At 43.6% G+C, this 119,899-nt stretch overlaps 1 protein-coding gene across 1 annotated transcript; it reads right to left on the bottom strand.

Moving 5' to 3' along the window:
* Positions 1–11,073: 11,073 nt before the first annotated feature.
* Positions 11,074–55,026, bottom strand: ADRA1D (adrenoceptor alpha 1D; the record flags this gene model as incomplete). The annotated part of the gene is made up of 2 exons (XM_083835476.1): positions 11,074–14,896; positions 54,060–55,026. 2 exons carry the CDS (start codon positions 55,024–55,026, stop codon positions 14,328–14,330), a joined length of 1,536 nt encoding a protein of 511 aa, XP_083691602.1. The 3' UTR covers positions 11,074–14,327.
* Positions 55,027–119,899: the final 64,873 nt, after the last annotated feature.

Raw genomic sequence — 119,899 nt, 5'->3', positions numbered from 1 at the left:
TGCTTTGACCAAACGAGCTTTTTAAGACACTTCGTCATAAATGCTGGCCCTTTTCCAGAAAGTCAAAGCCCTGGTAGCAGCAGCCATATGACAAATTTGACAGCTTCCCTGCACATTTTGAGCCATTCGGAGAGGGGTAAATAGACACTTTGCTGGCTCTTTTTTACGCAGGCACTTACTGGTAGGTCTGCTCTCATCTCAGTTTTGGCCATTTATGATTATTTGCCTTTCCTCACCTGTGAGTTTGGGCTCACGCGTGTGACCAAAATGTTAATTTTGATGTAATCAAGTGTAATCTCTAATGTACTTGGCGGAGAAATCAACCCACTGGGGTGAGCTTGGCTCAGTCTGGTGGGTTTTTGTGTTGCCCGTGCCACATCAGGTATCCAGCAGGGCCTTCAGTGCCGCGTCTGCCCCGTAGGACAACATGGGTTGTGTGGGCTACAGTGCAAAGAGGGCTCCGAGTGTTATTCTTGTAGGTAATGATTTCCAGGTCATTAGTGTGGGTTTATTGGGCATATGGTAGCTAGAGCAGGTGTCCTTGCTGTGGTGGAGGTGAGGGTTAAATTGTGTGCAGGTGAAGAGGGTTTGGGAGGGAGGAGGTTTTAGAGGTTTTTTTGTTTTTTTTTAGGGTATTCTGACCACAATCAAGATTTTTAAAGGGGGTAGAGAAAGAGAGACGCTGATGTGATTTGTAGCACTCCTTGTTCAGAAGATCAGGGCCAGCCAGAACCATGAGATGCACAGCGTTAAGAGAGATCAGCGGCAGGATCAGCGGGCTTTAATAGGGGACTGCTTGTCGGCAACCCTCCCAGCAGATCAGAGTAACTCAAAGATTTATATTTATTTCCTTTCGAGTTGATTTTACCACCTCAGATCAGGGCATTTTGTGGTTAAAAGCCGCATTTTGGGCCTTTGTTGGAGTACAACTATTTCAGATCGGAGCAACAGCCTTTCAGTAATTGCAACAATTTTCTTCTTCTTAGCTCAGTGTCATTAAGGAGGAGGATAAAGAGAAGGAGAAGAACACAGGGAATGAAGCCGAGCACCTCAGCTGTGCGAGGCAATCGGTGTCACACCGCTTGTGTCAGATTGTCACTCCAGGGAGAGGCAAATAATGGGAAACTAAACTCTGGCATCCCAAATCCCAGGTGAGGAGGGAACAGCCAAGGTGGCTGTGACACTGGAGCCCGCAGAAATGAGACAACTGATGGAAGGAGCAATATTTGCGAGTCAAGAGTGGCCCACGGGTCTGGAGCCAGCTCAGAGCATTGTGAAAGTGCAGCCCATTGTTAACGAGTTAGTACCACTAATGATATTATTTCTCAGGGCTGGGCTCGAACAGGGACGAGGAAGGTGAAGGTGGTACCCAGGTGAGCTGTCCCCTGCCCTCATGCAGCTGAGCAGATGATTTGTGTTCACCTTGCTTGAAAGCAGCACTTTCCAAGGAAAAAAAGGCAGGGAGAATTTATGGAGGACTGAAAAGGAGAGGAAAAATAGGTTTTTCTAAATAGCTGTGTATGTACCTTTATGAGAGCTGGAGAATATGATAGCACTTTTATCATAAACTTCAGCTACAATAAATAGACCATTTTACGTATCCATCGGGGAGGCCTGATGAAGATGTATTAGCATAAAAGTGACTCAATCTCTCTAAGTCTAGGTTCTTTTGATTGCGCTCCATTTGTTTTCTGCTTTTAATGACAAACAACATTCAGTCATCAGCAATGTTAGCACACCATCTTTTTCCAGCTGATGATATTTACACGCCTTTTGTTTTTGGATGGGGTTTAGAGAAATCCAAACGAGACTGGTATTTTTTGGTTTAACTTTTGCCATTATCTGGGCAAATTCTGTTTGTGGCCCCTGAAGGACCGCGGGTCCTGGCTCCCGGACCCTGCTGAGCTGGGATAGATGCTGGGGGAGATGTTATTGACCCCAAACATGTGGGGTCTCCTGGAGAAATGGGTCATAGCTAGCTCCTGTTGTGAGCTGCCGGTTCCCCTCTTCTGCCCTAGAATTCTCCATTTTGTGAGACTCAGCTAGCCAACACCGGGGTGTTAGGGTAGGAAGGCCCTTCCCTTGGACACGTATTGCGTGACCTCGCTGCCCTTGTTGTCACCAGCCCTCCTGATGACAGCGCAGATGTAATGAAGAGCTATGACCAGTCAGCACAAAGTCGGGTGATGAAAACCTAGGTCATTAGTGATTTAGCATCGCCGTCGGGGTTCGGGGTGTGCCGACCTTAGGAGTGCATCTGAACTGAAACAACAGGGACGCTGATTTCCCTTGATAGACACAAATCAAAAACAGCAGGGAAGGAGAGCATTTTTACTTTTTATTATGGATGTTTTTAATATTCTGGACAGCAGTCAATGTTTCTCGGTGCAGTATCTTCCAGAAGTGTGTCCGGCCAACTCTGAGGCTGCCGGAGGAGTGTGATATGGCCACTCTGTAGCTTGACAGGAGCTGATTCTTCCAAGGCTTTTCGGAGCCTCTAAGCACGCCCTCCCGTTGCTTCTCTCTGGAACAAAATGACTGCTGCAAAGCTCTGCACAAGGCGTTCGTGCAAAAAAGATGGCTTTTTGCACTGGAGCCTCAGAGGAGTTCAGCTCAACAGAAATGGCAGCCTACAGAAGAAGCCTCACCTAAAGGGAAGAGATAGATGTATGCACTCCATTTTCCAAAGAATTGTAGGCTTGAGGAATAAACGAGGTTGTGGGTCTCTATTTGAGACCCTGCTCGACCGTGGGATAGCCTCAAGGTCAGCTCAGGTTGCTCAGGGTCTTGTTCAGACCCTCTTTTCTCCAGCCTGGATGTACCCAGCTCCCATAACCTCTCCCTGTGTGCACGCTGCAAGCTCCTGACTGCTGCTGTGACCTCCTTGGGACCCACTCGTGAAGGTCCCTGTGCACAGCAGCCGGGTGTCTCGGCAATTCCACCCCCTCCCCAAAACATCAGGTCCCAGGGGCACCGCCTGCAGCTCTGCTGATGCATCCTGATCAATACCAGACACCTCCCCACAGATTTCCTCCCTGCGTGGGGAAAGAGAATACTTAGTGAACTTTTCTTTTCTTTTCCTTGATTAATTATTTATGGTCTATGCAAATGTGAAGGCTGAATCTTTTTTTTTATTGTTTTTTACTTTTTTCCTCTTCAAACAGCTAGTGATGGTATTCTCACTGCTCTGTTTGATCTAAGGCTCTCAAAGCAGGAGGTTCATCCAGGTCCTCTTTCAACCTCCCTCACAGTGAGCCGCAGCGCACGAAGACTTTTCCTCCTTTGTTCGGCACTCAGCTGAGAGATTCCTAATTCATTTGAAGATATTTCCAAATCCTTCCTCGGTTCTTTTGGTTTCTGATCCCTCCATTAGTAATTACCTCTCGAAGAGACCTAGGGGCTGGAATATTTTTAAGATACATTAGGTACTTGTTACCTAGTGCAGTTATGGATTTTTTTTATTTATTCTTACATTTACCTAAACCATTAATGGGAATAAAATTATTTATGCAAAGCCTGAGTTTTATCTGTTCACTGCCTGTGACTTTTGTTTCTCTGTTGCTAACAGTATTTTTAGGAATACATTGGCATAAGTACCGTTTCCTTGTTTAAAATAAATACGTGACCTTCTTACTTGGCAGTTGCCTGTCACATTGGCTTTGCTATAAGGCTGTCTGTTGCTCCCATGGAAAAAAGTATTTGATCTAGTGAAGCTGGCATGAGATGCACACTGTACACAGTGTCCATACACTAGTGGCCTTTGCAAATTCCTCTGAAGTGGTGTCATCCAGCACTCTTCCCCTTCTCTTTCCCATAAGTCAATATTGTCGTCTTTCATGAAGGTTTCATAGTGTTTACGGTCCTGGGCATAATATTCAGCAGTCTACCTAACTTTTCTAGGCTGTCATAGGGTAAGATAAAAGGTCTTCTTCTTTAATAAATCATGGAATAAACAGAGAAGAAGAAGAAAAAAATTATGATTAAATAGGCATCTTTCACAGTGGAGGAATTTTATTAGAAATTTCCTTAAGGTTGTGCTGGGACCCATACTAGTCAGTGTATTCCGAAAAGATCTGGGGAAAGATATAAATAGTTTGGTAGCAGTTTGCTGACAATCCTTCATTATACAGAGTAGTCAAAGTTAATTTTCAACACTTGTGGGAGAGGTTTCATGATATTGGATAGCCAGGTGATGAATTTGGTACTAATGAATGCAAAATAATGTAGATGAGGAAAAAACTATGCGTAAGTGGTCATGCACTTAAAAGTAGTCGTTAGCATTCAGGAGAGATGCTGGAACTTTGTGAACAGCTCAGCTCTGTGCCCAGCAAAGGTCAAAAGGGCCAATACAATGTTAGGAACTATTAGGAAAAGAACTGAGAATAAAGGAAAAGTATCATCATGCCATGCGCATAATGATGTTATGCACTTAATGACATCCCTGGTGGAACTACAGCTGAAATAGTCATGTTAACTCTTGCCACAGATTCTGAAAAAAAAAAATATAAAAGACCCAGAAAAGTTCAAGGGGAGAGAGAGAATTAATGATGAGAGTTTGGAAAAAGTTCATATTAAAATAGGATAAATAGGATAGGACTCCATTGGAAAACAGATGGTGAGGATGAACTGGATGGTCTATAAACCATAAGTGAAGTACACCCAACCACAGAAAGCAGAAAGGGAACAAATATTCATCTTGTGTCAGAGTTCAGAAGGTGGAAGCCCCAGGCAGCTTGGTGTAAAGAGAGGACAGAGAGATGCACCTCTCAGGCTGCCAGTCACTTTCCTTTCTCTTCTAATAAATCCCTCCAAAATAAATACCGAAATGAAAAAAATAAATAAAAAAAAAGGACTTGTCTAACTGTCTGGCCAATTTCCACCAGCTAAATATAGCTGCAGGGGCCCTTGATAGAAAAATGAAATGCAAAGAAAATGGTCACCAAAAATAAAGTAAGAAATAAACAAGTGCCTCGGCCTCTAAAGAGAAGGAGGAGAGGGGAAGGGAAGGGAAGGGGTCTTTGCACCCAGGTTCCTTTGGTCAGCAGCAGGAGGCTCGGCAGAATCTGTTTTCTCCTTTCACCAAAACAGGTGCAATCTTTTGGCAATATTTTAAACTCGGCAGGGCTTGCCAAGTCAGGCAGAAAAAACATTTTTAAAGCCAGACAGCATATTAAGACAATTTATCCTGACCTTCTGTATAGGAAGGGCAGGAGAGCAAATTTTTGCATCAAGCCCATTACTTCTTCCCGAGCTAGAGCATGCATTCTAAAATGATTTTCTTCTTCCCTCTCTCCAAAGCTTTGCATTTCAAAAACATCTCACATCTTTGAGAGAATTTGCTCCAGTTTTTAATTGCTCCCTGAGTTCACTTTGTTTTTCATTTGAATTTGCCTAACCCCAGGTTCCCGTCAGCAGCTTTATCAGTCTGTTACCTGCTGAATGGAAGAGTCCTGCTCTCCCAGACCATTGCTGTAGATGTGGTCTGCAGAGAGAGGAGCTCAGTTAAAGCACGTGTGTTTCTCAGGAATAGCGTTGTGCTAGAGGAAGGATGATTGTTTGGAGGCTTACAGGAGAAAGTGGAGACGGGAAAGGAAAGGGAAAACAGTAATTCTAGTAAATTAATCACCAGGAGAATGTTTATTCCTTTTACAGGCAACTTATTAGTGCAGTCCCTTGCTCGGTTTTGGCATCCTTGCAGGGGATTTCTGGGGACTGTTTGGTCCAGACACACTTCCCCAGGCAGCCTGCGGCGAAGGCTGAGGGAGATTTTCACTGTTTCATTGCTGTCGTTGCATGTGGTCGGCCTCAGGACCAGGCCAAGTCCTAGGCACACACCAGTTGCTGGTACAGACATAGTCATAAAGGTAACAACTGATTTCAAATTGACATCAGGCAGATTTTTCTGGACCTTGCAAATTTTATCCACTGTGTGTTGTTGCTGGAGAACCTACTTTTATTTTTTATTTTATTTATTTTTTCTGGTATGGATTAATATGTTAGGCCCCAAAGTCCACTGACTTTGGCAACCCTTAGCAGAAGTCTTTACAAAGACAAACATCAGGCCTTCAGCTTTTTGTAAGTGCAGTTTCAAAGCAAGGAAAACTGAAGGAAGTAATCATATTCTTCCCACCAAAAGTGTTGAACTTTAAGCTTATCATATCATGTCAAAGGAATCATATTTGTTTGAAGCCACTCCTTAAGTTTGCAAGGATCATTTGGATCCTGAATTTGAAACTAATCCTTTCCTCCATGAGCCATAAAATGTCTTCTACTTCATATTTTCTTTAGTTTTCATAAACACGGTCTGTACTATATCATCTGTGATTTCCCTACGCAGAACCCAGATTTCCCTATAGAACCCAGATTTTAAAAAGTTGAGGTGGGGTTAATACCTGTAGAGCATTCTGCAATGAATGACTGATTCACAAAATTAGAAAATATGTTTTTCTAGTTCCTTATATATGGGGTAGGGAGGAGAACATATGGAACAGCATCCAGCATAGAACAATATGCCTCAAAGGGACCTCAGAAGGCTTAGATCACCTCACCACCTGTAGCAGGATCCACCCTATCTAAAACATTGCCTAAGACAAATATTTGTCTAGAATCCAGTGATGCAGACTCCACATCCTTTCTGGGCATCTAATTTTAGTAATGGATTATTGAAAAACTCTTTACTCATTTTTGCATCACCTAAATGGTGGTTCAACAGCTGCTCTTTACGTACCATCTTTTGGGTAGGAGCTTTTGGCTTGTGACATGGGACACAGCCTGGGTTTGAAGCTAGTCATAGACAGAGGAGTGCTTTGGGCAAGAGAACGTGAATAAGTATTTGAAGTATAAAATATATAAATGTTCATATGTGTATCTAAGTAGACATATCTATTTAAACATATATAAATATATGCTGTCAAAACCCCCATACCCTAAAGCTTTGAGAAGCAACATTTACACTTGCAAGCCTAAAACAGGTTAGAAATGAAAGCGCAACAGCAGTCAAAGTTAAATTGGATTTGTGCTGTGAATCATTTGTTGAAAGCTGTAGTAATAAACATGCATAAAACAATGGCAATTTACTCGCAGATTAACATTAGCGCTGCCAAGGTAGCAAGCCTTTTAGACCCATAAAACTACCTTGCTGTGATCAAACACAGGGTTACCCAAGGGCATTCCCTTTTTCCAATAAATAGTTTAAAATTCCAATCTGTGCCAAGGCAACTGGTAAATGACAAAGAGCTCTTTGGATAACAATGTAACTGTAGTTTCCCTGTGCATGTGTGCATGCTCGAGTCAGTGTAATGCTGGTCTTTGGGCTTTTCAGGGTCTTTTTAAATTTTTTTTTTCTTCATTAATTTTAGGTTTTTGAAACACCTTTTGAGCTCTGGAAATGGAAACTCTCAATTTTACAAGGATAAACTCTCTTGTGATGGTATTCTTTGTGTAACCATGCCTTATGGCTCTGGACAGGACTAGGAACCTTCTCTTTCCAAAAACACCCTCCTGCCACAAAACAACTCAGATTTTTGGTCCATGTGCTATTAGGCTTTACTGCGTGGCAACCACAGATCTGCTAGGAGACAGCAATGGGGTTTGAACAGGCAGTGCTGTATCTCTGAGCTGCTACTTAATTATGGTTAGATTTCAGTAAAATTTCAGAATCGATTATAATGTTTTGGGATTTTTATTTTTTATTATTTACTGATGTGATCCAGAAGATAGTAGCTGTGGAAGAAGTGTAAATATTGATCACAAAAGCTGGATTTGGCTTTTTTTTTTTTTTTTTAATATCCAGATACTTTCTTTAAGGTCTTAGTAATATGTTAACAATGGTCATCTGAACCTACCATGGACTTTCTTCAGATTTTTTGAAGGTAAGGGTTATAAATCCAGCAATTCTCAAACTGTGTGAAATGTCTTGCTTGTGACTGCATTATGAAAATGAAATGGTAGAGCTGGGCATAATAAAAGGGAGATAATGTTTCCAGGAAAAGCACAAAAAATTATTTTTGATGCCTAGACCCCACCCTCCAAACCCCAAGACATCTATTATCCGCTGGGATTGCACAAAGGAAACCTTTAAAGTTAGATAAATATGGTTTATTGAACTGAATGGAACTGAACATTTTGCTCTAAGCCCTCTTTTTCTTGCCTCAGGGGACTTTTAGATAGGTTACTATCTCTGACTTCTTCCTACCCCCTCATAATTCTGCCTCCCAGGATCCCCAAGGGACTGGGCTGTGTGGTTCATCCTGCAAGTCAGAAGTTGGGCTAACTTTTGATAATACACTGAACCACAATAAATATCTTTGTCCTCTTTTCCCAAGGGAAAAGGGATCAGAACCTAACTTTCTGCCTTCTCTTTGCCCGACATCTACCCAGCTTAGAGATCGTTGACTTTTACTATGCCCCTCCATCAATTTTGCACAACAGGTTTTATGTCTTGTTTCCTAGCCATGTACAGATGTCTTAGATAGCCTCAGATGGTTCAAATGGCATGAAACACTTATCTTCAGACAACAGATTTTTTGCCCTAGTTCCCCATAATGGAATTTAATCATCTGGCTCATAAGTAGATGCCCTATTTTAATGGAGATGTCTTAATCCATGAGCAGAAGCTAGCTAGCTAGCTAAGTACAGAATATATACTTTTCCATGGTTTTATTGTCACTACATGTGGTCTGCATCTCCATGGAGGGATATTTAGATGTCCAAAACTGGAAAAGAAATGGAAACCATTGCACCAAATGGCTGAAATTTCTTTGGAAATATCTAGGTAACTCCCAGCCCCAGCTACAAGCCTGCCTTCTATGGGAAGGCCTTCAAAGTCAGTCTAGTCAGGGGCTGCTTTTTAATTTCTGAGTGGTATTCAGTAACAGAAATTTCCCAGTGGGAAACTGAACACAGGGATGGCAAAATAGTATGGCCTTGTTGACCTATTACACATTGAAGACTAACCTTGAGTTTTCAGTATATATGCCCATTTTAGCCTATTGGCAGAGAAATGAACAATTTAACCATGGGATGGGCTACCCAATGTCCAAATAAAGAATATTTACAAATTCCCGTACCAGTTCTGAGTCTGGGTCCTTCCGTCTGAGTAGCTGCTTTCTAACGGTAGAAACTTCAGGAGGGATAGAGGGGAAGGAAAAGCCTGCAGTGATATCCCTTGAAATATTCTCCCAGCTGACAACAATCACTGCCTCGGGGACTTTTCAGCTCAGAGATTATATAAATGTTTCCAACAGCCCTTGATGGGCTTTTCTGTCATGGAGGCACCTAATTGCTCTTCTAACCCCTATAAATTTTTGGCAGATGCAATATCTCTTGGTGATGAATTCTATGATTTAAGTATGTGCCATGTGAAGAATTACCTCGCTTTGTTCATTTTGATAATTGGATTTGATGTCATTTAGTTCTTGTATTATGAGAAACAGCAAACAATCATCCACTATTTGTCTTCTCTCTGATACTCCTGATTTTATCGACCTCTACCGTGTTACTCCTCAGTCATCTCTATTTTCCAGGAAAATGCACTTTGATTTAATTGTTCTTCAGACAGAAACTACCCCATATCTTTGGTCATCTTTGTCAGCCTTTTCTGAACCTTTTCTAAATCCATTTTATTCTTTTTCAGTTGGGCTAATCAGAACAATAGGTGGTAGTCAAATTAGAGGTACATGATAGATTTATTCAGAGGTGCAAAATGTTTTCCAGGTTATTTGCCATCTCTTTCCCAGAAAACCTTAACATTCAGTTTTCCCTGTTACTGCTATCAAATATTGACCCAATGAGATGAGATTGCTAAGCCGGACTGTGAGGGAAGCTGGACCAGCATCAGCCTGGCCCCTGACCCTCTCTTTGTTATGCAGGCCATACAATGTTCTCCATTGATTAAACTAGGGGTGAGGAGGGATGCCCACAGCAACGTGCCCAGGCTAGCACTGTTGTTCCAAAGGCTCATTCAGTGCTTGTGACCATGGCATGGGTCTTGCTTATCAAGCCCTAGAGAAAATCAACAGAGAAGCACCTAATTTTCCTCCTGGCATCCTAGCAGGGCAGCAGCCTGTCTTGTTAGTCCATTTAGAAAAATCTAAGTGGCATCAGTCAAGAGCATCTTTTTCTGTGGGCTCACAAGAGGACACAGCATCCTCAGCATCAATCTGACTCAACCATGCACACACACAAAAAATACGTGGGGAGGCCAGGACAATCTTCTCCTGGAGCTGTGGAGCTGCAGTCAGTGACTGCTCACTTCTCCCCTGCCCAGAGCTGTCCCTGAAGAACAGACAGCCTTGGGCCACGTTCAGTCATTTGCACTGTAAAGAAATATTTCTGGGATACTGTAAAATGCTTTCAGAGCTCTGCTTCTCCCCTCATTGCATTTCAATCTCTGTTAGATGATGTTTCCCTAGGGTTCTGTGGGCTGGGTGTCTTGCCTTCTTTTCCTGTTGTCCCCTTTGGGCTTTCCAGCTCTGAGTTCTTGCCATGATCCCCAGCCCCAAGGCACCTCTGCCCGGTATCTAGATGTGTTGTCAGGCTGCATTTTGGGAAATTGATTACCCAGAGTGAGCATAAGAAATGTTATTTCCATTTCACCATGGGTAGTATTTTTGTGATGATGGAATTTTGACTTTAGAAGAAAAATGATATTTTTGAAGAAATCTTCAACAAATTAAAATTTCAGATTTCATTTAAAAATCCTACTCTGATGGAAATTCTTTCACCAGACCTGCTCCTGACCATAACTCACACAATAACCTCCCCTCCTCTTGCCCTTCTCCACTCCTGTGGCTCATGGCTGCATCCATATCCCTCCTGGTTGTATCTGGGAGAAGACACAGTTGGTGCAACCCCTTCACCCCTGTGTGGCATGAGGCAGAGAATATAATTTTCTGATTTTTTTTTGTCATAAATTCTTACACATGGGAATAAACTTTGTGTAATTAAAAAAAAAAATCCTTTGAGAAAAACACAAGGGCTGATAACATGCAGGTTTTGCTTCCTCCCTCCCTCCCTCCCTCCCTCATCCCCTACAATCTCTGTTCAAAAAATCAGACACAGTTCATGGGAATGTTTTAGACGGGTTTGTGCATGTATTTGGTACAAATAAACAAAAATATGTGCATTCTGTTTCATAGAGCTTACATCAATCTGACATTACTTGAATCACAAAACAGAAATACTCCAGCTAATAAATACGTCTGTGGATGAAAAATAAAAATCTATACATAAAAAATTCCAATGTCTGCTAAAGGAAATGTACACTTATATACACACTGTAAACAATAGTAATGCAACCCAACTGCAGTCCAGCTCAGGCGGACGGGGACCTTCTTTCCTCCTCGGATGGGACTCGTGAGTCTCCTGGCATTGAAGCTGCTCTTCACCATCCTCAACACTCGGCTCGTCGAAGCAGCAAGGTCTGGCGATGCGATAGGGACACAAAGCCGGCACGATGAGGTGAGAGCTGCTGGGTAACCAAGGGACGGGGGCTTTGGGAAATGGCCTGCTTGGTGAACTTGGAGAAATGGGGCCGTACCCTCCGTGGGTCACACACATAGCTGTCCAGAAAAGTCTACGGGGTCAGATCGAATTTGTTTCCTGAAGGTCTGAGCCTATTTTTCCAAAGTTGGGAGAGCTCAGAAATTATGGGATTCAGAGGGAAAAGCACAAGCTTAGATACTCAGGGTGTATTTTGTACAACACTGTCCTCCCCCTGCCAGCAAAGGCAGCCCCAATTCCCCTAAATGAAGCTCTGCATGTACAGATTCCAGTCCTGGCATGGATTCTTCAGATGCAAGGTGCTAAATGAAAGAAGGGCCCTGGCTTAGGTGAGAAGTAGGTATATAATATGCATGTGTGTGCTTAAACAGACTTTATCCTCATTTTCTCTCGTGTAGGTCTGTAAAGGATTGGGATGGAGAGGCAGAAAAACCCCGAACTAGTCTTTCTTTCCCTTCTTCATGATTTCAAGGGACTGGAGGTTGTAAATATAAATATTTCAAAATTGGAAAAAAGAAAGAAGGAAATTTAAAAGACCAGGGAGAAGTGTAAGAGGTAATTTCAACTCATTCTTGGGAATGAGCGGCTTGCCAGCAATTGTTAAATTGAGCTGCCCTCTCCCCAGTGCCCAGTGCAGTGCAGCCCATATGTCTTGTTGGGGTTAACTGCTAGGAGGAAAATATTTGGACAAAATCTGCAGGTCTTTGTGCATCCAGTTCAGAGTCCATTGCACTGAGTAAAAGGCAGGAGGGTGTTATGGGTGCTGAGGTAGGGCCCACTCTGAATGTCCCAGCATGAAAGAAAGTAGAAAAGAAAAGAAGTATACATTTTCCTCGGTTTTGATTCCCTTTAAAACTAATGACCAGCAGAAAGAAAGTCATGTTCTCCATGCTGTGCCTAAGACCCTTCCATCTCCTTTGATAGCCACCCCTAAGAGGATTAGCTGGTTGTGCAGTAGGCACATTCATGAATATGCCTAAGGGGCTTGGGGGACAGTGCTGGTGTGGACGAGTTTCCATCCAGGACATACTCAGCATCGTGTCTCCACCCTTGGGCTTCATGTTCCTATTCTTTATTTACCCTCAGACCCAGACCTCGCCTCCAACACCTGTGCATCTTGTGCCTCTGCCTGTGTCTAAATCTAATGAAAATTCTTTGTGGAAACTCTGGGGCTCATTGTCTGTCATTGATGGCAACTGTGCCCCAAACACGAGCCCAAGCAGTGTTTGGGTGACCCGTTTTCTGAGCTGCAAAGCACAGGGGCTGTGAGCCTGGCTGGGGTGGGCTGTGCGGTCACAGCTCCAGCCTCCCTGCAGACCTGAGAGGAGAACACAATACTTTTTTGAGGGGACCTCACACTTGGGGTTGTGAGCAGGGAAAACAAACTAAATTTATCAACACTGCTTTTGGTCACGCTAACCAAGAGTAATTGCTGCTAGCCAACAAATGTGATTTGATGTGTCAGGAATGGGGGAAGCCACTTGGGAAAAGAGTTCTGAGTCTAGAATCACAGAATCCTTTAGGTTGGGGAAGAGCTTCAAGACCCTCCAGGCCAACCATCATCCTGACCTATTGAGTGCCATCACTAAACCACGTCCCTGAGTGCCACATCCACACGTCTCTTGAATGCCTCCAGGGATGGGGACCCCACCACTTCTTTGGGCAGCCCGTTCCAGTGCTTGATCACCCTCACCGTGAAGAAATTCCCCTTGATATCCAACCTAAACCTCCCCTGGTTCAATCTGAGACCGTTTCCTTGTGCCCTGGCTTGGCCCTGACTGGGGAGAAGATGGATCCACTAGAGGGAGCGCCCACTGCACTTCAGCTCCGTTTAAGCTGTGGCTCTGTGAGTAATGGGAACAGGCCCAGCCTCACCCACCCCACCTTCCTCAGCCACAGCTAGGAATGCATCTTTATTCCGTGTTGTTCGAGAGAAACAGCAAGCGGGGATAAGAAGGGGAGAGAAAAAGACCGGGGATGGCCAACATCAAAAGGAGTTGCTGTGTCTCCACGTCACAGAGAGATGCAGGCCAAGAACAAGCTGGGTTGCAAATTTCTCACTGGAAAGTGAAATGAGAAACATGTCACAGGTTGGAGTTAGAGAAGAGAGTCCTGCACACCCGTTGGCATCAGTGTATATGTCTGGACTGCTCTTCTGGCCTAAAACCAGGCTGCGTAGAAGTGGCAAAGCTGTGGGCACTGCAAACAGAATGGCTGAGAGCCGGGATCCCCCAGCTCTGCTCGGGAATACCACAGTCTGCTCACCCTTGAAAGCAAAGGCTTGGGCTACAGGTCCTGTTCAGCCCTGTAGCCCTACAAGCCCCCAGCCCACTGTCTAAAGGGTCAGCTGCCAGCTACTGCTCACAACATCCATTCGGGATGCTGCCTCTGGGTGGAAATGTTATCATGTGTGCTAAGGCAGAGTTGGCACCTGTTGGGGTTCAATCCTTCCAGTAGCTTTTGTGGTGGTGTTTTTAAGGCAAAGGAGATGTCCTGGTTTCCCTTAACTGCACAGCTTCTTCCAAAGTCACAGAGAACCATCCCATGGGAGGAAACAGCTCTTTTCCTAAGGCCATATCCACCCCACACCTTCCCCTCTTGCCACAGCTCATTAAAATGGGATGTGCCATTGGCTCGTATTTGAGGAACCCATAACCCCATAGAAGGGGCTGACCTCCCCGTGGGGAAAGCTTGTACAACCTTTGGGCAACTGCATTTTATACCTGATTGCTGCTTCCAGTCTGCCTCACAGACCCACAGGTGGTATCCCTTCACGTTTCTGCTAGATACCGCTAAAGAAACCATTGAGAGCTGTCTTGGTGCCTTCAGATATCTGTCTCTCTCAGCCCACAGCAGTCTGTTAAGTCATAGGTTTGATAGTCAATGGTTTCCGTAAAGTCATGAGGGATCCCAATAGAGACAGACTCCACCTCCGTTTTGTAGGAGGCTGTCACCCCCCCTTTGCTGGAGCCGCCCCGGATTTTGTTAGAAAGGCTGTTCATCTTTTCCTTCAGCTGGGTGGACGCTGGCTTCTGGAAAGGAGTGAGCATTTTCCAGCCCTTGAAGCTGAGCGTTCGCCTCTTACCGGCCCTCTCCTGCAAGGAGGAGTTAAATAGGAATGAGCTGTGCAGGGTGCTGATCCTGGGCCTCAGGTCCGTCTCGGAGCCTCGCACGGAGCTGTTCATGGAGGCCCCTCGCCAGTGGTGGTCGTAGACGCGCCAGATGGGACGTCTTCGCCGGTGGCATTGGCACTTGAGCAGCCTGATGAAGGCTCGCTTGAACTCCTTGCTGGAGCAGGGGTAGATGATGGGGTTCACGCAGCTGTTGAAGTATCCCAGCCAGAAGATGACCTTGAAGACCATTTCCGAGGGCTTCAGGGATGGGAAGAAAGAACCTTGGAAGAGATTAAAAGAAATAAGGTTAGAAGGGGGAGGACATGGTAGCACAGGGTAGCAAGGGTGGTGGAGAGCCCTGTCTGGAAGGCAGGCCTTGCAGAGAAGGCTGAAGGCATGATTTTATTAGGTCCTTGGCTTGCAATGCCATTGCGACCAGAGTGAAGATCTGGGCACTGCAGGACCGGAGAGCATGGAGCAAAAAAGATGGATAACACCATGCTCTTGGCAGGAGCATCCTAACCCCCCCACTTCAAAAGGGCTCAGAGCAACGGACCCAGCGCAGTTGTGAGCCATCAGGTCAAGCCCATAGAGCTTGGAGACAGGCTGTTAATTACGTTATGGAAGTAAACTATGTTATGAATGTTAATTATGTTAATTCCTGCTACTTGGAAAAGCTCTTTTGCCCACCCAAACCCCGATTTATACTTCTGTGCTGGAGGTTCCCGCTGGCTCTTGATGTAAAAGATGGGGAGTTTTTTTTTTGCAGCCAGAAGATGTCAGTGTTGCTCCCACATGGCCCCGTCACTTAGCATTCCTTACTCAGATCTGAAATAACTTTCTGACTCAGCCTTAATTTCTCTTAATTTTAGCTCTGGATGACAAATCATGCCACCATGTGACTGAGCGTTAATTTGTATTTTAGTAAATAACATTAGCTCTGGATATCATTATTATTTTCCCCATGCTCAAAAGCCTGGTGTCAAAACAGTAAAACAGGTGCCAGGAGCCAGAAATTCAGGACCGAGGCTCTGAACTTCCACAGACTGCATTAAAGCTCCCCAGTGATTTTTTTTCTTTTTTTTTTCTTTTTTTTTACTTTTTTTTTTTTTCCCCCTTATTTATTTATTTATTTATTTGGAGAAAACCCAATATCCAGGAAACCCAAAGCTCTGATTTCAGCAAAGCTTTCCTACACCCGTTCCTAATCAGCCCAGAGTCTGCAGCCAGACTCAGTGTGTCAGGTACGTGGGCTACCCCATCGCAGACAGATCTCAGCATTTTCTGATGCTTAGGGAGGAAAAACACATATGCAGACGTGTGGCTTAAATATCTGCCGAAGGCCAACTCAAGTCAAAGGGCTGGAGCACATGCTGGTGTCAATATGTGCTGCAGGAGGCACTGAATAAGGACAGCCAGCAGGGCTGATGTCTCTGCATGGAAAAGACCCGGGGCCAGCACGGAGATGGATGGCGTTTGCGGAGTAATGAGCAGCAGCCCCTGGTGTTGGAGCCCACAGTTTTGAACAGAGAAGTAGTGCCGGGGATGTAGTGCCCCCGCTGTGGCTGTGTTTGCTTAAAGGGATTTATTCCTTCTGGGACAGGGCTGAGATTTATAGGTTGGTGCTAGGCTGCTTGAATCACCGTGTTGAATTCCAACCACAGCAGAAACGCTACCCCGAGTGTTTGGTTCGCCAGGAGCTAAAGACCCCAGAGGTGCTGGGGGCAATCTCCATTTTATTAATGTCTCCTGTTCTCCACCTAGCCAAAGTTTTGAGACTTCTCCTTTCCTTGTGCAGCCCACAGCCCACCTCCAGCACACCCCCACACCATCCTGATACAATGTGGACCAGCGGTGGCTTCCTAGGACCAGCGGTGGGTTTCTAAGACCAGCATCAATTCCTCTTCTCAGTCTCAGGTCTCAGCAATAACAGCTGTGTGTGTTTTCCTGCCTGGGCTGCTCCGTGCTCCATCCTAGTGGAAACCAGCCTCCTAGGCCATGTGCTACCTGCAAGGGGCTCCCTGGCTCTCAGCACTGCAGGGAGACCTTGTGTTGTCCTCAGTGTGAGCATCTGGGGCCAAGACAGGTGAAGGAGCCCATCATGCATGTAATCCCACTCATACCTTTATTAGTGGAGAGGTTCTGTGCCTCAGTTTACCCACTGCAGAATGGGGTTTATTACCCTCAGCTCTTCTATGGTGTTGTTGTGGACCCTATTTGCAGTGCTTTTCGTTCCTAGAGGAGCTGTGGCTTTATGTAGCATGTATTTTAACTTGAGAGAGAGGAAAAGAAAAAGCTATGGTAACAAAGCAAATAAAAGAAGAAACTCTTTAGAAATGAAGCTAGTGATTACTGCTTGAGCCAGGCTACTTAAGAGATTGGTGCTTGCTTAAACAGCCTGTTGGCTGTTAAAATAATAATTTACATCTAGTGTTTAGTGCTTCATTGCACAATGCAGTTTCCGTACAACGTTCTTTGTTTTAGCATCCAGATAAAAAAGACAAACTGGGAAAAAGCACAGCCATGACTTCCTTGAATTTCAGCTTTGGCTACATTTCACCCTCTAGAACCTCGTGTGCATCTGAAGACAAGGGGCTCATTACCATCCTCATTACCATGCAAATAAGCATGCCCCTTGGAAGAGACGTGTACGGAGTGCATCCATTGCTTCCTCATTCAATCACACTGGGATGAAAAAAGTGGGCAGGGAGTCCCCAGAATAGGTCACTGGCTGGTGACTTTGTACATGCTGGAACATCCAACTGTCTTGGTAGGCAATGGGAAGCAGATCTTAAGGGAGAGTTTGGGGGTCTTATTTAGGGAATGAGTAACGTATGAAAGGCATTAGCCCTTGCTTTCATACACACAAGCACACAATGACATTTTGATAGAGGGTTTATGAACTGGGTTATGTAGTGGTGATTCTGTAGGAACATGGATGATGTTGGGATGCCTGGAAGAAAGCACAGAGTAATGGGCACCTGAAGAGCTCAGGAAACAGATACTTCCAAGGTTCAGAAAGAGAAAATGGGAATAAAACTTCAGATATAGAAATGGGGAGTGATACATCAGCACTTTAGCCTGATCAGTCAGTGTATGAGCACATTTTGATGATCCAGCCCGAAAAATATCAAAGACAGAACAGGGCATTATCAAAAGCAGAACACGGAGCCCAAATGTCATAGGACCTGTGCCACAGTGCAGTTTTTGAAATCCCAGCTGTATCTTGGTGTAGGATGCTCCCAGGAAGAGCCTCATCTCTCATATTTGCCACTGCCTGGTCAAGAGAGGCTCCGGACACCCTGCTGAGAACTTTTCTTTCTCCTAATACATACATTTTTTATAACAATACTGCTGGGGGTTTAAAAGTTCTTTTTGAGATTTAGTCCATAGGGCATTTTATAAAAGGTCATTTCAAATCTTGCTGGGCCTTTGTACTCATGTTGGAGATCTGAACAAGGACTGCAGGTCCTGCTCTAGCCCTTGGTAATTATCTGCAGGAGGATTAAGAAATTCAGAAAGATGAAGGTGAATTCTTAGGGAAAGCTTGTCCCTGCCATGCAAAGTGACCAGAGTCACAGTCTACATGTGATCAGATCAAATTTTACTTTTCTTTTTTTTTGGTGGTACAAAATTTGAGCCAATAAGGTATGCGCTGCGCTCTGAAGGCAAAAAATCAATTTATTTGGTTTTCTTACAGTGTATGTGTGCCTGTTTGCTGTGTATATGCCTACATAGTTTTTTTTTCCTGTCACCCTGCTCATATCTGAGAAAAAAAACCATCTAACTACAAACCTCTGAGTCTGGGGCAAAAGTCCCCAACCCTGTAACAAGCTGACTAGTGGGTGCAATCTCCTCTTCATGCACCCAAACACATACCCCCCCTCCCCCCCCTTTTTTTTTTGGCTGTTTAAGCTAGCACAATCTCGTGATCTTTCCCTGTCTGCACTTCTCCACCCTGCCCTCTCCATGACTCAGTCGAAGGTGATATCACTGGATTGTTTAGAGAGTTGCTGGTCCCAGTGTTCTGCACACAAAAAAATAAAGCAAAACAAGAAAAAAAGACAAATGCACAAGTGAAAGTGGATCCAGTCCAATCTAAATTCTGGCCCTGGCTCCCAGTACGCAGCCAGAATCTGTGAGCAGGCTTGCTTTCTGCCGCAGTTGGCAGGAGCATCTTTGTTTTAAAAGGTCCCTGCTTTTACAGCGTGTCCCGAATAGTCCAGGACACAAAACTGTTGCAGACGTGAGAGCAGGTGGGTGAGCCAAAGAGCCAAAGAGATGCCCCAGTGCTCTGCCATCATGAATGGAAATTCAAGGACCAGCAGGAACACTCAGGCTGAGAAAGGGCCTTGCTGTTGCTTGGTGTGAACTTTGTATGAGGAATGGCTCTGGATACAAATAGCTTATGGAGAGTTAGAGCATGCATGTGTTAATAGAGAACTATTATTCACTACCTTTTCCGGTACAAGGGGTAACAACGAGGATGGAGGTTAGTGGGCAGTAGGCTGAAAATGAAGATAAGGGGGTGGTTCATCTCACAGCATGTTCCTGCAGCAGGAGGCTGTGGATGCTAAAAGCATTCGAAAAATGATTGGACAAACTCATGGTAAAGAAAAAAAAAAAAATCTACCAAGGTGCAAACCCAACTATTCATGAGTTAGGAAGTTCCAGAAATTCATACATAGCATTAGGCCCGTGGGACAGCTGAATTTCTCCTGAATGTAGCCTCAAAGCTCAGGAGGGAACTGAAACTCCCTCAGGAAGTGTCAGAGCAGCAAGGCAAGAGAATTGCAGCTGGTATAGAAAAAATAAAGGGTGGAAGGTAGTGTAGTTGCTGAAGCTCCTGGCCACAGAAACTGTCATAGCCTCTTGTTTATTTTCTTTCTGTCTCTCACAAAGTATGTTAATTAAATTTCATCCAAAGCAACCATGAGCTGCCACTTTCTACCCATTACCCAGCTTGCACCCCACCTCGCCATCTCCTTGTTGGACCTCCATGAAGGATGCTATTTCTGACGTGGCTGCCAAGGGATGGGAAAAAGGGCTGGATATCAGCAAGGATTTCTGCCTACGTGTGGGACTGGGAGTCTCGATTTCTGGCCAGTTTTTCGTGACCTTCTCCTCCATCCACAATTGACAACTTCCTTTGGGCATCCGTGGGCAAGTCAGGGTCTCTAGAGGGTTAACGCCTCCCTGCAGCTAGCTGGTGGCATATCTTGGAGTGATGGGGGAGTTCACTGCCCTCCTAGGATGGATCCAAGAGCTGCTTGGCGTTGGGAGGAGGACAGCGTGTTCGCAGTGACTCCGGCATTTTCCCTGGAGGACGATGGCGCTGGGATATCGGGTGGAATTCCTCAGGCCTGCGAGCCTTCCAGCTGTGGCCCGACCCCATAAACAAGCTGCAGATAAGCCCCAGCTTCTGTCACGCCAACGAAAACCCTCCCGAGCTGCTTGTGTGCATCTCTGCATGTAGGCATGCCTGCTCGTACGAACTTCTGCACCCTGACCCTGCTGGGAAGAAAAGCACGGAGAAGCCACCCCTTCCCTGCCCACTGCTGCATTGCTTTGTCCCATGATGATGGTTGTCTCCTCCTGGAGAGCTCCAGCAACGCCAAAGCCCATGGTAGGGTGAATCTATCTGGTACCCAGTGTAAATGTGCTGGGGCCCAGGAAAGCATGGCATTAAGGCTGAGGGCAGCTGGAAAGTTGCAAAGGCAGAAGATGCCAGCTTTGTGGGGGCTGAGGGCTCTGGAAAACATTGTTATTTTCAATAGCATCTCAAATTTGAGGACTGAGTGCAGTTTGCCCGTCAGCAAGAGAATCATAATGTGGCAGAGCCCTGTTCTGATATTTACTGGTCTAATTCACTAGTCCCTGAACATGCCCCCTAACCTCTTGGCAGTACAATCCTGGTGACGTCTCCATAGCTTTCCTCTAAATTACACCACACTGGTAGCAACTTGACTGAAATGTGCTTCATTCCCCTCAGAGTCTGCACTGGGGCTTTTCTCAAAACAGTGCTGTGAATCAGGACCACTAAGGGCCATCACCACCATGAGGGTGTTTCCAAGGCATCAAATTGCCTGAAAATTGATTCATCTGACTAAGTTTAGTTATCTAAGCAGATAGTTTAGTTATCTAAGCAGGTCCCTGGTCTCTTCTTACACTCAGCGGCTTAGTCAGTACTGCCAATGGAAAGGATGAAGCAGTCCACCTCATCCTGAAGTGTAAACCCCTACTGGCCAGGTGAATCACACTCAGTCTCTGCTGTCTGGACCCAGACATTTGGTTCTTGGGAAGACACCATGTTATGGGCATACAACATTACTGTGGATGAATTTCACCCTTAATGCCACTGGAATCTGGTGGCCTCCTCCTGTTTTAGGAGGAGTCTTGAAATCTTTTCATGCGTCCCTCCTGTGCAGGATAGGGACTGCTTCATCAGTGAACCTCCCATGGTGGTGAAGGGTGGCACAGACAGTCACACAGGTACGTTGACACTGCTACCTCACAGAAACCCAACAAGCGTTTTCAAGTCTTAGATTGTGCAAAGTGCTAATTTGCTTAGCATGCTCCAGCTAGATCTGCCTGGACAAACTGTGTCCAGGGAACAGTTCACTCCAGGCACTGCTCTCAAAAGGCCACCAGGACTTGACTATATATTCCCTGAACATTGCCCCAGCAGGTTCTGCACCCTTAATTACATTCATATGCCTTCGTGCCACATCACAGGGCATACAATGTAAAGCATCTCTTTAAGACTGAAGATCCACTCTGGTGAGCTGCCACACAACACCTCCTGCTCTACCAGAGACTCACAACTCCTGCAAGAGAGTAATTATTTTGTAGGACCACCGGGGCATTGCACGGGGCCAAGAGAGGCTTTGTGCCAGGGACTGTAAAGTACACAGTCTGCTCTAGTCTACGCTACAGCTCTTGCTCTGGGGGACCGTCGTCTGGGATTTGTAAACTTTTTTTAGCAGTGTGTCTGACTCCTGGTAGTTAGCTTTGTTCCTGAGAAAATTGTAGTGATTTGCTGGGAACCGTTGGGCAAACACCATGCAAAAAGCTTTGTTACCCTGAACTGAATATGCTGCTTTCCATCTTTTATTAAGGATCTATAAAGAAGAATGTCTTGCTCATAATAATGAAAAAATAATTAATTTACTATTAGGGACTGTAGACTGCCACTGAACAGTAGCTGACATACAGAGCCCTGGGTCTGTAGAAGATCCAAGAATGGATTCCCATGATTTCCAAATCTGTAGCCCTGTGGCATGATCATAAAGCCATCATTTTAAACCATGTTTGTTAGAAGGATGGGGACTGAGAGTTTTTCCCTGCTTCCTGATATTCAGGATGAGCTCTGTGGACCTGAATCAGGCAGGGCCAGGCAGAGCAAAGGGAGAGACACTTTGAAATAATAACTGGCCTTGAATACTGCAAACCAAGCTCACTGCTCCATATAACAAAGCTTTTGAAATTGTTAAGGTGATGATTTTGGAAGGGAATGAAGAGCAGGACTGAATACCTGACTTACACATTGGTGGAGACAAAGTTGGCCCGTTAGCTCTCCCATGCCTGCAGTGAAGCTTTAAGACTGCTGCTGACCATTAAGCCCAGGCCACCTGATAAACCTGTCATCACAAGGGCTTTGTTCACAATGTGGTGGAAAATATGGACAATTCAGTGTCTAAAATGTGTTGAAAATTCAGTGTCAAGATGGACGGCTTGGCCCGTCTGCTGAGAAGGAGAGAGACTGGGCAGCAGGGTCAGGGCCTCAGATAATGCTCAACTCAACAGAATCAGTAGGTGGATGGGCTTTAAAAATGAGTCACAAGAATAATAAGACAAAGTTGTAGGTTCTTTTTTTTATCTGGCACCTTGTACAGACTCCCTTAAAGGTAGTATTTTTTCAGTATGTCTTACGCCTGGGAAAGATAGATGTATATCCAACTGCCTATTCCTTAACAATTCACAGATAATAGCCTGGCTCCAACCCCAAAGGGGACTTTAAAACAAACCTTAAAATCATGAGACTCAGCAAAAGGACATAAATAAAATTAGGAAAATAATAATAAAAAAAAACAAACAACAAACCCACGTCTGGAAGACTGGCCAATTTGGCAAATCCAAAGGGAGATATCAGGAAGGTTCTTATTTGCCTGATACAAATGAGGAAAAATAGCAATAATAGGTCTCCTGAGAGAAGGAAAAAGTCAGGGTAACCAAGCTGCATGTCAAGAGCTTTTGCCTTTCTGTCTGAGCAGGAAGATGACTGGAATTTGCTTGCTGATGTTACAGTGAGCACAACAGAGACCGCAGTGAGATTCTTGCCCGCATGGTTGAAGAGAGGAAACAAGCCTGGAGCGGACTCTGAAAAGAAAATTTCCATCTGGCTCGGGGTCTGAATGAACAGAACAGCCGCTCGATGTTGCTAGGTTCCCTCCAGGGCAAGTCAAAAATCGGCGTGTCATTCAGCGAGGAGCGCTTCCGCGGCTCCTTTGTGCGAAGGGCGGGTGTCCCCAGCACGAGGGTCTTGCTGTGGGAGTCCTGTGTGGGCTCACCAGTGACACAAACATGATGCTGGTCCATCAGATGTCTCAGGCATGGATAACGTTGTCCTTAACCGCTGGCTGGCATAAAACTCCCTTTTGGTTGGCCATAACTCTTAGGAGCACGGGGCTAATGGCCCGCCAGCTGTGTCCGTAGCTTGCTGATGCTTGCGTTGTTCTCCCACAGATGTGACTTGTTAAACATCGGAGCCCAGAGACATTTTAGACATTCTGGTGTATCTTTCTTGGCCTATTGCTAGTTGCTACCAATAGCTCCATGCTTTGTAGCCTCATGGCAGCTGGTTCAGGAACACAGGAGGTCATCACAACTACAACCAAACATCCTCCCCCCTTCCCCTCTCTGCTGTTCCTCACCCCATGGCACAAAATTTGACTTGAATGCCCCCTTTTCAAGCAGCACAAGTAGGAGCAACCCATCCACACAGAGCATCACTGTCATCAGCACCTGCTGAGGGTTTCTGTTCCCTCCCAATGGACCACAGTCAAACAGAAATATACAGGAATGTAAATTCTCACATGGGATTTATGAGAAGTGGAGGTGAAGTTCAACATGGGGTTCATTAGGAATATAGACTTCATATTTCTATCTGTCCAACCCCCCTGCAAAAGGAGGTTGTGTGGGTTTTGGGGGAATTTCTGCTTCTTTGGGGTCCTGACCAGCTTCCATCAGTAATCCAATGAATCTGGTTTTTAGTCTTTGCTGGAAGAGGTTCCCAATAAACCTCACACTAGTGTGACATCTAATCAATGTTAGGAAATGTTGCATGACTTTTTCAACTAAAACCATGTTCCCTTCGTGCACTATTTTGAAGAAATCAACAAGAACTTTATGGTCATCAGCGCTGTAATTTAGAGAGATGAAAGCACAGTGTCGAGAGAGCAGAGAATTTAGCTGAATACATATGGAACCAAGAAAGGTCCCCCATAATCAAGGAAGAGAGACAGCAAAAAGGATTCAGGAGGGATCTGTTGAAGATTCACCACAAGAAAGAACTTGAGAAAACCTGAGGTATTATGATGACAAACTTCCCAGCAAGGTGGGTAAGTTAGTAGAGTCGCTGCTATGATTTATCCCTCTGATAAATTGTTTGACACATATATTTCATGGAATGTCATTAAAGCTCTTTTGCAAGAAGACTCAAGAAATGTTTCTTCAGCCCTTGCCACAAAGACCTCTGTGCTTCGATATCTATAAATAGTGAATGAACATAGCACAGGACTTTAGACCAGTTGTTCTCCAGCTTTTCGGAACCAAAGACTGTTAATCCTCATCAGTTTTTGCAGACTGCGTGGCTCCCTTATAATCTGTTTTCCATGATCCATTTACCAAGCCTTCATGAACCATCAAGGTCTGGAGGCCACAATTTGGGAACCACTGTTCTAGACCACTCGTTCTTGCATTTGTTGGCAAGTGCAATGGCACTTTGTGCTGAGCACTGCAGCTGGCTTCCTCTGTGCAACTCCTCTCAATAGCCCTAAGCACCTTCAGAAACTTTCCTTTGCAAATAACTGCTGACCCTCTGTGGCTACCATGAAAAGCCTGGCTTCAACCCATCTCCAAGATGAAATGTCCCTTTTCTATCAAGGTGTCACCTCCACTATTGTAAGAAATATTGAGAACGTATATTATTTTTTTTTCCCAACTAAATGGCAAGCTTGGGAAATCCCGGAGAAAAGGAATGGAGAGGAATGATTCCCAAGCAAGTCATCCGAGTCTTGGAAAAACCACTGTGTGTGCTGGGTCGGTCCCAAGACTACTCTTTGTTTTTCCAACTCAGAAGTTCTTTTCTCTGCACTTCGTTTTCTAAGAATGTGAACTCACCCGCCCTGTCCTGTTTACAAGCTCGTAAATATGTAGATCAGATTTGGCTGTGGGGTAGGCTTTGGAAGGGCTGAATCCTGCTGGGAACACATGGCATTTTATATACACTGAGGCCAGATCTGAACCGCACAAAGGAAAAAAGCAATTTTTCACTGGGCTCAACCCCACACAGGAAAAATTCTCCCCCAGAGCAAAATTCATGAGCCCTGATTTTAACTTACATTGTGGAACGAGAAGATCTCACCTTGGGTGGGCGAACGTCACCCGGCCACAAATAGAGACGGGACTATTGACCTAAAAGGTGGAAACCTGTTCTCAGCTGATTGCTGGCAAAGCTCATGGAGAACTCGCTGGTGGCGGGACGCCAGCGCTCAGCAAACACGCTATCGGAGGAGGTGTGGGAGCTTCCTCAGTGCCTTTCCACCGTGCCGGTCCCAAGGACATTGTGTTTATATCAGAATCTAGCAGACAGCACGTCACCGGCCATGGAGCCTGGCACCGCACCGCTCGCAGCCCGTGCCCCATCCCGGGGCTGTGAAGGATGCTGAACAGCATCCTCGGGAGAGCTGCGCGCTGTTACGCCATGGAGGAAAGGGTGGGGAAGAAAGGCTGGGGGAGGTCGGTACTTTCAGCCTTCGTCAAAAATCCGGACTGGCTGTGTAGGCTCGGGAGTGGTTATTCATGACCAGCCAGGCAATTGCGTGTTTCTTGTCAAGCCTGGTGCGGAAAATCCTCTGACACAAGCCCTGTTTCCGCACCAAGCTGCAAGGCACAGCCCTTCTGGGGTTGGTTTGCATGGCAAAATCTGCAGTTTCTCATCGCTTGCTTTTCTGACAAGAAGCAAAACTTTTAAAAAAAGTTTGTATTTCCTTCTCCCCAGCCTGAAGTTATTCAGATGAGACAGCAGAGAGCTGCTTTATATCTCCCCCAACCCTAAAGCTGCCTTTCAGCTGATACCAAGCTCTAAAAGCATTACACTCCCTAAAGAGGTTTTTTTTCTTTTTTTTTTTTTTTCACCCACAAGAAAACAATGGGTCACTGTAACAGGGCTCCAAAAATACAAGTGGAATGCCGAGATAACAACATCCTCATCGCTCCCAACAGTTTCTGAAGCCCTTAAATCGAAGGGATAAGATCTCAGGCTTAGTGCTGCATCAGTCGCTGGCAAAGGACACCCCTCCTGATCCTCCAGCTCAGTCCTTGCCCCCGTCTCCGTGGTGCGGCTCATGTCAGCTGTCTGATGTGAGCGGCTGTGCATCCCTTATCTGTTTGTGCAGCGGCTGTACACTTAAACTGTATCTCTGGGTAAAGTGAGCAGGGACAGAGTAAGGGATCAGGTTGTGACTGAGGGGCACCCTGGCTGCTAGCAGGGACCCCGGCAAGATTTTGGCCGAAAATCTTTGGCCAAGATTTTTGGTGGGCAGCAGAGCCAAGAGATGTATATGCATGCATATCTCTGCTTGGGAGGGTTTGGCTGTGGCAATGCCAAGAATATGGATAATGAATTTACCCCTGATCCCTTTTGATAGCATTGGCGTGACCATGGGACATCACTTTGTGCTTTGTGGGAAAACCAGTCCCCAGAAGGGTATTCGATACCCAGTGCTGAGTGGGGCATTCCTGCACACCCGTGACACACACAAGGTTTGTAGGATGCCAGGACTCGTGATCCAGCAATACGTGGATGGGAGTAACTGTGGGCCACACCGCATCACGGGAGGGGAGAACTGGCCGTGCCCAGACCAGAGCAGTCTCCAGGAGAGCTGGTGGCATGGGATAACCATGCACAATGGTGTCACAACGTGTCAGTGGGAAGAGGTGACAAGCCCAGAAAACCCAAGCCATCATTTTTTTTTTTTTTCATTTCTTATCTGAGACATCCACCTGGATGTCATGGCTGAATAGAAAGTAAAACGACACAAGATGCAAAGAACTGGCTAGCTGGTTGTCCTAGCATCAGAGATGAACCCGGGACAAACAACGGAGATGCTGGGAAGAAAAGTGGCAGCAACCCCACCACCATCATGGTGGCTTTGTTCAAACTTTACAGCCACCTGGAGTCTTATGGAGAAATCTGGGGAGAGAGAATGCAAGAACCTTGCTGCAGTGCGTGGTTTAAATGCCTACAGAGGGCAACAGGATCTCTGCTGAGAAGAGATGAGTGTCTCAGAGAGCCTCATTACGGTGATGAGGCTCGTTCTCCACTGACATGCTTCCTGCTCCATCTCTGCCCTATCGCTGCTTCTTTTTTAATCTCTGATTCTGAAGGGAAAGGATGGAAATTTGCATTCAATCTTCATGGCAATTTGCGTGCATCCCCTGAGATATTTTCCTGCCTCTCTCTCGCCTTTTCACTGGGTAAACAAGCCTTTTTGCCTCCTCTGCTCTTCACTCACTGCTCAGAAGTAATAGCTGTGGGATCTGGGGTGCGCTCCCTGCCTTGATGTGTCCTTGACTCTTAATTGTCTCTTGGATATGCTAATTTTTCATATTCACTTCTTGTTCCAGGCAAATGACCCTAAAAGGACTTTTCACCCCTTCTTAGGAATGTGCTGCTCTTGTGGACAACCCCTGTCAAGACCGGTGTTCTCCCAGTTGATTATTACCTCCTCTTCTTCCACCATCACAAACTTATTTTTCATTTGCCACCTCCGTCTGAGGAGATTTTGATGGTTCCACGTGTCAGGGGAATAAAAAAACACGCCATGTATACCTTACTTTGCTTGTGCACTTCCAGTAGCAGTGCTGTCTAAAGGCAGGGAACCTGCAGATCCAGTGGGGAGCTCCCAGTGGGACCCCAAGGTCTCTTGGGCTGTGAAAAGAGGTCACCTGTGTGCCCTGTGCAATGAATCTGACCCTGGGTAGAGACTCTACATTTGTTCTGAGACAGGACACGGCTTCCCTACAGTGCAGACCTGCTCTTTTCCTGCATCCAATATGTTAAATTGCCTGAATATAAGCAGAAACACAACACTGCCCCAGCTCCTCAAGCCCTTAGGACATAAGCTCTCAGGGCATAAGCCTTCAAGCCCTCTGCTCATCAGACCCTGAGCAGAGGCATAGACAGAAGCTTTCTGTAGCTCCAGATTCTTACTCTGCCCTTACAAACTGCCTCCAGATATTCAAAACACCGAAAAGAGCAATTTCTTTGGCAGCTGAAACCATCTGTCTCAGACAACACCAGTGACTTCAGGACTATCAACTTGCTTGTACCCAGAGACAAATAGCTTGTAATCGTGGGTGAAGCTAAGCCATCTGATGGTCCTAACATAAGTGTTATGGCACAGATTTTAAGAATATTTGCACGTTGAACTCTCATTAAACTCACAGGCATTTAGCATGAAAATTGCTCCTGAACAGGAGGACTTTTTTCCTCCTAGTATCAATCCCAGTGTTATGTACATTAGTAATACTGTCAGTTCTGGATGAGTGTGTGTGTGTCCCCTTCCCAAATAGCAGCACATGAGAACATTTTGGTGAAATGGTTCTTCAGAGAAATACATTTATTTCCAGTAACAGTTGATGACTTGATATTTCAGCTGCCTCCCTCACAGAAAGGCTGTCAAGGCTGCTGGCAAAAAGATGTGTGATCCACCTAGGAGCAGTGATTCATGAAGTGTTGGTAATAACAATGAAAGCTCAGATAATAAACAAGCCAAGAAAAGGAACAGATGAACTGGACCAAGGAAGAGTGAAAAATGGAGGTAGCTCTTGTGGAAAACCATGTCCCAAGTTGTTGCCCACAACACGGAAGAGAAGCCAAGGAGATGAAAAATGTCCCAAGGAGCTCTACGAGACGATGCGAAGGTCTGGAAAACTTGACATAGAGCATGAGGTTAAAACAGCTTGATCTATTGGCATTATCCAAGAGAAACTGAAGCAACTTGCTCATGCATTGCGGTGACATACTGGGGAAGCCTTTTCTGATAGCAAAAGACTCTTTAATCCAGCCAAAAATGGTAGAAAAAACTTAATGGCTTGAAGTTATGGCTAGATAAATTTACACTGGAAAGAAAGCAGTCATTTTTAATAGCAAGGATATAAAGCTACTGGCAAAAACATGACTAGAGACATGGGTTCTCCATTATTTGCAGTCCTGAGTTAATGCTGAATGTCTTTCTAAGAAAAAAAAAAAGCTGCTTTTGAGTAATGGGCTGAGTTGAAGAAGTTATTGAACAAGGCACTTCGGGTTGCAGTCATCAGTAAATCACAGCAGCTAGTCAGAGCTTTCCAGCTTTGCAAACTGTGACCACAATCAGCAAACTCCATTCCAAAATGAGGTGGGACCTGAATATAGAAGAGGTGTAAAAATTGCCATGTCATAGAGAGTCTCCAGGTATAAGAAGTGCAAGAACTGTTTGAGAAACAGTTGATCTGCTCCAGATACTGTTTTAATTGGAAATAGTGTTGGACTTAATTCCCCACTGCAAGGTTCTTCCCCGGGTTTGACACGCATATGCTGTGATGTCTGCATTTCCATGCATTTGCTCTAAATTAGAGGGGCTGACAATGAGTCAGGCATCTGTGTCAGGAGGTTTAATTGCATGTAATGAAGGTTTTGCTTCTTGGGGATCATGTCAACGTTAAATTAATTACAGAGAGCTGCAATATTGATGTTTGAAACCAGTTAGACTCCCTGCACTCTCACATCCAGAGGTAATATCCTTTGGTATGCTGGCAGTTGCCCGCACCAAAAAAAGCTGGGAAGAACCAAGCACCACAGAGCACTCTCTGGGTCCTTCCTCTCAAAGCAAGCTGCTGCCACTTGCTGGCAATGTCTGTGTGGCCCTGTGGATGCCATGAGCAGAGAACAGAGCCAGCTTTGAACAGTCGTTCAGGTCCCAGCAGCATTAAAGCTGCATTTCTTGTGCTGCTGAAGAAATCATCGCATGACCTGCTAATACTGCTGCGCAGCTCTGGGGACGTGACACAGCTAGTGGGAGCAGCATGGGGTGTCCTTGTGATTTGTTGTTTGGTGCCTGACCTCATGCCCTGCTCTGGGGGCCCACCTGGGACAGGTTCTAAAGACCCCCAAGAGGAGATGAAGGAGCAGATGTGTTGATGTAACACTCAGTAAAGAGTTTATCTAATAATGTCCCTTTCTCTTCACCTATGAACTCTCTACACTCACTCCAGCAGAAAACCTATAACTCAGATCAAGAGATGAAAAAAAAATCCTCAAACCACCAGAACAGTATGTTAAATAATTAATTAATTAATTAAATAAATAATGATAATAAAAAAATCCCTTCCCATACCTAGTGCTTTCTTTGTGGAAACTGTGCTAGCACCTCCACCGAAATACCCCCTGTTCCCTGTCGGTGCAAGCTTGATGCTCTCTCCCCTCCTCTCTGTGGTTGCGCCTCACTTTTGCAGGGAGAGGTGCCAAAGGACACACGTTTGTTCCTGGCCATGCCCAAATGAGGGAAATCAACCCCAGGGCAGCCCTGCCTCGTTCAAGCACTTGGCAAAATCCGCGGGTTGCTCAGAGGTGCTGCAGTCCTGCACAGCAGCACCACCAGGGCTTGGGAGGTTTTGTGTCCCAGCAAAAATTGATTGCTACTTTTCCCACCTTATTTCCTTGGCCTTTTATACCCTGCTCAATGCATGCTGTCTGTGGCCTTTTCCTTTGCCATGCTGCTGCCACCCATAAGGGAGAGGTAAAATCTGCTGAGAGCCTCAGAAATGGAATAAACTTCACTAGAAACCAGCCTAAGTCTTCAAGGTAAGCCACAGGGACCAAAGCAAGTGGTGGGATGGCATCACAGCTTCTTTCCTATTTTCCCAGGAATATACTAGTTTCCCTCCAGGAGGCTTTTTCAACCCCATGTAGGCATGTCAGAAATAGGGGAAGATGTCCTCAGGGTGAAAGCATCTGTCCCTTGTGTGCCTGTCCACGTAGATCCATGCAAAAGGAGGTGTGCTGTGGATTTTTCTCTTTAGTTGAGTCCTTTGACCCCAGGTGTCAGATGCTTTATAAGTCTTTCTCATAAAAAAGATCTCAAATCCCATGACTGTCACCCATTTCTCAACACTCTAGAAGTCTGACCTGTAGGTCCCTCTGGCACGCAGGACCTCCCTCTCACCACTGTGCCTATTTTTTTGGGAGGAGCAGGCAGTTATGCTGAGGAGCCAGCTGCAGCTCCAAGAGGCTTTGCAGAATTACGCCAGAGCCTGGCTTGGTCTCGCTTCTCTCCTTCCTGCCAAGCAATCACTGCTGAGGAGTGCCTTAATAAATATGCTTTACTCCAAGTGTACCTTGGATGCTGAATGATGACACATGGAGTGACCTCCTGGCATTTGTCTCTAGAGGAACGCAGATAAATCTCCTGATCCCAGCTCTGTGCCAATGGCTGCTATCTCCCAATTATGTATCAGGCCATGGAACATCACACGAATAGCCTGGTCGTTTCAGCATATGCATTTGAATTCTGGAGTATGTGACCCAAGATAGCAGGCAACAGGGCAGTAATTACTGCTTGCAGCCAGATAAAGTCTTTGACAAGTAAAAAAAAAAAATAATAGTTTTTCTAAGTGAACCATGCTCTTAAAACCAAATGGTCTTGGTGTGAGTGTGTTGGGAGGGGGATGAAGAAAAAAGTGTTAGGGCTGCTATGCTTGTATGGGGATCCCAAAAGGAGGCCTGGTGCTTCAGCCTCAGGTATCTGGAGGTGAAGTCTTCCATAGCACCCCAGAGGGTTTTAGGTACGTCCTTTACACTCGGAGGGCTCAAATCCCTCCAACCTACAAAAGAATATTCCTTGAAAGCAGGGCTTATTTGGCTCCATACACTGCACATAACCATGTAGCTACCCAAGGGCTAACTCCTAATTTTGAGCCTTTTCTGGTGTATTTTGTTTTTTCAAATATCCTCCAAGTCTGAAAACTCAGAATAGCTCAGCTGCACTTGCCTTAGTCTGATAACCTCTTTAGCACCCTCTAAAAACAACTTCAAAGCATTAATGCACTACCATTGCTAACACCACCAAGTCCTATCCTGAGCAGAAAAGACAGAGCTCCCTGGAGTGGAGCCTGGGCTGATCTTGGATCCAGGCAAACCCATTTCAGATCTGCTGGCAGATCTCTGCACAAAGCATGTGGTGATGGGTAGGCAGAGGCTATCCGATTGTACTGGTGCAGGAAAAGATGACGGAACCGGGCTGAGGTGAGTCACAGGAGAAGAGACAACAGCAACAGCAACGGCAATTAGTCAATCGGATTGCAGAAAGTGAGTTATAGATTTGTGTGCCTCCGTAACTCTGAAGATTGCACGGAAGAGAAAAGGTCAGATTGCAATCGTTTCAAGTGGTTATGTCACTCAGCTTGTTTCTGGAAAGTGCAGTCCCCAAACCTGTGACGTTACCCCAAATTTCCTCTCTCATGAATTTCTCTTGTAGACCCAACCAGTAGCTCAGAGCCACTACAAGACGTTTCCTTGCAGCCTCACAAGCCAGAGGGAAGGCTGTCCCATTAGGGCACTCAGGGTACGTCCTTTCCCAGCTGATTGCTAACAGGGAACTATGATTGGGTGGACTCCTCCTGCATCCAGTTGAGTTTTATCCCTTTTGTGCCAGCAAAACAAACCTGAAGGAGCCAAAGATCACAATCTGCACCTCTCATCTCCAGCATATTTTTCACTGGTTTGAAATGTTGAGACACAGGTGGTCATCAGCTGTCCAGTGGTAAGGGGCTTAAGATTATGGAACAAAAAGCCAGGACTGGAATAACTGAAGTACAACAAGCTGAGTTGGTCAGAACCTATATTGATTTATACGGCTTTCCAAGTGCATCTGATTTCAGATACGCAGATTAAGTGAGTTTGGAAGGGATCTCTGAAGGTGTGTGCTCCAACCTCTACTTAAAACAGCACCAACAGATTTTTTCAGTGCAGACAGCAAAGAGAGCAGTGCTAATGCCTATCTCTTCCACTGGGCTCCAACTGTCTAGTCAGGAATTTGGAGATTTTTCTAAATCACTGAATCAAGCAAGGCATTGCAGAGCATTCCGTGGTTGAGGGTGACAAATTTTTAACATCGACTGAAAGATATTACATTTTTAACAAATTCACAATATTCACCAGGTGAACTAAAAATGCTATCAAATAAGCTTTTGCATTTAATCTATTTTAAAGATATATAATTATTTATGAATAAAGTATATCATGTTTTCATGCATTTAACCCATACATGAGATATGTGTACTCCTTTGAAAGTTCTGTTGCTTGGGAATATCTGCTGATAGAGCATCCTTTCAGCAAATTCACACCATGAGAAAATCACTCAGCCCCAGGGATGTGGTGCTTATGTGTATGTCATAAGTAGGGGCATCCTAGGGTAAAAGGAACTGGTTGCAAAGACTGGGGCAATGGAGCTACTGGGAAAGAGGGGACAAACTTTGCAAAGGTTGAAAATATTAAGTAGGATTTGAATTTAGAACTACTCTATTTCATACTCATTATATAGGCCAGATCCAGTTTCTCTGCCCTGAGGTCAAGGGTGGGACTAGATAATCTCTTAAGACCATTTCCAGCCCTGGCCATCTATATTTCTGTGAAGCCAGAATGAATCATGAACCCCAATGATTTTAATGTGAAGAGATGGAATTGTTAATGATCAGTGTTTGCAGAGTATGTCAGTATATGCTCAGGGACAGAAATCCAGATATCTGGTTTGTGGGAAATTTCACTTTGATATTTGCTTTCTTTCCAAAACAGAATGCAGTAAAATTTAATGAAAATTTCTGAGGAACTATAAATTAAAAAAAAAATTAAATAAAATTCCAGGAACCTCCGATGCACACTGTTGTTTAAAAGCGATGTATCCCTGGAACCCTGAGAACCTCCCAGCTGAGGCAGAAATGGTTGTTAATCTGTGGAGACAACCATGCCAAGAGCCAGCCACCACTAGGTACATCTGCACCACTGGGCAGCTTCCCTCTTTTCAAGCCTCCCCAGCCACAGGGCAGAGAAGATATGAAGCCCTTTCCCAGCTACTTTCCCTAGGTTTTCCCTGGTTTGAGTAATACATGAGATCAGGGAGTGGAAATCATACAAATCTATGGAATTTTTGAATGTGGGAATGTGGAGTGTATCAAAGTCTCCAAAACTAACACATTTGCAGCAGGAAGTCTTGAAGCACTAGAAAACCCTCTCTAGAGCCAGGTCACTCAGGGCTTCCAGGTTCCTTGTGCTGGATCCAGGAGTCTTCCCTGGGTGAGCCCAGAACTGCCAAGGTTTTCAGCCCACTGGTCGCATGGTAAGAAAGCCATGGAAACTTGGCATGACAGGGCTGCCCCGGGGCTGTGAGTAGTGATTGAAGTAGAGGTTGTTAAACCTGGGACATTTCCGCTCTGTTTTCCAACTGGCGTTTCCCAATGAAATCCTCCTTCTCTGGCCGGCGTCCATATGCGCTACTGGGGAATCTCGTGAGTTCGGCATCTGCTTAAACGCTTCTCTTACTTTGGGCCATTGCACCCAGGAGAATGACGTGTGCTTTGCAGGTGTGCAGGAGGCTGAACCCACACCCAAATATTACAACAAGAAGGTCAAAGGAGACTGGTTTGCTTTTGCTGCTGGCTCTGGACTACCTTCTCTCATGGCTGCCTAAATGGAGGAGGAGGGGAGAGGCTGCACAGATGGATCTTTTCTCCATCTTCATTTTAACCTCTGCCTACTGGTTTTCTTTTCTCGTTTCTAACTCCTCCTTCCTCACTTATGCACCACACCATTTCCCAGCAATTTAATGCAAAAGATGCCAATCAATCACCCGCAGGCAGTAAAACTGCCAATTTTGTACCCGGAATAGCCATTTTCAGGTTTGCAAATGCAAATACATACGGATTTGCACAACATGCTTGTGCTTTGCAGCAGCATGGATGCCATCAGACATTTCGGCCCTGCACCCCTGACTGCTGTAAGAGCCAATACTTCCACCCCCAGCCATGCTGGGTTGGACACAGAATGAAGCCGTTGATTCGGAAGAAAAGAAATGACGCAAGCAATGAGGAACAGAGGTCTCTCACCCTTGATCTCTGATGAGAAAGGAGGGCAGAATGCTTCTGCTGAGGCAATTCTACTTTCTGTTTGAAGAAAGTCCTTCTGGTTGTTGGAGATGATCACAAAATGCCTTGATAAATGAACGTTGTCAATCAGATTTTCCCAGGGGATGTCTCCCCACTCGGAATCTCTGTTAAGGTAACTTTTGGTTCCCTCCAAAATTACAACACAGAGATATTCTGCTGAGTTGCAGAACATCGTACAGTGACCCTGGGGAGGGGGCAGGGAGAAGAGCATGGCTGTCCCTCTAAGCCACATTCTCCAGATGACTCCCGGTCACTGGGGTGACATCCTGCCCAGCCCTTGCACTAGGCTATTTAAACAAGAAGGGGAAGGACTTGGGTGACATGAGATATTCCCCCGGGTGCTGGGTGACAAATCAGTCCGGATTCCACTGATGAACTCTGCCTTCAGGGAGGGGGTGGCCATTGGACTCGCTGAGAGATTTCCCCCCGGAGGAGACCCCAGGGTGAAGGTGGTCTCTGCCCTCCTCGTTTTCTGGGACATCCATGTGATCCATGTCCCTTGGTCATTCCTTTTGACCTCCCTTGGCTTGGTTCCCTCAGAGACTTCCCTGAGGAACAGAGGCCTGGTATCAATTAGCTGTACAAGACAGATGGCTATAATCTCCGCTCTGATGCCTTGGCACGGAGAAATCCCTGGATGCTCACTTTGAGAGTGAGGAAATGGTGCAATCTATGGCCTGGAGCTGCAGACGAAGTCAGGGATCCCAGGGGATCCTGAGAACCTCCGGGACCATGAACCTGCCCTTGTTCCTCACCTCTCATGGTGTAGGTGTCCCCACTGTGGCTCACGCAAGGAGGTGTGGGGGAAGATGTCAATGCCCAGAGCCCCAGAGAAAGACTTTGAGGTAACAGCAGGAAGAACTGGCTGCAAGGCTGAGCGTGACCCAGTGCCATTGACCAACAACCAGCCATGATGTGAAGGCATGGTTCAGTGAGGTCAGATGAGTTTAGGAGCTGAAAATCCGCTCTCTCTTTTCATGGGATTTCTTTGGGGGTGCACTCCCAACCCTCCTTGAGTTTTCCTGTCCACAGGAGCGTTGCAACCGGGTCATTTCTAAAACACAGAGCGCTCTGTAGACAGAATATGAGGTTTGAGCAAATTTCTTGTAGTGTGACACTGGGCATTGTCCCAAGGCATGGAAGGGGACGTGCTCCTTACTGCAGAGCATCTGTGCCCCAAACCATTCCTCCACCAGGGGCTCTAGCTCTTTGTCACTGGGAAACTTCTGCTTCCTCTCAGCAGCTTGCTTGTGCAATGTGCAAGCCAAGAAGAGCAGACGGACCCCTCCTGCCTGGTTTTGGGAGAGCTCGTGGGTGGCTGCATGGGTGGCTGGGTGACATCCTTTCTGGCTCTCTGCCACTAACAGTCCATGGGGCTCCTTTGAAAGAGGCCGCTTGTTGCCCTTGGAATAAACAGATCAACTAAGGTGTGTTTCAGCCTGGGACTTTTCCTCCAAAGGGAAATTGAAAATTGGGCACAATCAGGAAATGCCATGGTTGTTCACAGCAATACCATAAGCCCAGTTTGTTCTCCAACCTTAATCCCTTTATACGCAGAGATTCTCAAGAGCTTTCCAGGCTGTTCCAGGATATCTCTCCTGACACCACGCTCATGCAGCCTGACAGAAAAAAAGACATCTGATAATAGCAGGGCAAAAATATATTGGTTGGCCATTTCATTCCCTGAGAAGTGTGCAAATTAGAGGAGACAAATGCAAATTTTCACGTAGGGCAAACTCATTAAATTGTTTTGGCCAAAGCAGATGAGAGAGAGAGAGTAATCTGAAAAGCAAATGCAAAGCTTCAGTCCTGAAACTTTTCTAAACCAAACTTTTCTTTCAGGATCAGGGGACGGGGATGCCAAAGTACTTTGTATTGGAATTTACTTATATTTATTTTTAGGAACCAAATGAAACATAATCAAAACACAGAATGAAATACTGCATTATGGATCAATTTGCAAAACAGAGTTTAATTTTGTTTTGTTGACCTAACGATTCTCTCTCTTCTTTCCCTAGATCCTAGACCTGCCAATGAAAGACCATTATCAACCTTCAGGATCTCCCTTGGGTGTTTCAACAAACTCATTATCAAACTTTTCACTGAAAACATGCACTTTTTTTTTTTTTTCCCATGCATAATACTCTTCTATGCATCTGCTGTGAATCATATGTGAAAGTCCTACACCCTAAGGGTGGGCAGGGGTCAACACTTTGCACTGTTAAGGTCCCAAAACCAAGACAATAAATCCTCTGGAGTGAGGAATTATCCTTTTGATACAGGAGTCCCAGCTCCTACACGCATGCTCAGGGATGTAACCACAGTACAAATAGGCTTTTATTAGTAGGAATAATAAATGAATTGTTCCCAAATGATCACATTCTTGTATTCTCTCTTTTGTTTGTTTGTTTGTTTGTTCTTGGTTTTGCTATTTGTTAACGGCAACAAACAGCTTGGTTTGCTTTTCATTTGTAGGCTTTTCTGCGTGGTTTTGAAGGCATTCCCTAATTTAGTGGAAACATCTGCCTAGTGGGATGCTTTTTGCTCCTTGCCAGTGCCTGGGGTGGTAGAGGCACAGCTACTGCTTAGCACTGCTGTCAGCCTTGGTGGTTTCTGCCAGAGTCTGCAGGACCCAAACTCCAGTTTACCTATCCAAATCTGGAAAGGTGTTTCTGCTTTGTGTAGGGAATGAAAGAGAACAAAAGGAGATAAAGATAACAAAGGAGAAGATGAAACCAAGGGAAAACTTGTTAGCAATGAAACTTTTCTGAGTGGCAAGCCCAGCACCAGCAGAGTTGGACAAAAGAGTCATTAAAAATGGGATGGAGACCAACAGCCACTAAGTGAGGAAGCATTCTAGCTGGTGAAGGAAGGAAACGAGCTCTGGGTACAAGGATCAGCACAGGTCCCAGGGAGACATCAATGGTGACTGCTGCTCACTGAAGAGGACTCTGGAGTGGCAGCTTTGTACCTCCAGTGTCAACTAGATCTGCCTCAGCAGCAAGGGGGGTAGAGAGAGCTGACCCCAGAGCAGACACCTACACTCAGTGTCGTGCTCTGCAGGGCCATGAATAATGCTCATTCCTTTGCCTGGATGCCTGCCAGATCTCTGAATGGGATTTTTTTTTTTTTTCCATTTTTGTGCCTGAGGGTCTGAGAGATGCTTGTGAAGACAGATGGATCCCAGGACACTTTTTGGACAGCATAGGGATAAGAGCAGGGGACAGTATGGCCAAGCATAAACACAGGGCATAACCAGGATGGAGATTCCTAAATTTTTCATCCAAGGGGAGCTTCTAACCCCAAGATCCTTTGCTTCCCACTGTGAGCAACGGTGTTCCCTTTCTCCTGGGTGCTGGTTGCTGGCGGAGGTATGAAGCACGACCACCTGTATCACAGAGAGTCTGCTTTAATGCAGCCCAGACTAAATCCCAGTGCCAGTTCACCTGGGAACTTTACTGATGGATTATTTGTTGGGAAAAGAGGGGGGAAACCAGGTCCTGACACCATGTGTGGCTGGCCCAGTCCCTCTCTCACTCCAGAAGTGATTTCTCCTGGACCGTCACACTTTTTTCAAAAATGTGTAGTGGAATTTCCTCCTTGGTGATTGCAGTTTGGGACAAAATAAACACTCTTGATCCTCTGCAAGCTGCTGTATCCCTGGAGTGCAGGTCACTCCTGGAGAGGGAGAAGGGTGAGAGGCAGGGATTTGGAAGTGACAAGAAATAAATAGGGGGGAAGAAAAATTGACTTTCCCAGATCATTTTTGACCCAGTCACCATGGTGACCATAAGTGTTCAAGAGGCAGAATGACTCACATCTGGCAGTGGAGCAGCATTTCTTAATCCACATTTCAGCACTGGCTGATGGGACCTTGTGGCTTTGAGGCATGCCTCCTCCAGTGACCTGGGGAACTGTTTCCAGCTCAGTTTGACAGCAGGGTCCGTGCTGTAAGGAGAGCCCCTTACACCATGAAATGGCAGTGAACAAGACCAGCTCATGAAATGAACCATCTGGTACCATCCTGAGCACATACTTGGAGGTGGAAGGTGACATCTATTTGTTTAAGCAGTCTTCCTTGGAGATCTCTGTGGCATGACTCAGACAAGTCCAACCCCAATGTTGACTTAACAGTCAGAACATCAAGTACCGTAGGTTCATGGTGCAGAGGACATTTTTCATTTTCATTTCAGACATTTCATTTCATAAATTTCAGAAATTCTCATTTTCATTTCAGAATTTTCATTTTCATTTCATTTTTCATTTTTCATTTCAGAGGATGTGGTGCAATGGACATGGTTCATTACAGAGGACAGCCACCCATGGATGGCAGGTAGCTGCCTCCTTCTTTTTTTTTTTCCAGGTGGGAAGTGTGATCTGCCACTCCTGTTGGCTAAAAATAATTTCAGCATTACCACAAAGTACTGCTTGCCCTGACATTTTTGGCTGATGCAGCTTCAAAAGATTGAATCTGAAGCTGATTGTGAGCACAGGGTTGGTCTCCTAAAGCATCAGTGATCTTCTAAATAAGAAGAAATACATCTGGATCAGTGGAAGAACACGGATGATAAAGGCAAAAGGAAGCCCATTAGGAGAGATGAATTTTATCTTGTTCAATGCAGCAAAGCAGAGGCTATAAGGGAAGAAGACATCTGACCACCTATGTGCCAGAAGGATGAAATCCAAAGAGAGAATAGAAATGCTTAAGCAAAAAGGTGATGTGGTAAAACAAAAAATGATTACAATGAGGCATGGATATGTTTGTGCTGCAAAAAGTAAATTATCGTATAGATCCAGAATGGCCTCCCCAGAATGGCATAGGTAACAGAGACCAAGGACAGGGACACACATGAAAATCAATAGTTGATTTTGAATAGGATTGTGCAGTATAGTGATCTGCAGCAAGAGTCTCTGCTTTCACAGGATGGAAACAGCTGCCTGCAGTATGTACCCATCAGAGCCATAGAAGGGTGCAGACTGGGGGAGAACCAGTGAGCAGAAGATGAAAAGCTATGAAGGGAGGAGGTACCTGAAGGACTGCCTTTGCACTTCAGGGATTGGTGGGCCTGATCACATTTCTGGCCACATGGCTCTCCAAAGGCTTGTCTGAATTCTGCTGTGAGTCAACTAGTTTTGCGTTGAGTGGTAAATGCCTATTTTTGGAGCAAATGATTTTTTGTTCTGTACATTAGGTTGTTAATTTAATCACCTGTGGTTTCTCTAAGTACACACTGATGGGTGTTCAGCAAGAGTGCAGAGAGTAAAGAAACAGACCTCTTCCAGCTGAACACGTGGAATCAAACCTGACATGCTGATGGTCACATTCAGCGTAAGCACCCTCCAGCGAACCCCCTACCCTAGTTTCCTTTAGTTCAGCCTCAGACACTGGGAAAATTCTGTTTTCATTGTAAATGCTTTCCCTTCTCCTGTCCTTGCAGCAGGATAATGAAACCACCCACGTCCCAATTCCCCTGGCCTTTTGGGGGAAGTTCACGGATCGATCCTGTAGGAGAGCAGTGGCCGTGCTGCCCGCTGGGGCTGTCAGGGGACACTAATGAAACCCAGGAGGAGCCTGCACGTTGTGTGTGCTCTTTGTGTGCTTCAGTTCTCACGTCTCAGCATTAGCAGGTGGGCAATGACTGAAAGCTGTGATGGGACAAGTTCTGTGTGCACCAAAGTATACTACAGCCTTACTATTGCTACATGTCCTAAATGGAGAGAGTAAACCCACCACTGCCAGGTAACCCCACAATCTCTATTTAAGTTGTCCAGCTGCGTCCTAGTTGCCCAGATACATGCCCAAGTGTTGGAGCTTACAGGACAAACAGGGACAGGACAGCCCAATAAAGTCACTTAGATATTTTTCTTCTCTATCTCTGCCAGTCAGCAAAGATTAAGCCCTTCTTTCAAAGACTTTTCTATATATTTTCTATTATTCCTGCACTGAAATATCAGGTGTGGTTTTTAATGCATGGCAGCAATGGAAAGGAAGGCAGCCCGACTCCTCATAGGCCACTCTTGGATGGAAACAGCAGTCCCCCATTCATTTTTAATTTCAGGACACAGCTTCAGAGTTAATCTATGGGAGGGTCCATCTGAGGGGAACGAGCTGACACACCAAGATAGGGTACAACCCGCACTCCAGTTTATGGGAAACAGCAAGAAATATTTGCGTAGGCAGGTTACCAGAGGTACTTTCCATGAGGGTTTCTCTTGAATTTCTTGGGAAATGTCCCACAGGCAGTAAGGGGCACTGAGACATCCAGCTCACTTGCAGGCACCTACCCATAGATAGCTATACAAGAAGGCTTCACCTGTGAGTCTGGCCCTAACCCTAATCTCTTTGGTTATTTGCAAACCAGCAATAATTACGTTCCTTTCTTATCAGAGAGGCATGGATGAGAAGGGAAGCATTCAAGGAGGCATTCAAGGAAGGGGACTTGTAGGGAGCAGGATGGGCTGGGATGCGGTTGGATGCAATGTCAGAAGACATCTCTCAGCATCTACACAGCTATTTCATACCCTTTTGCCTGGGTGTGGGCAAAACATCAGAGTGCCTGCATGTTGATACTGCTGGGTGCTCTCTTGCCTGCACCATCCCTATGAATCCACCACTTAGAGCTCCTCTGGGCTAGAAATAATGTTAGCTTTTATACAGCACCTGACACTGGAAGGGCTGGAGCCTGTGACTAAAGCCCCTGTGCACTGCTAAGGAGCTAAGATCAGCCTTCAGAGAGCCCCAAGGTGCTGTAGCCACGTGCAGTCACTGAAGAAGAGGAACAATGTGATTTCTCCTAAATAACTCTGCTTCACCAGGGCACGAGGGCGAGAGGTGCAATATTTGGAAAACTCCCTGTGCCGTGCTCCATCCTTCCATGCCTCTGCATGCTCAGCTCTTAGCAAGGACGACACTGAATGCGAATGCTGTGACGTGCAGTTGTTCTGTTTTCTTTCCCCAAATCCCCAGCCCGAGTGCAATATCGAGGGAGGCAGACAAGCCCGTGGCAGGCTGCCAGATCGCCTTCACAACACATCCTCACCGCTTTCCAGATAATTCCTGTGGAAGGCACCCTGGGAACAGAAATAGCCCATGGCTGGAAAACTTTCCTGGTGTCGTTTGACAAGTCTCTCCTAGAGAATTAGGCTTTAAAGGCAGAGGTTCAAGAGCTGGCACTGCCTCTGAATCCAGGCCCTCTGCTGTCTGTGCTCAAACTAGGTCAGCGAGCAGCTGATGGGGTCTCCACTCTTGTGCTGACCATGTCTGTGTACGCTGTGCCTTTCCAATTGCATTTCTGAAATCACATTTGGGATGGATTTGGTTGTCAGGCCCTCCACCTGGGACTCAGGTGAGGCAGTTCTCACCTAGGGCAAGAAATAACACCATCACCATCTTCACCAGGTAGCCTAGGGGTCTGAAATTTGCTCAGAGTCCTTGGGTTTGGGGCTAGTGCCCTCTGTGATCCCTATTGTTACCCATCGGCGGTTTCTTAGTAATCTGGGAGGCTGATCCTAGGAGATCCAAAGCTGGAAAGCAACCAGGGAGGAGATGTGTCATCACCCTGTGGTGGTGACCTCCTCCCCTCCCAGTGCCCAGCTCCAGACCATCCTCCTGCTGCAGGGAGGGTGCTCATCCCTCATCCCTCATCCCTTTCCTGGCAACGTTGCCCTACATCCCTCTTGGTTCATTGCCATGGGGAAGCACCACCATGCCATGAAGATGTCCCCATTCCTCATTGACTCTATACAGCCAATCACCCTTTTCTGACTTAGTTGTTATTTTCCCTCTAAAGTTTCTTTCTCTGTTAGCTTTCCCCCATCTAAATTATTTCACAAAAGTTGTAGAGTTTGTCCATGCTGGACCCAACTCCAGTGCACCCCCCTCTAGCACAGGTTGGGGCCACCTTCTTTTGTAGGGGGGGTTGCCCACTGCTCAAGCAGTCTTTGCATAATTAATCCTTACAGGGGAGAACTCTTGCAGAGCTTTCTCATGTATTTTTTCCCCATCATAGACATCTACTGGTGGATTTGCTGCATAGCTCTTGTTGGTGCTCTCTCATCACCTGAGACGTTGTGTTGCAAATTTTGCAGGAGTATTTGGGCCTCTTTTATCCAGGAGATCAGGCAAGTTAACCCCATCAGCCATGCTAAATATACAAACAAACTGTCGAGCACATGAGGGGAAGGGCTGATTGCAGGCCCTGAACCCAAAAGGCACCGAGCTGCTCACATCCAAGTTGCTGAAGGCTGGCTTCTAGGGCAGGTTTGTGTTGGAGAGCCTGGTTGGGGTCAGCTCAGTACTCGCTCTCTGCTCCTGATCCTCTTTCACTGAGTGTCATAAATGTACCCGCTATTTAGCAATGGGAAACATGGCTTGGACTTGTTTGGGGCAGAGATTTCTCACTGCAGGAACCCCTCACAAGTTTATTTTTCTTTTTCCAGCTGGGGAAAAAATAAAAGTTGCATTTCAGGGGCCTTAATGACAGAATTGTGAATTGCTTCACATCGGAAACTTCCTGGGAGGAGGAAATGCCCTCTCTTTAGCAAGTTGGCAGTTGGTTTTCTGCCACCAGACCTGGTGGTTCTCTGGCTGGGCTCCAAATGCATTAGCTAAGGAGCCGTCTTAGAGAAAGGCTATTCATTAGGAGCAGCTAAAAAGCCGGATCCTGTTCCAGCCACTCCAGTAAATCCATCCTTGGGCTAATCGCACCCATAAATTACGGCGCAGGGAGAAGTACAGTCTTCTGTTTTAGCGTGACAATTTTTATGCAGCACTGGAACAGAGAAAGCAGGACGGGCAGAAGTAGCTGCCTGGTGTGTTATCAATACTGGAGAGCTACCAAATGACTGTAGGTATGTAAGCAGTGCCTCAGTATCCCTAGCTCAAAATGATGATGAACAGTGCTGTCTCCTTCCCTAAGGCCATCTGTGCATGTTCCCCTTCTTCCTATTTAGTTCTTTGAACTTTACAGCTGCCATCACTGGGACAAGTTTGTCCCCAGCATACCTTGTGTGGAAAGATGTGAATTTTACCTCTGCCGCTCAGGCAGGTTTCCTCACCAGCCTGGAGAGCAGATGCTCGATGCAACTAATCAATACCCACTGGAGACATTATTTTTGCATTGTGGTGGCTGCGAGTGGCGTTGGAGGAAGCAGGATGAAGAGGGTATTTGGGGATGTGTGCTCAGCTGCAGGTGCAAAGGGCTCGGAGATCTCTGGATGGAAAGAGCTCGTAAAGATAAAGACCTCAGAAGGAAGAACTCATCACTCAGTGTCCCTAATGGCACTTTAAAGGAAATATTTACAGCACGTAACAGTGGCAATTAACGGCCAAATCAGAAAACATCTCTCCCGTGAAAGCAGCCAGCTGCTGAACTTTAATACTGAAGCAGTTCCTCGTGAACTACCCTTACTTGCACAGCCCTAAACCGGCTCAGCCACAACCAAATTTGGAGCAGGTGGGTGAACAAAAACAAGACCATAAAGGACATTTGGAAGCACTCACATGGGTTTGAGCATTAGGAGGGAGAGGAGACAGTTCTGTTTGGGGGCTCAGCCAGCCCTCTGGCATGGGGACCCCTCAGGGAACCTCAAAGCCCTGCACATCGAGCCTGCTGGAGACCAGAAGGGTTGCCAGTCCTTTCCAGAACCTCACTACCCTCATGGCTAGGTCCAAAAAGGTAGTTATGTCTTAAAATATTTGGACCTTAAAAACGATCCAAAATAGTAGTTATGTCTTAAAGCCACTGTGAATGGAGCCTGGAGAAGACCTGGTGGCAGCGTGGACATGCAAGTCTCCTCCAGAGAGGACTAGCCCTGAGCCAAGTGGTGTGAGTTCCTGCACTGTTTGGCTGGGGAAAGGACAAGGTTTGCTTCTTGAAACAGGTGTATTGATGTAGCGGGCATAGGCATAGTGACAGTGATAACCCCAACATAGCACCTTGATGTGAAGAACTGAATACTACATCCTGAACTTTACAGGGTAGGCGAGCCTACCTTTTTACAAAAAAAGATTTTTTTTTTTTTTTTCTCATGCAGAGAGCAAATATTTTATTAGTTTGTCACGTTCTTTGCTTTACAATTATGTCCTGTGATAAAAAATTGTCTTAACTCCACTTCTCTAGTGAACACTGGTTTCCTCTGAACACATGAATGAATGGCTTCCAAACACTTTCTAGTATATCCTAGATAATAAAACTTCTAAACGAGTACTACTGAAGTTGCAAAGACTCAAAAGATAGAAAAAGTCAAAGTGAAAATTACATTTGAAAAAATTCCTACACTTAAAGAGCTAAATATCAGAATCATGCTCTATTGTCTCTGCAGTGTCCCTGCCAAGACAAGTGCAAGGAGAAGTGGGTGCTCGTTTGAGTGATAGCTGAACAGAGCTGTTCACTGTCTCCTCATGGGTCAGTACGTGGCTCTAGGCTTGGCAAAATTACCCTGCTCAGCCCTGCTCTGAGGACAGAATTATTTGTTTCCTCATGGATATCTGAAAGTACTTATCTAACTGAGGGGACAGATATTTTGCAAACATATATATTTTCCTTAACATAAATATCTTTCTTTTCCCAACTCTCTGAGAAGAGAAAGCTGCTTTAGAACCATTTAACCATCCTATCTACAAAGCAATGCCAAAATAAACCTGTATTTTGGGTGTGGGGTCCTGAGCCCTTGGCATTACAGGGCCAGTCATACCCTTAAAGCATAATACCCGTCAGATTCAGGTCCAGCTGAAAGTGTCAGACTTTGGCAAATCTGGCCCCGTATTTGCCTTCACAGTGAGGTTCATCTCAAGTAGTTCAGATGTGTGCACCTCAGAGCTGGTGGTTTTTGGTCACCCTGAGGAGACACTGGTGCTTTTGGGATGTAACTGGACTAGACAGCAGCATTAGGATGAGATGAAGTGCATCCTCAAAATCCTTTTTCATTTTTGGCTACGTGACGTGGAAAGCCAAAGAGCAGTTTGCTGAGGGCTGTGCACTGTTGGCATCCAAAGCCAGGGACTGACCTGACGTTGGGAATGGGCAGTGCAGGAGACTGCAGAGGAGCTGAATTCCCCACCAGACCCTTTCGGGTCCTTGCTTTTAAAAACCCTGCAAGTTCCAGTCTTGCCAAAATGCTCTTCCCTGCCAACATCTCAGGAACGTGCTTTCTTCTAGCTGCATGTGGCTTCATAGAAACTGGATATATCCTGATTCCTGTCCTGTCATGACATTAAGCACCCCCTGACCTCAACAGAGTAAAATATCAACTTTCTGTTGTGACTACTGGTACCGCTAGAGCTTTTTAAACTCCAAACTGTCCTTGTAACACTTCTTACAGGAGGAACTGAACGCTGTGTTTTTCCCTGTCATCTTTCTCAGATATGGTTATCTCATTTTGCATCAGATTTGGCAGAACAAACTCAGCCTGTTACAAAGACATGGAATGAAAATCTTTACCTAATAAATAATATTTGGCACAAGAAAGTGGGACTTTATTCCAGAATGGTCCAGTAATCTTAGGAGGTACTATCAGCCCTGCCTAGAATATAGCACAATAATCCTATCAGGTGAAAATCCTGATTGATTGATCAGAAGATAATTTGGGTTGCTTCCCAAGGAAATACTTTCATTTTCTGAAGAGCCTTGAGCAAAAGTGATGTAGATATTCACTAAAGTGAGCACACCTCTAATTAAAGCCTACAGGTAGTACGAAGCTCTTACAGTGCTACTTCCTAACATGACACAGTTGCTAGTACCTAGTTAATGCTGTTTGCTGTGGCAAAACCAATTAAAAACAAGCTGATTGCAAGAGCTTAAGAAACCACCATGCATGATCATACCAAAGAGCGTCCCCACCCTTCCATTCAGTCTTCGTTACATCCCATTAACCAGATTATCAGAATTAATGAGTAAATATTTATCCAAATATGAATTAATGCAGATAGATCATGGTAATTAAGAGCTCCTTCCTGTAATATCCCGGACAAAGTTTTTTTTGTGTGCAAACATAATAAAACCTTCAGATGCAGCTTAATAAAGATGCATTTAATATTATATTGCACATTTTCGTATTAGTTCCAAAATTCCTGTTGAGAAATTTTATAACATCTTGCCCATTGAATCACAGTAGTTTTAAATTTTTCAATATCTTTTTTTTTTTTTTTTCCCCTGTTTGTGGTACATCTATTATAGCAACTGCCTCCAGATGCGTCAAGACTCAGCGATATAAAAACAGACGTTTGGCTTTAAATAGTTTTGTTTGGTGGAGCAGTGGGTGGAATAGAAGCAGAGTTATCCCATATATAGGTCATGGGAGATCTGGGTCCTGTTCCCAGTCCCTTCACTGAGTCACCACGCTACTTTGGCCAAGCAGCGGAAGAGCATATGTTCAAACTTGGGTGCCCAAATTACAATTTGAGGTCCTTATCACTGCATCTCTTGTAACAAGGAAGACAACAAAAGCTGTATTACAACCCTCCATCCGTCTCTGGCCTTTGACATAGGGTAATGGGTAAGAAGGGAACCATGCACTCAGCTGGGCTCCAAATAATCCTTTTTTGCCATCTATTTCCAAACACACATAGACTGTTTCCCTGTTGTTCTGCACAAGGGCGCAAGGAGTGAATTAACACCGTCAAAAGCTTTGGCTGCCCAGTGTAGCCTCTGATTGTTGTCTGTGTGCCAGCTTGTAATTCCCTCCTAGGCCCTTCTGAAGGATCCCAGCATGTTCTCCCTGGAGGGGAACCCAGCTCACAAGCTGCTTTTCCATGGTATTATCTTCAGATAGATGCAATCAATGGGGATTACTCATAGCCATGTCCCCTGTGCCTGGGCTATTCCTCCAATGCTACCCCAGTGCTCTGCACCCACCCTGACTCTCCCACGTGTCCCTGTGCCTTGCCAACACCATGCATCCCAGCTATCATGCCCTACAAGTGACACTCTAGTAGGCTGCATCAAATCCCTAAAGTTATTGCAGACACTCTGAACTGGGGAAAAAAAAAAAGGCAGAAATCACATTTTCTTACTGATTAAACACCAGTATATTTTTTCAGGGAAAACAATGGTTTTGTCCTCATTACAATGCTTTAGGAGCAGGTCAGGAATGGTTTGGGGCCAAGTGATCTTTCTTGGAGAAAGGGAGATGGGCTGGAAGATCCATCCATCCCCCATGATTTAACTATTCTAATTTGCTATGAACCCATTTGATGGAAACATCCTGTGGTGGAAAGCAGATGAGAAGATTTTTGCCTCTTGGTTCGGTAATATCCTGTAAATCAAATTGTAGCCTTCCACCAAGGAGCTTTTGAGACTCTGGGTCTGTGCCTTTGCTGGCATTTTTAAGGAATGTATGGTTCCCGTGGATCAGGATCAACAGGGAACACTTGACAGATGGAAGAGTTCATTGCCATTGCTCTGCTTCCAGTTTGAACTCAGACTTTGATTCCAGTTCAACCCAATATTCAGTCAAAAATCCTTCTCCAGGCCATAGGCAATTATCCCAAAACAGTTGTACATTGCTTTTTCCATGCCAATTCTGCCACTTTCACCACGACCCAAAAAATTTCAGGAGATACAACAGACTACCCTGTCCAGCTAAGTATTTGAATGGTGTGTCTTTCATCCTCCTCTTAAGTCCCATTTTTGATCGGGTCCTCCTGTGCACAACAAAATTAAAGAAACTTGGTGTTAAGAGGAATTGTGTCTTGTGGTGGGTTTTTAGGGAGTATTTTCTGGGGTCTAACAAAGGGCTGAGCTCACTCTGCAATCTTCCATCAGTGGGGAAGGGTATGTTAGTTCCCACTCATTTGCCTATCTGCCCATTTTTATGAAACTTGTAGGAATTCGATATATTGGAGACCTTTAGCACTTTCTTGAAAGCAATTGAGATTGATGAAAGAGTTTAACAGATGGTGGGAAAGGGCTAGCATGCACACAGGCAAAGAGCAATGACATAAGCCCTTGTTCCCTTAGGAAAACATGGCAAATGCTCTTCTACCAGAATAGAATTAGATTCTCCTATCACAACACACTTGGTCTCATCTGAAATGTGTCTCTACCTACACAGCCCTCCCCATCATTCGTTTTACAAAAGACAGTTTCCAAAGTCTGAGCAATGCTGTGTCTCTGTGAGCCTATCTTCTGCAGAATGTTTTGTGAAAGGACTCCTTCTGACCTGTGAGAAATAGTATCTACAAAAATAATTTTGTTTTGGCTTGAAAAAGACCTTTCTTAACCTGGTTTGTTTAGCAGTTGCCTTTCCTTCAGGATGCAGGGAAAAAAAGCCAGGACACTATTTTTTTAAATCATAACTGGAAATAAGCACCAGCTTCCACTGCAGACACTGGCAAGTCACTGCTCCAAGGCAAACGTAAGAGCAGCGTTTTGCTTGCAGTGAGGGATCTCTCGATCTCTTCCTTGTCTGGGTAACCGCTGCTAGTTGGGGACAGGTTGGAGGGAGTCTTGGCTTGTGGGCTTCGCCCTTGTGTGGCACCCGCTGTGGGTGCTGCTGTGCCTCTCTCACACCAACCTGAGTTTCTGACCAAATTTGAAGGATAACAAATATGGGAGCCCACCACCTAGACAGGACTACACCCGCTAACAATCAAGAGCCATGGAGGGGTGTAAATCGCCATCCTGGGTACTGGCTGGTACACCCCAGGGGATATATTTTCCTCTTGGGTGCTGCTGGGGTAGTGATGAAGAGGAGCTTTGCCTCCACTTCTCAGGTGGTCCCATCTGGGGCCCCACACCCTCTTTGCATGCTCCTCGGGAACAGAAAATCGGATGGGGAGCAGAGCTCCATCCCTCCTCCTATTCTTAACTCCTCTTGCATCAGCTTGGAGAAAGGACATAACTATTAAGGAGATAACTATATAACTAAGGAGATAACTATTTATGGGTGTTGTTGGGGGGGGGTTCTTGTTCCTTGGCCCATTGCACAAATGTCTACTGAAAGGACAAATTCAGCCCCTAACTTTTAGCAGGGTTTTCCATCAGCAGAATAGCCAGTGAAGCTCCTATGGCTGTGCATCTTAAAGGAGATGTCATGTGTAGATTCTCCAGTGTCTAATAAAAGATTGACCTGACACAGGGTTGAGCTTCTCCTCACCTGGCTGTCATGTTTCCATTGGACTTAAAAAAAATCCAGTCTAGGCTACCTCTTACATCTTTACATGTACTTACAGAGTAGATACTGTCAGCCAGATAGTTGTCCCTTTGAGGGTACTTTTGTACCCTCTTCCTCTCAAGAGGCAAATTAATACTATAATTCATCTTGTCCTGTGGAGGATGTCCAAAATAGTTCGGGGGAGTCACACCTTCAGGCACTTCCCTCAGAAAGATAAAGGGGGCTTTGGATGAATAATCCTGAATGACTTCATACTGGTGTTAACGTTGCTCCAAAAAGGAGCTGGACCTTCAGAGGACCCTTCCAGCCAGCAACTCCCTGATGCTATGGCTAGCTGAGATGGAGGTACTTACGCCTGAGACACCCGAAGTGAGATGAATTTTACCATAAAAAAATACCCTTAAACACCTGGCCAATATCTCTGAGAAGCCTCGTGATGTTCTCTTGACGGGTCTTTGCTAAGCAAAGAGGAACCCTGGCAAAAACACACATCCACCAAGCAGCACTCCAGATGAAGCAGTTTAGCAGAGCTTTACTGCACACCCTGCAAAAGGCACAGCCCATTAGGGTTGTCCTGTAATTAGGATTTCATCTTTTGTTGAACAACCCAGCTGCTTAAAGAGTCTCATTAGCTACACAAACTGTTAATTGTGCTAAAACTCCTGGAGATGGCATCTTATGCTTGGAGACACGTATCCCAGACCCAAAAGCGAGCTGAATTATGCAGCTGATAAACAGCCTGTGGAAGTATTTGTTAATTTGAGCTGATTTAAAGAAGCATGTTTGCAGATTATTCCAGCACAGAGAAAAGACTGACAACATTCAGTGCATCCATAGGTCCTGTGGTCCTGCTATTTAAATTTTTTTTAGTTATTTCAGCTTCTCAGTGCAGATGCGATAAGTATTCCTTTTGTGTAGCCCAAGTGGAAGCTATTTTGCAGAAAGAGGCACAGATGTGTGCAGGCTGACGCCGACACCGGGTGACAGAGCCAGTGCAGACGCTCTGATTGCTAAGTCCACGCTAAGCAGAGCGGGCAGCCTTTTTTTCTTTTCAGTTGACAAATTTGCTTATCCCTAAAAAGCATATTCAGGCAACAGGCAGTCAGCAGGATAAGTCTGTCACTGATAACTTCTTACAAATTCATGACAAATAGAATGAACAAGAAAGTCAAAACATTTCATTTTGATATTTTCAGAATAAAATAGATCACATTCATTTCATTTTAACGTGACAGCTCATTTTGAAATATAGCTGAGAGTGCTCATTTTTAATAAACACTTATTCACCCTTTTCTTAAATTGAGACAATATGTTTCACTTAATTGAATTTTTGTTTCCAACCGGTGTTTCATTTCCATTAAGAATATTTATCAATACTATTTCCAGTAGACCTTAAATACTTTCTTACAAGTTAGTCTAACAAGCAAGTAAAAAGGCAGTTCTACATAACCATTTGCAAACTTCTTTCCAAGGAGAATTGGCCCCAGCCTATTTCAGTTTATGGATTTGTAATGAACTTTACTGATTTCACTCAGTTTCAGACCCATCTTATGAGCTGTAAAATCAGAGATTAGACCTTACAGAAGTTTCTGTTCTCTTCCTAGATAGCAATAAATGATTCGCAGGTTTGAATAGGAAATTGCAATTAATAAAAAGGAGGTGAAATCAGAGGCAGCATATTTTTTAGTCATAAAATAAATGAACTTTTGCTGTGTTTATATTATACGTATAATACAGCAGGAAGTAAAGATCAAAGCCATGTTTATAGAGAACTTGGCAAGTTGCACACTTGGAGGAAGCAAATGGGTTCACAGGAGGTACTTAAAGAATGAAGTTTGGATTTTTAGCTGGTGTAAATCATCATTTTCCTTTGACATAAGTGCAACAGTAGTGATTTACATCAGTGCAGGGGCTGGTTCAATGGCTTCAAGGGGGGACAGATGAGGTTAAAAAAAAGTATTTTTTTCTATGGAAAAGTATTTGCCTGGTGTTTGTTCTCCATTTACAAGTACTAGAAATAATTCAGAGGAATAGGATCCCCCGATTCCCAGCTTCATTAGCTGCAAGGTATAAAGGTGGCAATGAGGTTTGGAGATGGTTCCTGCAAAATTGCTCAGCCAAGGAGGCAAGTGCCTGGGGCTGCCCCGAGAGCTCAGCCTTCAGCCTGGCATCTCCCCAGACCCCACACTTCCAAAGCTCTCTGCAGGCTACAACAATCTCCCAAGCCACATGAAGTTTGAAAGGGAAACTGAGGCACAGTCAGATGGGATTAGTCACCTTGGGTCTTGTAACAAGAGAAGCTCACCACAGCCCTGCAGCTCCCTGCCTGAGGTAAACCACAGCCTCCTTGCTCACACAGGACAAAAACCCTTAAGAGATCTGAGAGAAACTCCCCAGCCACCATGCTCAGCCAGAGAGTGCCCGAAGGAAAGAGATGCAAGAAGGTGCAGCAGCTTGGGGAGACCAGACACCTGACCCACCACCCCAGGGACACCTCAGCATCCAAGGCTGCTCTGGTGCTGGTGAATTATCCCTCCGGAGGGCAGGATGGTGCTGAGCAGGCTCAGCGAGGTGTCTAACAGCCCTGGGCTCCAGCTGCCCCTAGGGACAGAGCTGTGGGGCTGGAGGGAGACCCAAAGCTCAGCGGGTCAAAATAAGTCTTTTGGTCCTCATGCTCTGTTGTTATTGACTTGACTCGAGCAAGAGGGTTTGAAATATCTGAGAAAAAGTGCAGAACTAGCTTCAATGCCTCTCTGCTGGCTGGTGTACGTGGACCTAGTAGTATGGCGGGCTGTGGGACGTGCAGGTCCCACCCTGCAGATGGTGTCACAGACCTCCCTGCTTTGCTGAGCTCTGTGCAAAGGCCATCACCTACATTATAAAGTTATTTTCACACTTTTTTCCTTCTCCCCTGGTTTAGCTACATCACTCCAGAGGGTTAATCTGACGACTGTCATTATTTGAGGCGGTGATGAAGAGCTCTGTGTTCCCTGCACTTTTTTGGTCCCGAGTAGCTCTGGTGCTGGAGGGGGACATTGCCTTGCGCATCACGTCCCCTTCCCACTGTGCCTGCTCAGATTTCTCTGCACATTGAGGGCTGCATCCTTCTCACTCGGGCAAACCGGTGTGCTGGGGCAGAGGTTGCTAAAACTTCAGAGCACAACCTGGCAGAGAGCCCCAAATGAGCACTCATGGCATGGGCATCTTGGCAGGGTCAGGAGCTGAGGGCATGACTCCCATGGGAGGAGGAACAGCCCTGGGACATCACCAGGACCCTTTTAGGTAAGACCTGGTCCTGCTCCAGGTCCCAACACAACATCATCATCCTGGAAAGTCAGCGGGACTTACATATCAGCCTCTGACATAGCTCTTGGAGGGGTTAAACCTCTCTTATCTCCAACATAATTGCAGCAGGGGTGGGAGCCCTAGGCACATGGAGGTAGACCCAGGTGCTCTCCCCAAAATTATGAGGATGGGAGGCCAGGGACAGAGACTGCAAGGCTGTTTGGGGACCTCTGTGTTGTAATTACACTCCTTTTGAAACAGAGCTGCTTCCTGCCTCCCCAGCCTGAACTTCATTAATTAAAGTGCTGAATGCAGAATAAATTCATTAAACCAATTTTTTTTGTTGCTTTTTTATTCATTGGCTGCTTGCTTTGATTGATTATGTGACTCTGATTAATAAATATTGAACGAGCGTTAATTAATTGAATTCAGTCATTGCTGGTTTCTCCACCTATCCATTACCTATCCCTCACCTCCACGTGTGAGTTGTGTCCTGAAAGGTGTCCCAAGGATCAGGTTCCCAGGGCTCTGCCACGGGGCTGGGCTGGGGACAGGATCACTTACCAAAAGGCAGGACGAAGAAGAAGGGGAACCAGCAGAGGATGAAAACGCCCACGACGATGGCGAGAGTCTTGGCCGCCTTTTTCTCACGGGAGAACTTGAGGAGCCGCACGGAGAGGGAGCTCCTGAAGTTGTGCCCCTTGCTCCGGGTGCTGGAGAGAGGCTCCTCCAGCACGCTGCGGCAGTGGATGCGCAGCACCACCTCCATGGATTTATTCCTCTCCTTCTTGACCCCCGCCTCCAAGCTCCGGGTTGTCCGCCTGGCCACCACGTAGATCCTGAAGTACATCACCAGGATGACCATGAGGGGCAGGTAGAAGGAGAAAAGGGAGGAGAAGAGGGCATAGCCTGGCTCTTCTGTGATGCTACAGATGCTCTCGTCCGGTGGTGGCGGCTCCTTCCAGCCCAGCAGCGGCCCGATGGAGATGACCATGGAGGAGAGCCACACCACCACGAGGATGACCCCCGCCTTCCTCTCCGTCATGATGGTGGGGTACTTGAGTGAGTACTTGACCCCGATGTACCTGTCCACGGAGATGATGCAGAGGCTCATGATGGAGGCGGAGCAGCACAGCACGTCCACCGCTGCCCAGATGTTGCAGAAGATGCGGCCGAACACCCAGAAGCCCAGCACCTCCAGGGTGGCCGAGAAGGGCAGCACGGTGGTGCTGAGCAGCAGGTCGGCGATGGCCAGGTTGACGATGAAGTAGTTGGTGACCGTCTGCAGGTGCCGGTTGCAAGCCACCGAGAGGATGACCAGGATGTTCCCCACGATGGCCGAGAGGATGAAGGCGGCCAGGAAGACCCCGACGCCCACCGCCTGCACGTCCAAGGCGAAAGGCAGCGTGGTGCCGTTGCCCTGGGGGGGGTCGTCGCCTTGCAGCCCCCAGGACCGGTTGGCACCGCTCTGGCTGCCCTGCCCCGTCCTGTTCCCACTCAAGCTGCCATTGCTCAGCTCAGCGAAAGTCATTGTAGAAAAGGTCCGGGCTCCATGGAGGGCGAGGAGAAAGCGATGCCGAGGCGCAGCCCCCCCGGCATGATCCCCAAGGCCCCCTCCAAGACTCGCTCACCCCCCTCCCCCCCAAAAAAAAAAACAAACAAACGAATTTTGGGGCAAAGCTCAGCCTTCCCCTAGGCGGGATGCCGGAGGGATGGAGGCTCAGCTCCGAGCCCCCAGCCCTCTTCAAGCCGGGTGGCAGCGCTGCCCCCCACCCCGGCAGGGCCCTCCGGGGGGGGCAGCCAGGACGGGGCCCCCCCGCTGCCCTCGCATACTCCGGGGCTGCGCTGGGCGAGCGGGCGGCAGCGCTCGGCGGCTCCGTTCGCCTCCCCGGGAGGGCTCCGGGAGGGGCGAGGGGAGGGATGGAGGGGTAAGGGGTGGGCCGGCCCGGGGGTGTCAGGTGGAGGAGGAGGAGGAGGAGGAGGAAGAGGAGGAGGAGGAGGAAGAGGAGGAGGAGGGGACGGGACGAAGCGAGCCCTGGGGCAGGGCGAAGCCGGCTGCAGAGCCGGGAGCTTGCAGAGGACGGAGGAGAGATGTGTTTTTTTTTTTTTGGGGGGGGGGGCAGGGACACACTCGGGGGGATCGGGCACCCCTTGGGGGGTGCAGGCAGCACTGGGGGGGCAGGCACCCCAGGGAGGGGGGCAGGCACCCGGGAGCCCCCGTCCCGCCGCCCGCCGCCGCCAGGGAGCAGCAGAGCGCAGGGTTTGCCCGGCGGAGCGGTGGGTGCCCCCCCGGGGGTCCTTTTTTGGGGGTGGGGGGGGGAAGTTTGGGGGGTTTGGAGGAAAGGAGGGTCTGAACCTTCTCGCTGGAGACCCGCAGCCGCAGCTCCCGGCTTCTACGCCCCACCAGGCGGCTGCTCTGCAAGGCTGGAGGGTGTCCCCGCCATTGCCCCCCCATCCCCAGCATCCCACCAGGAGGCTGCCCTGCAGGGCTGGTAGGTCTCCCCAAACCCAGCATCACACCAAGAGGGTGTCCTGCAGGGCTGGCAGCCCCCCTCTCAGCTTCAGCATCCCACCAAGAGGCTGCCCGGCAAGGTTGGAGAGTCCCTTTTGTGCCCGCCAGCCTTGCAGGGCTTCCAGCGAGCATCCTTTGCGTGCCAACCCTGGGCTCCCTGTCCCACGTCCCAGCACCCTGCCCGCTTTGCGAGCATGGGGTGCCCCTTGCCAGTCCCTCGGAAAAGCAGAAGGGATGATCAGTGCCTTGTGTTCAGCAACAACGTGTGATCGGCAGCTCCCTGTCTACAACTTAACCCTCTTGCAAGACTTCGGAACGGCAGCGTGTGATTAAAACATATAGGCACATATTTCTGGGTAATTTAAACCTTTATTTTATTATTATTGTTTTCTTTTTCCCACTGATAAAGACAGATCCTGTTTACACTGATTTCCTCCCAGTGACCCCGCTCTTCTGCCTCCATACGTTGTGATGGGGACTGACCCCAGGGCTGAATAGGGGCTCAGCTGCTTTCTACTGTACACAGGAAATATTTCCTTGGAGTGTGTTTACCCATGATTTTTCAACTTTTCTTTCTTAACAAAAAGAAAAAAAAAAAAAAGAAAAAAAAAGGCTTTAAAGGGCAGTCCACGTACACGCTGAGATGATTTAACTATTGCTCTAACAGAGCAGGCGAGGTATGTTAATTCACTGGATATGAGAGTGAACAACAAAAATAATACTACATATATTCCCTTATTTTCTTTGACAATCATTGCAGGAAATGACACATTTTTGATCTTCCTCATTTCTTCCATGCACTTTTCTGTCCCTTAAGATTTCACCCTTCTTTATAGAGCTGGGTTTTTGACCCTGCTGGGAACAAGCAAAGTAAAAGAACTGGCAAATACAAGCAATCGGGAACAATTATTATACAAGAAAAATGTTTAGAAGGATGGTTTTGGTGTTTGCTTAAAAAAAAAATAAAAATTAAAAAAAGAATAGCCCAAACACCCAGCACTCGAGGTCAAATTACTCATTTTCCTTATGTTTTGATGAAAACATGTCAACCAGCAAAATGAAGTATTGTTTCTTACTGGGGTGCTAAACTCAGCATGGGATGATCTCAACCCATGGAATTTTGATGCAGTATCTCTGTGGCTACACAGATTGACGTCTAGATAAATATATCTCATCTAATCTCTGTGGCATACAGAGATAAAGAAAATGTGCATTTCTCCGAAGTTAAGACTGGACTTCTCATGTAAAGCAGGACTTAAACCGCCTTTTTGGTTGGAAAAGAAAGGTTTTTCCCAGATGACCGGACAGCAAATGCTGTTAGGGTGAAGATTTTATCTGCCCTGCATCTTGCCCTCCTGGGTGAGCTCTGCTCCTCTCCTGCTCCTGCTGCTCTCGGGCAGCCAAAGACAACTTGCCCGTGTTGCTGAGAGCTTGGAGCCGGCCAGGACCACAGGGCTTGAAAGGGATGCAGGCAGGGGATGGCTGAGCTGAAGCAGTGCTTTTTGGTCAGGATATATGGGGACACCTCGTGTGCTGTTTAGGGCTGAACCCAGCCATGCCTGAAGCCTCTGGGGTTGCTTTGGTGCCTTTCCCCTCCCAAGAAGGGAGGGCACGTCGTGCATCATCACCACAGCTCAGCCAACGAGCATCAACTCATTAAGATCCAGTTACCTCATTCCTTTCCATCTGTCTCATTTCAGACTAAGCTGGGGCTATTAGAGTTAACTTACGCTAATGAGGAACAGGTTCATGCTGACGCACTCGAACCCAAATCAGAGTGTCCGTGTAGGGCTGCACGGAGGAACTGTAGTGCCCAAAGTGAGCAGGCACCGACCTTTGAGACCATCGGGCCAGGACGATCTGCTGGGTTGGAGCTGAAGGAGGTGCAGCTCTTTCCTCCCTCTTTTTTGCCCTCCTTCTGGGGACAAGCTTACCCTAGGACTTAAATTTCAGGCACGTATAGCTCCATGTAGTGCCGCGCACAGGGATTTTTATGTAAAAGACAGACATCCCAACCCAATGTACATTCATCACCGTACACATTATGCCTGAATCTTGAAAAGGGAAGGTGATTTGTCAGTGCTAGAGACCACAGCTTACAGCATTTGGGTCCACATTTGCGTGTAGTCCAGATTTATACAGGCAGAGCCGTGCCCTTGGTGAACCTTTTCTCTGCAAAGGGAGATCAGCTGCCTGCAGCATCTCCTGGGTCCAGAGCTGGGAGAGAGGGATCCTGTTTGCATTGTGCTGAAGTGATGGTATTCAGGTGATTGTGAAGATGACCTTGCCTTGCCATGGCTGGCAATTCAATGTTCCTCTGGGGAACAGGGTCTGGTCTTTATTGTGTGTCCCTCTGAGTCTGTGTCCAGCTGGAGGCTGGTTAGCTCTGCTGGCTTCCTCCGTCCATCTGACCCCAGGTCTTCAAATTGAATAAAAAATGGGCTAGAAGTGACTGTGAGCAATGATTCAAACTTGTACTGCTGTCTTGTTTAAAAGGAAAAAAAAAATCCTAAAATTCACAGCTTGTCTCTCGTGGCATTGCTGCAATTTTATTTAAGCACGGTAAAAATCAGGCTACATCTTGAATGTTTATGTCTTAATTAATGAAGCGAGGAGGATAAGGAGAGGAAATAGCTTTTATTAGCTGTCTGATAAAGGTAGAGAAAAGAAAATCAGACAACCCTTTGCGACACCTACCTAAAATTGCCGTGACGTGTATCACGCTGTCCCGTTCCTCTTGCCTTCCCTGTCCCCTGAACCATCCTGACCACTGTCACATCAACACCATTCCCATATTTACTGCATTTGCTAGTGTTCTTCTGTGTCTGTGTGAATGCCTCTGGTTTGTTGCTGTTGCTTGCTTGCTTTGCGTGTGTGTGTTTGTGGTTTATTTTTACCCTTTTGTTTTACTTCTGCGGTTCTGGTGGCCATCAGTGGTCCCCAGACCACGGGTGGGAGGGACAATGGCCCAAGCCCCCATACTGCAGATGGATTTCCTTCTTCCAAATCCACCCATCACTGTGGCTTTCTCCTCCTGTGGTGCCCCTTAATGCCTCCCTATCCTCTCCATTAGAGCCTCCCCTGGTTGTCCCTAAACTTTGCTGCTATTTCGAGTCTTGCTGCCAGCTGACATGGAGAGTGATTTATTATCTTCCTCTTCTGGGTTTTAATTTAAACTTTGGGCAACTGAATAGAAAAAGGTAAAATAAAGGGAAAAAGAGAGGAAAAAAAGAAAAAAGAAAGGAAAGGAAAAGGGTAACCAAGCACATTAACTCCTTCTTTCTGGTCACCCACTTAGTGCAATGAGGATGCTTGTACTGAGCCTGGCTGTAGTGGACAGTGAAGATTCTCAGAGGCAGAAACTGCTTTGGGTTCCTGGGTGCAAGGGCAATCCTTCACCCAAAATCTCAGACACACCCTAATACAGTGGACGGAAGCCAAGGGAAGAGGCGAGGCTCTTCAGTTTAAGCAGAAAAGCTTTGAATGCCATGCTAAGGCAGGTAGGATGGGTGGATAGAATAAGCAGACAAGTGCGGTTTAAAAAGCTGGTTGGAAATGTTTGTTATTTCAGTGGAAATGTTGATGTGTTCAAAATGAAGCATTCCTTGGGGATGTTCTCTTTTGTCTTTTGCTCTTTTAAGAAACATACAATAAAACTCTTTAATTCTGAGAAGAACATTTCAGATTTGCATTTCAAAACATTTTTGGGGGGGGGAGAAATGAGCAAAATGTAAGGCCAATTACTTCAGAGATTGCCAACAGAAGTAAAAATTAACAGAATAATTGCTAATGACCAGTTTTAAAAGAACAGTTGCTGATGTATAGGAAGAAAATAAATAATACGATAAAGATAAATCAAAGAAGAACTAAATATATAAATAAAAATGCTTCAAAAGGTCAAAATTGCAATGAAAGGTTTCTCTGTTATGACAGAAAAATATTTTTGTTGGCAGTTTGTTTCTCTTTGAGATATTTCCCTTCCCCCAAATGTCGGCATTTGTTTGCCATTGCTATAGTTTTTTTCCAAGCAGCGAGAATTTCAGACCTTCAGCTGCCTCGCATGACAGGTATGGTAAAAAACCCAAATCCAAACCCCCCTGATCTGCAGAAGTCTGCCTCCCATGGCTGACTCCTTTGCTTATAAATAAAAGTCCTGAGAAGCAGCTTTTCAAAAAGGATGCCAAAATAGGACTTGGCCCACATGTAGAAGTTTTCTTGGTGTTATTCCATCCCAGCAACCATTTGATAACCGTAAGACTTGGGAAAGTCCTCGTCCCAACAGCTGCTGTTAAAGTAAATGAGGAATACATGAGATGGATGGAGAAATGGGTCTTTGGGAAACTCTAGGAGGGGAGCAGTGTTAGCAAAGAGGATCCCAGGTGTTGGCTTGAGACATCCCTGTGGCAATCAGGAACAGGGGACACTTGTAGTGTGTGGGTCCCTCTGGGCATGGAGAGCACACGGCGTATAACGTGAAGGCACCTTGGAACCTTGTCCTGCCACAGACCTGTCCATGCGTCCACCTGGGCACAAGGGCACAGAAAGGATGTGGCCAAGGGGACAGCAGGGATGGGGAAGGGGGAAGATGGTGTGAAACAGAGAAGAACCTGGGGCAGAGGGTGGCATGGGATAGTCATGGGGTTGCTCTGTCAGCAGACGACTGAGCTGAGCTGTCTGTGCTAGCCCAGGCCAGGGACATGCTTTGGAAACAAGATAGTGATCTTGGTTTCATTAAAGCCCCAAACCTCTCAGCAAATAAGTTTGCATGATAAATATAAATAAAAATAATAATAAAAATATATTTTATCTATAAATTCAAGTTACATTGCCATTTTCCCAGTAGCTTGTTTGCTTTCTTAAATGAACACAAAGACCTCTCAGGCTTCCACCCTTTAATTTAGCACAAGTAAATACAAACAAATACAAATACATGGCATGAAAATGACTGGCAGAGGCTCAGGCTAAAATTAAACACCACAAACTGGGTTCTGCTCCTCAGCTTTGCCTTCAGGAAAGAATAACGAGAATTGCTTTGGCAGCTACTTTGTGACAAAAAAAAAAATAAAAATCTCTGGGTTCTATATGCGTTATTATTATTTTTGAACGTCACCTAAAGTATTAGAGAATGAGGAATAAACATTGGGCTCATTTATTTCTGTGGTATTAATCAGGTTCACAGCCTGCTCCTGGAAAATAAGTTCTCTTGCATTAATATCTTCAGTCACCAGCTTTGCTTGTTTCTTGCCATCTAGGCCCAATTTGGTGGGCTGTTTTTTCTTTGGTTTTCTTTATATTTAAATGCCATACCTATGACAGAGGTCAATATTTAAACAGTGGAAGTTGGGCTTGTACTTGCACATGGAAGTCTCGTCTCCATGAAATGATTGCAAAGCAAAGGGGGTGGAGGAAAAGAAAGCAATGCATCATTCCTTTCCCAGTTTTTAATACCGAAGCAAGTGGCAATGTCTAATGGAGGCTTGCTCCTGTGGCCTCTCTCAGCACGAGTAAGGGCATTCACCAGCAATCTGGGAACAAATTCTGACATCTTTCCTCCCACCAAAATAAAGGCACCATCCTGTTTTACATCTTCGGAGAAATCTGGCCCAACGTACCAATGTGCTGTCCAGCTGGCTTTCTCCTTCGTCCAGCACAAACAAAATCCCTCATGGCAGAGGTTTTTCTTGCCAGTTCTGGTGACACGCAACACCAGCCAGCCCAGGCTCTGTTTGCTCATGGAGTGTCTCTCCTCCTGTTGTGGATGTTTTGGGAACTTTGGTTCTACCTGGGGGAGTGAAAAGGCTGGGCTGAGCCTGGCCACGTCTGTGCTTCAAAATCTCAAAGATTTTTTGAGTTCGTAGCATGGGTCCGAGAGACTCTATCTCTTCTCTATGCTTCTATTTTTCCTTCTGTTAAAATGTAACCCATCATAAAGTGGAAGCCTATGGCAGCACTGGCAGCAAGAGGAAGGCGCCTTCTTATCCCTGTGCTAAGACCCAGTTGATCAGCTCAACCTGCCCTGGTCCTGCATGAAAGGTAAGAAGTACATTTCTGGGTCTTTTTGCTCAAATAGTTCTGTGGCTCATCTTGGCTCATGCCAATCCCCCTGTTAAACCAAAGAAGAGTGTTCCCATGAGTGATGCCAACCCAACAGTTTTCAAACCTGGGAATATCATCTTCGATAAAGAGATCACACCTGTACAAACACAGAAAGTTATTAAAAGAAGAGCATAATATCCCTAGCTGCTGGTGCAAATATTACAACTTGATGCAACCTACAGAGTTGAAAGTGGTGATGAATTTCACAACAGGCATAGCAATGGGCATGCAAAAGCATTATTCAGATGTTTGCTTTTCACATGTGTACAACAGGCTTGGTCTCTCCCCACCCCCTGGCTCTAAAGCTACTGCATGACTGCATTCTCATTTAGAGGCCAGAAGGGAACATCGCCTTTATCTTGGCTAGCAGAAGTGAGAAAACACTGCTGATAGCTCTGTCATCTGGAGGTGAACTAGGTCAGAGTAGCCCCATTAAGAAAGGTTTTGCTAAAGGAATGACCTTACTGACCTGGCTGGGCTATTTGGATGGCAGCATTGGTTTCTTATTAGTTGTTTCCAAGTGGTTCTGTGGTCTTCTTCATTGCAGTCAGGGAACTTGGCTTCCCAGGACAGGACTTTCTGCTACAAGGCAGAGCTGGGGAGAAGAATAGGTAGTGCTAGATAGAAATATGCCTGATACTCCAAAGCTTGAAATAGCGACTGCTTCAGGAGCCAGTGACCACAAGCAGATGCATTACCAGGTTAATGCCCATCCAAGGTTATAATACATGTGTGTTATAACTTAAATGAGATGCCTTGAATCAGATTTCCCTGTTGTTCACTGTATGGGTGTCTCTTCAGATGGGAAACAGCATGCAGCTGCAGTTCCCAAACTTCTTCACTCGTGGTTTTGCTATGGCTATGATTCTTATTTCTGCAAGTGAATTTACATCATGTTTTGAAACCACACAGACATGGTACAACTTTACCCATAACTGTGACACCTGGCTGCTCTTAAGAAGGGGACGTAGTTGTCTCTTCTTCCTCTGTGCTGCTACTAGGTGCTGTAGACACACTGTCAGAGGGACTTTTTACCTTGGTATTTCTGATGCTGAAACTTTTCAAGAAACCACTTGGTAATTGTAGCCTATTCTCTATTTTCTGATCTCCCAGGGTGGAGGGTGGGAGATCTGAACCCCAAAGGTGTGATCAAATCTCTTTTCCCACTGCAAAGAACTATCATTATTTCCTGAGCATATCCTTCAAATTATACCTCCCAGTTGCAAGGAAGGGGTTAAAGAGAAATTTCAAAAGCATTTTACATATTATCCCCCCATTAAAGACAAAGAAACAAGGGTATTAATCAAGATCCTCCTGGGAAAGGAGCCAAATTTTCTGTCTCCGCCGTTAGATTTTCTGGATCACTGCAGCCCCACATGAGCCAGGCTCAGTCACCTGCCCTCACGAGGCTGCAGGGCGCAAAGGCTGGGGGAGATGAATTTCAGTCCGAGGACGTCTTGATAGCATCTAATGTACAAACAGCCACCATTTTACAGGGCCTGATTTTGCTCGTGGCTATCATGTACCTCCTCGCTTTTTCCATTCTGAGCATTTTCTTGGAAGTTGGACAGTCTTTGCACATCCTATGCCAGCAACGTGCCAGGTGTCAACACAAACCTCTCAGGGCACTTGGTAGGGTCGTGCTTTCTTCTGGTGATAATTTCAAGGGGTCTGCATGTGTTGCTACCTCTCAGGAGAAATCCAGGTCTGTCATGCTAGTCAGGACAATCTCCCAGAAGATAATATCAGAATCAATCTTTCTGATCTTGGCTGTTAGGAATCCTGAAATCTAATGAGTCAATCAGACTGAAGACATGACTCCCAAAGACTTGTGAAAATTACTGTGGAGAAGACAGTGAATAATCTTCTTGCGTCAGCTAGCTAAAGAGCTAAATCAGGTCAAGGAAGATCAGTCATTATTAAAACCATCATCATTATTTTTAGTAGGGACTAGAATATAAATATACAGAGAGGAAAAGAAGAAAAATACACTTCCAGAAAAGTGTGTATTATAAGCAGCTTGACAGTCAGAGGGAGAAAATGGTACAGATTAGAGGCGGCAATCTGGAAAGTGAGGCAGAAAGAAATTAGTAAGGCCACATTAAAAACTGGTAGGAACTCAAAGCAGAATTTTTCATCTCTGTTCCAGGAAGGAAATAGGATTTACTGTTTGCCGTGCAGTGTTTGGATAAAGACTTGTCCGTAAAATCCAAAAAAGAGGTCCTTGCTGTAAAAAATTATATTGCAACACTGCTAGATGGGGGAAGCCTGGAACAGTTTTAAAGTCTGCAGCTGCTTCCAGCTTCTGGTTTGGAGCAGTGGCTGATTGCATGCCACGATGCAGGAGCAAAAAGGAAAGTGCAGTAATCTAATACAGATGTTTAAGCAGTGAGTGAATCCTTGGTTTTGACAGCAGTTCTCTGGTATTCAGGAAATGACTGTGGTTAGAGATTAGTGCTTTCTACTGCTCCTCTTTCCTTCCAGGATGAAGGAAAATAAAAATGAAAAATGAATGCAAAAGTTATCGAAAACTGAGAGGCGGTTTTAGAGTTTGTTTTTTTCCCCCACGTCTAAAACCATATTTGCTGGAGAAAGTGAGAGAAGCAAATGTTTGCCTTAGGTTATATTTGTTTACGCAGAATATAACCACCAATTGCTAGAGACAACAAAGTCCAGACATCAGGTTCTCACCATCCAGGGTGCCTCCTAAATCCAAATAATTCCATGTAACGGGAGCACCTTAGCACAGCAGGGTCAGGAGAAGGGGTGAATGTAAGCAAAATTAGCACAAATGTTTGCTGAATGCTAGGAAAATAATTTGCCTAGGAGAGCTCTTAACATCCACTCTGGTTGATTTCAGACTTTCCTTCAACACAGTGAGTCTGCTGTTGAAAGAGAGATCAAGATAGTCACCGACGAAGGAAAAAAGTCATTACTGAATATCATGTCATTGGGTCTGTGTCCATGCACAGCTGGTTTAAAAGACTTTAGCTACAGAATTTGATGATGGTAAACAGCAAGTGCAACAGGACAAGCAGGGAGAAGTTACGAATCTATGGCTGTAATCTCTGCCAGATCTACCCACCACATTGCTACTGGCTCCATTTCAGCAGAGCATGTCTCAAATAGCAGCCATTCCAAGAAGTCTAAGATTTGTCAGGCAACCAAGCAACATGTACAATCAAAAAAAAAAAAAAAAATTGATCACAATTAAACATGACTTTCATAACTGTATTTTCAGAGGAACAATGTAAAAGGCTTTGTGTAATGGTGGTCCACCTCTCATCTCTTCCTGTTTTATGATCCAGCTGCGTACAGTCCTGTGCTAGTGAGAAATTCTGGATTTTCCTACACAATGGCTACACCTTGATGGTGATGTCTGTGGCACAACTGCCAGATTACAAGAATTGAGGATGGATCTCCTCTTGGCTGCAGATTAGCTGTTAAGGCAAAATTCTGCCCAAGTTGCCAAGAAATGAGCTAGAAGAAGGAAAAAGGGCTGTTAATGGTATCAGACATAGAGATGTCACCATGCCTCTGATTGCTAGAGGCTAGGAGTGCATATAGGTGCAGTTCTATCTGCTCTGCTCTCAAACTCTTTCCTAGGCAGCTGGCTGCTTTCAGGGCAGGGACTTTAGACCTTTTTCTTGTCCCAGCAAGTCCAATCTCCATATTGGGCCACTGCATGGGAAGGTCTACTAACCTCTTCCCTCAAGGATTTCACATGAAAATAGAACTGAGAAATAACTGAAGAGAAACCAGAGGTGCATCAGCTTGCTGCGGGCCAGGCAGCAGGACACTGGCAACACTTAGATCGGACCTCTGGTCTCCTGAGTTTCCAACAGAATTTGCATAGAAATGATAGACTGAAACTTAAAATATATGAAACCTTTAAAGGAATATTTCCTTTTGCATTGTCTAACTATAAAAATAACAAGCTGAATTCAGATTTTAAAAAGTCTCCTTGGCTTCATGGAGGTAAAACTAAATTTTTTTTGGTCTTACAGCAAGTTAGAAGAGCATCTCACCACATACAGCATCAGTATGTGGTGAGAACAATGCAACACATTCAGCTGAAGCAATGCTTCAGGTGTCAGCTTCAGGGACTGCAGGAAATTATCTCTGTTCACACTAGGCACTCAAAAAGCAGTGAGCTCCTGGGGTTCTGATAGATATTTCCATAAATACCTATCTATGATTGCTATAAATCACCCCAAAGCTCAATAGGGTGAAAAAAAAAGCATCACAGAAGTTAGCAGTGGAAAAGAAAATGTAGAACATTATGACATAAATCTTTGAATATTTGTATTTTCCCACATCTTGAATACCATGTAGAAGTTTAGGATGCTTATTTCAAAGGAGATATAGGAGAACTGCGGAGCAGAGCAATAAATTCATGCAGCTGTTAGGACCAGTCTCTCCATGAAGTCTGATTGAGTAGGTTAGGAGTCCTCAGTCTGGGAAAGATATGTTTAAAGGTGGGGATAAAAAATCTGTTGGAATGGAGGAGATGAAGAAGGACCAACTAACTGTTCCTTGTCTCTTCCGAACTAAGAACCTGAATGAGACTAATGCATGTCAGATTAAAAAAAAAAAAAAATAAAGACAAAAAGACAAGGAGGTGGCCATTTATGTAACAGGTTTTCTTGTCAGAGGAATTTGTGGCACAGAAAACATTTCCAGTGGGAAGTCTGCACAAGTATGTGAAGAAAGATCTATTGGGGCTTACTAAATGAGCAAACTGCATCAGATTCAGTAACTCCTCTGAGCTGAAAGTAACTATAGGCAGTGGGAAAGGTCAAGGGAAGTGTTATGTTTTCGTGCCATATTCTGTCTCTCCCTAGCTCTGCACAAGTCTGACAGAGAAATGTGCTACTTTGACAATTTTAAAGCCAGATCAGGGATCATCTCCATTAGAGTCCTTCCCAACCAAAAGAACACCTTTGATTCCTCTCTGTGCTGTTGGAGACCAATGCTGTCACCCTCAGCTTTGCCCTGTTAGGGCTGATGTGCCTCATTAACCTGTGCTGCCCTATTCATCCCCTGATCTACCCCAAAGCAAGAGTATTGGGTTCTGTGTCCCAAGGCTGAGGGTGCTAGTACAGGTAAGAAGGGAGCTGGACCTGCCATCGTACTGGTGCCACTCATGTCCCCACTACAGATTCGGTAGGTGCTCAGCTCAGCTGTGGGAAGTGGGGAGGATCTGGGACACTCTGCTAGGAAGCTGCCTTCAGGTCCTGGCACAAGACTAAGACAAAAGGTCTACAGCTTTTGTCTGAAATCTGCCATGATCACCTTCCCTTTTCTGGCTGTAAGTGTTGTATTTTCCCAGAAAGGCTGTTTCAGAATCACCAGATTGGTTAATGAACTGGAACAGTTTCATCGGAGATGAACCCAAGCTGGAATTCAGCCAAGAAACATAAATGGTTCAAGTACCTGATTAGGATATGAGCTTAAGCCAATTTGCAAGCAAAAACAAGGTCTGTGGGATTTAAGTCTATTCTTATTGTGGTCATCATCTCAGGACATAAAATGTAAGAGAGATGAATCTCCATGTGGTTGGCAAAGATTAGTAAATGTGTTGTTTCCTTCTTATATGATACACTTAATTCCTAAGTATCAGTAGGATGGCTTGAGTGGATTCTTTAGTGCTGGCTGTCCCAGAGCAATGTTACATACTTCAAAACAATGTACTCAAAGCAACGTGTTCCTATTAAAAAATACACAGCTGAGAAATTTGCTTAATTGGAGCTTCTCTCCAGAAACGAGGTCAGCTCCACAGTAGCAAATCATAAAGCAGGGCATGACAGGCAAGGCCTGAACAGAGCGTGATGCTTATTCAGGTTTCTGGGACATTTATCCAAATTTTGTTGAACAAGCTGACCAGCCCAATACTTGCTGATCTATTTTGTATATTTGTACTGCATTCTTGCCTCTAACTCTTGACAATCACGACCACAAGTCATAATAAATACCCCACTCAGGTTACATTTTTTAGCCAGTTGCCTTCAAATCAAGGAGAAGAGTTGAGCCATGCTGAAGGCACTACATTGTTCCAGGTGTTGCTCACCTAGCAAATCCATAATGCTGCAAGATTTTGACAAAATGCCAGGCAGCAACACTTTCCCTAACAGAAAGTAAATTGGAAGTTTCAAAATGAGTTTTATATTTAAGGTAAATTATGTCATATTAAAGAGTAATTAGTGATTGCATACAGATGAAGAAAAGTTATGGCCAAGATATGTAAAAGGTCAACAACATCCATGAAATGAAAATCCTGGCTAATGCTTTCACTGTTCTGATGCAATGAACTTCCCTTGAACTGGACAAAGTTCATCTTATTCATGGCAAAATGCTGCTGGTGAGGCTGTTGAGCTAAGGATCACCACCTCTTTTTTTCCCTTGATCCTGACATCTTTAAACATAAGTGTATGGTAATATGACTAATACAAACTGTGTACATAGTAAAAAAGCAACAAAAAATCAGGACAAGACTCCATACACACAGTGAATGGGGCAAAGACGAGAAGAGTACTGTTCAGGCAAATAATGCGTACAAGTCACACAGCTTAGTGTATTACCAAGAGTGGCTCAGACATGCTGGCTTTGAGCATGATATAGATGAGCATGAAAACATAAAAAGAAACAGAAGAGATAACCCATGCAATCAGTAATGTTCACCTTTTAAACCTATCAAAACAGCCAGATCTAACTAATTTTTCTTTTATTGTTCCTCTGTCAGTTGAACACAGAGCCTTAAATTAAAAGAAGCTAAGTGTGAGAAAGTTTCTAATTGAAGCATTAAAAGAAAATTTCTAGAGGATATTAAAATGCCCTAGAATCAGCTGCTAGAGGAAATACAATACAAAGAGCTTCAAGCAGCAATTAAGCAGAAAGATAAACCACAGTCCAGCCAACAAACTGGGGAAAAGCTCTTCCCCATGGAACTTGGCCATGGCATCTGTAAAAATGTGTATCCCAGGGAGCTGGAACAGTCTTTGGGTTTCCTATAAAGCTGGGATGAGAATCACCCCAACAAACACTCCAGTGACAGCAGAGAGCTGTGGAAAACAGCCTTTCCTGCTGTGTGCACCAGTTGGCTTTATTTGATGTTTGATTTGGTTTTAGTGTTTATGAGAGATGCCAGAACTGATATGCTTGTAGAAATGTCTCTTGTGTAGCAACTATTCACTCCTTTGCTAAACAGTGATTATATCTTGGTCATGTGCCACAGCCGCCTTCCAGCTCTCAGTGTGAAAGATTCACGTTTCATTTCTGAATCCATTTCTGGAAAATTAACAGAATTAGTCACAGTGATACACATCAGTGGCAACTAAGGGATGTGAGTAAGGAATTCCTTGACCCAGATGTTTCTGGAGACAAAAGAGTACAGCAGGGTATGTAAAGCACCTAGAAAGTTCCAGATGTTAATAAGCATAATAATGTAGTAGGCAATTACACAAAATAACCAAACATAAAAAGAGATGTTATGAGTTTTTAACATAATAGGTAGGAACTAACTGAGAAGATAGAGACAGAATACAGCTTGAATGAGACTGAAGTATTGTGGAGAGGTCTTAGGAAAAGAAGAAGCAATATAAGAGTCTTCAGGAAAATACTTCTCATCAAATGGAAGTAGATAAGACCCAGGACAGAACTGTTCTGGAGAACTGGCAAAGCCTTAAGAAATTTCTGTTAAAGGACAACATACAGATTATCCCAACATGAATGATGGCCTAAGAAATTTGTAGGAAAGTTGCTTGGCCAAGCAGACCTTTAGGGATCTCAGAAAAGAAAGCATACAGGGTCTGGAAGCTTCATCAAAGCACTAGGGACAACTTCAACAGACAAGCACAAACACATAGGGACAAAAATCAGACAGTCAAAGGGTAACAAAATGCATCAGATAAATATATGAAGAGTGAGATGAGTGTTCATGATATAGTTCCTCATCTCAAGAGGAAGATGGTAGCCATAAAAAATAGAGATTTAATGTCTTTAATTTAATGTCTTTTTTATTTTCTTGGATGTTATTAGGGGTTTGGCACAATTAACTTGACTGACACAGCAGTAAGAAGTCAGGCTGTAATGAGAGAAAAAAAAAGGTGTATCATTGATTCAAATGGTCTGGGTTTGATAACATTCACATGTGTATTTGATGAGATAGCTGAGAAAAACACAGTGATATGGTGTTGATCATTGAGAAAACAGGACTGGAGGGATGGGGAAAGGTAAGCACAGTGCCAGTCCTTGGAAAGAGGGATGGGATACTACACTGAGTTAGCATCATCTTGGTTTCCAGAATAACATCAAAATGTTGAAATAAATATTCAGCTTGGAAGTGTCAAGAAGACAACGCAGGGATAAATAACAGCCAAAACACTCTTTTTAAAAAGAATCATCTGTGTTGAGGAATTTCTTTATTTATTTATTTTGACAAGCTAATAGGTCTAGAGTATAGGAGAGAAACCATAGACATCAAATATCATGACATAAGGCCTGAAAATTATTTCACAAGGTAGTCTCCAAAGCAATTTTGGTAAACAAGGATTAGATAATGGTACTATTTATTGTGCTGGCATTTCAGTGGAAAATAGTGAAGCATTAATAACTATTCTCTGAGAAGTACCAGACTGGATGATGTATTAAGAAAGAGAAGCAGAAGTCTACTGTAGGACAGGTGCCAGTCAACATTTTTTATTTATGACTTCAAGATGTTACAGACTGACGGCATTTGCAATCCATATCAACAAGAAGCAGAAGGCTACCAGTATATGAGAGGACAATGGTGAAATTCAAAACTGTCTTGAAAAATTGAAAAATATGTCTGGAAAAACAAAGTCCAATTCAATAAAGCCAAACATAGAATTCTAGTTCTAGGTAGGAATTTGTGCGATACAGAAGAATGGATGAGTGACAGCAGAAGAGAAACTGGGGCCACAGCAGACATTCAGTGAACACTTGTGAGGAATTTACACTGTTGTGGAAAAGGAAACTGCCCTACAGAGATGGGAATGCATAAGGGCATAATCTGCAAGACACCATTAAGTCAGTAAGTAGTTCTTATGTACTGCTTCAGGACGATAACTCGGTTTATCTGCTGGGTCCAGTTTTTGGTACCACAGTTTGAAAAAGATGTGGACCCCATAAAGGAGTTCATTAAAGAACAGTGTAAAATATCAGAGGAAACATGACCTATAAGGAAAGTAGAATGAAATAGTTGTTCATCTTGGTGAAGATGAAACCTGCTCTTGGTTTAAACTTGATTTAAGACTGACAAAGGCAGAAGCACTAGCAAAAAGATGAATTAAAGGACTTCCCAGCTGCCCTTACAAGACAGATCAGCTCCTTGGATACTTTAAAGGGACCTGTGGGAAGCCTATTCTCCATATTATTACATCCCCATGATCCTAATCTGCCCAACAATCCTCTCTGTACATGCTGAGATTTTTTTATACTGGGGTTGTGTCTCTGCAGTCTGCTCTAACTGGCTGCACCTCAAGAGAGATGATGGAAAGGTTGTCTAATGATATGGTCACTGCTAACACTGGTTTTGACAGAGAAATCCTGGCAATTCTGGTCATGAGAAAGCTTGTGGCTTGTGATGAGCTCTACTACTAATTCAGAAAGGACATGGCATAGGATTATTGATGGCAGTTGGTGAAACAAGGGCTATCCTTAGCTCCGTTGGCTGATCAGGTGGTCCCCAAATTCTGGATAGTGTAACATGTCTATCAAGGAGGACACAAATACCTTAAGGTGAACAGGAATTTAAAAGTTAGGTACCATGCCTCACTCATAGGACTACATTCCTTAGGTCCCAGTCCCTTTACTGGGAATGAAGAAGTCTGGCCAGTGTACTGATATTGCCCCTTGTGGGAAATGGAGTTCTGTTGGAATTTCATTTTCTGTTGGAAGGGACCTACAGAGACCACCTTGTCTGACACCCTGCTCAGAACAGGTTTTACTAGATCAGGTTGCTCAGGACCATGCCAAGCTGACTCTTCTGCACCTCCAAGGATCTCTATCCTCGTTGCTTTTGTTAACAGTACTTCTGCATTTTCAGTACAAAAGCCTATTTCTCGGAGAGACCGAAGGGATGAAACTGAAGGTAGTTTCAATCCTATGATAATCCCCAAAGACAAAAATCAGGTGTTAGAAGATGAAGATGCAGAAAAGAATAAGTTAGAAGTGTAAACTACTTTAAGTGTAGAACAAAAAGTGTTGGGAGTGAAGAGGGAGAGTTAATTCATCATTTCTATGGACCTCAGTATGTACAGACAGATAACAGGGTGCTAACGTCCCAAGTTCTATAATATTTTGATTGGCATAAACAGCATAATAAGTCAGATATAGTTTGAGCTTGTTCCTACATGTCCAGACAACACTGTAAAAATTTAGAAATTTAAGGAGGGGTGAATCCTGCCAGCGCTTACTCAGACATGTTAAACCGTTGAGTTCAACACCGCTACTTTGGTGAAGAAAAGTTTTCAAGACAGTGTGCCAGGCATTTCCCTTAAACAGATTAGTTTGTAGTTTTTGGTCAACAGTCTTTTGAAAGCATATCCGATTCCCAGGCCCTTTGGAAACCTTACCTGGCAGTAATTTCATTTGTATTTACAAATGCTATAAATTATAGGTGCCACATGGACTGATATCTGCAAAAAAGGCTGTTATTTTTCAGATTCTATGGTTAGGAATAACAAGTCCTCTTGCAGGCCAAAAAGCATGATTTCCCATTTGGAAGAATTTAAAGAATTAATTATTTGGCAGAACAAATGTACTTGTAAAATTAAGCATCAGAACACATTTTGCCCTTTGATTCCCTCTAACATTCTCAGATAAACCAACTTACCCCAGATACACAAATCATATACATCAGATGTCTAGCAAGGAAAAAAGAATGTTATGTATGAATGAATAAAAACTCTGGATTTTGAGAGTAAATGACCTGAGTTGCCTGAGATCTTTTGATCCACAGACAATTTAAAAATGTTTGAGGTGATTTTTTTTTTCTTGTTTTTGCACGTTTTTCCATGGTTATCAAAGACTTTGTATCTGGAGTATGTGAGAGCTGTTCAGGGTCAGTTTGTCAAAAATGGAGTACATACGTCCATTTCTAATCCAGGGATCCAGAAAATATCACAATAACATGGTAGAGCCTGAATTCATTAAGAATTCCTGCTTTCCACCACCGCATTGAAAATCCTAGCAAACCATACAAGGAGGATTAATGTACATACCTATATATATATTTATATAAATGCATTTTTAAAAGTTATTTTTGCTATGGTCCTGTTTACAACAGATTGCATCAAGCAAAATAATTTCTTGCGTAATCTGGGAAAAATGGGCAGTCAAACAACTGGAAGTCATTGAAGCCAAGAACTCTGGCATCCACATGTTTTTTTGGAAACACTAAAGATTCCTAAGGTAAAAAAGCAGCTTATTTATGGGAAAAGTGACCTGTCTTACAGGAGGGAAAGTCACAGAGGATACATCCAATAGTGGAGAAAAAACTTCCAATTACAGTGATGAAAACAGTCCTTTTAGTCCTCAGACCATTTATTTTGTGACCTATCTCTAACCTGGATAATGCTGCAGGTGACATGCTGCTTTTAGTCTTTATTTAGGAAGTAATTGTTTGAACTGGGTATTTTCAATATTGGACAGCCCAAAATAATGACTATATATAGGTGCAGATTGGTATCCAACTGTACCCAGAGGGATTTCTCACAGCTCATACTAATCACAAGGGTTAATAAGGTAGTGATAAATGAATTAGGTGCTAATAGTGTGTGCACCGTAACTACAGGTTTGTAATTCTGGATTTGTTTTGCATGATCACCCAACACAAACCACACTGCATTGACATTGACATTGACAGAACTTGCAATAGGGCCAGGAATAACCAGATGACTGTGTTGCTGCAACAAAACACTTCTGTTCAGTGAAATGTCTTCCAGACAAGGGTCACTCTGAAACACTTTACAGCATTAAAGCCAGAGCAAACAAGAAAGTGAAGCACAGCTTCCCCTGAGGGTTTTTATGCTCTACACATAGCTGGGCATAAAGGGCATTTTTAGTGCTGGTCACAGAAGATATGGATAGTCTTAGTAGCCTGCTGAAAACAGAAAGTGATAGGTGGTGAAAAGGTGAAAAAAAAGGTGAAAAGTGAAAGGTTGTGATGGGAAAGGTGAAGACAAGGAAAAAGTAAAACATGACAATCTAGGTTTCTGTGCTGGCAATGAGGCTTCTAAGAAAAAAACGAGTTAAAAACAACACTGAAAGCATCAGGAAATCTTAGTACCTTTTAGCCAAAGTTTGGATAGAAAGTGGCAGGGAAGGGTATGAAAAACAAATACCGGAGAACTTAATGGTTTGGTTGCAATGGTTAAGGAAATGGGAAAGGGGAGGAGATGAGGCCAACTACTTTCCTGATGAAGAAAAAGGTGAAGTCAATCATACAGTTTCTCTCCTACATCTGGTCTCTTATTTTTACACAACGTGGAATATTTTTTGTCAGAAAAAAAAATGTAAAAAAAAATCTTTGGACATGTAAAAGAAGTTGTAGTGGTTATTTTTATAGGGAAGTTACAAGATGAACTCAGCAAATTGTGGGCAGTTAATACTCTAGAAAGTTCAAAAACCACGTTTGATCCTACAGAAACAGAAATTCTTGTGAGAGCAAGCTTCTTTCTTCAGTGTAATCTGCTTTACACTGCTGGTCCCCCTATATGTTATAAATGAAATCGTCACCTTTGTAAAAGATGAAAAATGAAAATGAAAAAATGAAATCATCATCTTTGTAAATACCAGTTCATGTAACAGAAAACCTAGAGATGGTAAGGAAAGCACATCATTTGAATCATCCCTTATTGCTGCTGGAATGGGACCTGTGATGGTCAGCATGTAGCCTGTCTGGAACATTGGAGCTGTGTTTTATGGACACAACCAGCAGAAACTACATCACTGTACAGAGCAGAACTTCCTGTGAAGTGTCAATGCACAAGATTGTTCTTACAAATTCCTATCTGTTCATAAATTGGGGTCAGCAGCAATCTAAGCTGAGGCACAGGTTATTGCAAAGGCTCTTGCTCAGATATTTCTGGCAATTTCTTATATGGCCACTAAACTTTGTTGTCACTGCCAATTACAAATTAAACACTATATTTAGCTTTTAAAAAAAACTTAAAAAAAAAGAAAGAATCAAAAGACAACAACAAAAAAACAGCTCTGCAGAGAACGTCTGGATCTCTCAGAAATGGTGAGGTTTCATCCAGCATCTGGCACCTCAAGAGCAGTGCTGGCAGCATGCTGCTTGCCAGAGAGCAATTAATTCCTGTGCTGATGCAGTGCCTTTAGCACATATCAACACAAGGGATGTCAGCGCCACGTATTTGTTTAGGTTTAACAAAATGTTATGACCTGGAGGGAGAACAGCCTTCCAGAGCAGAGAGGCTGGAGCAGGTAGCCACAAATCACTGAGATTTCTCATGGTGGACTCACCTGCAATAAAGTTCTTCTGCGGTTCTGTATTTTACTCCATGGGCATGTAGTTTAATTTACCAAGCTGTAATCATGCCAATATTAATTATCCATAATGATTCAGTAATGCAAAGTAAAACCTGACCACCAGGGAGATATTAGAGGTGATGTATCTATTTTTTATGTGCATATTAATCTGCTAACTTTGACTCTAAAGAACATTGTTAGACTAAAATGGCACTCATTAAAATCAGGGCTGAAACTCATAAGGCAGGAAAAATACTGAATGATCTCATGTGGCAACTGACTTACAAATACTCATTACTAACAACAGTGAAAGGCAATATTTCAAGACTTTAATTATCAGGTAAACAGCATCAGGTTAACTTGTATTAATCTTATATTTGCTTGTTTTCTTGACCTGTGTGACTGGCACATGAATTTGTTAGCATTTGTCATTTATAGCAATTTAACACAGATGTTAAGGTGAAAGAGTAACTGAGGTTCCAAGGTAGGGAGGGAATGAAATGACAACCAATATCTACTTAGCAGAGTGTATTTAAACTAAGCAAATAACTGTGAACCACAACCATGCAATGTTTTTCAATTATGTTCGACTATGCTGAAATTGCAGCCTTTCTCAGACTTCAGTGTGATATCAAGCACATGACTCTACTGGTAATGAAAACAGGGATGTTATGTTAATGAGTAATTAAGCTAAGTAAACTATATATTTGCTGAGTTCAAGATATGTAAAGTTCCTCCATAGAAAAATAAGATAAGACTATAATCTAAAGTATTTTAGGAATCCTGTGGCAGCATGTTTAGTGTAGTCTAAAGGGATAACCATATTTCTTTTCTGAGCATCCATTTCTGAGCAGATTTTAGGTAACCCTCGTGACTTTGCTTCCAAAGGAGAGCACTATGTCTAATCCATTGCAAAGTTGCCCATGCCTTTTACAAATAATCAAATAGACTGAGTCTGGCACTTCGAAATTTGGGGTGTCTTTCATATTGAACCATGCATTTATGCCTATTAATGTAATATGAAATAGTGTCAGTTCACAGAGGCTGATAAGCTGGAGCGTGGAGATTGTCACAGTCTAGTGGAGAACAATAGAGAATTTATAAGAGCACTTCAGTGTACAGCCAATAACTATTAAATAGTCAAATACATGGGAGCAATTTGCAGAAGGAACCACTCCATATGAAATAATGACAGTCTCAGCACACAGGAGGTGAAGCTCAAGATAGTTACAGACAGTGTTAGGGCCACTTACAAGGGCTAATGTCAAGGCTGAGATGCCTTTGAAAAAGCATCATCTATTAATTGGCTCAAGATAGGAAAGCTTTAAGAAAGATGGCACATGAGCAATGCAGAGCCGCAACAAGCTGCCAGTCAACACAACAGTAATGGCATTATAACAGGAGCTTTGCTCAAAGACTTTGAAAGACTATGAGATTAAAAAAGACGTGAAGGGTTTGAGGCAAAAGCCACATGCCTAGGAAAAGTGTTGATGACTTGTAACTCTGCCTCCACTGATTCTTCAAGCAGCTCTTTGAGGAGCACACAATAGAAGGAGGTCAATGGAAAGTGAAGCAACCTGCTTGGAGAAATTTTGTCTGCATGCTAGAGCACAGGTAGGAGTAGCACTATCTCTCATGAGCTCTTAGAGTGAAGAGAGAGCTAATCTGAAAATGAGAGTCGTACTAAATGATTGCAGAGCGGACAGGGAGAGACAGGGCTCTTGGTAAGCTTCCAGTTGGGAAGACATAAAGAAGTCTCATATTCTCCATATGATGGAACCCATGGAAGAGAGTACCATGACTAAGACTTGTTTTCCTCTGTTCATGAGTTGTCTTCTTGTTGCTAATAAGTACAGCAAACATTTCAATTAACTGTCATGAAGATGAGCTTGGAATAAATCAAGTTCTGGTCTCTGAGGTGTTCAAGAGTCAATATTGGAGCGTCCTGCCTTTGTGCAGGCAGCCAATTTCTTAGGTAGATGGATGTCTTGGTGAAAAGATGGGGTCACAACTCCAGTTTCAATTCATGAATATTCACGGCTTTCCAAGTATACCACTTTTTACCCTTCAAAGCCTGTGTTTCAGCAACCAGCATTGAGGGATAAACACATAAATGATGGTGACCGAACTCTTATGTAAAGGGTCTTAGCTTCCTAATTACCTGGGTGCAGGTGAGCTGAGTGTTTCTGAGAGCAATGTGGAATCTGGAAATGCCCTGAGACTTCCTGTGTGCTTTACAAATCCTTGGCACTTCAGGTGCAGAGGTAAAACCTATCTTAGTCTAGCAGATACAGACACACCGAATTATGGTCATGTTGGTCCCTCTAGGCCAAGCCTGAAAGTTCCTGCATTTTAGGGGAATGCAACTTCTTTACATTCTATACATATGGAGAATACATTAAGGGTCTCAGGCTCCAGCCCTGTCAACCAAAATACTTTTGTCCCAGGAAAAGACCGCTTTTAAAGACAGCATGGCCGACAGCATTCACTCTGTTATTTTAAATTGTTTATACATTCAACATCATGGAGCAGCTGAGCACCAGGTCTTGGTATTCACACTGGAATCCATTTTGGAGAGGTCCACCCATGTAGCACTTACAGAGGAATTTCTTGGTCTCAGTCCAGAGCAGTTAGATTTGATCCAATTGCCTGGGCTGCAGAACAGCTCTGAGCAGACCCCCGAAGGGTCAATGACTGGTTGCATTAAACAGCTAGAAAAATGGCTTTGTGCCACAAAGCGCTGAGCTGTAGTTAGTAGCTGTTATCCACCGGAAAATGAGACTAATTATTCTGATATGCTGATAATGATTATCCCTGAAATGGTTTCGATCTGTCAGTTGTCCAAAAGAGTAGACGTATCCAAAGCTATTTGTCCCTTCCATCAGCCATCCAACCTAGCAATCGTGATTGTCCCTTCAGCAGCTTAACTTTTTCCAGCAGAATGGGGAAATGGCCAGGCAACAGAAATGTCCCTGGCGGTACCTGAACTAAACATAGGCTCAGAAAGTTGTTACATTAAATTATATTTGCACGCACAGTCATAACATTCTTTTATTATCCATTTGGGTGAGACTCTGAAATGGCAAAAAAAAAGGACAAAACTGCAGGAAACCAATTTGAAAGCTGTGCTTCATTGCTCCAGAGAGAGCAGGTAATGAGCTCATGCAAGTCTGTGCTGGGATGTGTTCACATGATGAGATCTACACACTCAGATTTCTGTTTTCTCATGGAAGTCAAAGTTCAGCATTTCCTGGCAGGTGAGAGCCTCCTTAATGCTGTTGATTAACGTAGAGAATTCTGGATGGATTTCTAAAGGAGAAAAAAAGAAAAAGAAAAAAAATAGTCAAGGATCTTAATTGCTTCAGCTTTAACATCTCTACTGTTTTTCAGGACAGTGCCTATATGATAGCTTCACAACATATTATTACTGATGACTAAATAATAACACCCCCCCTAGACTAAGGTAGCTGAGCATGACGTGGAGCTTCCTGGGTTGACGATGGGGTCTAGAGGATGTGGTGGGATGGGATACCCCAGACACGACTCCACGACCTGAGAGGTCCCTTCCTGCTCAGGATTCCTATGAGAAAGTCCTGACCTCCCTTTCCCTCTTCACACACCATCCCCGTCCTCCTCCCAGTCTGCACAAAAGAATTGCCCAAAATTCAGCCCAGCCTGAGTCTACAATGGAAACTTTTCCTCACCAAGGATCTTGCTAAGCTTCATTTTGCTTTCTGCCTCCAGCACCTCTCTCATTCAGTAGAAAAGTGGAAAGAGATGACTTTTCACATACATTTCATTTGCTCTTTCCCCAAAGATCCTTGTTTTATTTTCTGAAAGTCAGAATAATTCTTGCCCCTATTTTTAAATAAATACGTCTGCCTGTGAGCAAAGTCATGTCCTTGGAGTTTTCAAGAAAAGTAGAAATTTTGGGGATGTATGAAAAAGCAGAGGAAGAGCAGAGGAAAAGCTAGAGATAGCATTTATGTATTTTTTAAACTTGTTGCTGCCTTCTTTGCTCTCTTTCTTGCTGCCTGTGAGGAATATTTACCCACAGAGTACTTTAAAAGAGCTTGCTTTAGTAAACTGTTTTTTGATGTTGATTTTTTTTTAATTAGTAGATCTCACAACTTTTTGCTTCATCAAAAATAAGGCAAAGTTCTTTACCTCATTTAACAGTAGAACAACTGAGGCTCTCGCTGGTGAAGTTAATTGCCCCTGGTCATGTATTTCCTGCCATTGTTGCTGGAAAAACAACTGAGTCTTTTGAGCAACGCACTGCCCACCGTGCACCACTGTCTGAGAAAGCAAAAAATACCCTACAATCCCCACAGCACACCTTATAAATAAAAGCCCTGTAACACATTGACATAAAAATGGTGGTTTTCCATGCTGGAAAAGCCCTTCTGGCACTTGGTGATAGCAATCCCATAGTCACATCTAAAACACCTTTGCATCATCAGTGCCCTGTGGCTCAACGACCTCCACGTCCTGCCAGGTTCTGCCCATGAGTGGGCACAGATCAGGGGGAGCTGCAGCCCTGAAATGGCAGAAGAATTTGGGAAAGACAGCTTGAAAATTAGCTTTATGCATATGCACAGACCCCGGGGGAGGTGACTGCTTGCCTGAAGTAGTCACAATGAATGTTTCATGGACCATAAAGATTGTGAGGCACTATTGCAAATGTGTCCCATGAGTTCCTTTGCAACACAAGGCAAACAGTACTTGTGGCATTCGATGCTAACTTCTTTTTGGCTCTACTGAATATTTATTTTATTTTATTTTATTTTATTTTATTTTATTTTATTTTATTTTATTTTATTATTTTATTCTATATTATTTTTAATCAAATGTTGATAGATATAAGACAGGGTCTTTTCTGCTCATTTAATGCTGTGGCAATGCTTGCCCAAAGCTGCAGGACATGGAGATCAGAGTAAAAAAAATCAACCCACAATTTGGCACACAAGAAGTCACTACTTCATTTCAGAAATGTTAAGAGGCACTTAAAGCAGAGCACGGGGTACATCCCATCCCCATCTTAAATATGCTTTCATTGGCTTTAAAAATCCAGTTGTCAAGTTGTCACTTCTGTGCCTCCCCTTTCATCCGACTCCTCAGTATTGTCGATGGCTATAAATAGGGAGGGCATCTCTGACCACACAGCACTACCAACACTCCCTGGTGTCTGTCAACAGCCTCTAAAAGATGCATTCTTTTATTTTTTTATTTTTATTTTTCCCCCAGAAGAGACATTGGTTTTACTGGTGACTTGTGTTTTTCCCCGCTCTTGTGCATGATAAGAGAATAAAGACCATATGCGGTTTTTATTATTATTATTATTATTATTATTATTATTATTATTTTATTTTATTTTATTTTATTTTATTTTATTTTTTCTCCCTTACTTCTGTGGTCTCTGGAAGCAGAAATGAGCAGCAGAGATATATAAAACCTCAGGGCAAGTCCTGCTTTCTGCCGGTGTGTCTTTGATCCCGAATGACAAATGCACCCTTTGTGATTTTGTCTGGCCACCTTTTCACGACAGATGTCTCCGGGACAAAACTGGAGTTAACAAAAATCCCCCCACTGAAGAAGCTACTGCAAGCAGAAGACATTTCCACCATGCATCACTGCAGACAGCCATGATTTGTTCATCCTTGTCTGAGCATCTCTGTGCCGTGCAAAGACCTAGTTTGGAAGTGCTATCATACACTGGTGGATTGTGTTCATCTGAGTCACTGAGAATCCCAGAGCTCAGCCTCCAGCCCTGCATACTCCTTGATGTGGTTTTACCCTGTGATGGTGCTTTCCTAGACAGCACAGTTTAAGGGGATGCCATCAGCTAAGAATCATTCCCCAATAGGTAGGACAGACAAAATCATCCCGTTTGGAAGAAAAGACATAAATATGGTGCAAGGTGTGCCTCACAACCAGATATCTGTGGGCAACTGGGTGCTCAGAACCGACTGATCGCCTTGGGGCTGGGAGTTTGTCTGACTGCATGACTCTTACCTGACTGCACGACTGCAGGACTCTCGGGCAGATGCCTCCCAGTTCCCATGGCCTCTCCAAGCAGAGGGGCACAGGGCAGAGGAAAACAATGGAGGGAAGCCTTAGAACTCAGCTCTGCAAAAGGCTAGACCAGCCTTTAGGGCAGTAACAGATAAGCTTTCTATTTCGAGAGTATTGGCTTATTCCGCAATAAATTCACAGGTGTCTTCTGCACCTCGGTTTACACAGAAGTGAAACAGAGACAATGCCAGGCTATAAGGACTGTGCATGCTGACCTGGCCATTAGCGGGATTGTTCTGCTTTGGAGATGCTCCAAAATGCTATTATTGATTTTCTGCATCATGTGGCAAATGTTTAGCACAGCTCTTGAATGTCTGAAGCCCTTTCATGCTTGGAAGAAAGCATGACTGCTGGAGTCCCATCTGCAACAGAACAGAAAGGGCTCGAAAACCATTTTCAATAAAAAAAAAGGGAACTTTTGGAAATGAAATCTTTTATTTTATCTCCTTATGTTTTTAATTTGCCAGACAAGTGGGAGAGAAGTGCTGAGAAAGACAGTGGCGTGAACAATAACAAGGCAAAGATAAAAGCCATGCTCTCCTCCTGCTTATGCTTTAATTTTTCTTAGCCTTTAGCTCACATTATCATGTACATAGCAGTTTGCCATTCTGGGCTAAAAAGGATCAGCAGAAAATAAAAGCTCTGTTTCCCTAAAGAGCAATAGTAATCGTGTGGTTAGAGAGAATCTTGCTCAGATGGAGGAGATACAAAGAGGGAGCCCAGATATTGCTCAGCTCTTCTGAGTGGAGAATATCTGATGTGAAACAAGCTACGGGCTCCAGTTGCATCACAGAGGCACTGGGGATCAGTTCCACCTACTACTTTAATGAAAATTTTTATCTTCCATATGACATAATATCTTTCAGACTTTACCCTGCTTGTCAAATTGTGTGAACACTGTTAAAAAAAAAAGGGCTAAATTGTTTTAGGGCTGTCACAAGAAGGTGGATGACATGCACAGTGTAACGGTGTTGCCTTATTTCCTTAGGAAAGTATGCTGAAAAGCAACAGAACTAGTTCACAGTATTTTTTCCTCAGTTTCCCTACTCTACTGGGATGCTATAAGATTTCCATTGTTTTCTAGAGCAGAGAACAGAAACTCCCTTGTTACTACAAATCAATACCACGTAAATGGATTTCATTTTATTTAGTCCTTTGGCAAATGAATGATACCCTCACTGGAGCTATTTTATATGTCTGCAAGACATCATTGGAATTCTTGAATGTCTGGCCTTCCACAGGTCTGGAGACTTCACAGAGCTCTGCAAAAGTTTTCTCACAATGTCTGAAGCTCCAAGAAACTCCTCAGACCTAGAAACACCATTGTGCCATCAATAACACGGCTTCAATATGATTGTCTTCTTCAGTGCTGGTACAGCCTATTTCACAAGTCACCAACCTCTTTTGACACTGTCAGAAATGATTAATATTTCTGCAAGGTGGGCTTCACAAGGAAAGACTGAAAATTAAAGCCTTTGGTTATGTAGTTTATAACAGCAGGAAGAGATGTAATTGAATGGTATAAAAAATATGACGGTGCACAGAGCACACTACAGAAATAGTAGCTGGTTGTTCAGCTAATCTGGGAGGTATTTTTTCCAGGTGCTTTTTTAACAATACATGAGCCATCTGTGTAACTCATTGCCACAAATTGTTATTGAAGCTGAATCTTTAGAGGATTTTAAAAGTTGTAGACAAGTTGTAGTTGAGTAATCATATCTATTGCAACGTAATCCAAAATGATTTTCACTTTGATCTGGAAGTTAGGGAGTCCCTGAAGTATCACAGGATCTATGGAGAAGAAAAACAGAGGGCTTGTTGTTAGTGAGTTTCTGTTTATTATACAAAGATTTGTACTGATGCAGGGTAAAAAGAAGTGGCTCCCCCGGAAAATCAGATTGAAAGCCATTGACATAACATTGGCAGTTTTTTGTGTTGGGTCTGCGGACTGAAAATTTGGAGATGAACTGAGAGCACAATAACAAAATGTGTTGCAATGGGGTGAAGTGCAAGCAGGTGAAGCTACTGAAACCATCAAAGAGGTTTCCAAACCCAAAGCCCCATATGAGGGCAAATATCTGTCCTTCAGGAGGTTACAAGGTAGCCTGAAAGTATGACACAAAGAGGAGCAAATTGGCTTTGTGCTGTTAAAGATCATTTTGAATTTAGTGGGGTGGGAAAACCTCTGTCACATTCAGGATTGGATGGTGGGCCAGAGAGCAGGGATGGGGAGAAGGAGGAATTTGGTCTTCAGAATAGGGAGCAGTCGAAGGTGGTGTTTAAAATTTGTGGCCCAGCTGTAGGACAGACGCTGAACCAAGCCCCTAGGATGATGCCCACCTTCATATCTCTGCCTGCAGACAGGGAAAAACTGCTCGATGGACGGTGAGTGCTACCCATAGGGCCAGCTGGCTTCCCTGAGCATGACTTGCTTGGAGCCTCTTCAGAGAGGCATCTGGGGCAGGAATGGGGTGTATTGGGCTTGCAGAACCACAGAGGCAAGGGGAGCAGAGCCTGGAGACCAGCTTGCCCAGCACAACTGCAGCATCACTTGGCAACCAAAGCTGCAGGAGTTTTAAACCTGCACTGATGAATGAAATCCTGGTGTTCAACACAAAGAAAACCCGTCACTGCACCTTGACCTCCTCCCCCCAAAAAATTAAAGGGAACAAAGAAACAACCCAAGATTTTTTTCTTTTTCCAAGTATCTGTTTTGCTTCTGAAGTGGAAGAACATGGTCTGTTTGTACACTCTCCCTTTAAAAAGACAATGAGCTCTCTTGTAAAGAAAAATGAGGAGGATGCAAAAGTTAGTGAAAATGACACCCTGCCAGGCACATATGTAAGTATTTTATATTGAAATTCACCAAGCAAAAAAGAGGAAAAACATAAATTTGGGGTTACTGTCTCTCATTTTCATCCCCCACCCATGTTTTGAGAAAACAAGCAAGTCTATCTGATCAAAAAGTCATGCTCAGAATGAAAATACCATTTTGTGAAAGATTGGCAGAAGAGCTAAGGTGACTCTACCAAAGACTGATCACCCTCTGAACGCAGTCAGGGCTGCAGGAACAGCGGGTGGCCAGGCAGGCTGTGAGGTGGGAGCAGACCCAAGACCATCCATCTGTCACTGCCACTTTTCTGCACTTTTCCAGGGCTTGGGGATTCCCACCCTTCCAACCCCATTTGCTGAGAGCTTTATAGTCAGAAAGATTGCCTGCATCTCTAACCAACATCTCCTTTCCTGCAAAGGAATCTAATTACTTTGTGTCCTGCCCCAAAGAGTATTTTTCAGACACAAAGCACAACTATCACAGTCTTTTTATATGCAGTATTTTTTTTCAGAAAGGCAGACTATTATATCATCCCTTCAGTCTCCTTATTTCCAGACTGAAAAAGCTCAGTTCTTTTCATTGATTCATTCAGGTCAATTTTTAACACACCTGCCACTCTTGCTGAACCCTGGACTTCCTCCAATTCATTTCTGACTTTCTTAAAGAGAAGTCTGCTGGATTGAATATGGGAGTGTAGGAAAACTTCACCCATTTCAAGGCAGAGAGAATTAATTTCTTCTCATATCTAACACAAAGCAGTTTTTAAAGAGCCCAAGAAGGGATTTATTTATTAATTTATTTATTTAGCAACAGTGTGAAAAGAAATTGAAAGGGGACAGACAAAAGAAAAATCCTTTTTATAAGTCATGCCGTCACCTGCAGCAGTCTTCATCTTAAGATGCTATGGATGCTCAACTCCTATATGGCTTCAGAAAAAAAGGTGGAGGAATTTATGGAATTAAAATTCACAGAAGAAAAATCCTCCCAGGATTATCAATATATGACATTGGTCCCGACCAAGGAAGATTTATCCTTTTATGCTTGACCCATCCTTAGTCAGGCCCCTTCCTCAGTTGATTAAGACATTGTGAATCTCTGTTTAAGTGGTAGATTTAATGGTCTATTGGGGATGGCCCCTTTGTTGAGGGACTTCATCTTGATACAGAAGAACTTCTAGAGTCTTTGTGCCTTACTTGGAGTAGTCTGACTATTTTCAGATTACAAATACTGAAGAGTGAAAAGCAGAACATGCAGTTCATATGTCAGCAAGTCTACTTCTCTGCCCTGTGTCTGCAACCCACTTTCTTCTTTACTTAAGGAAGTTTCTTACACCTGTAGGCAAGCAGAGACAAGACTATTAGTCCTCTAAAGTTTACCCTCCATAGGTATTCCAGTGTTGATGAATGGTCTCTCTGCACTTAACAGCATCCTCCTCTGCTTGCTGAAACAGGAAAAGAGCAATTGTTGCAACCTGGGTTTGGGCTGCTGGAATCATTAGGAGCAAGGAAGTTCATCTCCCTCAGTTCCCCTGTGCTTCAGGAGGGTTTGGGTGTGCTGATTTCAGTTGGCCCTGAGCAGCAGTCAGAATCTGCCTTGATGGCTCTGCAAAGACTAAGCCCACAAAGGCTCAGGTTCAGAAGAGATCAGCTCCTGTTGACACAGTTATATGTGAGGTTTGACGGTGTGACATGCCTCATTTCTCCTGCAGCCTTCTTTTCTCCTTAAAATGCTGGATAAATTCAAATTGCCCGGGTCTTTTGGGTACCCAAGTAAATGAGGGAAGATCTGTTGTGCCACAGTAACACCTTGGTTTCCACAATGCTTGTGCCTTCTTGAGTTTGGTAGATTTAGGAATCAGCACAGAGTCTTTCAGACATCCTAAGTCAACATTTGTGAAAGTAACTTATGGGAGATGGCAGTGGAGAGAAATTAACTGTTCCAGCAGCAAAACGTCTAATGCACAGGGGAGTGAGAAAACCATTTCTGGACAAAAGGGGATGATGTTTCATTTACAAGTTAAAGACAAAGCAGTAACCCAGAGAGGAGGAAGCAACCACAAGTCTGATAGCACAAGTCTGATAGCACGTATCTCATGGAAATCAGCACAGGCTGTAAATGACATTGAAAAACACTTAACAGCAAAAGAGATCCAAACCCTAGATCTGTCATTTCTGCTGGGAAGTTTTAAAAACAGCAAGGAAAAAAACAGTGTGCTTGGTGTTTTTCACAGAATGTCACAGTGGGTGAAAACCAGAGATTGTCCATCAGTGGCAGGAGTGCAGTTATCCTCCAGGGGTTGTGGTGCTCTCGGGGGAAGAAAATCTATTAGAGTCTACAGCTATACAAAGAGAGACACTGGCTGTTGTAGACTTTCCCTGGTGCAGAAGTCCTCAGCCTTATTTTTTTTTTTTTTTGATTTGTAGGTATCTCTACGTTTTCTGCAGAGTGGCAGATCCTAAAATAGCACACTGAAGCTTGCTGACAATAGCTTTGATTTCCTAATTACTTTTCATGGGCTCGGAAGCAGGCCACAGGCCACACTTCCCCCTGGGATTTGTAGACAACAACCTGAAGGCAACTGATAAGTTTATTAAAGTATCTGCTGTTACTTCAAAGTCCTGGAATTCCTGAAAATAGCCTAATGATATGCGGTTATGGGGAGGAAATTGTCCCCCACTCTACTCTTGAATAAAGCTAGTGGGACTCTGATGCTGTTCATATGTTCTGTGGACGATGGGGCACTGCAGCATGAGCACCGTTAGTTGCTAGCATGGCCAAACAGCACTAGGAAAGGAGATGATTCATGCCTCAGCCTGGACTAGTAGCAGAGCAAGTATGCCCCTGTTTACAGAAAGCACACAGACAAGCCCTGTATTAGAGGATTTTGCAGTATTTAATCACAAGAGGCAATATCGTGTCTAGCTTAACCTCTAGCTGACAGCGGAGGAAGGACTTTCTCTGTTGACTTTTGAACCGATTCCAGTAGTTTGTGTTTTCTTAAGCAAGTACTTTCAGCCACATCACCCAGGCATGATGGTGAGACTTCAGAAGAGAAGAGGTTGTTTGCCACCACTCTTCAAAACTTGCCCTTAACTCCTGCTATTATAAAGAAAAAAATAAAATAATAAAAAAAAAGAAACCAAACCTTAGTTCCATTCAAAAGTTCTCATTGTAACTCCAGAACCTAATTATGCATCTTAAGAGATTTAAAGGATGGGGTCAGTGTCTTCTCTGCTAATCTAAGCACACATTGAATGTTCTCAGTTTGATCTTCATTTAGACCAAGAAGTACTTTCAGATCCAGGGGGTGAGTTAGTCAGACCTGCGCTGAAGTGAATAATTTACTCTGTCACAAAGGAGCTCTGCTCTCTCAGGAGCACCTGATGCTTGCTTTTGCTCCTGCACTTTTCTTTCCATGCCTTATGGCATAAATCAGCACCAATGTCAGTTGGCCAAAGTAACTGGCCATACACATGGAGGAAGACAGTTTAAAGATGTCCCTGGTTCTGCATCCTGGGTCTGATTCTCTGGTGGTACCACCAGGAGTAAATCCCAATTCAGTTACACCACTGCAACACAATTGCAGTTGTGGGGCTGATATTACTCTGCCCTTCTACTAAAGAGGCTGTGAGCAGAATGTGGCCCAGACTTCTCCACTTTTCTGGAACAGGCATAAATGACTACAGAAGGCACATTAATGAACCAAGTAGGGTGAGTCTGGCTCCTAGGATTTCTGCGATCAGTGCCTCTGTTGGAAAGGTCTTCAGCTAATCTCTATAATTGCAAAACAATATATATACTTAGGGATTTCTGGCCCAATTAAGTTTCATAACAGAATTTAATAAATGCAGGGTACAGGGGACTGTAGTTGAAGGGAGGTCAGATTATCAAGTACTAAACAAAGAACTTATTTCCTTAGGCTGGGGTTTGTGTAAGAGATAGCATCTTTCCCCAGCCTTAGCTATTACCAGATGGTTTAAAAAGAAAGAAGCTTTCAGGATCTCAAAATTGGACTATGAGCCAGAAAAATGTTTTTGTTGTTGGTTTATTTTGACACTTGTTTTCAGCTGTACTAGCTGACCTAAAAAAAGACGTTGCCAGCACTTTCATACCTTGCATTTTCTGTGCTTTGTGGCTCTTGCTGTTACTTCTATCACCACTTTGCCAGATATACCACTGCCACCATCCTATGGTGGACCAGCAAGGAGTGCCTGGTGTTACGAATCTCACAGCTTGGACTTTACAGGTGAGTGTGAGAGAAGAAAAACAACTGCCTGCCCTTGGAGCAGTTTTTCAGACTCTGCTCATCAAGAAGCCCTTTGCCCAAGAAACAGGATGCCGTTTCTTCTCTCATCTTTCCCTCACTGCACAGATTGAAAGCACAAGCCTTTGTCTAACATGAAAATGGATTCTGGAAAATGTGTTGCTGATGGCAATTTTGCAATGCTGAGAGGAATATAAGCTAGGAGATCAGCTCTTTGCCATCCATATATTTTATTATATAGCATCACTGGCTTGATTTTTTCTGAAGCTTTCAGCCAAATGCTCACCTGCTCGTCACCTACCATCAAAGCAAGACTGCCAGAAGAGTTCATCTACCATTTAGACTCTGAAAAAAAAATATCCAGAATTCCTCTTTGCCTTTCTGCTTCTAAGCCAATCCTTTTGAAAACCAGCATTACAGCCAAAAGTAAGGGCAGGGCTATCTGAAGTCTCCTGGAAGTCAAGGCAGGCAGACCTCTGGGTGTATACCAGAAGATGTACAAGGATGGGTTTTCAATGGGATACCTTCCTACTTCCCTGTAGCTGTAGTGTCTGTGTTCTTATTTCAGCAGCCCTCTTCTTTTTCCTCTAATAGTTACCACATCTATGGCCATTTGGATTGAGAGATCAAGGGAGAGATGGGTTTGGTACAGGGTGAGCAAATCTCAGCTTGGTTTCCCAATACTGTAAGAGTCCTGAACACTTTGTCTGTGAAGGTGACCTTTCTCTGTCACCTTAGAATAAAATTCTATTTGTAAGATTTCCAAAAGAAAAGGAAAATCAGTTTAGTACCAGTGAAGTTAGAGCACAAGTCCTTGATTTTCAAGGCAGGTAGCACAGTGGGAAACACTACTGAAGCACTGATAATTCCACATCTGTTTGCAGTTGACAGGTCCCAAAACACGACAGCAAAATCAACAGAAAAGAAAAGAAAAGAAAAGAAAAGAAAAGAAAAGAAAAGAAAAGAAAAGAAAAGAAAAGAAAAGAAAAGAAAAGAAAAGAAAAGAAAAGAAAAGAAAAGAAAAGAAAACAACAACAAAAAAAAGAAACCACACCTGCAGCAATCACAGGTAAACACATCGAACAGACTTCAAAACTGCTTTGTCCGTTCTCTTTGTCCTCCCACAGGCTGAGGGGCAAATACACAGTTTCTTGTACATTTTGTAAGAAATATGAAGCAATTCCCAGAACAAGACCAGGGTTATGTTTCCTGGGGTCATTTTTTTTGCAGTACCTGGGATGAAATATCACTAGATGCAACCTTTCCCAACCCCTTCCATCTGCTTGCTGGAATACACACTGAAAAGGGAGATCTTCCCAAGGATGTTTCCAGCCTGATGTTTCCAATTTCCAGCAAAGTCCTTAATCACCCTGGCAATCTGAATTTGGTTTGGACTCATTGAACTCTGAGCATTGCAATACAGGGCAGATTTTATTTCTCAAAAGAAAGCATTTGTGTTTGGGCTAAAACTTGCCATTTTCCTTGATATTCTGTTGCTCTCCTGTTGTTGTGTTCTCTCTGTTTATGAAAAATACTAATGAGGAATTATCTCAGGATCTGGGTATCATCCTGAGGATGATTGTTTCTGGGATAACATAGTCTCTGAGCTCAATCAAAGCAGTTTGGTTTGCATCATAGTAAGTAATTTCATTTTGGTTGTTTCCATACTCTCTTGTGTCCACCAGAACTGCTCTGGTTATTTCCAGGAGCCATCACTGAGATAACTCTTGTTGTAATTCCTTGATGTTTTCACAGTCAGACTGTATCATGACTGCATCATGACACCCTACAACCAAAAAGCCAGAAAGGCAAATAAAAAAAAAAATAGAAGGATATTTTGGAAAGCAAAGGGACACCAGAGATTCTTGTCTGTAGAGGTTAATATACACAAAAGGTGTTCAAAAGCAACTATCAAGCACATTTGCCAAGTACTCCAAAATAAAATAAAAAGTGATTTCTCACTAAAACTTGTTATTTGTTTCTACACAGGGTATCCTTTGTGTAATCATTAGAAGCTAGTTCAACCTGGAGTTGAAATAAAGCTTGTAGACAACCTGGCATTTCTGTAGGAGTGCTTCTAATCACAAAAACCTGCCACTTTTCTGTTGAAAGACGTTTTTCATCTGTTGCTTCCCTTTCCCTGAGCCAGAAGGGAAGACTTACAGGCTGGTTCCTGTTGCAATCTTACCTAAAACCAAGACAGCAATGAACCTTTCTCATCTGAGTGGGAGCCTGATAATGGCAACTGTCATTCTTTGTGCAAAGAAAGCTTTGTCATTGCCTGCTTTGTTTTCCATCTGAATTGTTTTCCTGGTCACCACTTTCGCTTCTGCCACTGATTATGTTCCACAACTGCATAAATTAAATGTTTTATGCATTCCTTGTACTGTTGGTGCAGATTTGGTTTCCAGACGGGGAAAAAAATGCGAAAAAAAATTTAATAATTAAATCATAAAGCCATCTGGATTTAAAGGCAAAGGCTAGACAAACCTTAATACCCGCAGCGGCTGTCCCATGGGGGTAAGGAATAGCTCTGACTTCCTCTCCACCCTTCCGAGGCCAGTCTGAAAACTCACCCTAAATCCCAGGGACAATGAAAATGAGAGAGGCCATGAAGATCAGCCTTCCCACGGAGCCAGCCCTCTGCCCAGCAATACTCACTCTCCCATCTGGCCCAGTCACGTACAGCTCCTGCGAGCTACAATCAGGCCAACAAGCAGAACACACGGGTGGGAGCAGAGCAGCTCCTATGAGAAGGATACTAGGCTACATGGTCAGAGTGACACCAACAAGACAGTGGGAAGAACGGGTCCAACACCTCGTGAATCAATGCTGAGGGAGCATTTCCATTTCTTGGAGAAAGAAGTGCTATAGAAGACTGAGGGGATGATGTGAAATATTAATCTATGCTCTAAAAGTCAGCTGGTGAAGGGTTTTTGTTTTTATGGTGGTTCCAGACAGATAAATGGCTATTATTACATGCCTGACAAAGACAGAGGAGTTGAGTGTGCACAAGGTGGTAACACCAGCACAGGTAGCACTTCCTGGGAGATCTGCAGAGCACAGCGATTTACAGCACTGCTGCAAGGCAATGTGAATTCTGTTGAAGGCATGCTAGTGCCTGAACATTCCCTATCTCTTCTGGTCAAACAATACGAGACGTGGGGGTGGGTGAGAATACAAGCTGCCATAATCCATCTGTGCCCAACAGCAGCGCATACCCTGTGATGGATGAGAAACTTTCATGCATAACTTTCCACTTGTTTGTTTATATAGCTTATTCACAACACTTCTGACATAAATAGCTGGGAAAAATAAAAAAGCAGGATTTTCTGCCTTGGTATATGAATTACCTATAGGTATCCTTAGAAATACTTTTTGATTTTATGTATCTATGTTATTTTCACTTGCATTTTGTGCCCGCAAACATTTCATGCCATCATAGTATGCAAATTGGCACTACCGTAGTTTTATTTTATTGTTATTTTACGTACTCCTTGCATTGTATGTTGTTACATAAAACTCTTCTTTCTTGGAATGGCAGCTTAGTCTCTTTGGTGAGTGTTCCTTGAACTTTATTCACAGGCAGTGCCTGGGATTCAATAAAAATGACCATCAAAATCAATGGATCTGCAAAGAGCATCACACTGTTTTTGGTAAGCTAAGGAGCTGCAGGTTGAGAAGATTACTGCAGCATGGTGCTAAACAACTTCTAACAGTGTAAAAGCATCCATAAATGGCAGTTCACAAAGGAAAAAAAATGGGTAAGTTCTTGGATGTTTCAGTAGATCAATAAGATACTGTGATTTCCAAAGACAGCAATTAAAAACTTGCTGCCTATGGAGGAATACCTGATGTGTTTCATGTTTGGCTCCATAGACATCGCGCTGTAAAAGCTGCATGAGTGTTAGAAGTGAGGCACTGTCAATAGGGAATGAGAATGTATATATGTGAAGATATTCAGGAGCCAATGTTAACCACATATTACTTCATTTTGCACTAATTTTCAAGTCTATGCAAACCATTAGTTACGGGGAAACCAAACAGAACCTCTCTGTGGGTTTCCTATTCCTCTATTTTATCCATGCCGAACCTTCTCTGTGTTGTCTGTGTAACATTCTCTTGGTCATTTTACAGATTGGTATTTTATGCATGTTTTGCAACCTTTTCTGTTTTCATGTGATCAGTGAATTTTTCAGTGCTTGATCTTCACAAGAAAATAAAAATCACGGACAGGCAGTGCTGAAGGCCTCCCGCTGCTTGGGGCATGTTCAGTTTGGAAGTGCCTGAGATCCTGGGGAGAAGATTGCTGGTTCTGTGCCCAGCCTAGCACTTCTTGAGCAAGAAAATGAACAAGAATGATATAATTAAGGGTTGTCTTTAGGACATTCCTCACCACCTGACCTGCTATGCAGATTTATGGTTATAAATAGGCCATGCGCAAAAAGCAAAATATAAAGTCATCAGTTTAATGGTGTGTGACCATTTCACGTTCCTTCTTAAAAGAAGGAAATTCCTTCAAGTGGAATGTTTAGCGAGAACACCCAAAATAGGACCTTTTTTTCTTCCTAGCCAGCCTTGGCTTCGAGCTTCGGACTCCTCCCAAGCATATTTCATGTGAGGCTCCAGGCAGTCTCGCTCCAGTCACTGGGCACTCAATCGCTTGTCTGGGCTGCCTATGCCAGGCTTGTTTGGAAAGACAACAGGTAGACAGGCACACCGAGGACTGCAGCCCAGGGTCCCTTCCAAAATCCAAGGGAGCTCTTTCCTCAGCCAACGTGTGATCTAGTGACATTAACGAATAGCTGCATTGCATTATATGGGGTGAAACGAAAACTACGTTTGTTTAGTCAATCGTATCAAGAGACTAGCTCGTGGGGTGATTGGAAGTACTGAGCGTGAGTCACTGAGGTCTCACACAGTCCTTTGCGTAATGACTACATAACTAGAATCGCAGGCTCGTTTGTGCTGAAATAAATAGTCACGCCAAGATCAGCTTATTGGGTACAACTGTTCTGTGACCCTGTTTATGAAGACATCTTTGTTGAGCACAATTTTTGCCTGTCACCTCAGAGGCTAAATAAAATATTTTTGCAATTTCTTTTGCCTGAGGCCATGGGAAAGCTTTGCAGCTCTGGAGGGGCAGAGGCATCAGGTGCAAAAAAGAAATGCACAGAAGCTGAAGAACTCCAAAACCCGTGGAAAAGACAGAAGCAGAGAACTGCAGAAGAAAGACTGTAGCATGTGCAAATACGGAGAGGACCATTTCTAGTTTTAACTTGTACCCCTTTTTCTGTGGGGATAGACTGAAATCGCCGTAGAACAGAAGAACCAAAACAGCTGTGCCCAGTTCAGAAGTTTTCAATGTTAACATCCATCAGCATGACAGCTCACTAAAGTGGCACTACTCAGATACAGAGAGCTCCAAAACTCAAAACCAGCCCCAAACAAGGTCCTGTGGCCCAAATACAACTGGGGAAGAGGAGGGTCAAATGGGGACTGAGCATCTGTATTTCCATGCTTGTGCTGGAAAAGAAAGCCCTCTGCTGTAAGACATGGAGCTACATCCATATAAAGCAACTGCACTTTTGCATGGAGGGCTGATACAACTGATGGGGACATTAACCCAATTTGGCCCATGGGACTGAGGAACTGGGGAAGCTGTATAACTGCATTACAGATGTACAAATAAAATAATAAAAAACAACAACAACAAAAATAAAAGCAAATAACAAAAATGCTAGTTTTACTGTATATGTTGTGGGGATGAAAGTATATTAGTTGAATGCACAAATTGATTTCCCAGGAGAAGAGGAAGGATGAACATAAGACTGAGGTACATCTGCATCTGCCTACCTGCTGATCTGTCTGCAGGTTCTGTATAAGGCACCCTGCTTTTGTGGATCATGGCAGAAGAGAGCTATGAATTTACAAGGATCTCACGGGTCTTTAAGAGAATCCCTGAGTCACTTATTCCAGCCCTCATTTCCTGAATGTCAGGACATGCTGCAAAGCCCAATGTGGAGGTAAATCTTGATGAGAGACTTGAAAAGTCTTTTGGCCTGCTGGGTTTTACAGATTTATTGGAGATAATTCTTTGGGTGGAATGTTATAAGATAGAAGTGATTCAGCATAAATGTTTTAAAGTGTGAACTTCCCTAGAGCAAAGAAAAGTCAGGGTGTAGTCTTGAACAAGGGTGCATGACAAAAGGAAAAGAGAATAAGATTATCAAAAAGGGACACGTGGATGACAGAAGTGGGTTGTCCCCACTGTCTGACTCAAATAAGATGCAGGAGTGCAGCAAAGTCCTTTTCTCTTCTGTTCTCTTTCTGTTCTTAGGTTAGGAGCAAAGTTTCATCACTCCTGTGGATATCAAGGCTCCAGTCTCTACTGGGATTTCAAGCATTGCTGTATTCCTGATGAATGAGGATCATTCCTCTGTTGTCTCCTATGAACAAACCTTATTTCTTATCACAAAAGTAGGCATAATTTGGAAACGTCCACCTCTTATTATCTTTGCTGGTCATGTCTATATATTTATCTCCAGCGAGCAGCCCAAGCATCCTGACAGCAGATGAGATGTGAGCTATGAAAAAAATAGTGTCTTGGGATTTTAATCTTCCTTGGGACATTTGCTTGCAAACATCTGCATGTTTGTGCAATCTGGCTTCTTGCAGCACAAACTTCGTTCTTTAGAAACATTTTGATGAACCCTAGGACTGGTTTGACTCTGGCATGGCTGGTTTTTCTGTCCCCAGAGCAGGGGGAGGGATGGGAAAAGGGGGTGATTTTGGCAGATGCAGGGAAGCTAGCTCTGACCTTCCCATCATTTCAGGGTAGGATATTAACAGAGAGATTCCCTTGGGTTTCATCCACACCATCCTCGCCTCTCTGCATTGACAACAATGTAAACAAGAATGGCTCCAAAACCCTGAAATCTTGCAGCTGCATCCTCCAAATAAACATGTTAGTGAAGTCACCTTGCAGGTTGATGTGGACAGAAGGCAACCAAATCTGCCAATGCCATAATTAAAGGAGGACTTGGAGACCCCTCAAGATAGGCTTAACGGAGCAGCAATAGCTGAGGTAGGGACTGGCTGAAGAAGAGCTGCTTTGCAAGTTCCCTAGCACCTTCTGCTGTCCTTTGGCAATAACTTTCTGTCCCTTCTGGCTGGCTCTGAACAGGCACCACAGCTCAGCTGCTCAGCAGTCCTGCTTTCCTGGCCAAGCACTGCTGCTCACCGTCGTCCTTGGTATTTCGATCTACTGATGATATCAAATCTTGGGAGCAAAAATTTATCCGGCTTTATGAAATCTGGAGTGACATACACCCTCATCAAGAATTTCACATTCTCCCATAAGGATTTCTTAGTGCCTTCAACCACTTGCTGCTGAGTTGCACAGAATCACTATTCTCATTTTAGAGATACTGCATCAAGGAGAGGTTACATGGGGGTAGTTGTCTCCCTTAACGCTTTAGAAATCTGAAATGAGATGTTCTGCTCTACACCACTCACTGTGACCTCCCATTAGAGTGAAACAGGAGAAATTGGTGCCTGCAGGGGAGAATTAATCTGACAGGCCTTTGGTAAGGCAGTTTAGGAGGACACGTATCATCCTCTACCACATCTCTGCAGGTTCTCACAGAGGCTAAAGAGACCCGAGGGTGACCCAAGGTCCCATGATTCTCACCCAGACTCACCTGCTGAGTCTGGAACAGACCTAAGAGCCCTCAAATCCTCATCCTTATATTCCAAGACTACTCAGCTTTGCCTCAGCACTTGGTAGCATGCTTGGGGATTTATGTGGAGATAGTCATTTGACAGTCATATTCCTAGCTGAATAAAGTTAATGTCTGTCTTTTACCTTGTTAGTAGAAACTAAACTGCATACAATACTGCAAATATGAATAATAAGGATTTAAGTAGTCTCAAGCATTACGTCAGCAAACAGCAACTATTTCAACAGAAAGCACCTGCTATTATGCTGCTGAGCTGTTATGTTCTCAGTGCAACACTCTGCTTTGGTTGTGGTTTCTTTACTGGCGCTATGCTGGGTTATTCTGCTCATTTGAAAAAATACTTTACTGTACTTAGGTTTACTTTGAAATCGGTCTCTCACGTTAGATTCTCTGAGCACCTAAATAAAAATCTAGTAACTGTTGCTTTTCACAAAATCCTCGCTTGGCTCACTTCAAGGAAGCATGGATTTACTTACTGTGGAAAGAGAAATGGGGAACATGCTTCTCTTTTTATGTTTTCTGTCTTCTGCCTGATGGGATGTGTTTGCCTCACAGATGCAGACATGAAGGATCTTCTTCCCCACCTCCTCCCCCTTGTGACCTCAGGGGTGCCTTCTTAAAAGATGTGTGCCCAGAGCACAAAGACCCTGTGGAAGACCCAGCAGGACAGATGAGGTGAAATGAGAGAGAGATTCTGTCTGATTTGGTCATAAAATAACAGCCAGTTCCTAAATAGCCTGACTTTTGCAACCTGCCTCCAGTTGTTGATCTCTCTTCCTCTTGATGTTACTGTTGATGTTCACCAGGTTCTTCTCTTCCACTATCTTGGACTTCACACCACAAGTCTTCACCTCCCTCTGCATCCATACATGAGGAAGGGAGATGTCCATACTGCTGCCCCTCCTCCCTCCCTGCCTTTGCCCTTAGCCCTGGATCATTTGACCTGAAGAGACGATCTAACCTTTGATATGGGTACGTTGCACCTTCTGTCCAGTCAGAACAACTCAAGAGAGTAGAGAGAGTGAACGAAGACACAAAGACCACACAGCTAAACAATGTTTGTATGTTCTAAAGACAACAAATCATGTGAAAATTTAAGTAAGTAACATCTGCTCCTCCTTAGTGTTTCCCACTCACTTCATCTTCATCTAACCAAAGTCTACTGGGAGTCACTGCAAAGAGGAGCTTGAGGACAATTTAAAATCACAAAGCAATAGTCTTGGGGTTTGGGTCAGGTCTGGGACATCAGCAAGTCCCACAGAAACATTTTTATTTGTTGGGAAGGAAGGGTTCAAAGACAAAGAGCTGAAGTGAAAGAAGTGCTGAAATCCAAGCATGGATAACTGATGCCCTGCTTGACTGGTTGAGGAGAGTGACTGGAAAAACAAACTGATATGCATTTTTTCTCAATATTTTCCCAGATGAAGAGGATTTTATAAGACTGCTCTACTTTCCCATTTTTCAAATGGCAATGCTGAAAACATCAAAATACAGATAAATCTGAAGAGCCTTGGAATAAAACTTTTCATTGTTATGAAGTTCCCTTTTGAGGTTAAATTTCACTTTCAGCAAAGTTTTCTGTTTTGAGCTGTTTAGTTTCACTACTTCTAAAATCTCAACAGTATTTTTTTTAATTCATTACATATCTGAGAAAAAAAGGAATGCTTGTAATTTACAAATCTGAGTTGCAGTAAACCAAGTTCAAGAGAGATTGTTAATCTTTTCAACAGATGTGAATAAAGCATGTACTTTCAGTAGACGGAAAAGCATTTATTTTTATTTTATGCACTGAAGAAAACATCTGGCCTACATCAAGGCATGCGAACCCTCCTGTTACATAAGGACCTGGCAAGGTAGGCTTAATGCGTAGAGCCTAATTTGATTCACAATAATTAAAGCTCAGAGAACATTTCAGTGTTAATATTCCAACACAAGATTGGAATGAAAATTGGAAGACTGAGACTGTATTCCTTCTGTAATGAGCTTGTGTCACCGCTCTCACCAGTTAGGGATGAGTTTTCACCATCCCTGCTTGCCTCCTACCCTGTCAAGGGAAGCTCAGCTCTCTGGGACATGGTGTGTTGGTCGCAGAGAAAATCATCCGGCTTGTTCTGCTATCTTACCATATGCCCAGGCTTCCCTGCTCTTCTTTGTACAAGTACTCTGCAAGGTCTTCAGAGCAAAGTCCTTGCCAAAGTTTTCTACTGCTTTCTAGGATGAGACCTTGAAACAAATTTGGGCCACTTTCTGATATTGTTGTGTTGTCAACATGGCTTCAGGAAAGAATGAAAGTGCTGTAAGAGTGTGGAGGTTGAGTAACAACATGAGCTGAGCATGCAATAGTAAAGACTTTCTCAGAGCTGGAAAAAGGAGGATTTGGAATCATAGAATGGCTTGGGTTGGAAGGGACCTTTAAAACTCATCCAGTTCCAACCCCCCTGGATGAGAAGAGAAATTTTCTCACTCCCATCTTTATGTCCTTTTCCCCTAACTTCCTCTTAAAGCAGTGCAAAGCTCTTCACAACGATGGTTCTGTGTTGGGTAACTCAGGGTTTTCCTGGCAGCAAGTGGGAGACGTGGAGCTTTCTTTTTTCTCCACTCGCAAGGAGCTTTTGATAGCCTCTTCCTTTCCCCAACACAGAGATGTTTATCCTTTTCTAAAATCTGACTCTGCCAGCACTCTGTTGCTTTATGTACTTTTCTAAGACAAAAGCAAATCAGAATACATTTTAACCATTTTTTTTCCACCCCTAAACTTGTTTTTTATATAAGAGGAATTGATATCTATTCTGTCTGGATACAAATATGACAGTCCCCTTTCAGAGGAACCATCACCAAATGCTGTCTCAGGCCCATTTTTTATGGTGCCTTTGCTTTCTCTGACACACAAATGAAAGGTACGGTAATAAAGTCAAGCTGTATAATTTATAAGTAGTCACTGTTTGGCCTATGAGTAAAGAGTGGCACCTTCACCAGCAGGTAATGTAGCAATTCAGAGATGAGCTAGAGGCATGATCCTTGTTAAAAAACCTTTTCCAGTGATAAATGGAAAGGTGAGAAATTGCTCTAAAAGCTGAAATCCAGCTAGTCTGCTGCAAGCTCTGTGATGGCCCAGAGGTTATAGGCTGGAGTTCTTAGTTCTTAGCCTCATCTCCTCCACTGGATGACCCCAACCTGGTGAAGAAGGTAGGTTTCTGAGAGGGGCATCCTTTGCAGCCCTTTTCAATTAATTCCCAAACCTTCAGTCATCCTTGGGACATTTCTAGTCTTGCTGGGGGCTGTAGCCAGTTTGGGTGGTTCACAGGGTCCCTGATGGATCAGGCTGGGGGACTGATGTGCAACCAGAATCCCCTATCCAAGCACAACCATGTGCCGCCTGACTTGACACCATCCTCTTCACAAGCCATTTCCTCCCCACCATGACTGTACCTGAGCTTTCTGTGTAGCTAATCTAGTCAGCTTTTTGCCCAAGAGATCTGAAATTTTGTTTACAGTGCAAGAAGACCTATTCCTTTGTGGAGGCAAGTGGCCCTGAACAAAAATCCCAGAGGATCTACTTTGTGCCACCCCAGTCCCTGTGAGGAACTTCATGCTAGGTTCGTAACTAGGAGAATAACTTTCTTTAGCTGATGGAGGTGGATTATAGATGCAGTTAGGGATTCAGGAAGCATGAATGTGATCCTCCCAGATTCCCCATTCTAAGGAGCAGTGTTCCTCCACAGATAACAAAGAACCCATAATCTGCAGTTATTAACCACCAACAGTGGGCTTCATAGAATATCCCTGAGAAACAGGTTTCTTCACCAGAAAGAAAATTTCTGGGGAAAAGTAAAACCCTGCAAAAAAATTAATGCACTAAAAAACTTTTTCCCATTGTAGAAGCCTTGATGGCAGAAGCGTTGCTACATCTCAGAAACACTCTAAGTAGTCAGGCTGATTCAGAACAAGGTTATTCATTTGCTTTAGGGCAGCCTAAAAATCCTCAAACACCCTCCAGCTTCTCTCTCACAAACTCTTTTTCCCTCTTCCTCCCCCCACCTCCAAAAAAAAAAAAAAAAAAAAAAAAACAGAGAGAGAGTATTTGGCTTTTTGCTGTGCTTTATTCAGCCTTTTGGATATATGAACTCTGAAATGCACACAGCGATGGACTTCACTGGTACCGTGAGAATCAGGTCTGTCAACGTCATTGCCTGATTTATCGACCATTGACCTTAGATACATTGCAGCTCTGCAGCAGTCTTGTCTGCCTGGCAGATGTGGCTTCTTGGTTAAATTTGTTGTGTTCAGTAGCCGTGAGTACAAAGTACTACATGAAGGCAAATGATGAGATATCTTTTCTGATCCAGACAAGGACAGAGAGCCAAGTCTGCTGAAGCTGAGATGCATTACTATCATCTTGCACCAGCTGAGCATCTGGACCTTGTGATTTCCAACCTTCTCCAGCTTGCACAGCTCTAAAATTATATTAGCAGAGTTGCAGGCATCTGTGTAATGAATTTCAGCAGACTTACAATAGGTAAGGATCTTTCCCACACCCAACAGAGAGGTCCATGAACTGCAGCTGGAAACTATTGAAGATTCAAGACCAGTGGTTTTCTACTTCTCTAACACTGGCACTAATGTTAATCCAAACAAACAGAAGACTTCCAATTTCTCCCAGAGGAAACAAAGGTAGATACCAAACCCCATTATTTTCAGTTACACTTTGTTCACAGGGTATTTTTAGTCTACCTAATGTTCTTTTTATGTACCCGGAATGTTTATTAAATACATTCCTCGAAGTGATGAACTTAAGGAATTTTTTGTAGCTTTTACTCACTCCAGCTAACATGTTACCTTCTCGCAATGACAATTTTACACATCACTCTGGAAATCTAGGCATGATGTTATTACATTATTTGCTGTGCTCAGAATTCAAGAATTAACAAAAAATCACCACATCTCTCTCTCTCTTCTGGAATCAAACTCTTCCTATCAATGGTCATTGCAGCACCAGGGAAATGCACAGGAGAAACAGAGAGAGGAGCTACATCTGCTTAACAAAAAACTTCTGTGCTTTCAGGATGCATTATGATGCAAGAGGTGCTTACTATGTCACTTGGTGCTTTCCAGGCTGTGTTTCAACCCCAGATCCTCTTCACGTATTTCCCAGGCTCCTACCAGTTTGATGAAGTGAAGAGCTGGAGGATATGGAGGAGATCATACTTCATGTCCCTCAAAACTCAGTTGTGTTAAGCAAGGGGGAGAAAGCCTTCATTTGAGGCAGAGGGAGATGCACAGGAATGTCTGGATATCAGATAAAGCAACTGACCAGCGAGCTAAAGCAATCTTTACCTTCTGAAGTAAAGTTACATCTATATGTTTAGCAAGAGATGAAGGGCAGACATTACGTATGTGATCACAAACACTTATGGTACCTGTGGTAGAGTTTGTAACCTCGCCTTGTCCAAAAGTGGTGTTTCCATAACCACACGATGAATCTAACACATACCTACTTGCAAATTCACTCGATTGGATGTGACAAGTGCTACATCAGACACAGAGGGAGTTTCCCCCATGGTCTGCCTTCATCAAGCTCAAGAAAGGAGAGCAAGAAACACCCCTGTTACACAGAAGATTTGCCCATATATAAATGTTGTCAAGCTCGACCTTGGAGAGGGACATTGGAGAAAAAGAGAGGACTATGTTCAAAGGGTTTAAATTCTACCTAGACCATCTCACTGTTATTTATGGTCTCCTCACCAAAGCATTGTGGGGCTTTAACACCCAGAAATAGTACATGGCACTGAGTTTTAAAATTATTCTTTTTCCTTTTGGAAACACTTGAAAATTAGTTTTTAAAGCTCTAAATCATGAAGATCCATGTCATTCCTGGACACTGAGCCGCTTCTGAAGTAGTGGCATATCAATTTGTGGCAGGGGACAAAGTGAAAATCTTCACTGAAACACAATCTTGCTGAATCCACTGCAAGCATGGAACAATTCTAGATTAAATACTTTCTCTTTCTTTCTTTCTTTCTTTCTTTCTTTCTTTCTTTCTTTCTTTCTTTCTTTCTTTCTTTCTTTCTTTCTTTCTTTCTTTTCTTTCTTTCTTTCTTTCTTTCTTTCTTTCTTTCTTTCTTTCTTTCTCCCTCTCTCTCTCTCTCTCTTTCTCCTTCCTTCCTTCCTTCCTTCCTTCCTTCCTTCCTTCCTTCCTTCCTTCCTTCCTTCCTTCCTTCCTTCCTTCCTTCCTTCCTTCCTCCCTCCCTCCCTTCCACTCCCCTCCCCTCCCCTCCCCTCCCCTCCCCTCCCCTCCCCTCCCCTCCCCTTCCCTTCCCTTCCCTTCCCTTCCCTTCCCTTCCCTTCCCTTCCCTTCCCTTCCCTTCCCTTCCCTTCCCTTCCCTTCCCTTCCCTTCCCTTCCCTTCCCTTCCCTTCCCTTCCCTTCCCTTCCCTTCCCTTCCCTTCCCTTCCCTTCCCTTCCCTTCTCCTCAGAAAGCCAGGCAACAGCACTATTATTCATTTGTAAGAAAGTAAGCACAAGATTTACTCTCTCCTGAGTTTCACCTCCAGGCTGTTTGGAGATTTGAAACTGCAGCCTGGCAATGGGCCAGCACAAAATAGTAGCTCATCACTTGAGCGTGCTTCCAAAGGAAAAAAAAAATAAAAATAAAACAAAAAACAAAACAAGAAAACAAACAAAAAAATGAAACAAGAAAGCAAAAAAATGAAACAAGAAAGCTCCACCCATCCTCTCTGTAATTATAGTAATCGAAAGATTCAGGGCTGAGTTCTTCAGCAGAATTTCTAGCAGACGTTAGAAAGCTGTGGATATATAAAGAGGGGATGCCAACACTCTCCACACTATTTCATGTTTCCCAGTAACTTTGCTTTGAACATAAGAAGATATGAGGGGTTCTCTCTCTTTTTTCCTCACATGGAATTCAGCAGGTGGATAATAAAAACACAGCTTACAGACCAGATCCAGGAAAATGGTCATTTTCAGCTCATAAAACTAATCTCTCATATAAAATAACTGGAAGGAAATGAGTCCTCTAGCTCTTGTAAATATTGGAGCACCTCTTTAGAGCATTAAAACTACCTTCTTCAGCAGCTTTACGAGTATCTCCTTGGCACTCGCAGAGCTCCAGACCATCAGCTGGGCTCAGGAGCTTATACAGACCTGCCACCTAAGCCCACCACGTACCAGGGAGTTCAGGGCCATGGTTCAGTGACAGAGTGTTAGGTGGTCCCATTGCATGGCTGAGAGAACTTCCAGTCTTTTCTCAGAACTTCCTGAGCATTGCATGCTTAGGCTTGCCAATTCACCACTGGATTAACATTGCCTTTCTGTGAACAACATCTTATATCGCACTGATGAGTATGGCATGAAGGGCTTCAGGAGACGGGGCAGGCAGGAAGGACTAAGGCCATGGACATCAGGCTTTTGACCCTGAAGAACCCCGAAGCATTTTCCAATGTTTAAACAGTACAGAAATGCAGCTGCCTGAGGGCTAGGAACTCAGAGAATAAAATGACATAAACCAATCCAGTTAAATCCTAAAACATAACATGGAAAATCAAAATAAGACATAACGCGATGAGCTTTATTTTCATTTCAGATTAAGGTTGCTAGTAAAGGTGGGTGTTGAATGGGTCTGCTAAGGGTTTACTGGTGCAACTTTCTGCATACAGTACAAAGAAGTAAACTGATTTTGCAAATCACAGGCCAGCTTCAAAACAGAAGGAAAGATGAATCTCTGTATCCTTGTTTCCACCTTTAAAAGTATACACAAAAAAAAAGCATTCATTTTACCATGAAAGGTTGCTCTATATGAGAAAACATCATTTTTTTCTTGTGGAAGTGTCAAAGATGTGATGCTTAATATCACACAGTTTTTCTCCTGTTTTCTCACAAAATTCCTGTTAAAAAATACAGCAGGAGATTTGCTGAGATCAGGTGTTTCCTGAAAATAGTTTTTTTTTGCTCTAATTGGTGTACTCCTCATGAAAAAAAATTCCAACCACCCTTACTTTTATCCAGAGAAATTGTTGTCTTTGGTAAAGTTTAATCAATTGAAGTGTGCGATAAAAGACAAAAAAAAAAAAAAAAAGGCACTCTATTTGTATAGAACAAAATCTTACTTTGGCAATGAATGACCAATCTGAATATTTTTTTTTTTTTTCATTTCTTATGCCCCTAAAATTGCTTGGTTGAGATCATCAATCATCAAAGAAATGAGTTGTTATGTATTTAGAATGAGCACAGTGCTTCCCCTGCTGCAGGCATACAATGAACCAAAGTGTCACCTGGAATAAGGAGGCTACTGGGATTTACATCAGCTATAGCCTTTTGCCCTTATCTTTATGCATTTACCAAATAATCCATCTATGTTTTGTTAACAGATGGCTTTGTGGTGTAATTTGGGTGTCTAGCCTTTGCAGAGGCCTCTTAGTAGATTGTGTTTTGAATCAAACTGGGATATAGTCTGGCAGCCAGGGAATAGGTTGTGGAGTGGAGGTTGGCATAAGCTGTGGGAGAGGAATGGTCCATGCAAGGACATGGGTGGGAGAAGAAGGACCACGATGAACTGGAGAAAGTTGGTTAGGTGCACCAGGCTCCAGGGGATATGAATTGTTGGTAGGGTGACGAGGCAACAGAGAGGGTGTGTGGACAACGTGGAATCTGTCTGGGAGCACAGCAAGTCAAGAAGATAGGGCAGAATTAGGATATTAGTTTCATGATGGTAGGACCATTGCTCATTGAAGCAGAGAGTTTGTGTTAATGAACACAAGAAGTTCTCTAAGAAAAATGGAAAGGGAACATCAGAGAGATTTAGAAAGACTATGGGGGGATGAATATATATGCTTAAATTTCTATACTTGGTTAGGGCAGGAACAGAAGGTCAAAAAGTGCATTATATGTAGAAGTCAGTGTGGACCAGAGGGGAAAAAAAACCACATTCTTATTTTGTTCAGAAAAATAATTGCTGTTCGCTAAAGCTGTTGCCTGCTTCCAAATCCAGTCTAGCCTTCAGGGATGATGGCTCTCTCTCTTCTGTTTGCTTTCCTGCAAAACATGGTATCTCTTCTTGACTTCCTAAGATCCCACCAGGAGTCTCAGACACCTGTTTTAGTGACTGCAGAAATACTAATGCAAGTAATTACACGCCTCAGCTTTGTGCTCTGAGCAGTTCACTGGGTCCATTATATCTACAAGCACAAAACTGCATCACCAACTTGTTTTTCCTTTTGCATCTAAATGAAGACGTAGTCTCACACAGCATCCCTAAACCTGTTTCTTTTGTGATATCTATGCATTGACATTTGCAGAGCATAAAGATCTTATACAAACGAAATAATAAGATATTAACATACAAAATGTTAGTTTTGCTGTGGTCTAAATTCCACTGACACAAGTCAGGAATTGTACTACTGAAACCAGTCCAACAAATAACCTCAGTGAGAACCAAATCTGTCCCTTTCAACTGACATCCACCTTTTACTGAAAAGAGGCAGTGTTGTTTTCTTTACCGCACCTGAATGCTGTTTTCCTTTCTTCGCTTCTTATTGTCCTTTCCCCATAGCTCCTTGAATTTCTGGAGTAGAATGAAGACAATTCAGAGGGACAGCTGTGTGTTGTGGGTGGTAGTGTGGGTGTGATATATGCATACCACATAGGCAAATAGGTATATAAAAATTGTGTAAATAAAACACTGACAGACTCCCTTTGTAGCTTGGTTCATCATCTTGTCTTACAACTTGGTGAGATAATTTCACAGAATGTTTGACATCAGTTTGCTACACATTGTTACCATGACAACAGGTCTTTCTCACACTTTTTGTTTTGGTTTGGTTATTTCTTGAAATATCATCTTCTTCAAGAGCTAGCATTACCTGAGTGACGCTTCCCCCCTACCTGCCTTTTTAAAAAGGAATTAAGCTAATTAGTGAAAACTGCTTAGCTGAAAAGACATCACTTCCCCTTTCTGGTGTTTTTCTGTTTTTGTTTGACAATATGAGACAAAAAGACACATAAAGCCCCAAACACCCCCAAATCCTGAAAATCTTAGTGCACTGAGGGGAATGGCTCACTGAACTTCATGTGCAGAGCTGAAGCAATGGTGGGAACCGGGGCTCCTACCCCCTGTAGGAAGGGGATACTGATTTACAGCCAGTGGAAAGCAGGGGAAATACCTCTGTTGATTTTCACTCTGAGGTGACCGAGGGTGGCATTTCCATAGCAATCCCACAGATGAGGCAGGGGATCTCAGCCGTTACTACTGGCAGCTCCTATTAATAGTGTTTCACAGCCTCCCAGCACAACAATGTGCTCTTTCTGAGCAGAGGAGGAAGGAGATCTATCTGGTATGAGGACTTAGAGAACTGGCTGTTTCCCTTCTTCTTCAGGTCCTGATGAAACTGTCGGCAGGCACTGAAAGGTTACCCTTCTGTGTCAGTGGGTTTTAACCTAGGGTCTTCACTGAAATACATGGAGAAGTCAATGTTAACCAAGGGGCTCACTGGGATTACCAGGATTTTGGATTTAACCCCCTCAGTCAGGGCAGGTATAGCACTACTCTGGTTTATCATGTTCTGACTGTTCAATGATTTCTCCCTAAATAAATCCCATTATACCTTGCTTTTATATTTCATCCCCTAAATGTTATTAAAACTAAACCCTGCTCTTCAGCAACAATGCATATTACATGGAATTGCAGGGCAGGTATGAGGAAATTTATCTCATGACCCCTAACATCTTTTGATAACCTACAGGCTGACTCATCCTCCCTTCTCTGCCTCAGAGAGTGTTATATCAGAAGGAAAAATACAGCAATGGAACTTACGTGTTTGTGAGGAGACAAGTATATAGCTCAAAAATGCAGAATTTGGTGGCAGGGCATGGTTTCATACCATTCATAGAATCAGTAAGGTTGGAAAAGACCTCCAAGATCATCTGGTCCAACCATCCCCTGTCCCTAAGTACAACATGCAGCCTTTCCTTAAACACCCCCAGGGATGGTGACTCCTCCCTGGGCAACCCATTCCAATGCCTGACCACTTTTTCTGAGAAGAAATGTCTCCTAATTTCCAACCTGAATCTCCCCTGGCACAACTTGAGACCATTCCCTCTTGTCCTATCACTAGTTATCTGTGAGAAGAGGCTGGCCCCATGCTCCCCACAGCTTCCTTTCAGGCAGTTGCAGAGAACAATAAGGTCTCCCCTGAGCGTCTTCTTCTCCAGACTAAACTCCATTCTCTCAGCTGCTCCTCATAGGTTTTGTGTTCCAGGCCCTTCACCAGCTTTGTAGCCCTTCTCTGGACATGCTCCAGGGCCTCGGTGTCCTTCTTGTAGTGAGAGGCCCAGAACTGAACACAGCACTCGAGGTGTGGCCTACCCACAGCAGAGTACGGAGTTCAGTAGGAACCTTCATTACAGCACCAGCACCAAGTGAAAGACTGTTCATTTAATGGCCTAAATATGAACTTGGGGCCCATCCTTCCAAAACTGCAAACAGCATAAGCATGTCACCAAATGGGCAGGCCTGTGGATGCCTAGGGGTCCTTCCAAAGCCTGTGAAGGGAGCAGATACTAAAGGGAAAGGAAATAGTGAGGGTTTCCCCCAGGGGACAAACACACAGAGTATCAGGAAACGTTTCATAGCACTGAAAGATATTTGGCTGCAGAGCCGACTCCCAGAGGAAGTCCTCTTGGAGGATCTCCAAACTATTGCATGGAGCTGTACAAACTGCAGGGGAACACGCTTCAGATAACGTTGTTATTGATCATGTTTGCTGTGATAGAACTAACAACCCAAACCAGCGCTCAGTGCATAAAAGGCCCTGTATGAATATAATTCAAATCCCACTTCTCAGTCTAACTGGAGATGGAGTTGAGCGACTCCAAAAAAATTACTTTAAGCCTGAGGTTCACAGAGGAGATATTCTTTCCCAGCTGCTGTATGGGTGTGATCACATACACAGACTGACAGCACTGGCTGGAACTAAGAGCAGTGGCTACAATCCCTCTCCTCCAAGCTATATCCAAGAGTAAAGGCAACTGTTACCTTTTGTAAGCATTAGTTTGAGAGTTGCAACTCTCATGTAGAAATTGGAGAATATGTCTGGGAATATTCTTCTTAACCTGGCACTTTTAATTTATATCTCCAAAAGCAGTGTCCAGGATGCTGGGTAGTGGTAGGCTGGAACACAGCTGTGATCCTCTCTGTCCCTTGGAGTGGGCTACCAGCCTGGGGAACTGAGGAGGAGAGACAGAGAAGCTGCAGGAACAAGACCTCTCCCTGGCTTACCAGCATGCCCTGAGAACCTTTGGCAGAGCTAGAAACAAAAAATGAATGTATATTTTCATAATTTAATTGACAACTGTACATTCTTATAGACCCTGCTCAACAGATATTTCTGGTGGGGATGGAGGGATGGGGACATGTTGGGAGAGAAACAGGCAGTTTTTCTTGTAGTCAGAGGAAATAAAAGCATGTTAATACAGCCAGGATTTATGAACAGATAATGCAGAGCAGGATTTTTTTTTATTTTTTTTCAGTCCGTTCATAGCTGTGAGATACCAGCCTTGCTTTCAGCAGCTTTCTCCCAGGGCCCAGCACAGTTTTAACTAACCAGCCTCCTCTGCATGTCCACATAATTTGGGAAGCGTTTTACAGCAATGTGGACAGTATGTGCTTTGGAGTCATTTTCAAATTACGTCTGCTGCAGTTGATGGTATCACAGAGTACTTGGAGTGGGAAAAGACCCTGTGCAAACAGCAATTCTGTGCAATCAAATGGAAATAGCTTCTGGCCCAAGTGGACTGATCGAGCTCAACAGTGCAATGTGAATAACACCAGCACAGATACATCATAAAATTTACCACAAGTATCCTGTTCCACAGTGAAATAGATGAGCATTTGCTCTTCCCAAGTCCTTCAGGCTGATCAGTAGTTTGGAGAGGTTGGCTCAGAGGAGTTAAAGGTGCTGCTATCGCAAGATAACAGTAAACGAAATAGCTTTAGCAGCTTTCCCCTAAGAAAGCATTGGTCTTTTATCAGGATGACAAATATTAGCAGTTTACTAAGATACACGCAACCTGGGATTTTGCTAATCCATCATACAGATGCGAAAATAAATTCATCCCATGATACAGGACATAACAAGTAGGTGTGACTCATTACAGGTTTTTATCTTCCTTTGAAGCACATAGCATCGATCAGAGAATGAAACCTAATAACAGTGGTAGGAGTCTGGGGATGAGAAAAGAGGGGGGAGTTCTGAGAGCCTCCAATTATGCTGAGAACGATTTTCTTTGTGATTTTGCATGCAGTGAGGGTGCTGTGTGACCTTAAATCCTCTCCTATTACTGCATCATCTATCTTTACTTGGAAACTCCTCATTTGCAGCAGAGTTGGTAGGTACATAGTAAGATGGTTCATGTCTAAAGATCAGAAAAAGCAATGTCTGAACCATTTATGACTCGATTTCTATCAAAATGAACTTATTTGTCTAAATTTGGTGCTACAGCCAAGTATAAATAGAGTCTGTCTAGACAGACACTATAATGGAGAAATGAGATAAAAGGTTTTAACTGTACCAGGCTCCTGACTTCAGAAGACCAATCCAGAGGCATTTCTAGACTGAACTATGCTATCAAGAAAAGAAAACGGAAATGGTTTATTATGCATTCATCTGTTAGGTTTCCATTACTTGGATTTAAAAAGTCTGGGAGATTAGATCCAAAATAAAATAGAGGGGTGGGCACAAAACTATTGCAATAGCAAAGGTAAAGGGGAATAGTCTGCTGGGTGACTGCTTCTGTGCTCAAATCTCCATGTCAGGCATCATCTCAGAATGATACCGTGACACCAAGAGCACAGTGAAGAAATATCATTATAATGTCTCTGCTGATTTAAATTAAAGCATTTCAAATTTTGGACAGCTGAACTGAGAGGTGAGCTATCAACAGGCTGACAGATGTGACACTACCACACAGACAGGTTTGGGTTGGCCAGGCCAGTTTCAGGCCTGCCCTTTCTGGGCAGTTCCAGGGCAGGGACTTTCCTGTAACTAAACCAGGAAAGAACAGAACACTAACATCATCAACATATGATTTTCAAACAAACTTGCCCACTAGTGAAACTCTGAACAAGAGTTCAGAGGTAGTAGGATCAACCTTACACCTTCTTCTGTCTTATATTCCATCCATTCCCCATGGGATTTCTGCATTTGTGACTTTATTCCACCCCTGTGGGAAAAAATTTCCAATCAGCAAGGGGTATAAACACCACTACTTTCCTGCACCTGCCTCATTTATAAACCGTTTTTCTCTGGGGATTTAAAAGTGCAGCACTTAAGAGGCCAACAACATTTACTGAGGGTGACAACAAGGTCGTGGTGGAAAAAAGTTGAACAGCATGAAGCTGTTGAATGTATGGCCAATGCTATGCTTTGGCATACTCACAAAAAAATAAGTTGCATTATCTTGAATGCAGCCTTAATTACAGCTATATTTACTCAAGCCTGATATTTATATCTCAATGAGAATACTGAAAAAAAATTTTTTTTTTCTTTTTTTTTCATAAAAACAAGTAACCTTTAAACTACAACTTTAAGCTAGAGCTTTAAAAGCTTTCTGTCGTCTGCTTCACTATGAGAGTTAAGAGTTGACTTGGTCTCATTTCTGCAAATCTCTCTCCAGAAATACCTTCTGAGACAGTGCATCTATTTAACCTTCAAGAAAAGGATACTGTGATAAGTAGAGGTCAGGCTAGAGTGAACTGTTGGAGAAATTCAGACTAGAAATAAAAAATATTTTAATAGTGAGCGCAATTAACCACTGGAACAACTTCCTTGAGACCTCATGATCCTTCATCAGCTGATTTCCTTAATAAGAAAAAGTTCTTTTATTATTATTATTATTTATTTTTATTTTTATTTTTTTATAAAAGATATGCATTCCCTCAAAGGGAAAGATTAGGCATTGTGTCTCCTGGGTACTTTATCTGGTACGGCTCAGGTAGTGCTGACTTAGATAATGATACAAGTGTTTTTCTGGTCTTAAGTTATATGGCTTAGATGTGGTCCAGGTCCTCCTTGTTACAGTCCTGTAAGTTCCTACAAGTTTGAATCATGCCAGGAAGAAGCGGTACCTTCTGCTCATACTGTTTTGACATGAAAGAAATCTTTGCCTATCTAAGGGATGCTTGTTGTTTGGATGCTTTCTTATTTTCATCTGTATGTATCTGTGTTTTATCCTTGTGCAATATCATATCATTGGATCTTCTAGGTTTTGCTACTGTCTATCAAACAAACAAGACCACATTGATATTGCAATCAGCTCACAACGCCAACAGGAGCCTCGTCTACCCCTCTACTAGCAAGTCATAATATTTCCTCTCATTCTGCAGGTGGCTGGTACAGATCCATCTGGTGTCTCTACAGTAATGCTCCTATCCCTCAACAGAAGGCTCATCCATAATGACAAATGGGAATTCCTTCTGACCTGCACTGTTCCCTGGACCGTGCCTTCATGTTGTCTGAGAGAGCACTGTTTGGTACAGACCAAACCCATGCCAGAGAGCATGGTAACATCTGAACATGGGCTAATGTTGGAGCCTACTCCATGGTCCTGTGCAGTACAAGTGACGTGCCTTCATGACCACATCCACACTACTTTAACCTGTTTCTTCCAAGAGCTTCTTGGAAGTCATTATTAACATAGGATACTCTAGTTGAAAACTATACCTGATGCTGTTAATGTCAGTAGTTTACAACAGTCCAACCCAAGACCAGCTGTCTCTCAGGGGTTGTTATTTCATTGAAGTAAGGAGCAGGATGAGAAAGCTGAAAGAAACTATTCCATTCCTAGCCCGAAGTGCTCTGCAGAGATGTTTCTGGGATGCTCTTTCCACAATGTTCCCAGGCAAATTATTGAATTATTGTATGTTTAATATCTTCTCCAAGCCATCTTATCAGAAGATCTCAGAACAAGTCGTGTTCATTGAGGAAAACAACAACAACAAAAATCCTCCCCTGTTTTTAACCTGGATTTGTGCGAAGACTTTGTTTGCAAAGTCCCAAACTCCCAAAACAAGTGATACTAGTTAAACAAAGAAGTTAAATAAGTCACAGAGGGCAAGTTGGGGTGATAATTCAGGTCAGGCTTGTTTTGAAATCATCATGAAATTACAGGCCTGAGAATGGGAAATGGTAGTAAGGCTAGGGTAAATGACAAAGTGATTCTGCTTGAGCCACTGAACATGCACCAACAAGAGTAGATCCTATCCTTTTCTAAAAGAGGGGATTGCACATGCCAGAAATTGCACTGGTCCCTTCAGAAGTGATCATGAGCAAAGTAGCAGAGATCTAACAGGATGATGTTAGCATGGGGCATGTCTGATATTACTCTTAGGGAGAGTTTTGCTCATTTGTGCCTGACCTTAAGTGCATGTGGGACCTGGCATTGATTTTGCTTGCATAGATAAGAATATGAAACCAAGCTCGTGCTGTCTGATGACATGAAAATGATAATAAAAAAAGTTTGTTGGACTTTCATAACAAACAGAAATCAAAAAGATCTCTCTCTTTTTTTTTTTTTTTTTCTTCTTCTTTCCTTTGATGTAGCTTTTAGCCTGGGCAACTAGGAGTAGAAAAATCACTTTCAGATGTGTCCACATTCTCCAGATTGCACGGTATTGTGCAGATAAGGTGGCAGGCTGAATGACTCACTCATCAGCCAGTGCGTAGGATAGTGCATGCACAAACAAGTGATAGTCCCAGAAGACATCCCTAGGATGAAGATTTAAAAGTCAGTTTGTTTCTATTTAAAGTAGTCTCAGCCAGATTGTAAAAATAGTTCTATACCTGCTCTTGTTGGAACTCTTCAGAAACCCAAGTGAGCTAACAAATATTATCTAGAAGTTATTTATTCGGAAAGTGTTTAACTTCATGGCAAAACTACTTTGAATATATAAAGTAATTAGGAGATTTGGGTCTAATACCCTACCACAGTAAGGATGGGCTCCATTTGTCTGAAATGATGGATATTTTTAAAAAGAGCAAATTGAGCAAAGAGCAATCCCTGATTGTCATAACATTGTAGGAGATCAGAAAGTTGTTTGCATGGGGGACAGGCTGATTCTGGTTATTCAACAAGAAATTTTCTATCAAGAAAAATGAAGTCTGATTTTAAGTTATTCTGGAATCTGGGTTGTGGGAATAGGTTGAAAAAAAAACCAATGTGATTATTAATCTGTTCAGCAAGATGATGGATTACTTGTTAAATCCTTTAGGTTTCCAAAAATCAGATGGAATAGTGTCTCCGAAGAAGATATAAGAGTTTTGCAGATGAATTAACACAGGAAAAGATCCAGGATTTTGCAACCAATACAGTGAATTTAGATGTTTGGTAGAAATGCTTAGGGATAGTCTCAGTGTCCTGCAAGGCTCCGTATCCAAAAGCAGCTATGGAGGTTTGCAGTGTGATCTGGAGTGGGGAAGGTGCCTATAACTGAAGTTATTTGAGCTGTCTTGCCAACACAAATGGTCTTTTTCAACCCAACTGCCCACTGCCTGAGCTTGGACTGTGGTTGCAATTAGTACCAAGCTCTGAATATGTCAGAGGAAGACTGAAAGCCTCAAGTCAGGGAGAATCATAACACTACCAGAATTGAAGGAATTACATGGATTTAACCTGGCTGAGCATATGAAATAAGCTCTTTTAATCATTGCCTTTTTTTTTTTTTCCTGAGGGGATTGAGGGCTTTGTTTGTTATTACACATCACCCTTTAAATAAAGGTTGTAGGAGAAATGGAAAGGAAAAGATGAGGGATGAAATTCTGAAGGTTTAGAAATCCTTCAGAAATTCTGACTTCCATGGAAACAGGATTTTGTCTCTGATATACTAGGCAAAACCAGAATTCGATCACAAAAAAAAACCTGTAGCAAACACTTTATGAAATCAAACATACCCCATTTTATGTCCAATTTCAAGGTGTTGTCTTCATCCAAAAAAAGAGATGTCTTCCATCTGAAACCTCTAGCACAGGGGTTTTCATGGTAGTTCCTCTTTCGACAGTAAACTTGATGATTCACCAAGCAGAACCTTTAAGAGATGGCAAGGCTGAAATGTGAGACTTAGCACTTCAAGAAAGTGCTTCTTTCTCTCTCTGTTTAGAAAGGCAAACATTTTGCTTTTCTTCTGTTTGGTTGTAGGAAATTAAAATGTATTTTTTATTCATGTTACATCAATGGGATCTATTGAAGTGTGGCAGTTTATTTTTAGGATGGCTGGAGGGTTATTTTCAGAATTCTCTGTCTAAAAATACACCCATATATTTGAAACACTGCAAAATCTTGGCAGGGTCCATAAATAGAATATTTAACCCTTGAGATCCCTTTCTTAACAGAAACCTTTAAAAACCAGCTAGCCCTGGCTGTGAGCCATTCGTGACTAAGAACAAGATAAGCATAGCAGTTAGGTGTCCCAGACTGGAGATATAAACCAGGGGGTGACCAGAGTTGACCTTGTTTGTTCTGTGAGGTTCTTATTGTCCTGAAGGCATATTCCAGAAAAAACAAAATTTTGCATGACGGCTGATTAGCTCTGAATAGCCCTGCTGGTCCATAGCCCAAGGTCTCTGAGAGAGCAGTCTTGCTGCTCAGAATATGGTGCTTAAAGCTGCTTCTACATGACATTTCATGCATCTCACAAGCTTAAAGTGGTTTTAGCCATGCTTTGTGCACATACAGGCCTTAATATATGAGGTTAGGCCTTGAACTCTCGTCCTCTACAGGTGTCTCTGAGGAATAAAGATTTCACACAGATCCCAGAGTTTTCTCCATTTGCTCCATGGTGCCTTAAGGCTTTAGCTGAGCTTGATGTGCAGGAGCCAGAGGGACTGCCAAAGGGAATTACACCAGAAGCTGCAGCTGAAACATGTACACCACTATTGGGAATGCACTGAGATGTTAATTTCCTTGCTGCACCACCAGATGAAGCCCTGCAGTGCATGCCTATCATGCTTGTTCCACCAGAAGGCCTTGAAGGCCTTCAGGGCTTCTGCAATCCTCTGAAATGATTTATGTGTTATAAAAAGGGCCATGTGTTAAATGTTACTTACTGTGTTCCTAGTCTAGAAGTGCTTTACTGACTTTTCGTCCCTTCTGCAACATCCTGGTGTCTATCTGCTTGCCCTTTCTCCCCTGCCTGTTAATGTTTATTGGATTTGGAGATGAAGAGACTCCCTTTAGCAGCTGTTTCTTCTGCCAATATCCTTTCCTGAAGATTCATATTTCATGTTCAGAACGACTATTCTGGAGAAGCCATTTTTATACCCCCACAAACGTTTTGCATGCATCTCATTTTCAGGAGCCATGAACTGTATGCTCATTTGCAGCCCTAGGTACAGCCTAAACAATCACCTGATGAACAACCCTCATGGATGCTTTATGGTTTCATGAGGTGTTCTTGTTCTGCTTAACAACAATGCTTGGGTTTACATGCCATCACTGGATGCTCTTGCATGCTGACAGCTTTGGTTTGGCTGAGCACTGGTCTTGTAGGAGGCCACAATCTGCTTTTGCTTCCCCAGTCCTTGCAAGTCTCTCCACCTGTCTGAGAGGATGAGGTTCCTTATCTGATGTCTTTCTTTTAAAATACCGTCAGGAAATTTTCCAACACTTCACTGCACAGTGACAGAGAAGAGGTTTGCTGGTGGCCTGGCATAAAATAAAGCTCAGATTACATTATGGTGCTTGATATTGAGGTATTTTCAAAGACATACAGATAGGGAAGGAAGGATTTGTCCCATTCTTACATCTCAGGAATCTGATGATCTTACCAGCTTTCTGGATGTAGTCAGAAATGCTCACGAGAAGGGAATTTTGTTCACATTTTGTGAGGACATTTTCAGAGTAATACAGCTAGAAACAACCTGCCAAAAGACAACTGGGCATGAGAGAATCTGTGGATATGATACTCCATATAGAACAGTGATTATCATATCTCTTTGACAGAAAGCCTTAAACAGTCATTCAGAATACCCATGGATGAGGGATTCCCAGCCATTTTTCAGAAGTGCAGTAACTGATCACCAATTATGTAATTATTTTAATTGGAGAAAATTACATGCCTGGCACCCCTTAGCATTACACCTGCCACAAGCTGTTAAGAGTCTTGTGGTCTGATTCCAAGACTGCTTCATTTAAAGCATGAGTATTCAAAAACATCACTGCATCATGTCAGCCCTCTGTCATTTTTGGTTTTGACTCTAGCTGTGTTGTGTTGTCTTCCTGAGAGAGACTCAGCCTCATATTTTCTCCTCTAGTCTTCTATTTTTTTATTTTTATTTATTTTTTAATTTTTTTTAAATGATAACTCGTAGTAAAGCTTCTATGTGGGTCAGAACACAATTCAAGGACTGGAGATAGCTCTCTCTAACTCAAGTCATGGCTAAATGCCAGGAAATCCGTTTCTCTATGTAAAGACTAAAAAGAGATGAAGAGGTTAGTTCATGAGCAAAGGGAGCCTGGTTTTCTGATGTGTGCCTTTTGTGAACATTTAAGTGGTTTCTTCTTTCAGATAGGACGTTAAAGAGAATCTCCCTCTTCTGTGTGGTCACATAATTACAAAGCTTAAGAAGTTGTAGTATCTCTGAGATTGGACTACTATCCATCCATAAAGTTCCTTTCCTTGAAGTTGGCTTATAGCTTTAAAAGATATGGGATAAGGGGAGAGTCTGTAGGTGTTAGTTTCCTACACACATTGGGCTCCCCAAAGTCTTTTTCTCTTTCTTGTGTTCTCTACAGGCCTGAAGAAAGATGGCCATCTACTGCCAGCTGTAAACCATTTATCAGAGGAACGTGCAGGAGCAGCTGAAATACTTGCTTTCCTGAACACAGCTATGGATTTTTCTTAATTCAATATTGCATTAAGAAGTGTATAAGGAAAGAGAAACAAATTCTTTCTTAATCTTCATGAGCTTCACACCCTTGTTCCTCTCGTGAGTTAGACAAACAACTAAGGACTAGCCAATTTTTGTCCACAGGCAGCTTGATTTAAAGTTTTTAGAGATATTTCCAAGGATATGGTTTTCAGAGCACATTTTTCATGTTTCAGGGAGTCCTGTCCACACCTGGGCAGGGGCAGAGTTGGATCTCAGTATACCAACATCTCTGCTGATGATCAGTCCTTACTCTGCCTGTCTGAAGAACATTGTGAAAAACCCATTGTGGTGCAAAATCCTCAGGGTGCAGTGTCATCCAAATAAATGGACAGTGTAAGAACATCATTATTCCTGTGTAAATGCCAAAAATGTAAAAATACGCCATCAATCTGCTGAAGAAATAGAAAAGATTGAAACAAAAACAATTAGAAAAGGTTCACTATGAAGCACAGCAGGAGAAAGGGAGTCTGAAAGACTTGCTATGTAATTATAGACTCAAAGAGAATTTTTAGCAAGGAAGGGGGTGTGAATACAGATCTATTCATGTGCGGATAGAGAAATCTCCACAAAGAAGCACTTTTGACCATAAATGAACATTCATCAGTGGAACTGTTAACATAAATTTTCCTCACTTTTCAAAGGATAATGGTACCAAGGGATGATAAAGGTGCTGGGGGGACAAGGATGGTGTGGATATTATGTGGATATTGAGGTACTGAAAGGGGGAGGGGGGAAGTGAAGATTCAGGAAAGAAGAAACAGAGAGAATTTAGGGTGTCTTCTGCTGAACTTTCACCTTTGCTTCTTCCTCTGCCTCTCCACTTTTCCTTTATCTTGTCATTATATGCTGTCCATTTCTTGTATGTCCAAAACATCTGGGAGGAGCAGACCTCATCTATACAGGCAGAATGATGCTGTGTGAAACAGAGCCCATCACTCCCTGCTCCAAGACACCCCCAGACATGGGTGCCTGCAAGAAAGGCATGTCTCATGAATCCCAGTATGTCTGCACAAGGATCTGTGCTCCACACCTCCTATTACCTCTGTCTTGCACTTTCTGCGCTGATGTAAGCGGGGAGGGCAGCAAAGGGCCTCTAGGGTCTAAGGGGGAAAACCTTTCCCTGAGGCTTGTTTGAATGGCATAAGCATCCCAGACCCTTCCTGTCCCCAGCCACAAGGAAGTCTTCCTTTTGGCAAAGTAAGGTCTATTCATGTGATGACTTTGGGTATTTCATCCAGAGCTGTTGCCAAGTGTTTTTGCCTGGGTACATTAAGTATCTGAGCCATGTGGTGCCCACACTGCCAATACAGAGACTGACTGTGAGGCCATTGCCTCCAGGACAAACATCTCCCTTCCTGCAGGGCCAGTTAACTCTTTGTAGTTTCAAGGTAAAGTTTCGAATTTTCAGTAGGGTAGACCAGGGAGAATAAAGTATATGTTGATGAGAACACAAGACTCTTTATGTCTGTTCTTGTGCTCTTTAATATTCTGAAAAAGGAGACTCTTGATACTTGTTTTGTTCTGAGGACACTGTGATAGAGAAAATCATCCTGATAGGCAATACTGCTACAATGAACCATAACATCTCATGCATTTTTTTCAGAAGAAAAAGGTAAACAGTTTTGTATTGCTACCTAAAGATCATGTCGTGCTAGATTTTTCTAAAAAATAGTCATTACATGAATTGCATTTCTTTCGTTATAAACAAGGCTGAAAGATCACTTCATCTGGGAATGGAACGATGCACAGAGAAGGAGTCATTCAAATGACTGCTGAATACGTGTTTTCAGCAAGTACATGTGTGTGCTTTAAATGTCATGCTTCTGTCCCTTTCACATTCATTCTCTTTGACATTCAAAGACTTTTATGTTTAAGGCCAGGACTCATGTGGAATCACTAACCTGTTGCAGAACAAAGTCAGAAGGAAGAATTTCACCAAATTTTAAGATAACTTAATGTTTGAGCTATATCACATTATTTTAGAAAACTATCCTGTCTTGATTTAAAGACATGAGAAAAAGTGACTTTGGTATGTCCTGTGGTAAACTGACATAATCTTTAGTTATTTTGGAAGGCAAAAATCAGAGTCTTGATCTTTCATCTGAATTTGCCCAGCTTTCCTAGCAGATATTTGATCTTGTTCTGAATCTTTCTGATAAATGAAAGTGTGCACTCATGTCAGAAATTTTTACTTAGCTTGGCCAAATGCCTGGTACCTAGAGGGCTTCTATCTTTTTCCTGGATAAATTAAACTAAACATCTATATTCTCACACGTGCATGAACTTCAATGCCATCTGAACATTAGAGAAATATTGAGAAAAGTATACAAGAATAGCTATTTCGGCACATTAAAGCTCACATTGACCATGAATTTCACCATAACTATTTTTTCAGAAACGTTGTTCTTTCCTGTTTTCCTCCAAGCATCCTAAGC

This window comes from Anser anser (genome assembly GCF_964211835.1).
Source record: "Anser anser genome assembly, chromosome: 4".
NCBI lineage: Eukaryota > Metazoa > Chordata > Aves > Anseriformes > Anatidae > Anser > Anser anser.
Note: the sequence above shows the minus strand (reverse complement) of the source record. Positions and strands in the feature narration are given on the sequence as shown.